Genomic DNA, 144,179 nt, shown 5'->3' with positions numbered 1-144,179 from the left:
ATTTCCTCACCTTATCCTTGTCTAGCCCCATGAATTTGATTTCCAAAACTTTGGTCACTTTTTGAGACAGTTTCATTTACATGAGAGGGATGTGGCACCAAGAACCTGTCAGATGCATCCAGGACAGCTCACTAACAGAAGATGCTGCATGTATGGTACATAACTGCCCTTGAACATCGTGAAGATCCAGATGTCCTAAAGATCTTTTCAAGATGTACCCTGTATTCAGAAGCCACCAGCCTAGCAAAACACGTCAGTTTTAGCTGAAACACAAACACTATACATCAACGTCATGATGTCCATATAGAAGTTAATGATGGTTTATATCTATTTTATATTGCATTGGTCTGCCACTGCTAACACAGCACACACAGGACACTGATAACCTAGAGCAGGACTAGATGGCTAAACATCTCCATTTACTCTTCTGAGTAGCATTACAGAGCACTGAAGGCAACAACCTAATCCTACGTTATCCCTGCTTCCTGCAACACCTGTAGGGATCCACTATGAGCACAATCCTGAGAGCTCTCAGCTATACATCTCAGCTGTCACCATCAGTGAAAGGACAGTGTACATCCAGGAAAGCATCCTTGGGTTAGAGAGCATCCAACTTAGAGTCCAGGCAAGTTCAAAGGGGAAATGCCTCAAAAAAGGAAATGTTCTGAAGACATGTAGAGACTGTTGAGGCAGCAGATAATAACTAGGCCAATGCCTAGGTCATGACCTGAGGTTAAGCTAATTCAACAGCATGTGAAACACTATTGGACATGATGAGAAATTGCCAGATGTGGCAGAAAACCACGTGAGCAGTTGACAAAATCACAGGCAGTTGCATGAGGGATGACAACATTTCACCATGAATTCTCATGTGAGAGACAGCCAAACCCCATCAGCTCTGGAGGGGAGCACTGGGGATGTTCAAGGAGTGGAGCTGTGAAGGCCTGGGGAACCACCTCAGGAACACCTGGCTATGCTGAGATGACCATAATAACGGTGTTAGAAATACTCCTTTAGGGTACAGATGTATCAAAAGGAGGACCAGTGGAGAAAAGTGATTGGGGTTTTGAGCTGCTTATTTGGGAAGAAGCATGGAGGTACAAGGGCAGCAAAAAGGAGGGTCAAGAAACAATAAATAGGATAATAAGACACGCAAATCGTGGAGGTACCTGTCTGGCAGCTCTGCACCCAGTCACCACAGCCTCTATCTGGGCAATAACCCAAAAGCACTGTTCTGACCATACCATGCTTGCCAAACCTACCTCTACCATCAGGAGGACGGATAGGAGCAGGGTATTTCCACTGCTGTGTTGGTACACATTGATTTTTAGCCTTTGTCTTATACTCACAGCGCAGGGTATCACTTTATCCATTCCTCTGCCTCAGCATTCCTAAAACTCAGCCATGCCTTTTGCCATCAAGAGGTGACAAAGAGGAGGGATAATCCTCAGCAGGTGCTAGGAGAAGCTTAATACCACACCATTCCTCATATGTTGCAGAAGGATTGTTAGGGACTGAGTGACATGGGAAGAACATTGTAGAGAGAGTCTCAAACAGCCAGTTCTGGCTAGCAGAGAGGCTGGGAAGAAAGAGACGAGCAGTGGAGCAGGATGACGTTAAGCTGCTCAGGACATCCCTAGTGAGACTTCTTTTCCTGTGGTGTAGGGTATGGATTCACAGTTCAAACCTGGAGGAACATGAGTTCAAAATGTACTATGTGATATTTCAAGAAAAAGACAAGAAGATTCCCCAAATACACACGCACACACACAACACCCTGAGGTGGATTGGTTATTTCAGCAATGCCGATTTAACCAGTTAAAACAAAGTGTCTGGCTTCTTCTGCATATCTTCCAGCCTTTTTTCCAAACAGTGTAAAAGAGCAGCTAATGAAATGACTCTTCTGATTCCTCACTTCCCCCAGCCTCCATATTAGTCACAGCGTCTCTCTTAATAAAGGCAGTGAGAATAATTCAGCTTTCATCCTAAACAAGTACTATCCTAGTCAACACTGAATCCTGCCGTAAAATTGAATCAAATCTACCTTTGTTTTGGCATAATGATCTTATATGTATAAGTTTAGGTCTCCAGCAAAGTTCTCAAACTTCACCTGCAGTGAAGCAGAGGGCTATAAATTAAAACTCATGCTTGGAGTACAGGAAAGATTGATTTAACTCAGGAGAGTTACTTATTTTTTTAAGTGTCTGTAGAGACTGGCAATCATTGCGTTAGAGAATACAAAAAAACCACACCCCCATTCACATCATCGGGATGTCCACTTTCTGCTTACAATATGTTACACTGTACTTTGTTATTTTCGAATTATAGAAGGAAAGCTGCCAGTCCCCTGCTGTGTAGCTAATGAAGTTACTAAAGATCCTTACAGTTCTGATCAGAGAACATAAATAACCTAAATAGCTAACTTGCTAGTGAGTATGATTTGTTTATCTTTTGGGAGCAGTTCATCTGAAGTTGTGTCATATGCTTAAGCCATTAGAAATATTCCAAGATACAGAATTGCTAGTTCTATAAAATTGAGGAGCTGCTTCTCCATTTTTGTAAGTAATTGTAAGTAATTTCCACAGAAATTAAGGGCTATAACTGTAGTACATGTTCTTGGAAACTCTGGACACACAGACATGAATTCCCTGGGTAGGTAAGAAGCACCAGTTGGGTGCTTCTCAAATGCTTAAAAATGTCATTCTGTACTAATTTAATCCATCTTCAAGAAATATCAGTTTCAAAAAAGAGGGAACGATTTGAAAAATAACTAAATAGTAGCTCATACACCCAGGCAAGTTTTCTATTACTTTCACTACATTTGCCCCCAGGACTTTGCTTCTCTAACTTGAAAGGCCAGTAGTCAAAATAAAGTTATTTTTCTGGAAATTGTAAGGGATTTATGTTCTCGTACAACAATACCCTGGGCATGTTCCTTGTATGACACAAAGCAGTGCTGATTTAACTCCTGAGAAATGCTCCTTTTGTGAGTAAATTTTATGAAGAAACTTGCATTCAGCACTTCCCTCAGAAGAGTGAGTTAGATGATAAAAATTTTTTTAAAGAGAAATAACTTATTTCTGACGTAAAAGTGTCCCATAAGGAATTCAAATTTAATTAGAATTATGGTAACTTTGTGTCTGTGGGAATATATTTCAGTGCATATTTTAAGGTGCATAACAGGGCATACCTGAAGGAAAAGCTTTTTTCTATTTAATTAAATTTGGGTGTGCATACCTTTCCCTGCTGGTTTAGAGGAAGGATACAGGGCTCTTTGTATTCTTTTCAAAAGTGATGTTTCTTTCCTTTAGAATTTGAATTTGTGATCCAGACTCCCAATCTCTGAATTGTGTATTTCTCCACATTTAAAGCAGCTCACAACGTTTCTATTAAGAAGGTAAACATAACTGGCAGATGCTATGTCAAGGAACAGCTCTAAGGACTGATATGCAGACTGCTTGCAGGAACTACATCTGCAACAATAAAAGAAACAAGGCCAGGGAAAACCTCGAGCCCTGTCTCATAGCAGTCCATTTTCTCATTATTAGCTTGCTCCTGAAACAATTTTATCCACCATACAGTCCACTAGCCAATGTCCAGGCATGGTTCAGGACATCACCAAGGCAAGAAACTCTTTCCAGTAGGCTCCACAGATGAGGCTATCATCTTACCTTAGGGGAGAGGAGGAAGTTCAGCTGTCTGGGTACAAGCTGTGTCTTGACACTTGCTTTTCATACTAGAGAATGGGACTGATCTGGTTTATCTGACTGGCTTAGACATGTCCAGGTAGGGCCAGTGACACCATAGGCTGTAGCTGAGACAGAGCTTAACCAATTTGAATTTTAAGTCTATTACTGGTAACTCAGTACTCTCATAAAATACTGGAGAGGTTTAGGTGTCTCCAAAGGACAATTCAAAGAACTTACATTAAATGCTTGAGAGTAGACAACATGAGTACGAGTACTGTGTCATCTCATTTATGCAAAGGGATGTGAGCTCTGATTGCATGGGAAATCTTGACAACGCAAGAACTACGGCAACAGCCATTTGTAATGAATTAAGAGGCATTTCTCTATCCATGGTCACAAAGTCACTGACAAGGAGATGGGTTACACTCACTGCCTACACACCCCAGAAGATTTATCAAAGCGTGGATCATATCCCAAAGCACAGCACTAACAGGCTCTAAAACATCTTGATGTCTTATTAATAAGTTAATTGAATTCCACTGTAGCTCTCTCAGTATTAATGCATCTATGCTTGTCATTGACTGATAGACAGAGATGAATATGGAGATATTTTAATAGCTTCTTACATGAACAGTTGAACATCTATATCTACATTATCATAAAAGGAGAAAAATTATTTGGGGAGTGCAACTCAAATTAAGAGGAAGTTGATATGGTAACCATTGCAAAGTTTGTTTTTCTTGACATCAGGGGAAAAATGTGGGTTGACTTCAAGAGGACTGGAATCATAAGCTACAATTTATCACAGCAGTTAGCCTTAAAATAATCTTACTAGAAGACTGTATCACTGTCTCAGGGAGCTGAACATCTCAAAAAAGTAGAAGGAAGACTGACTGGTAAAGAATTTACAACTCCAATGACAGTAGGTTTTCTCCATCCTGCTATTTTTGTGGTGGGTTTGTAGATGCTCACAGTAATTTGAAGCATCTAGTTGGATGTCATCGACTACACAAGTTGTCAGATATCCCTCTGGGATTTCGGCTTTGAGTCCATAAAATTGTGACTGAGCCAAACTCAAGCTTTGATTGCTCCAGGAGTGCAGTGCAAAACACCAGAGCAAAATCAAGATGGCATGACAATCATAGAACTTTTTCTTGTGCTGGTGAGTGATGGGTAAGAGGCTCACAGTGAAGGGCTACAGCCAAAGCAAGGGCACTGACTAGTGCCCCCAGCCAAATAATGACAAATTATAATCCTTTCCCTGCAAGAATCACGCCAAGAGAGCAAAAGAGCTTTCCCCAGGCAATTCCCAGGTAACTGCAGAAAATAAATCAAGTAATCAATAACTTTATTGTCAAAGTAATTAAGGACACTTAAAATATTTACCTGCCCAAAGCATGTCTGCATAGTGTAATGCAGAAGCTAGATCAAGCTCCTGAGCCAGAAGCAATACAGTCATGAGAAAACATTCACTTAGCAGCAAATAATTTCCTACAGATGATTGTTAAAACTGCACATAACCTCAAGATGAGCCCTATCTCCTTCCTGACTTCCTCATGTTATGGATGCAGGAGTATGACATGGGAAATGAAGTCTGACTTTGTAAAACGTTTTCTTAGAGACCTTGGAGTCCATGCCCAGAGGTAACAGCTTCCTGGAACAGAGCACTTCGCTCGCTCCCTCCCCTCCCATTCTCCATGTCTGAGCTGATGAACAAATTGTGAGCCCTCCAGTGGCCAAAATAATGTATTTCCAACTGTGTTTATGGTTCTGGTCCACCCTTCAAATGCTGCAGCTGCTCAGACAGGTTTTCCCCTGTGTACTGTAGCCATGGCTATGATCTGGGATCAAAGCTGGCAGTCTGATATCCAGCAAATGCTGGAGGAGTATTGGAAGGACCTGATTACTCAGAAAGCACATGGAGAGATCAACACTACTGGAGAGTGCAGCAAAAATTTCCATTGTATCTGCAGGGTTTAAAAGGAGCAGCCTCTGGGGCTGTGTTCCAGAATAAGAAAAAGGGACGGACCCTCATTGTAACACCAGAAGGACAACAGAGAAGATCCTGGATGAAAGGTTTTATTTCAGCAAAGTTTTTCCATGTTTTCCCACCAAAGGCATTGATTATCCAGCATCCAAAATGTGCTCAGTAGTTCACAGGATATGGAATAGGCTTTGACTTTGTCCAGAAGTATTACCACTAAAATTGGACATTCACAGAGGAAGACTAGAGGAGGAATTAACAAGCAACCACATGTAGTTACTCTGTGGGCTTTACAAGCCTGTTCCTCTGTGTCTTTCTCGCTTCACAAAACCCCTTCCCCAGACTCACTCCTGATACCCGTTCTTTGAGAGAGAAGGAACATGAGAAAAAGGTTTTCTTGTACCTTTTTTCCTCCTGCCCCTCAAAGCTCTGGCTTTCTGTTCCCTGTGAAAAGGCACCATTATTCCAGTGCCAGGAGATACCAGGAACTGAGTGATAAAGATGAGGTTTCACAAGTTGGAGGTCATACTTCATTGCTGTAGGGGTGGCATTTCGATCAGTATATGGCCATGTAATTTAGAGAGAAGGAACTTTGCAATGAATGCACCTACTAATCACAAAAAGTGCAGGGGGTCATAGCCTCTGGTGAGGAAGCTGCAGGGTTTATTTACAGTTGCACCTCTGCCATGCACTCAAAAGAATTTAGACATAGGTGCATTAGAATCAAAACATAGGCTAACTATTACTAGTAACACTGTTTCTTGGGGTTAATGGCTGTAAGGTAAAGACAAGACTGTGGAGGCTACAGGTTAAAAGACTGTCTTTTGATTCAAGGTATTAACTTCCAGTCCTTTTAAGGTTGCATTTTCATTACAGTTTCCACAGTGTTAACTAGTTGGTTTTTTTTCCATCAGTGCAATTATAGAGTAATTCAGACTACTTTTCTAAAGCAAAAACCAATTACATCTGATTTGAAAATTCCATGTCTTTTTTTTTTTTGTAAGTGAAAACTCAAAAAAGAATCAGTAATATGTCTAAAGTCGTAATATCTATTTTTTTAAGCCTCATTACAAATGGAGCTAGTCATTTAATACGTCACCTTACGCTTAGACATAATTAAAGCTGACAGTATCTGTATCACTACATCAGAGTATCTATGGAGTTACAAACATAACTCTGGGTTACACAGGGTGAGAACAGTGTCCAAGTTATCACTACCTTTTTTTTGTATTAAAGAGCTTGCACGGTAAAATGTTTCTGTGATCAGGGAAATAAACTAGAAGTTAGTGTTTGGGGTTCCCGTGGCTCTGACAATGATTTACCATGCCAAGTAAGACCAGGGACAGACCCTGATCCAGGCACTCTGTTACCCTGCCTCTCCATGCAGCTCCAAGCGTGCTCCAATGAGCCCCAAAGATGCGGTCGAGCAAGCTCAGCAAGGTACTTGCATTCATCTGAACAAGGAAAAGAAAGATGCAGACATTCAGAAAGGCAGCTATTCCATTGGCTCTTCTTTCTATGACCATGCTAGAGACGAGACCATGCATCCTTTGACATATGGTTCCATTTATGTGAGTGTGAACACACCAAGTATGTCTACACTGCAGACTAAGAGCAGGGCTATCAAGCCTCCAAAGCTGAGTGACTAGGTTCAGGAGGCCTATACCACTCCACCAGATTTATCAACCCAAGGTAATGCTAGCTGAGCCTGCGCTGGTGTAGATATGCCCTGAGTCACAAACCAGGACCTGTCATGCCAGACTCATTGTGTAAAACCAGACTGAAGCACAGACTCTGTCTCAGGAATCTTATAGTCAAAATATAACACAGGGGAACAAGTGGACCCAGTTGTCCTCCACTGCTGTGAAGCACGCAAAGAAATGAAACTCAGCAAGAAGTCTAGTAAAAGAGCATCATACAATGTTCCACTGTTAGGATATATCCTTCACTTAAGTATCTTATTGGTCTTTGAGGATTTTCTGACTTATCATGTTACCAGGTATAATAAAGACCTAAAATACCAATATAATACTAAGGGTTTATTAAATGTAACTTATTTCCATTCAACTACTCAAGCTACACTGAACAATTTTGATTGAGCTCTCCAGGTGTGCCTGTAAAAGGAGGAGCACAGAGCATGGAAATTCCAATTTTGTGAAGGAATTCACAAGATCTGCAAGGCAATTCTGATATCTCTGGCATTATGTTTTGCATCACTGGAAATGTTTTGTCCAGATCAAAACATTTCAATTTTTTCACCTTTTTAAACTACACTATAATATATGTAAAATGTGTTTACAAATATACAATATAACGTATTATTAAACTAATAAACTAATATATAAGGAAGTATAGTTAAATACAGAAGTCAAAAATTAAAACTAAAAGTTATTCCCAAACAAAAGGACAGCAGATATTGCTGAAAGAGTGAAAGGGGATATTCTGACACTAGGAATTTTTTAAACTTCTTCCAAAACTGATATTCGTCTGAAATCAACACTATGTTATGAAGCATTTTCACTCTCATGAAACTGAATTCATTGATAGAAAAATGGTTCAATCACTTTCTCTTTCCAATTGGTTCTGCTTTCCAGCCCTGTCCTCAGAGCTGCTCCTCATAAGCTTGAATTTCAAGGGAGGTGATGGTAACAAAACAGTGGGAATTTGTAGTTTCCATGATATCTTAAGACATACACACATCCGTTGCAGTGAGCAGTCACACCACAGACACAAGTGAAGCAATAGATATCTGCCATGACTAGGCAGTTTGCAAGGAAAGACAACGATGAGGCAGATGTACATGAAAGGGAAAAGACTTTGCACCTTTCTCATTTCAGCCTTTGCCATGAAAGGTACTGGCTCACAAGCTTTGAGGTTACATTCACTTGCTCTATTGGGCATTATGGTGGTTTTTTTTTCAATTTTCCCTGTATCCTGGTTTGGCCCAAACCAGGCCAATTAGTCTTAGAGAAACCAAGGTCACTGCTAAATTCCTCACTGCTTACGAGTGAAGAGCCAAAGTGGGTCGCACCTGCAGGGAGGAGCAGATGGGGCAGGTGGCCCAGAATTGACCAACGAGGTATTCCATCCCATACACCTAATTCTCACTTTCCTATTTATCACTAACCCACTGCCTCCTGGAGGTGGGGCCCAGGAGGGAGGGGCCCTCCTGTCTCCCACTGATTGGTACCAACTTTGCCAATTCTCCAGTTAAAAGCCTGCAGGTGTGATGGCAGGGGGAGCTACTGCATTTTCCCCTCTGCCTGTGCTGGGGGAAGCAACTCTGCCTGAGGAGGATTTCCAAGCTCTCAGTCTTGGTTTTGTATATATTTGTATATATTTGATTATTTCTATTATTATTGTTATTATACTCTTTTTCATTATTATAGTTTATTAAAACTGTTTTAACTTTCCAACCCATAAGTCTCTCTCCCTTTTCCCTTTCCCTTAGTGGGGGGAGAGGGTTAACAGAGAGCATCTGCCACCTGGTTAATAGCCAGCCCAGCTTTAAACCGTGACACCCTGATCTGTTCTTACTGTGAATACAGTCTTTTATTTAAATTATACTGTTACAAGACATGGTCCAAATGAGTGGTAATGAACTTTTGGTATCTGAGGACAGACAGAAAGGCAGGGCTGTGTTGTTCTTATTAAAGCACAAAATGTTTGAGACTAAAAACTGCATAATTTTCATTTATAGACTATTTAAATTAAGAAATGAAACATCAGAATGTGGTGTTTCACTGCAACTTACATGTCCTTTAAATCTGGTGATGAGCTATCCGAAATGCAGGCTGCCTGCAGGCTCTGCAACCTTATCCAGGTGCTTACAATAGGCAAACGCTATCATAGCCCACAGAAGAGACTGGGAGATAGCTTCAGCATTTTGTCCAAGGGCCCAGGCTACACTGTCTCATTACAGGTCAAGCTGGTGGTGTTTGGCCTGCAGTGATAAGTCATATCACCAAGAACTGGACAAGTGAGTTTTGAGATGGTGTCCTCTAACAGTGCTAGAGAAAAGAAGGAAAGAAATTACTTAAGTCTTTGAAGTGGAACTTAAAAAACAGACAAACAAACTAACTAACCAACCAAACCCCGCCAACCCCAAATAACTAAAGGAAGTGATTCACAGTTCTAGAGATATTCCTCTTTGCCTTGAGCCAATCTAGGTAATGCTGAGGTATCTCTGCCAGTTCAGTGAATCCTAAAGCAAAATTTCTGAACAGCCTTGATCTTTGCAAACATAGTCATCCTTGCTAAGAAATTATTTAGTCTAGCACTGTGTTCCAACCAAATCCTACCAATTTTATTCGGTTGATCTATATTTTACAAGAATCTACTTTCTGGCTTAGTTTTCTGCCCATTATTACGATCTCATTTCCAAAGCAATAGAATTTCAAACAGTCTCAGGTTTATCCCAGAATTTCTCTACATTGCTGTCAGAGTCTGATACCCTCTAATCAAGTTCTTTTAGATATTCCACATGTGGAGAGGGTAAGGTTTAATATCAACTTATTTAAAGACGAGATTTCAGATTTAACAGTGATAAAAATATATATTGCATAACACAATACAAATGTAAGTTTTGCTTAGCAAAATATATACCAATTGCAATATATAATTCAACCACAATACCAATGTGATTCCCATTATTGGTCTCTGTAATATGCTCACCATCAGGACACAGGGCATCTCCCTGTACATGGCACTGATGAGGCTGCATCTCGAATACTGTGTTCGGTTTTGGGACCTCACTACAAGAAAGGCATTGAGTTGCTGGAGAGAGTCCAAAGAAGGGCAACGAAGCTGGTGAAGGGTCTAGAGCACAAGTCTTCTGAGGAGCGGTTGAGGGAACTGGGGTTGTTTAGTCTGGAGAAAAGAAGGCTCAGGGGAGACCTTATCGCTGTCTACAACTACCTGAAAGGAGGTTGTAGTGACATGGGTGTTAGTTTCTTCTCCCAGGTAACAAGTGATAGGACGAGAGGAAATGGCCTCAAGTTGCACCAGGGGAGATTTAGACTGGATATCAGGAAAAGTTTCTTCACGGAAACGGTTGTCAAGCATTGGAACAGGCTGCCCAGGGAAGTGGTGGAGTCACCATCCCTGGAGGTATTTAAAAGACATGTAGATGTGGTGCTTAGGGACATGGTTTAGTGGTGGACTTGGCAGTGTTAGGTTAATGGCTGGACTCAATGATCTTAGTCCTTTCCAACCAAAACGATTCTACGATTCTATGATCCCCAGTCACTGGGAACGAATACGTGGGTTGAAGCCTGCTCAAGCCCCTTGCTCTCTGAAATTCTTTTGTTAGTTGTTTAGTTTTTATACTCTATGTTGGGCTGAGCCACGTATTCACTCTCCCAGTGCTGGTCTGGCTAGCTCAGGAGACATTCACACTCTTCTAATAAACTCAGGGAGAAATATTTACACCACCAGTTGATCCACTCAGCTATTGATAGCGGTTTGTCTAAAACAAAGACCACCCTCTGGTCTCCTTTGTGTTGAGATAAAGGCTTGTTTGCAACAGCTGTGGTCAGTCACATCCTGCGTTATTTCCTAAGCTTCATGGGCACATGGCCCTTGCGAATCTCCTGTGAGTCTCCTTCCATTTTAGGGGTTTATTAGTCAGTCACAAGTGTCAGTATGGACATGTTAAAAAGTACAACCCATTCTTGGGAAACCAGTATACAACAACATACTTCAGACCTTGAAGACACTGAAAAGATTTCGCCTTCATGAGTTGTGCTGGTGAACAGCACCCAGGAGGAGAAAAAAAATATCAAAGGAAGAAAGAGATTATAGAAGAATCCTTAATGTATTTAATATGGAATTATATTAAATCCAAACAGAATTATTTCATTATTGCCAGCTTTTATTGGAATATTCTCTTGGTAACAGAATAATTTTAATACAATTGCACATTAGATTTCAGGCTAGAAAGAAAATGCAGATTCTCTTGAATATATATATCTGCCAATAATTGCTACCTAGTGAAGAAAAAGAAAAAAGTGGATATAATTAAAATAGAATGTAATGAGTTTTGTAACTTCAGTGACTTTTGAAAGAATATGAAACATTTAATGTGCCTATAGGGACTGAATGAGAAATGACTTTGTGTTACACTATCTCACAGTCCCTGAAGATTTAAGTCAAACAAGAACTGTCAATCTTTTTCCACTGAAAGGTCAGCTGCAAGTACTATGCTTTCCTTCTGACTCATATCTATACTCAAAGTTGGGAGCAGTGCTACGTTTACAAAACCTACAGTTTGCACTGCTACTTAAAGTAGCATTTTGGCTGAAGGAAGAGGGAGGGGATGAAAGAGTGACTGGTACAACTGTCCCAAGTGGTTTAGAAAAAGCACGTGTTCCTCTGTTTTGCATCTGCCCCACTTACTTCTAATTAGGTGATTTCTGTCTTTCCGGATCCTCCTCATAATAACCTTAGAGCACCTCTATACTTTTGTTTTACTCTACTGACTCCAAGCTTTATTTCTTTTGGGTGTTTAAATGATTTTTTTTTTGCTCTTCTGAGATGAAAGGAGCGTAGTGTGATAAAAACTACTGAGAAAGACAACAGAGGATGAATTTTCAACAAGGCTTCTCCTGCCGTTGCTACGTAGTACCCTTTTTCCAGCTATGAGTAAGGGCAAGTAGATGTTGGAGGCTTCAGCTATTCAGCAAGGACACAGGACACTCAGTGTGGCATAAGCCACTGCAGGTATAGTGAGTGTTACCATCCAGAGGTACCTTGTATTTCATAGCAGATTATTACCAATTTAAAGGTGGTTACTGGATTATCTTCCAGAGGATACTATCAGCATCACAGATCCAGAAGACGACACGCACCCATGTGCCATGGCAACTACGCAGAGTGACAGACAGTTCTATGACCTGCAAATGTACAGGGCTTTGATGAATCTGGGAACATTCTTGCTATGTCCCAGCCAGTATATGTAATGCCAGGAGCTGATGCTCTGACTGAATGTTACAGTGGGAAACCACTGGTGTTATTTTATTCTCTGTGACGCCAGTTTGACTGATCCTTGCGATTTTAGATAGAACTGGTTAGATACAAAGGTGACACCAGTTTGACTGATCCTTGTGATTTTAGATAGAACTGGTTAGATACAATGGTGACACCAACCTTTTGAAAAAAGCCCTAAAACAAATAACTTTGAATCAAAAACTTGCCTGAATATGCTGGCATGGTTTTAAATGAAAGAAAACGAATTTCAAATTCCAGTTATCATCCCCTTCCCTGTCCTCCCCTTAAAAAACAAAAGTATAGAAAGAAAAAAAAAACTTCTTAAAGGATATGCTTAGATGCTTAGGCTCAGAACCTTCTCTGTGTTTTACACACAGGAAGCAAAAGAGAGAGATTAAAATTATTAAAAAGAAAAGAAAAAAGAAATACACCCAAGGCTCTTTCCCTCCACCCCATCAAACACAGGGAAAAGGAAGACAGGTGCCTATCTACTCTATTAGTACACATTGCAACATGACTACATACAGGAGTGCTGCTGGCAAGATGGCATCTAGGCAAATTGCCCAACAGATGGTACAACCTATTAGTGAAGAAACTTTCTAAAGGATAACAAACTACAGCAGGAAATGCAGACCTTTTTATATTTCAAGGCAGGCACTCTGCAGGGAGGTGGAACCCTCTGAAATATGTAAGTCCAATTTTACTTCTCAAATGTACCTCAAATTATAAGAAGTGCCAACCTCTGTGCCCCAGAGGTGCAAAGGGCTCTCCAAGTTGTGGTGCTCAGGGTTTAGGCATATTTGAGGTGAAACAGATATAAGACAACACACCTGTGATGTAGATGATTAGGGAAAAGACTGCTGAGGTTTTGGGTTTTTTTGTGTTTTTGCTGTTTTCTTCAGAAGGAACAAATCTGCTTCCCTTTTTCATGGAAAAAAAAAAAAGACAAGAGAAATTTAAATTCTGGATGGGATTCTCAGCTGTAAACCCTGTTAGCCAGTGAAATTACACTAAGATTAATAAAACTGTGTTGATTTCTGCCAGCTGAAATCCCTTTCCACTCAAAACTGAATTAAAGAGAGAAAGAGAGGAAGGAAGGGAGGAAAGGAGGAAGGAAGGAAGGGAGGAAGGGAGGAAGGGAGGAAGGGAGGAAGGAAGGAAGGAAAAAAGAAAGAAAGGAAGGAAGAAAGGAAAGAAAGAAAGAAAGAAAGAAAGAAAGAAAGAAAGAAAGAAAGAAAGAAAGAAAGAAAGAAGAAAGAAAGAGTTTACTTGTTCAGTATTGGTTTTTTCCTCATAAAACTGTCTTCATTATACTTAAAAGAGCCACCAGAATGTTGGCTTCTAATTAGCCACATTCATTTAATACAGTAACTATAGGTACAAAAAGATCTTAGTAGTAGTCTCCTTCCTTTTTTCTCTCCTCTAACCATTGTATGTAAGGCATAGCCGAGAGTTTGAATTCATTTGGCCAAAAAAAGCATTACTTCTTTGTGAAAATGAATATTGACACTGTAAAATGAGTGAAAGAATCTGCCAGCCCTGAGTACACTAGTACCGTAGCCAGCCAAACCTAACAATGCACAAACAAAAAGTATCGAATACAAGAAATACAGCTCAAGTCACAATGTAATATTGTAATATAAGCAATAGAAGTCGGGCACAAAGTGTTTTATTGCTGTTGGCAAAGAGTTCTTTAAGTATGTACGTTTGTTCATCCAAATGAAAACCAAAAATGCAGAAATCATAGTTGCTTCATTTATTCTCTGGTTATATACTCAGAGAGCCAGAGATTGCTCTGTTATTGATTCAAACAGTCTACTCTCAAATCTTTTCCTTAGGAAAGCATTCATTACTCACCTAACTGTTCTCACTGAAGCAAATTCTGTTACTAGCAACATCCAAGTAGAAAGCAGAAGTTTTTAAAGTCTATATATCCCAGTTTTGTTCCACTGACTTCAGTGTTGCCTCTTATGAGCTTGACCTATGATTTGTATGTGTTTAATTTAAAGTGTGATATATATATATAAAATGTGCAAACTCTGATTTTATATGTGTTTATATAATATGTGTGTAATGAATATCTGCCAGCAAACCTGTATTAACCGCCATGAATGGCTCTGTCTCTCCTCTCACTCACTGAAGTTTACAGCAGTTTCTCCACCAGGCTTGATGCTCATCTAAGCACTATTAAAGTATCACCAGATGAAAATCTAGCCCTTTGCTTTCAGTGGGCATGAGCCCAATTTCCATCAGCAGAGGTGAGGACATGAAGGACAAAACCCCCTAAATTGCTACACCTGGACTGAATGAAATGTTTCCCCAGTTCCTTTGCCATCTTAGGCAATAAAGGTATTTAGTTCCTTGTCTGAGGTGCACCTGGATTTCTCTCAGGATCAAGAAGTATTTGGTCCTAAGAGCAAATCCCAGCAGCAGTTTATATACATATATATGTTCTGCTTTAACAGTCAGGGCATCAGAAAGAGGCTGAGAAACGTAACAATATATATTGATCCTTTGCTACCACTTAAATATGAGTATTTCCTTCTAAAATATCAGAACGTTATATTGCACTGCTCAGCAAATATCACATCATAATCCAAAGCCCATAGAAATCTATGATAAAACTTCCACTAAACTCGCAAGTTGTGGATCTGTCATTCTATCCAAGCTAAAAAGAAGCAACTTGGTCATTGTGCTCAGATACAATCTGCTGTAAAAAATTTGAATCTCCAGCCTTGAGTATATGGATTCAAGGATACAGTTATCACCTCATCAGACAGAGGTGATAGCTTCAAATTATCACTAAAACATCTAAGACTTTTCTTAACCCTACCATTACCTTGGTCATTCAGGCAGCATTTAACTTGTGGGAAGGTATGGTCTGCCATCGTGATCCAAGATCTTGATCCCAGGGATTGCACCACCCTTCTTTACCTGCTTCCACATTTAGGTTTCCAGTTTCCAATCCCCAGCTGCAGAGGGAATGGAACAGGGCTGCATACTCAGTCTCATCCCAACAAGAGGTGAAGATTCTAGTGCAAGGTCCTGCAGCTGGGTCAGAGCAATCCCTGGTATCAATACAGGCTGGGGACTGAAGGGATTGAGAGCAGCCCTGCGGAGAAGGACTTGGGGGTACTGGTGGATGAAAAGCTGGACATGAGCCAGCAATGTACACTAGCAGCCCAGAAGACCAACCGTATCCTGGGCTGCACCTAAAGAAGCATGGCCAGCAGGTCGAGGGAGGCTATTCTCTCCCTCTACTCTGCTCTCGTGAGACCCACCTGGAGTATTGCGTCCAGCGCTGGGGTCCTCAGCACAGGAAAAACACGGACCTGTTGGAGCAGGTCCAGAGGAGGGCCACAAAAATGATCAGAGGGATGGAACAGCTCTCCTATGAAGACAGGCTGAGAGAGTTGGTGTTGTTCAGCCTGGAGAAGAGAAGGCTCTGGGGAGACCTCATTGTTGCCTTTCAATACTTAAAGGCCGCCTAAAAGAAAGACAGAGACAAACTTTTTAGCAGGACCTGTTGCAATAGGACAAGAGGTAATGGTTTTAAACTAAAAAAGAGTAGACTGAGACTAGGTATAAGGAAGACATTTTTTTATAATGAGGGTGGTGAAACACTGAAACAAGTTGCCCAAAGAGGTGGTGGATGCCCCATCTCTGGAGATGTTCAAGGTCAGGTTGGACTGGGCTCTGAGCAACCTGATCTAGTTGATGTCCCTGCTCACTGCAGGGGGGTAGGACTAGATTACCTTTAGAGGTCCCTTCCCACCCAAACTATTCTATGATTCTGTGGTTCTATGATTCTATGATTCATTGGCCACATGTTGCTGAACCACATTTAGGCATCACTTATTTTAAGAGCAAGATTAGCAAAGGAAATAAGATTTGCTGTCTCTGATCACATTCAGTGATTCTTTTGGTGTAGTTAAACCCTTCAAGGAACCACATCCCATGCAGGCTGCACCACCTGGCATGGGTTTTCATTACGGCTCATCTGCGGGATGTCAGGGTTCAGAAGCATTACTGCCCTTATCCGAATGCCATAAAAGTAATGTATGAGACCATCAGTGAGGAGTTCACTGTAAATTCAGACAGTAAAGAAGGATGGCATTAGTGCTTGCTTGAGTAAAGCACAGATTCTGCTTCCATTCCTTCCTTCTGCTCGCAGCCTCTCAAAGCAGTCCCTTGGCTATCTGAGATTCACCAGGCAAATGCCGCAGCTCCTCTCCTCCCCATTCTGCAAGGCTCAAAGAGGAATTTATGTATGCCATGCAGCCTAGTCACTCTTTTTGAGAGAAAGGAAAATAACAATACCCATAAATAAAGAAAAAAATCAGTAGCAAAAAAACCAAACAACCCCAAAGCAATAAAAGTAAGAAATAAGCCTGTGGAAATAAGAAAGAGACTGGATCTCTGCTTGTGAAAGCAGTTTGTGAGACATCCAGAGAGAAGTTAATCCAGGATTGTGGTTGATGTTTCATGTCAGTTCTGACAGTAATAACGATTGTTCCTGTACATGTTGACAGCTGAACATAAGTGGCTAAAAAGGAGACATTTTCCAGACTCAGTTCAGAAAGCACCGTTACTTAAGATCATTGAGACAAGTGACTAGGACTTAATTCGGTCATTTTGAACATGAGCTACGTTAAGCATTCAACAACTTGATTCCCATTTTTTTCTTCCTGACACCTAATATTCAGGGATAATCTTTGCAAGCCGTCTGGCCAAATCATGATTCATTTTTGTTTGATTTGACAGATCGATGAGTGAACATTACACAACAAGAGGTATACAAACTAATGAACATGCTCAAAGGCATGTTTTTTAATTTACTTGGAACAAAGCACAAAAATTTATAAGCCAGTCTGAAGCAATTTACTCCCGCGGACCTCTGTATCTGCAAGTTGGTAAACACCTCTATTATTATTGCTGATTTGTTCTACACTAGCCTTCAAACACATGAAAGACAAATCCAGACACTCACAGGAAGATGCAATATCTGCTCCCAAATTTTAGTCAGATTCATTCTTTCATCCATGCTCTTCAGAACTTTTTTTGCCAATTATTCTCCCATTTCTAGATGGCTTCTGTGGCCAAAGCACTATTTGTAAAGCACATTAATCATGTATGGAGAGTGGACGTCAGCCTTGAGACACAAAACCAAGGTTCTGTCATTTATGGTCATTAAAGACACATGGCAGTTTCTTTAAGACATGACATAAACCCAAGGCCTTGCCATTTGCTGTCAGTAAAGAAGCACAGATTGGTGATGAAGGAACGGCTGTGGCTGGCAACTTATTAATTTTGAGATGAATAATTGCATTTTGCTTCCATACAACGTCCTTCTAGATACATTCCCCTTCATACATTCTTCTCTTCTGCGACAATGCTGCCAAATATTATAGGAGCAGGTTGCCTGATTGCACTGTCATTTGCTCTGTTGGACTTTCTGGGCCCAATTTTGAAGAGCTAATTTGGGGTAGAGGTGGGGAAGAAAGATGTTTATCAGCACATAGGATCACATGGATAAGCAAGCAGAGCAAGAAGTTTAAACAGTGCTGACACTACACATAGTCTTCTAAGTTCAGCCCCGAAAACAAATGTCACGCCTCTGAAGACACCACTGTTTAATTATTTTCTCTTATATCAAGTGACTCTGTCAATTAAGTCCATGACCGTGCTTCACTTCATGAATTTTTGGTTCATTGTGTATGACACACCTCAATGTAATGAATAGGATGATTCAAATGACCTGCCTGCCATAACTGTGACTGAACTTACATGTTTGACACAGTGTAGCTTATCTCTGGCCCACAAATCTACACTTTTTCTGCAGAAACATGGGAGTGAGATGATGGTTAAGATAGGTCTGAGTTGCAACATCATACGAAGTCAGAAAGTGGATGGTGCCTGTGCCCTGACCCAGGAAGTGGTAAGCTCTCCATGCTCTGATGACAAAGGTATAGCCCAGGCACTCAAAGGTGGCAATGGTTTCTTTCATCTCTCACTCCCAAGGACCATGGTAGGGGATCTCGAACCACTTAATCACCTGTGTTTGCCAAAAAATCTCTGAGATTTACAGGAGGGGAGCAAAACAGTTTGGGGTGCTGCATCCTCTGTTTGCAGCAGATGACCTGCATCTCATTCTCTACACTGTTTAACAGCCAGGCAATGTGGTGTTTTCTAGGGTTTGAGTGCAATGTGGTTATGGGCAACAAAGAGTCATTGAAAGTTTAATCCAGCTGAAACAATTACAATATTGGTTAAAGGAAGCAACCCAAGAGATAAGTGAGTATAGCATTTTACAACCACTACAGAGGGGAGCTGGACAACCTTTAGGAAAGAGATGTGTGGGTGATCTGCCTCAACTACTCCCAGAGCTCTGAAAATAATTTCTGCTATTGAAGTGAAATAACCCAAATATGGAGCAAAAATAGCTCAGATTTTGCTAGATACGTTTCCAAGAAATTTATTTGTAGTTGAGTTTGTTATGAGAGGTATCTATTTTTCGCTTATACGTAGAGGAAAAAAGAGATGAGTGAATTTTTAGAACTGCAGAAGTGAATAAACATGTCAAATTAAGAAATTATTTCTCACGTTCTGTTAAAAAATAGTTGTTCTCACAACTGCATTGTTAAAGAGCCATTGCCTTACACCCATGAAGTGGCAGAGTTCCAGTGGCTCTGAAGTTTAATAAAATTTGTAATAGACTTATGTTGGGAGGGATATATGCATGTATACACACAAGACTAGTTTTGTATTGAAGGATTGTTGGAACAAAGGTGTCACGATAATAGTATGTCCACACAGACATGTATGTCGGCACAGATATATAAACACGTCTCAGACTGGTTCCACTAAACAAATCCAGCCTTTCCTGTGCAAAATTAGCCCTCTCTATATTGCAGAGAACGTTGAGGTGTTTCAGGCTGGAAGTAGTCCAGAGGAAATGGACAAGTGAAGAAAACTACAGGAAAAATACAAGGATTGTTTAACAATGCAAAGAGTTTGAAATAGCTTCTTAATATTAACTTTGGAACTGCTACCAAGATATGTTTTAATGCAAAGGTGAGACATAAAATATCATCGCTATAAAACATACAAATTTTAAATAGGGTGGAAAATTAACAGCTCACTTAATGTATAATAATACTAAAAGAAATGGTTACTCATCTCCTCCGGGAGTGTATCATTGACCAAAGTTATTGCTTTGTACAGGCAACGCAACCTGGTGTAAAAGATCTGTCCTCTCTGCCTGGTGTTTTATGGTCAGGGAACAGCCACACAGGGAATTCCAACAGAGAATCGCTTGACCTGGACACACAGAAAGATGTTTTCTTAAAAACTGAAAAAGACAGGGCAGATAAACTGCCTCTATTATAACTGTACCCACTATTCAGCGTGAATGACTGACCCCCCTATAACTTGGGTATCTAAAGGTCTACAGGAGAGTTAAGTAATGGCTATAACACAGAGGGTGGGTTGAGCCTTGCAGGAAATAAAAGCAAAGTTATAAAATTACATGTAATCACTATCAGCTATTCTTCAGTGCATGCAAAAATGCTCCTGGGTTACATCTAGTCAGGAAATCACATCATCATGTCATTCACAGGAATCTGAAAACATGAATCAGTGATCCTAATTATTCCTACAGGAACTAAAGGTCAGTTACTAAGTAGAAAGCGTTGATAAAAGAAACATTAGTTTCTGGCAGAACACACTTTACTAGCATTCAGTAGATAATGGACAACTACTTACACTCCACTGTAATACCTTGTTATAAATAAAATCTCATTCATTTCTATGTTGGGTTTAATCCTGAAGCTTCCCAGAGTGTTTTACACATTCTTCTACTGGATTTAGAAATTATAGATCTGGTCCATTGACCTCTGAGGGATTTTTTTGCTGTGGTCACCAAATTAGTCCTTATTGCAGGAGTTAATAAATAAAGCAGTGGCATATCTGTATCTCTGTAGAGGAATGGAGAACTCCTCATAAAGGCTCTTACAACAACATTATTCAGTAGCAGAGGACAAGAAGTTAAAAAAAAATTGTCTTGCATTGAAGTTATCAGTGGTATATATTTAAAGCAGGCAAAATATTACTACAGCAGCTGGAATGTACCCCTGGCAACTGTCTTTGTATGGAATGGACCAAAGGACTTTTCCAATCACAAAGAGATGTTAACCCACTGTTGTCCTCCATGACAAAACACCAGAGCCTTCTTAATACCATGTCAGAGCTCCAGTTTTCTATTAACTTGGGTTCTGGGATCAGTTCTTATCACAGTTAAGTAAGCAAATATCATTTATTCCTTGGCTGTTTCTCATAAGAAGATTTAGTGGTCAAGGCACTGAAATCCATAGCTGTTCTGCAATGCTGGTTTGTGAAATTACGCCTGAGGTAATTTCATTATTGAGGTTTTTGCCCTGTGCAAATAGCTAAGCTGGCTGTTGAACAAAGAAAATAGAAACGATTATTGTAATACATTACATGGACCGTTCTGAATGTTTGGGTTTGTTTGGGTTTTTTTGATTGTTTTTTGGTTTTTTTTTTTTAAATAGGTGATACTTCTAACATCTTCTGCATATCTGAAGCTTATGGAACAGATCCTAAGAAGCATATAGGAGCCTCAGGCAAAATTTAGACACATTCAGGAGAAAATTAATGAAAGCTCCAACTATACTGCTGTGGCACTTCAGAAATGAAAACTTTCTGCAGGGTCATAAAGTTGAATCCTTAGGTACCCCTAAAAGTTTGTTATGTTTCATGAACTGACCACCTAGGCACTTCAGGCCATCTGGAACACAAAAACAAGAAATCTTTAGTTCTAAGTCCCTTTGACAGTTAAATATGCTGGGCATGATCAAAGCATATCCAATCTTTTGTGTCGTTTTCAAGTAATTTTAAAATGGTTGTGAAACCACTGGTCTCAGAAATGAGACAGGTAGATTCTAAGACCTGTCAGTCTGAAAGAGTTTAGAAATACCAACCTCATCATCAAGGAGAAAACCCCATTCACTGTGGTATGGGGTTTCTGAGCAAGTGTCTGTCTTGCTAGAGTTCTTCCTGCAGGCAGCAATGAGAAATTTGGGAATCTATCAAGCTAGACACAACAAGGACCTGATCACCTAATCCAGTCGTTATGTTGCTCAGATGAGAAAGTGATTATCCTGCTCCCTTGCCTACCTTTACTTTACATCAATACTGTAAGCAAAGTGAGTGTGTGACAGCTAGAAACTGGAAATCAGTGTCTCCTAAGGGAAAGCAGCTGGATTATGCAAACTATGAGAAGGGTACACAAGAGCATTACGTTGTTCCCAAATACACATTTCTGCTCTTGTTTTTAAAGAAATTAACATTCCTTTTTTTAATCTGGGATCTCTTCTCAGTCTGCTGGGTGTTCCTCTCACAGGGTCTTCCAGTAAAAACAGTCAGCTGGAGTACTGCTGACTTTAGGTTTTGCCACAGCTGCCAAGACAAGTATTCTGAAGCCGCTAATGCGGTTCAGTTCAGCTCAACACAATAATCACACCATCGCTAGGTACCCATCATATTAAAAGATAATATTTCCATTAAAATTGTAATATAAGTAATTAAAATAATTCTATTTTTAGATCTTTTTCTTCCTTAACTATCAAGACAACAAAGAGTCACCCTGTGCTGCACTTAAATACCACAAAATTCACTTGTATTTCAGAAAACCATGTAATATTCATGGCCACATATACATGCATATGAATCTCATAGAGCATATTACATCTAAAGAGCATAAATGTTGATGATTCTTCCAAGAGCAGAATCTTGCATGACCTGAATCCCTCCAGGCTGACTTTTTATTCCCTTCCTGTGAGAAGAAATAACCTGCAGTTTGAAGAGCTTTTTACATGGATCAAAAAAGAGAGAGGCAGATCCCAGAAGGAATGAGTTGGCTGGGATGATCTAACCCCAGTCCCTGAGTAACCTTACACTCTCACGTAGTTTTAATTTTCATCTCTTTGCTGATAACCTGTAACCACTCTCCATTCCAGATTCTTTCTTCCTTTCCTTCTCACACCCCTTAGTAACATTTCCTTTCACATGTCCAAGCATCATGCCGTTTTTAACAGAGACAAAAAGTTTATAGTCTTCTCCTATCACTCTCTATTCTACCTAATAGCATTTATCTACACTAGTAAAACAGCAAATTCAGCTCTTTTCACAAATCCAAATCATTACCAGATTTCTTACCTTTCTTTAACAGTTTGTACCTTCTTCCTTTCCTGATAATGCAATTGGTTTTCCAAGCTGTGAGCTGTACCATCTCCCTCAACAACCATTACAACCTCTAGTCCTCTAAAGACTGAAACTGATTCTCCATCTCTGCCCACAATTCCTTGCTGTGGACAACTCCCTGGCTGCACATTTTAGTACACAGTCTTTAATGTGGCACAGGCCATAACCCTATATAAATAAAATGAATTAAATCCCTCCTATTAAATATCCAGTCAGGGGAAAATTGTTTGAGAACATTGACCATTAAAATAAGGATAAACTTTAGGATGGTTTAGAGATTTTGTCGTAATGGGTGTGCTGTTATCCCCCATTTCAAAAACTTAAGATGTTATATGGGGATCTATTGTTCATTGTGTTGGAAAGAAGAGGAAGTACATTAGATATTGGAGAAAGTTTAAAATGAAATTAAAACTCTGGTTTCAGAAAGATCTTATAATCCAATTTACTGTAACCTTGTACAGCAACTGCAAAAGAGATATTGACAGACTCAGACAGTTCAGCATTCTGCTCATCCTCCCGACAAGGTTACACGTAAAAGCTAAGGCACTCTGGATGAGAGCGTCAGTGGGTATAAATCAGTGTCATGCCTTAGGCCAATGGCAAACGTAGCCATGTTTCCTCAGTATTACCCCTGTAGATGTGGCCTTTGGGTCTGTGATTGTTCTGAATTGACAGACAAAAGCAGATATTTGGAGAACTGAATTGTGTGATGGATTTAGGTTTCTCTGTAGAGAATGGGAGATTTTTTTGCTTTTTGCAAGCTGAGGAACATTACTGCATATTTTTTCTTTTTTTTTTCCATCTGTCACAGTATTGAAAGCAGTTTGCCAGGGACTGATTCTGATGCTATGCAGCCCTGTGAATTCAAAGACATTTAATAGATATTTGAGCCTGAGGTGGAGTGGCTATGCCAGAGAGTGCCAAACTGCCACTTTCTGTGTTGAACAGCACCACACCATTGCTCCTGCATGAGAATGCCATATTGCCGATGGCTGCGACAGCTCAGATGATTAGCCCCTGATGAGATAGTTTCTACTTGTTGTGGAACGCAGGCTGGCCCGGGAGACCCTATGAGAGCCAAGTTGCAAGCAACTGCTTGAACCACTGCTGGCCTGGACAGTAATAAGTTGCCATGACAGATGACAGTCTGCATCTGCTTCACTGTGAAATAACAGCTCTGATTCAGCTACAAACTCATCAAGAAATAATATTTCCATCCAGAATATGCCTTTTGACATTCCCATGGAGGCATGCAGAAGTTCAGAACTTCTAATGAATCTGAATTCACACAAACTCACTTCTGAGGGGCTGGAGCAGTGAAGGACACCATCTTCCCTGAACATGTTCTATCTCCTGTCACAACTCTTATTTGGAACTGAACATTACATATGATTAGCACACTCAAAGCCATATTTGTAAAAGAAAAGCCAGAATCGTCCTGTAAAGGGCAGTTCCTATGGGTCAGTATGGACCCTTGACCTTCAAGCAGCTGTGTCTGCTGCTTCTCAGTGTCTTTGCTGGAGAATCTGGATGGTAAATCTGTCTAAGATGCAGAAGGATCAAGAGAGGTGGTCCACAGGAAAAGAAATGCGAATAAGGACAATCTGGAAGACTACAACCAGAGGAAAGAAACAAGCTTGCTGGTCATGAGGACTGTAGCTGGTAGCCACAGAGAGAGAACTAGAGGTGAAGTTCTGTACATGTCTCTTTAAAATAACATTTAAAATAATGCTTAACATAATCTGGAACATGATCTCCTTTATTGCTCCTGTAAAAGGTTGGAATTTGTGTATGCATGCTGAACATGCATGGAAAAAGGGAGGAAAAATAAACATAAATTAATAATTACATGCAATATACATGACAAAGTACTCGGAGGCTCATTAATAATGGAACACGTGCAAAAATAAACTATAGCAAAATCCAAATAAAATGAACCTGGAGTGGTCTTGCAACGTAGTATTAACTGATATGATTAAACAAACATGTGATGAAGTAATAGTAAACACATGCATTCAACTACTGTGGAATTCAGGACTGGCCTCTCAGGCCCAGAAATCATAATCTCACTTCATTACCTTTTTAGGAGAAGCTGATGCCAAGTCACTGGTAAAATGTTTTCCTTAGTAAGTATCTAAATATTGCCCTGGAAGAGCTGGTGGTTGCAAATCACGGTTAAAAAAATGTTTCTTTTCCTTTGTCAGTGATGCAAATCAACAATTTTTTCTTATTAACTGTAAAGGCATTTGTCACTGCCAGAAAAATGAGACCAAATGTATCTCTAAAATGTAAGTGGTGCATATGTATTAACTGTAGGATTGAAAAGAACAAGAGAGAACACATAACCCAGGCCTTAAAAGATAAGTTTTACTATTTTTTCCACAAATGAGCAAGCTTATTGGAATCTGACCAAATATACCCTCTTTTGAAAATTCATACAGGCACACACTGGAATACCTCCAGAGTAAATCTATTGCTTAGCCCATGTGTCACACGAGATCCATCCCTAATTGCTGCCAGAAGATGCAGTTTCACACTGGGTAGGTATGCATCTCCTGCAGTTCCCACCTCTCACATCTCCTAACCTTTAAAGACCACAAAGAGAAATATTTAGTTTTTGCAAGCCCTTGTGCACCGAGGATGGTATTTACAGAGTCCTCACAATCCCTAGCTTGCAGGGCTCCTCTCACAAAGTTGCTCTTCTGCTCTGTCAGCCCACGTCTCCTGTTCAGTGTGTGCTAAGGGAGGTAACATACAGGCAAAACCAGCTGTCATCATGCATCCTCCATTGCAACTTACCGCAACAAGACCTATCATGGGATCAAATATGGGGCACGCATTTTTCAATTTGTGATGTGGCTGTCTTTTACTGGAATCTGGAGAAATCCAAATATTCTTCTCAAAAATGTAAAAAAACTATGTATTTCTCCACACTTACTTACAACTCATGCAATTCAGTGTGTCTGTGTGCACCCTGCTGAGCTCCCAGGTAGGGATACACACCTCAGCCACATCTCTTTTCCATATAATGATGAGACCTAGCGCATGCTGTTACCCTCATCCCCTCAACCACATGCCGACTGTTCTGTCAACAAAACCTCCAGTTATTTCGGGAATTTACAGACTGTTAATAAACATTTTAGTGTTAAAAGTTCAAAGACCTGGAATAGAAGATGGCAGGCAAGAGCAGCATTGATTTCTATGCACAAATGTTGATGGAAAAAATTGAATAAAAATATTAGGGCATGATACTGCTTCCACAGAAGTCACTGTAAAACTATCAACCATTTCACTGTGACAAAGTTCAGCTCTAGGTATAAATTTCTACATAAGTGTTTGGAAGTCTCTTTTTTCGTTGCAAATCTCCGCACAGGAAGTACAAGCTGTATTTGGCTTACAATTCAAGGGGCATGTTATTGCTGAACAACATAGTTAAGCTGAATTTAGGCTTATTATGTTTTATTAAATCAAGAACATGTAGGTAAGCTATAAAGTTTACAAATCAGCTTCCAAACCTGACTGCAAGATTTTTTTGCAATTTTTTGCAATTTTTTTTTTTTACTTTTAGCCATATTTTTTAAGTACTATTCTCAGTGTGAACACATCATGTCTCTCATGAACATGAATATTATATACAAGCATGAGGAAAGACTAAATGATGGAGAAAGTTTGCTCTGTAGCTGGATTACTCCATAGGCTGCAGCAGGGCAAAAGAAGCTGGTATGGTTTGTTGGATCCATATTGCATTGTAAACTAAGCACATGCTGGTTACTAGGTAGCATGAGAAATTAGCAATGGCATTGCCCATGGCTTTCAGAATAAAGTAATTAAATGGAATTTAAGGCCAGGGTAGTTTTGACCAAAAATGACCAAATTTCAGCCATCTACTGGCCATTTAATGTGGAAAAAAAGGTGTGCTCAGTTTTATTTTTAGAAACTGTTACCACTGCTTTTAAAAAAAGAAAAATAAAGAAAAATATTGTATTATATGGATTATTTAAATAACTCCTAAGAGCCAACTACTGTAAAAATCCATTATCAAAACAAGCTCACCAAATAGAGATGGAACATTTTAGCAAGAAAGATCTGTAAAGTCATCCATTTTCCTATTCTCTCAAATAAACTAGAATATATCTGTCCTGGTTTGGCCCAAACCAGGCCAATTAGTCTTAGAGAAACCAAGGTCACTGCTAAATTCCTCACTGCTTACGAGTGAAGAGCCGAAGGGGGGTCACACCTGCAGGGAGGAGCAGATGGGGCAGGTGACCCAAGATTGACCAACACGATATTCCATCCCATACACGTCATTCTCACTTTCCTATTTATCACTAACCCACTGCCTCCTGGAGGTGGGGCCCAGGAGGGAGGGGCCCTCCTGTCTCCCACTGATTGGTACCAACTTTGCCAATTCTCCAGTTAAAAGCCTGCAGGTGTGATGGCAGGGGGAGCTACTGCATTTTCCCCTCTGCCTGTTCTGGGGGGAGCAACTCTGCCTGAGGAGGATTTCCAAGCTCTTGATCTTGGTTTTGTATATATTTGATTATTTCTATTATTCTTATTATGCTCTTTTTCATTACTATAGTTTATTAAAACTGTTTTAACTTTCCAACCTGTAAGTCTCTCTCCCTTTTCCCTTTCCCTTAGGGTGGGGAGGTGGAGAGGGTTAACAGAGAGCGTCTGCCACCGGGTTAATAGCCGGCCCAGCTTTAAACCGTGACAATATCTAATAAAACTGCTGGTGTTTTTTCAGTATAAGATTAAACAAAAATTGTACATTTGAATTCTGTGGAAAAGAAACTGGTATAAAATCAAAGGTGTACAGCTAGCAGGGAGGTGTTGAATTTCAGATATACCAATCAGAAAATACAATATACATTACCGAAATGCTTATCATTCACATAAGAAAATAAATAAAATGGGCACTGATTCATGCATGTAAGAAAGAGCTGCACAAGAGCAACTCTGGCTCCTTAGAGTCAAATGTCAGACTAGCACACTCAAGTGAGCACAGTATCTGATGAACAGACACGTGTATGCACAACCACTCTGCCTTGTGGACTAGATAAAACAACGTATTCACCTGTGCATCAGCTCATAGACTAGTCTGATGAACAGGATTACTTGCTAAATGTTCATCATATAAGATGAGTATTGAACACTTCATGATCTGGCCCTGTGTGATTCAGTATGTCTTTAGAGAGACAATATTACCAATGCAGATAAATGCAAACCACTGACGGTCTGATTATAAGAAGTGATAAATACACCCACAATTCCTGCCATGCTTATAAGACTGAACACTGTAGGATTTACTCAGGCAAAGCATGGAATTTAATGAACAGAGCTTATCAGTATGAAAGTCTTACATGTTATAAACATTTACTAGCATCATGCTGCCAGAAGAGCATTTGACATGAATGCTCAGAAACAAAATACTCAAGAAAAAGGTCATTTTTTACTTTTGTTTCTGAATTGCCTGCCTTCCCTCCTTCTGTCATTGTAATAGGTCTTGTGAGATCAGCCCTTCTACAAGTGAATCCACACAAATTCCTGGCAGTTTTTAATACAGGAGAGCTACTGTAATTTCATGCCTCTTCAAACACACAGTGAGAGCAATCAAGGGAAAAAGAAATTAAAAACTAATTCTGCTATTTATTCTCCTGATTTATTTTATCAGTCATCCCACTGTCACACTGAGTGATAATCAACAAGACTTGATACACACACTTAGCACAAGGCAGACATCTTTGTGGGATTCCAGAGAAAACTGCAAACTCAAGGCAAATACTGATACTGACGGAATCACAGAATCACAGAATGGTTGGGGTTGGAAGGGACCTCTGGAGATCATCTAGTCCAACCCCCTGCCAAAGCAGGTTCCCCTCGAGCATGTTGCACAGGGTCATGTCCAGGCAGGTTTTGAACATCTCCAGGGAAGGAGACTCCACAGCCTCCCTGGGCAGCCTCTTCCAGTGCTCTGTCACCCTCAAAGTAAATAAGTTCCTCCTCATATTCAGGTGGAACTTCCCATGTTTCAGTTTGTGCCCATTGCCCCTTGTCCTGTTGCTGGGCACCACTGAGAAGAGTCTGACTCCTTTCTCTTGACACCCACCCCTAAGGTCTTTGTAAGTATTGATAAAATCCCCTCTCGGTCTTCTCTTCTCCAGGCTACACACACCCATCTCCCTCAGCCTTTCCTCATAAGAGAGATGCTCCAGTCCTCTGATCATCTTTGTAGCCCTCCGCTGGAGTCTCTCCAGTAGTTCCTTGTCTTTCTTGAACTGGGGGGCCCAGAACTGGACACAGTACTCCAGGTGTGGCCTCACTAGGGCAGTGCAGAGGGGGAGGATAACTTCCCTTGACCTGTTGGCCACACTCTTCCTAGTGCACCCCAGGATACCATTGGCCTTCTTGGCCACAAGGCACATTGTTGGCTCATGGTGAGCTTGTTGTCCACCAGAACTCCCAGGTCTTTCTCTGCAGAGCTGCTTTGCAGCAGGTCAACCCCCAGTCTGTACTGGTGCAAGGGGTTATTCCTCTCTAGGTGCAGGACCCTACACTTGCTTTTGTTAAACTTCATGAGGTTCCTAATGAAAAGGAATTAATTAGATTAATGACAGCAAACATGATGCCAGCATTAACATTTCTGTTCACTCATCTAACCAGCTAGATTAAGTATGAAGCAAGTTTACCTAACTAATCATGTCAACACAGGGGGAAAAAAAAGGCTTCAGAGCAGTTTACCACCACAGACAGCTGTTGGTATGTGGAAGGTAAAGTAGACAGCGTGTCTACAATGAGGAATAAAATTACAACCAAAGTATTATGACAGACTACAGATAATTATTGCTTATAATGTCTGGCTGCAATTATATGATTCTGTATTATTTCACTTTTGGTAGCTTAGTGCTGGAATTAAGAGGCTGTGATGGCTGTTTAGAGGAATCCCATTTAAGTCTCAGTCATTTTGTGGGGTTGATTCAGAATGCCTCTGACAAAACGCAAGATTGAAGTAAAACCGTCGTTTAGTTTTCATTTGAGATGCATTCTCTCTGGGGAAACCGCCCAAACAATTTTAGCCTTCAAGCATCTTAAAAGCCTGGAAGGTGTATTTTTTTGTTTGCCCTTTTTTTATTAAATCAGTTATGAAAAGGGTGAATTCAGCAGGGTTAGATATGACTGTACAGAAACTTCGGTGTTGACTGGTGCCTGGATACCCATTTAAGCAACAGCTGTAATTTGTGTGAAACATATCTTTAAGAAAGACAATTTCACTCCCGCATCTCCTGATGGAGGAGCACGCATTTGGCTCCAGAAGGAGCATTTAGCTGAGTGTAACAGCAGAAGTACTGCAAGTGGATAAAACAGCATGGAGTGAAATGTCCCTAGCCCTGCAGGGCTTGAATTACAGAGGTCCCTTAGGACACAAAAAGGCATCTGCTGAGACTTTCATAAGTGCCGAGGTTCTCTAACTCTTTTTAAAATTAAAATTACACACTAGAAGCTCTTGAAAACCTCTCTAGATATCTAGCTGCCTTTACCTCACTGTCTAACCCCCTTCACAAACCTGGCCCTTAGAAACTTTGTTCTTCCAAAGGTATATGATTTTCTGTACCCATTTTTAAATCATTTTCTGTACAAAGTTCTGAGACACCATTTAGGAAATTGACTTAGGCCAGAGACTCTCTGAAGCAAATTTGTTTTCCTCTACACTGAAAGGGAGCAGATTATTATTTACTGTGCCTCTGAGTGCAGTATTTCCTTGAACTGTTCTACAAAAGCAAGTCTCTCCACACCATTTAGGAGCTTCTTTTCTTCAGATGACAAGGCTGACTGAGAACGAAACACCAAGATGAAACAGCTTGATCTAGTGAAGCTACAGACATCAGTGAGCTACCTTATTTTCTGACAGTTTGGCCATCAGCTCCTCAGCAGCCCTCTTGGAAAGCTGACAAGAAACAGAGACCACCAAGACCAGTAGCTCTTCACTTGTCAGGATTTCCAAGCATGGAGTTGAGACCAGAGGGTTTCTGTGTCTTAGAGCACATCCCACATACCCCCAGCACCAGCTGGCCCTTCACAGCAATCCCTTTCTCACAGTGAATTTTGGAGTAGTATACAAAATTTCCAATATAGTCAGTTTTTACCTTTACCTCTCCCTGTCCTGCTCCACTTCAGGAGGATACAAGGAGGAGCTGAGATCCTGATTAGACTTACCTACCTCTGCACAAATGCTACAGATTTCAGTGTATCCAAAACACTTATAGGAACTTGCTGGAGCCAGTTCACTCAGATTCAGAGAATTAAAAAAATGCTTAAATTTCATTGCAGTTTGCCCTTCCCCCTTCCTCCTCGGAATCGGCCTCTGTGCTCTCAGGTGTTTTTATCCCTTGCCCTTCATTCCAGAAATCTCTTTCCCTCATCCATCCCCATGCCTCTTCTCCTCCAAAACAGCCCAAACACTGTCTGTCTACTTCCCTCATGAAGTGCAGCTTACAACATCTGACTTTGGAGTACCAGATAAAGGACCACAGGAAGAGCTCTGGAAGACACTTAGCTGCCTAACAACCCAGAGAAGCTGCTAGCAATCATTCAAAAGCACCGAAGCACCATGGTTCTTATCACTATTATTTCCAAAGCATTCGTTGCTTTTGAAAGACACTAGATGCCTGTTTCATGCAAGACACATAAATAATTTTTCCAAATATAGCCCCAAACATCCTTACACAGAACGAAAATGTCCACTGCAGACAAAGTCTCTATGCAGGTTTAGTGACAAATAAATATTCTTAACACAATTAATAAAGTCCCTAAATATACATCAAACATTTCAGAAAACAACTGATTGGTTTTTACAGGAAATTTGCCTTTTCCCCTGGATATAGTTTTCTCCTAGCAGAGGGAAAGAATTATGCTGTCCAAAAGGAGAGTTATAAATTTTACTACTGGGCTAAATACAATGTGTGCATAAATCTGGCAACTCTGAAGTATTGTTAAATAGATAAACGTTCAGTTTTTTAGCCCTGCCATATATTAAAAGGAACTTCCCCTACACTCTTCATCCTGTCAGCTGTGAGCATTTTCAATGGTGGAAGAAAACTCATTTTATTGTTTGAAATATACCTGTAGAAAACTAAAGTCTCTCAGCTAGAAAAATACTGTCCTTCATAGTTTAATGTGAGTAAGCAGCAGCTTTCTAGGTTTCCTAGTCTTAGAGGTTCATGGCCATGCCTGAGTCTCTTCCAAAACACACATTTTGTTCTCCAATACAAAACTGAAGAAAAATGCAAAGCAAAAGGCCTTTGGTTTGCCCTGGACTACTACTAGGGAAATCTCCTTCTCACTCTCGTGCTTCAGTTTCCACACCAATTGTTGCAGATTTTTCCTGCTGATACAGTCTCCCTTGCATCCCTTGCATACAAGGACACATCCTGTTAGCTAATGGTTATTATCTGTGGATTTCCTAGTAGCTGGCACTCCATGACCAGAGGTGAAATGAAGTCCTATCCCATACTCATGGTCTATCTACAAGACATGTTGTAACATGCATTCATGCCAACCACCATGAGTTACATGCTACAGCCCAGCTCGGAGACTTTCTTCTTATCACTTTCTAGTGATGAAGTCTTTCCTGGGCATCAGTCCACACTCATATTTCTCCGTATGTTACTTGATAAATAATATGTAAGAGTGAAGAAGGAGTCAACATGATCCATATGTTAGCAAATATAGAACATTGTCCGTTCACCACTGTAGCCATACAAATTTCTTTAGTTTATAGTCTTTACTAAGTTAAATCAAGTTTAATATCACAGGAACCTGTCATGTCACTTATCCAGAAAGCACCATTCACAATTTAGAGCCCTATAAAAATGATAATAAGAAGAGAAATTATATTTCTCATTGACTGCCACAGTTGAAATGAAGCTTATTTCTTTTTATTAAGTACTTATATGGTCCTCATACCCTCTTATCTATTGCCTGAGGCCCTCATTCTCTCCAAGAAAAATCACTATTAATCCTTGTTTGTGCCAAGTCCTCACAGTACAACAGTGTGTACAGAAAAATGTGCCATTTAATAATAAAGTTTAAGGTTATTACAATCACAATCAGTGTGAGTAAGCATAGATCACTTGTGGTTTTTTCTTTAGAATGCCTGGAAAAATGTTTTATAATAAAAAAATCCCCAAATATTATGATTATTTATTGGGGAGGATATAAAAGCAGAAAAATCTGGCCAAAATTTAATTACACATTTTGGAGATTCTGGTTATTGAGCTGTGAATATTTACAGCTCATAGATTGGTACATATTAAATAGATCTTAAATTTATCTGATGTTTTTGATATTTTGCAAATTCCATCTTGAGGGAAGATAGATCTTTTGCATGGGAGACTTTTCTGTGGTTTATATGATCCGCAACTGTCTTGTGTAGGGAATCACTCTTCTATGTAATGAATTTGCATTGTCCCGAAGCACTGAGCCCCAGAATCCCGCTAAGCAGGGAGAAAGATTGCACACCCTTGTTTAAAATCCCTCTTCTTCTGGATGGGAAGGTTTTGTGTTGAATCGATAGAGACAGAGTGAGAAAATATGGTCACGGTAAAGACCTGTTCCAGATATGTCACTGAGGAAAATTGTGGGAAAAAAAAAATATCACAGTACTAAAGAGACAGGAACATCTCTGCAAGAATTTGATATTAATGGCTCTTTTCCCCCTTCCTTCCTTCTTTTTTTCTCTCTCTTTCTTTTCTCCCCTACTTTTATTTCTTTTTTCTCCCTCCTTTTTTTCTCCTTCCTTTCTTCCTTTTTTCTTTCTTTTTCTTCCTTCCTTTGTCCCTTCCCCCTGTGTGTGTGCATACTTATATTCTTAGTAGAAAAAAAGCCCAGAATAATCTGAGACTCCAGACTGAAATTCCCCAAGCTTCTGGCTTAAAAGTGGGATAAAACGAATTGACTGGTGAGCCTCTTACAGAACATCATACCTGGAGCATTCCTTAACAACATTTCCTCATCCACAGAATGGGAGAAATACTTCAGATTCTTGCTCTTCTCAGGCAATACGTACACACCAACAGCTTGAAAAAATGATCTTATCTACATAAAACAGGAAATTCTGTGTGGGATGTTCTCTTCTTTTGAAGCTGGATTTTGAAGCTATATAAAATATTTAGCTTTTGGGAGGAGACAGACAGAAAGACTGATTGTAGGAAAGCTTGTTACTTAGGGAATGTATGAAGAATATCAAACTTCCAATTCATATCTCACAGAGGAATTAGAGGTTTTTTAAAGGTGAAACAACACATGACATTCCTATGGGCTATCACATCCTCCTCCTATGTAGTGCACAAGAAGCATATAGGACCAGACTTTTCCCACGCTTTTTCTTGTTGGCCTGTATCTGCCCACTACAAGCCATATCCATTGGAACTCATATATTCCAACAGGGCCATGGGGACCGCAGACAGAGTGAGCCACTGTTTAAGACTTCTGTCATCCAACCTGACACAGAGGGTATGTCTCTGAGCTCATGAACCAAAGGGGAGAGAAAAAGTACTCTCTGCATTATCAGGCTGCCAGTCCCAGCCTCAGCTCTTCTAAAGTACATATCTAACACAGTCCAGCAGACTGAGCTGTCAGAAAGCCAGCTATTAGAGAAGTTCAAAAGTCCCTGCTTCTGTTATTTTAGGGCCTCTTCCGCTTTCTTATATAGTAGTTAGAGAGGAGCTTGGAAGGAGGTTGATTCCTGGGACTCCCCTGAAGGACTGACATGTCATTGGAGCAGCTGGGACAGCTGCTGTGATGTAAGGAAGAGGTATGTGAAGGCTCAGACACCGTGGTGAGGATGACTTTCATGATGGACCCCAATATTAACATAGACCAATCCTAAATATAAGACTACATAACTTGTGGTTTTAATAGGGGTTTTAACCTCCTTCATTTTCACTCATTTTGTGTAAACTAGGTAGATGTTCTTGAAATACAGCAAGGCAAGAGTCAATGTTTGGCACTCCCTCACCATAAAGTGGAGCTTAAGCACAAGCTGTTATTTTGTGTTAAAAGCTCTTTACTAATCACCTGGGATATTGTCTGAAGGCTGGACACAAGGGAGCATTTTCCAGTTCACAGCAAGAGACATGGTTGAGACAGGAGAATACATCATGATACTCGGGTCTGCCACAGCTGCACCGTCAAAGGTAAAATCCATGTGCCCTGGGACAGCATGTACAAACCCCAAAGTCAGATTTGGATGGGGAGGTGGGAGGGGTGTTACAATCTTTTTATTTTCTTCTTTTCTAGTCCCTCAGTCTCTTTTTTTGATGGAGGGAAGTTCACAGCTGCATTACCTAAAAAAAGGAATTTTCAGAGCAAAAGAGTGAGGCCAGCTGTGGTAAATTAGTTAATTCCTCTGGCTCATTATATCAGAGACATGCTCTGACAAGTTGAGACTGGCTGCTATTACAAATGTACAGCCTGGGAGGAAAAAAATACCAGTGTGAAAGTTTAGACTTTTTCTTCGTAAAGTTGCTTTAATTAGAAAACCAGACTCTGGGAGGCCTTGTACTGTGAAAGTTCAATTGTTAAAGAGCATTGAGGGCGGGATACTCACGTTTGCCCATCAAGTTACTGAGCTGTCCATCCCATACATCTTGGCTTTTGTCCTTTGTCCAAAAGTGTCTCTTATCACCTGGGCCCACAAAAGAGAGAGAGAAGAGACATTTATTCCACAAGCACAAAGAACCACTTTGAAGACGTAGCCTTTTGTTCACCTTCAAACACTGCTTCTGGTGTCAGTTAAGGAGTATTGAAATTTGTCTGCATTGGTTTAAAAAAAAAATTACACAGGTAATTTTTTACACAGAGAGACAGAACAAGCCGTTGACCCATAATTCTGCAATAATCTGTGCTGCAATAAGTCAACAGCAAGCAGTGGGAACTCACACGAAGAGAGGGAATGGGTGCAAACATAGCTATGGTGCCAGCCCAGGCTGGAGGAGAGCTGTGGCTCCTTGTGTTGCTACTGGTTTATGTGTTGTTGCACAGGCTATGGATGCCTATGGGCCTGTGCTTTACAATTCATGTCCCTCACCTCTTCAGTGGTGAAATGACCTTACTAACATATTTCAGCTTTATTCAGTATAAGTGAGAGACTGTGAGGCATTCAGGGAAGAATCTAAGAAAACATATAGGTGCTTGAAAGAGTACAGTACAGTACAGTACATATTTCACTCCAACACAGAAATGCAAGTGTCTGCAAGTCAACAACTACCTAAATGCCAGAGGTATCTAAACTTGCTCCATGACACATGTGGCAAAGCTGATGCTTCCAGAAAACAGCAAACCTTCTGCGGGTGGTCAGTGCATATGCAATTACTGTTAATGCTTTCAAAACCTCTCAGACTCTGCATGTGCATAGACCAGAGCATGCACAGACAGCTTGATGCTTCCCAGAGGTAGCAAACTCTGATATAATGATCAGAAAATAAATAAGCACAAGTAGCCTGACCAACTCAAGTTATGGGCAGAGTGAGCACAGTTAGGCATTCACTCGTGCCATGAATGATCCGTGTCATGAATCTCCCTATGCATCACTTTTTGGGCTCCACTACCACATGCCATGCATCAAAAAGCTAATAATTGTATTTCCTCGGCTTGTTGTTAATACTGCAGTGACTTATACCCTTGGAAGCACTGATGGGAGATTTGCCTGTATTTCAAAACTCCCAGGATGTTAAAAAATTAATTATTATTTTAAGCAATCTCAGATTAACAACCCACTTTGAAGAGGGCTGGGGAGGGCAAGAGAAGAATCCAACTGAGAGAAAATTAAAATAGTATCAGTCAAGAGAAGAAGGAACACTGTCAATGTAAACACCACATTTCCCTTGAAGTTTCAACAGAAGGTAGAATTCTTAATAGAAAACACAAGTTTTGCTATTAAGTAGGAGAAAATATATATATATTTACGTGGTTTTTGTTTTGTTCAAATCACCAAAGGACTGAGGAGGCAGATGTGAGGGACGAGGAGTGCATGAGGGAGGAGGAAACATCAAACTAGTTTGGCATCCCTCCAAGACTAGTTAGAGATGTTCACAAATCCTCCAGGCACATAAAATTGGCCCAATTTTAATGATAACACAGTCACAGTACCTCATTAGCCTTATTATAGCCAATAATTTCTCTGCCTTGGGATTTTACTCATGAGCCAATGACTTTGACTGTGCTAGGAAACAGAAGTGTTCCCGCAAACTGTTTTTTAAACACTACTGTCACCCAGAGGTGTTGTATCAGCAATCCATATTGCTGTGAGTATTTTTGCAAGGACTGCCCAGGAATAAAACTTCTCTCAGACGCTAGTACAATTCATATAGTGGGTATGACTGAGCTGGAAGGGAAAAAAAGAATGAAGGAATGAGTAAGCTTGACTTTTCCATGGAAGATAAAGCAAGATGAACACAGTAATTAAAAGCAGTAGGCAAACCAAGCTGTGTTCTGATCCTTCAGGAACACATTTAATCTTACTTATTGCTTGAGTGTAGCTCCACTGCTGTTTTTTGGGAGTGTTGCAAAGGCTCTTCTAAAGACCAGAGACAATGGGACCCTTCGTGTCCAGACAAGTTTGGAAGCCTACACCATTAACAAGTGACTTTATATGTGACTACACAAGGGTGCATAGGGTGTCTGTGGGGTGTCTGAGGTAGCAGTGGGTAGGAAGAGAGGGTAGATCAGGGAACATAAGAACAAGCACATGCACAATGTCCATGAACAGATATGGGGGCAATCTGTGAATCAAGGTTTTCCTTACCAGTACCATGAGCAGGTGTTTCAGGACCCTCTTTTAAGCAGTATTTTCATGGAGATCTTTACAGTTTAATCTTATAATATATACTGATTAAAATAACAATTCAACAAGGAGCTAAACTCCTCTTTCACATTACAAGAGGTGGATTTGGAGTAAATTGATGCCCAGGAATATTTCAATATTGGTTTATTTGATGTCATTCTTAAAAGCACTTAAAAATATTTTCAGAAGCTGATATGTGCTTATGCCTAATGCACTGTGTTTGGTAAAAAAGATGTGCAAAGAGAAGCTCTAAAATGTATGTGAAAGTGCTATGACTTTTCCATCCTGACACTCCCGGGTAAAAGATTTCAGGGCAGCCAGATAGTTTGCCACATCAAATTAGTATACCCGGAGCAGGCTGGGCACATTGACTTTTTGTCCTTCTTGGTCCCAGCCCAGAAGGTATCTGGTCACTGTCCTGATTTTAGCATAATGAAGCTAATCCTCAAGTGCATGATGAATCAAACTGTGGCCTAACCTCCTAAGAGACATCCCATACACCTGGGTGGCAAGCCCCAGGTCATAAAGCCCGGGCAGGCTTTGATGGGTTTTGAAGAAGTTTCAGCCTGCGTATTGACTAACTGCCAGTGCACAATGAAGACCAAGGATTTATGGCACCTAGCTTGCAAGGACTTGAGTGGATTGGTAATGCCAAGATAGGTAGCCAGCTGGAGCTGCCCAAACTTCCCTGGGGATCAACTATTTTATATCAGGATAAAAAACTGTTACTTTATCTGAATTTCCAGGTGATGAGATATGGCCATCACATCTGAACAGACTCTACATGGAGGCTGCTTCATTTAAAATGTTCACCTTCATTCAACACTGTTCACACAAATACAGAGAAGACTGAGGCTTCTCCATAGTTTGACAGGTATCTGTCTTTTGTCTCAGCTTATCAATGGGAAAGAAAGTTTGTGCTGCTGCTAGCTTTCAGTAACTACAAAGGATGGCTTTGCAAAAGGGGAAGGTATAATCTTGCTTTCGTTTAGATTCCAGAACATTTACAGCTCAAGCAGAGGGTTATCAGCTCAGTCGCTCGGTTAAGAGTAAGTTTGCAGCAGTGGCATTTGGCGATGACAATTAATAGCTAACCAGCAAAATTTACACAGAAATATCTGACACTGAGTAAACAGGGAGATCCCAATAATTTAGTTTAACATATACAATTTTGCAACTGCAACCATGTTTGGCAGAAAATATTCCCGGTCATTTTCTGCCAATATCTATAATGAGAATCAGAAATGTGATGGTGCAGTTTAAGCAGTTTGAGAACTTATTGATTCCTGAGTGTTCATAACAGCTTCCATTTCATAGCTACAGCAATTGCCTCTAAGATGGACAAATACATGTGTGTGTATATACACATTTAAAAGTTTCAAAGAAAAGTTCTGGGATCAGATTTCTCCATTTTATAGGTTGCTGTGGAAACAGATTAACCCTCTGGAAATAAAACCCCATGTTTGACTATAATGCAAAGAACAATCCATAGCATGAAAGGAAAGAACAGCTGGGAGTTGGAATAGTGTAAGCTGACATGTCAGACAGTAGCCAGACAAAGTGAGCCAGGGACTGTCTGAAAAAAAGCGGGGGGGGGGGAAAGTAAGAACTAAGCACTATCAATAAAGTCTGCAAAATGGTCCAGCTGTTCACTCTCATCATAACTAAGAAAATAAGGAGAGAATTCCAGGGCTGAGGATTAAATTTATGAAGAGAAGAAAAGCTGAATGGAAAGAGTGAACAGGATTTCAGACAAAACAGACCTCGCACAGAGGTCTTTATTCGGAAATAACTTGGAAAGCACAACACTGGGTTCCGGGCAAAACACACATCCTTCTGCAATCTTGCTTATAAAAGGCCAAAAGGAATCTCAATTCAATGCATTAAGCAGGCTTTTACAGAAAACATCGTTTGTATAATTTCATTGTTTCGGGCTGAGCATTAATGTCCTATGCAGTTAAATAGATTTAGAGAATTTGAGAAAAGGCATATCCAGCATCGCAGAAAGGGCTAAAAGGTGAACAAGTTTCACCACAAATCCCTGCTGAAACATGAAATGAAAGCCCAAAGGACTTCTGATATACTGTAAATAGCCAGTCAACTCCCAGAGCCTTAAGTGATGTCTGGTCTTTTGTCCGACAATGGACAATTGAATCCAAGATGAACAGTTCCCAGGATTACGTGCACACTGAGCAGCATAGAGGGAAAGAGAAGTGTTAGAGAGGTTAATTCTCTTACCTCCCAAACAAAGGCATTCAGCAGTACAGAACCTGATTAGGGACTCTTCAAGAAATACAAATAATGTCATTCACGTTGCATAAGCAGCTGGGACTATGCATGGGTGCATAGTTAGAAAATAATAATGAATGCACTTTCTTCTCTCTGTTTTTTTTTTCTTTTTCTTTTTTGAGTAATGGTCTCTCTGTCCAGTGATCTCTTAGGAGCAAAGCCAGCTAAACAGCTAGCAAGATGATTGATTAAGAAGATGCTTTTTTTCCATTGTCTGTGTGATCACCCCAGGCATTCAGCAATCTAATCTGTTAACTCCTGCATTAGTAAGTATGTTATAAATCAAGAACAAAAACCATAAATGCCTAGTGAGGAAACTTCATATTCTTTAGATGAAACTAATTACGAATGTGGATTTCATAGTGATAGGACAGCTCCGAAATATCGCTCATAGTTATTCATCCATGCTCTGGTACCCAAAGATAGCACTTGCAAATGCCATAGCAATAATAGGATAAACAGGTTGAACTAATATCTGAAATAGCATGTCATCTGTGGTTTCAATATTTACAGTTGATGCCACTTAAATGAGCAGGGTGTGATGAAGAAAGGCACAAGATATACGAAGCTTTCATAAATCTCTCACTTTTATCATGGTCATGCTGCATTTGTGAATGTCATCTACTAGCTGTTGCTTTTATTTTTGTTCGGCTGCATCATCACCTTTGCCAAACATGGTCTTAGGTATCTTAATCTGCTTGTTATTTTGCCTTTTTAATTCATTTTGGTAGATAAGGAAGCACCCCATCCGTCCCTCCTGATTTTCACAGTCTTTCTGTATGTCTCCCTTGCCAACTCTCCTAACCTGCAACATTACAGCTCTAATCACAAAAAAGGTCAGGTTTCCAGAGGAAATGTGTGGCCTCTGGTTCAGCAGGCAAGGAGGCACCTCCAAACGCGATCCTGGCCCCTCCACGTGCCAAGAAAAGATCCCTCTGCTAGAACTCCACAGCACTCACAGTTAAAGTCCTACAATTTCAGCTTTGGTCCTGTGAAAAGGTGTCCTGACTTGCCATCAAATCTGCAGTCACTTGGGGATTATTTTTCTTCACATTTACTCAGAGTTGAGGTCGATATGAGCACTAAAGCTAACAGCCTACAGGGACAGGTTGGCAGCTGTTTGTAGTAAAAGCCCATTGATTCAGACTGGCAAGCAAAAGCTGAGACTAAAAAGGGCGCATTGAATTGCTCAGACTTTTGCACGTACGTGTAGGCTGCAGAGAAGAGCAGGAAGCAGGAGGACAGTGGTTTAAATTGTATCGTGTCCTGGAGAATAAAGCTTGAGATTCTGCTGCACTTCTTCATAGGAGCATTTTTCAGCTTCCCTTGCTCGGTGATAGTCACCTTATCAGACGAGCAACTGCACTGGATGGAACATGACGACACTGGCCCACAGAAGGAGTTGTGTAGCTTGGCTGACTCACAGGTGCCCCAAGGGAAGCCGATCTCAGATACTTATACTGACTTCCACTGTAGACTTCTATGCTGTAAATCAGGGCAGAGTTTACTCTTTCCAAAAGCAGTTTGTTGGGAAGTGAGGGGAAACGTGGGACCACCAGCTCCCTTGCCTTCTCTGCAACACTCTGCACACAGTGGGTGACATAGGAGACCCACACATAGGGTCCCTTAATCTCCCTCTTGAGTCCAAGACACCAGAAGAGAAGTGTTGCCCCTGCTGATGCACTGATTTTCCCTGAACCTTGCTCATTATGACCAGTGTAATGTGTCCTCAGCCTGCTCCTGTAACAAGCAGGCAATAACAATTTATTCACAATTATTTATGGATTCAATAAATTGGCCAGGAAATGGCCCTCTTTTTTCCTTCTTGAGCTGCCAGCAAATATATCACTAGCTTCAGTGTCTGAGCATCACCAGCAATATCTTTTTAGACAGTTTTATCTGATGCAGCACCGCAGTAATTCAAAATTATCTGTTGCAGTGATTCAAAATTCAAGAAACATTGCAAATACTAGCATGGTAGTTCTCCTAGTATTTTTTTATTTTCATGTTCCTTGAGCACACCAGTTTTTCTGACTTGGCTACGCACAGCTCCATGCTCACAGAACAAGGGAATAATACATCTGGTAAGCCAGGACAGACCTACATACTGTCACCTCTTTTTCCAGAGGAAGAAGGGAGTCTTCTTGGACACTTGGACAAACTAACCCTACGAAAAGGGCTGAATTCCACTCCAGTCAAGAGACAAGCATGTTAAAAGTGAAAGAGATGTTCTTTTTGGAAGTAATAATTTGCCAAATGCCCACATTGGCATTTGTAAACAGGAGAAAAGAAGCGTCAGTCTTTATCTCACTGTGACTTGGCAGCAACCTGATCGTAAGGCCTATGATCAAGGTTTGTCCTGTCCCTTCTACAAACATGTTTTTGAAGTAAGCTATGTAAAGAAACAATCCCAAAGAAATAATGTCTGTGTAAAGAAAAGCCAGGAGCAGGCCTGGATCGGGCAGCACCTGAATGGTTTAAATTACAGGAGGGATTGTGACAGTGCAAAGTCATCACTTCACAGTGGAAGAGGTGTGAGCCTGTAAGGACACTGAATTTCCCTGGGGGACCATGATTGCAGTAGTAGACATAAGAAATTTCAAGCTGAAAATGCACAGTGGCCTTCAAAGAATCTCAGTGATATTTCAAGCTGCTCATATAATAGATATCATATCCTGGCACTGACATGACTCACTTGAAATGAACCCAAGACTTGATCCAGACTTCAAACAATCTCAGGTTCTGGGGTGTTTCACTTCAGCGTTTTGGTCGAGGATGTTAGAAAAAGAAGTCTTTTGCTAAGCTTGCCTTTGTGACATCCATTCCCAAAACAGTCCCGTTGTTCTTGGAGAGAACAAATCACAACTTCGACTTGCATCTTCTTATGACCAAGGTCACGCATTTTAAAGACCCTTGTTCTGACTGGCTGCTTGAAATTTTGTCATGCTGTCATAGATACCTGTGCTGAAACGCATTTGGTGGTTTTCAAGCCCACTCAGCTGGCCCTAAACAGTGCCCTTGGTACCTTAGGACTTTCAAAGGCAGCAGCTGCTATTATGGCATCACTTGCAGGTTCAGGGTCTTGGGCAAACAACTGTGCTATGGCCCCATGAGAGGCCATAATGACAATTTTATGTGTAGTACTTCTTGTATGTAGAGATATAAAAGTTATACCCATACCCTCTGGAAGATTTTCAATGCTACTACTGCATTGTCCATTTAGGATTCATCTACAACCTCGGTGCCAGAGGGCGTAAGAAATATCTTCACCATGGGTATCCTTCTCCAGCTCCAGGTGGATGAGAGCTGTGGTTCCTCTTTAATACATATGCCAGTGTGGCCATGCCACTGCCTGGGGAACTGTGTGCAACACAGGTATGAATCCCCAGACTGGGTCTGGATGAGCAAGGAGGACCAGGAAAGGACAAGTAGGATGGAGGAGGTGGTTTCGAGGACCCAGCATTCACATTGCACACATCTAAGGGGCTCATTGCAGACTACCTCCAGTCTGGTCTTGTGGAGCCTGGCAGATGGAGTATGCTAGTTGTGCCCATTTTTTGGGTTATCTTCATCTGGGAAGAATCCAGCTTAGGTTCTCCAAGCCTTCTCTGTGATGTGAACCAAAGCATGGACAGGGAGATTCAGTTCAAAAGCAGGCTCCTGATCTATATGGAAATGCTGATGCCAACACAACATTAACTGAATATCAGACTGTTTCTTGGCACAGAGACTGATGGGCAGAGCACTGTACATTTCCACAATATTATACTCTCTTGCCCTTCAGAATATACTGGCTGCATGCACACTGTCTCCTGGGAACAGTGCTTGCTTGTGTTCGCACCTGAATAATAGCTAGGAGATACTTAGGAGAACAGTATCTTGACATGAGCCAAAAGCATGCCAAGATTCATTCTGAAAATGTAACATTTAAACAATGTAGATGACAGAGATCAAGTACCCTGAATATGTTGCTTGGCAGGGTTTAGTGCTGGTACAGATGTACTCCTGGTTTCACAGTGTCCCTGTCAGGGTCCTCCTGAAACCAGGCTGCAGTAGTAATGCTCTAATGCAAGTCTCATAGCAAAGTTATGAACAAACCAAAGCTGTGGAAGGGTGAATGTTGCTTTCCTCATTTTGTTGGGCTATGCAACACCAAGAACACTATTTGGCCTTTAGTAAGAAAGCTGGAACTGAGCTAAAATTTTAACAGCGACCTGCACTGAGCTGCTTTGCAGTAATAATGCCTGAAGTCTGTACTGTCATTTTAGAGGGACTGTCAGAAGCAACAGCCCGATCACCTTTAACCGAGAACAATCAGCTCTTAGAGCGAGTTTACAAAACCTTTAGAAAAGTGGGTGGAGTTGATTAGTTGCTGATGCCTCTTTTTTCCTTTCTTTATTTTCCCAGGCAGCAGCCATTTCACCAGAATAACTGATGCTGAGAAATACTAGGAAGTGCATCTATAGGGGAAATGCCACCTTTTCATAGTGGGAAGGACTCAAACACAACTCTTAACTGCCCTCACAGTAGCAGACATTTGCCCAGTGCATAGCAGGACATCTCATCTCCTCTCAAGTTTCTAGGAGCACAGGACAGCATGAGATTACTTCCTACTGCCCTTCCAGCCTCAGGGCTTGGACCTATAAATGCAGAAACAACAAGACACACAGTCTCAGGCCGCAGTAACAGAAAATGACCTTGGGAACCTGCTCCCAGTAATCTTAAAAGTGGGGTTTTCGAGGGCAAAAGATGAAAAGTCTGGATTCGGGTGAATATGAATGTATTATGATTTCTTTGTAGTGGGGCATGCTGAAACCATGATGGTACCTCCTGATCTGTACCGTTATCTCAGCTGTCCATGTGAAATAAATAAAAGTGATTTCTTTGCAGAGCAGATTGCCTGAATGGCATATTCTTGCTCTAGACACTGCTGTGTTTGAAGGGGAAAATAATAAATAAATAATTCCCAGATAGAAGTCAGGTATCCATAAAATGAGAAATGAAAAAGAGTGTGTCATAAAAGTTGTTTCAAACAGTGTTTTAATTTTCAGGTTCTGTAAATAACACAAGGGAAGAAATTCCACATGCTGCATTGGACTGATAAAGTTGGAGCTGTTTCAGAAGATGATGGATGGACCCCATCGTTAGCTATACTAGGCTAGGACAGAAGAGATATGAGTCCCGCTGACAACGCTGCCAAAGATTTCTGTCACGATGTCAGACGTTCCACTTAATCTCTTGCTACCTCAGCTCCCCATCTCCAAGACGGGCATGGTGATGGATTATTTTCTTTCTTTATCCTGGGAGCAGTCTATTGCATGTTTGTATAGCAGCTGGTGCGATGGACCATGCCTGGACTAGGAGACCTGGGGCTGAGAGTGCACCAGAGGAAATCAACACAGAACCCGGACAAAATACCAGTATTTACCTAAAATGCACATATGCAGCCCAAAGTACTGTAGCAATCTGTTTTAAGTTAGACTGCTTTTCAATTTTTCTCCTTTCAGCCTCCACTCAGAATCCTGAAATATTTAGCAGGCTTAGCTGCCCACCTAACTCTTAACTCGGGGCAGTTAACACATTGCTGGGCAATTATTAAAACTTTGTGGGGGAAAGAGCCTCTTGTGTTTTGTTTGTACTGCCACCGCACTGGAACCTCACCTTCTCCTCCTGCCAGAGGGGATTTCAAAGCAGATGTTACCAGAACACATTGATTTCCTCTAAATATAAGCACTGAGTATCTCTGAGGAGCAAGTGGCTTTTTAAGCCATTAGGGTATGGTGAAATCCTTAGCAGTTCCATGCTCAATGAGTCTCCAGGGATATATTGTCAGAAGGGGCAGATGGAACAGGTGTGTGATGAGACCGTATATTTTGCTGTTTCCTTTGGATTCCTTTATTTTCACAAAAGACTAGGTCATGCCCTGTATTGCTCTTCCCTCTTTGTTATTAATTTCCACAGTTCCTATCACCAGGGAAGCCTGACTTCTCAGTTCCAAAAATTGGAAAAAGCACATAAATTACATGTACCACCCACCCTGATGTTTTCCAGATTAAAATGACTGTTGCTGCAACTGTTGCCTTCAAGCATATCCAGACCAGCTGTTAGAGCCTATAAAATACGGACAGAAAAAGACAAACCAGAACAAACAGATCAGGTCAACTGATGGATAAAGTTCAGCATCCCCCAGCCCACCCCATGCTCTGGCTGAAACTGTGCCCCAACTGAAACAAACATCGTTGGTCCCTGTCCTCAGTGGGGGTTTCTCTCCCTCCAGCAACCACCCCAGACCCTGGATGCCAGGGACTCCCCGCTCTTCCTCTGGCTGATAAAGGTCATATTTACACCCTCCTAGAGGAAAAGCATGAATTTCCAAGGGCTGCAGAAGGTAGTAAGGGATGAAGATTCCTGGTAGCGGTATGCTCCAAAGGCAACAAATACCATCAAGTCTTGCAACACCTATTAAACCTCCTAAAGAAGAGGTCCATAGCCCATGTGCTGATAAACAGTAGCCTGGTCATCACGCTAGGATTGTGGTAGCATCACTGTTGTGTACATTTAGCATTCCAGTAGACGTACTGTATTGATGCATTGCCAATTGCTTGTTTCTTCATCTGCTCTTTCTTTTCCATCCTCAAGAGCTCTAGCATTTCCCCTCCACTCCTCATTTCCTAGCCAGAGTCCAGGGACTCCTGTTACCAATCTATTGCTGAACCTTGTCTTCTGTCTTGTACCTCTTTCTGTCTATTTTTGGTTGAAAAATCTCCAGACCTTCTCTAATCCCTGATCTTACAGAGCAATGAAGACCTTGGTCCTAACTCATTCTTCCAGGTATTGCTGGAGCAGGCACAGTAATAAATGAAATGTTTATAACTGAAAACAAAATAATTTTTTGTTGCTGCTACAAAATAGTCACCCATTTCACCCCATAAAAGGCAGGAGCTGAAAATGCCGGTATATGGGGCCTCTGTTATAGCATTTTTTGTGTATGCATAAGTACTAGCTTGGGCTTTTTCTTATTTTTCTAATCTACATAGCGTGGTCATTTTTATACTGTCTGTGAATTATGGGTTTTCCTTCCAGATATCAGCACATCCTTCCAGGGTCTGAGGCAGTTAGCAATTACAGTAATTAAGCTTCACATTTAGCAAAGCTTTATGGTTTGTGGGAATAAATGAATTTTTGATACAGTAGCCAAACAAAAAAAAATGGTAAAGAAAAAATCAATCAGGTTAATTTAACACATTCACTTCTTTTGCCTCCCTCCTTCCACTCCTCAAAAAATGATATAACGTATTTTGGATCAAACAAATGTCTCAGTCAACTCTAAAGAAAGATTTTGGTTCATTTTCAAGTATTTATTTCTAAAGTTGGGTTAGTTTGGTTTTTTTCGATTTAAACTTATAAAGACATGATTTCAAAACAAGAATTCAGTAAATTTCATTTAGAAAATATTTTTTTAATCCACTTTATTTTCTCCATGTTCAGAAGTCATAGTATTTGCTTAATTTAACCTGAATTAGCACATCTTGGTGCTTAGGGGAACAGATTATTATTGACCACAAAAACATTGTCATACTCTACCCATGCCTGGAAGGAGTGTTGAGAGAGACAGGTCTGGGTTTCAAAACACCTTGGGGTGCATTTACAAGGGAGGCTGCTGACAGTCCCTGCACTGACTCTGCTTGAGCTCTGCTGTGCGGTGAGCCAGATATGGTCCAGCAGCTGAGCAGCGGCATTAACAAAGCCGCACCTCTGAGCACATAGGCTCTTTTATATCCCCAGATATGATCTCTTGTTATATAGCACAAAAGGAAATGGAAGTGAGTAGGGATTTTAAAAGGATTTCGACGTTTCTAATCATGACCCATCTTGTACCTTGCTCCTTTCACTTTCAGCAAGGCATGGAAGCTGTAGCAGGAGGGGAAAACTGAGACTGGCACGCAGGAAGTTTGCCCCAGACAAGGGATAAGGCCAAGCTAATACAGCTGTAAAGCTTCGGAGCTGACTCACCTCAAAGCGAGCTCCTGGCCTTCTCTGTTGGCCTTTTCCATGTAGAAATATTCCCTGCATTACATGCTAGGACCCTTACATCTGTCATAGTCGTCTCAAACCCCTCCTCTTCTGGCATTGCTGTGTGCTAACTCTCCCCCTAAAAATGAGAATAAACAATAGAAACAACAAGAACAACAAGAAGTAATCAAGAAAAAGGCAGAAGAGGGGCACGAACGGCTATTTTCTATCTGTTGAAGGAATATATCCCAGCGGAAAAAAATAATAACTGCTGCACAATTAACAGAGAAGAGATTTCTGGTTTGAAAGCTCACCATGCATATGTCACATAGTCTTAATGATGACATTTATCACACCACAGCCTTTGAAGAAGGAAAGTCCAGAAAATAAAACAATATATTTTGAAGGCAGCTAATCCCATGGTTATATTAAACAATGTTTCTGGACTATCTAAAACCAGCATGGTTTCTGGCAATGTCAGGTTCGTTAGAAAGCTCTTCCCGTTGTTAAACAGCAGGAGCGGTGCATTGTGACATTAGCTAGCAACAGTGGTGAGCAATCACCTCTTTTACACAGCTGTGGGTGTGCATGATTAAAAAATAAATAGGGGATCTATTTTCCAACTGCTTCTAAGACAAAAAGAAGAAGAAGGGAAATATTGCCAAATGTAGGAATATTTCTTCCCTTTTCTTCTAGCCCAGCTAATTTTACTTTTGCTTTTTGTAAACCACAAGCATAGAAAGACATATCCTTTAGATAATGTACCAAGTGGGACGAAAAAAAAAGACTGAAAAAGATATTAAAATGACAAAGAATGTACTGTGCCCTCAATGCAGGTATGAGAGGGCTGTTAGGAGAGGGAAAGTAAGTGTTTACGGGGCCAGACTCTATGTCTTCACTGGGACTGATCAAGTTATTCTAGCAGAACAGATTTTCCATTAGCAAATGTGATTACCTCTATTGATATATTCTGTGGAAACGTACAGAGTTTGATTATGTTTTTGTGGGGAAAAACAAGAAAATGTTTCTAATGTCCTCAAAAATTTGCTTTGTTACAGTGAAAATATTGCAGATCTTGCTTCAACTTTCATACTGTATTGAAGCTAATCTCATTCTTGCGTATATTTATATTATAACTCATATTGTATAGTATGTTTACCTTCTTATGTTAGAATTCTGTAAAAAATTAAACACTCATAAGTAATTGAACTTAAATATGCTGGCAACTTTATTCCATGAGAGTCCATATTTCGTATTTTGATTTTGCTTTAGAGCAAAAAAGCAAGCATGGTCTTAAATGTTAACATCTCGTAGTGCAAAGTTCCCTTTTGCAAGCAGGTCTGTAATTTAGGCACATACAGGTGCAGGGGAACATATATCAGACTAAAACATATTCCTATCAGGGAATTTGCCTAAAGCAATAACGCTTTTGTAAACTCCAGGTCTCCAGATATCCTTAGGCATTAAAATCCCTCTGTAAATCTGGCCAAGGGAGGCTGCTGCCTGAAGCCATTCAGAGCCATCCTTGTTCTCCCAAGGAAAAACCTGTTTCTGCTGGTGGTAGTGGCTGCGTCTGATGGAAAGAGGCTCCACACTGGTTGTCCCCAACACCAGTTATCAGAGACAACCCTGCCTAGCCAGCTCGCGGGTCCCCCAAGCCTGCCTGCCCATGAAGTACGACCGTCCAGGTGTTCCTGGTGCCTATTTGCTCCTGAACATGCAGGGAACATCTATATGCACCACTAGGAGGTAAAACATCTGCTTCACTTTCTGCACTGGTGTCCTTCAGATCTGGATGGTGGGGTTTGGCTCCTGCTCTGCAAGCACATTGGCACAGAATTGAAGACATGAACATGGAAATGGGAACATGCAGCGGCTGTGCTTGAAACCCTGGGACTCGGAGCCACTGAAAACGGTGGGAATTCGGCACACAAACACCTTTAAAAACATCAGCCTTTTTTTAGCAGACATCAAAATACAATGTGTGAGTCTTACAACGTATCCTCAGACTTAAAAAATAACTGGCTTAGTTAAGTATGTTTTCACTGGAATTTTCTCAGACTTCTGAGTGCATTTTTGTATTATATTCACACATATATCTTCTTGTAGATAGCTGAAATGTAAATAACCATCTGGAAATTCATCCAGGGCACTAGCTGCTATTTTTTTTCTTAATGATACAGAATTGTTGACAATCACACACAGCTGTGTGTCTTCAATGGCAGCTTACCCCTTACCAGACTGAAGGTGAACTGACAGGTTTCTTTACTCCCCAATCCAAATGTGTGATGGTAGCATTTACAGGTGTACCAAAACCTGGCAACACAAGGTTCAGTCCAAGCTTCATTGTGGCCTTTTGTGGCTATCTGGGCTGCTGGATGAGACCACAGCATCTAAGATATTATTACACATCCATGTTCAGGCAACAGAATCTCACCTAGACATCTATGTTAACATGAGTATCTATCTTCTTTCCACCTAGCTCATCTGGCTGGATGTTACCATCAAAACAAGTTATCATTTTTCTGGATCAAGCCAGATGAGATTCTTCGTTCTTACTGGATGAGGAAAGTCCTAAAAATAATTGGTGAAGCTGTGACAACCACAAGGTGCAATTTCCACTGCTGGTCAGTGGCAAAATGTATGTGTTCTTGGTCACTTCTGAACTGCTGTCCCAAATATGATTTCTGCTAAGAAAACTTGTTCTGCAGTACAAACAAGAAGATAGTTCTGGCAGCAGGGACAGTAGTTCCAGCTAACCCTGTGAGTACTACTCCTGCTAGTAGTACTCACAGCTACTAGTGTTAGCTACTAGCACACCTGTACACACCTATATGTAGACATCGAAATATAGGTGTGTGAATGTGGAACCGGAACCACTCTTACATTGGTTCCAGTTCTCAAGGAATCTATTTGCCCAAAAGTAGGCGTCTAGCAACATTTGGTATGCGGTAGGTTATCTCACCTGGCCTCCTGCTGCCATTCCAGAAAGATGTGCATCTTGCCTAAGGTACATTGCCATATCTGACAGCCCCATGTGGATGTCTTGGTAATCCTTAGACATTCAAAACAGGACTAGCAACCTGTGTTTAAGCAGCTAAAACCCATCCCAAAGCTACATGAGATGAACCCCAAACTGGCTAACTGTACCAGGACAGAGAATATTGGTTCAGTCCATCTCTTAATTGAGTCAATAGCATAATATGCATTTTTATTGTTTTTTAACATCTTTTTCTTCTTGCATATACCATTTCTTTGACAAAAATAAATGCAGATAAATATAGAATAACACCTTCTATATAAAATATAAGGTAGTCTTCCTCCATCAGGCTTTGCCAGAATAATAATTTTAAAATACTTTCACATACCATACATGCCACTTCTTTTAAGGTCCAGTTTGATTTTAAGTTAAGTGACATTTAATCATTATATCATTGAATTGAATTCATCAGTACTATCTGGAAAGCACTATCTGTCTTTTCCAATATAAAACTACCTCCTTTAATGTTCTCTTATATTATTTAATTTAACCCATTACTGACATCTCTCTGTTATTTCCTCAACAATGTACTGCAGTTTGCTTACACCAAGGAAAGTGAGTAAAAAAATTAAACTCACAATACTGGAGACAGTCAGATGCTTTCTTTTTGGTTTGTATTTTTTTTTTTCTCTCTTAAACAATCATAAAATAATTCCTAGCAAGCCTGCCAAAGAGAAGGATTTAGATAAATGTCCAGAGTTCAGTAAAAACAGCTTTGAAATGTAGTGGGGCTGTGTTATTACACAGTGCTCCTGCTTACAGCCAGCATATTTTCTCTTTATTGTAAGGCAGAGTTCAGGCTGCATATATTTCCTATCGAGCCAGAAGCTGCTCCTCTTCCATTTAACTCTTTTTATATGACAACATTTTACCTGCCAGTAGGTTTATTATTGAGACATCTTCCCCACGACTTGAAGGATTTGTTTATTTGAAGTTTTTAAAGACTGTTCCAATTTTTATCTTCTTTCCTTGCAGTGACAGAGATTAAATCTAGGTGAAATAACCCCTGTTTGTATAGAGTTGCATCACTTCTGTGACCCCATAGATCCAGCTGCATTACCTATGTATCTTAGATGTGCCTGCCATACCCATCAGCGTAGCATCTGCAACATGATGGATTTGCAAGGCAGTCATGTCTCAGAGATCCAGTCCTCATCCACAATGAGGGAATCCTAAGCTAGCAAAGACTAAAAGTACATAAAAAAAAATACCATTTCAGGGTTTTACAATAAGCGGTTGGTGAAGAATGTAAAAGGGGATAATGACAGCATTAAACTAAACAGCACATGGGTGCAGCCTGGAGCCCAAGCTCACAGTAGCCTTCAGCACAGCCCTGGTGCAGCTCTGGCCCACGCCAGCATGCACACTCCCACCCAGCTGGCTGCAAGCCAGAGGAGAGCAGCCCTGGGGCTGCCCCCACTTGGTGGACGGCCACTAGTTTTGGGGGAGAAACAAGCTCAGCCACAAGCATATGAGCTGCAAGCTGTGCCATGACATTCCTCAGTAAGCCAAGAAAATAGTCCCTTGCCCTTTTTATTTACTGGTACGAACATCACCTTAGCAACTAAATCAATTTTCTGCAAAGATCCAGCAAAGCTTCTAAGCAATTGCTTCATCCGGAGGAGTTCCTAGTCACAGCTTCTGGTGGGACTTTTTTCACATGCTTTACTGGCCTAAAGGCTTTGTTAGATTGAGACCTAAACAAATACTGAGACTGGAACTGGGAATAACCTTTCTACATAGAAATAACCACCATGGTTTCTTCAAAAAATCATGTTTTTAGTCTTTAACCCAACATAAAAAGTATTTCTTATATTCCTTCCCTCCATTCCTGATATTTTCTTACACGTTTTACCAAAGCAGGCTTCTCCTCTGCTCAGAGCAGCTTTTCAGAAACTTACATTTTCCATTTTTCCTTTCAGATCAAAGTTGTAGCTTTATCAAAGCTCGAGCTGTCTAGTCAAGACGTACTAACTTCAGGTGTAACCCAGTCTAAATGTACAGTTCCATGTTACAGCTGAAAATGTTCTTTATTGCATGAGATGTAGGAAGTTTAAACCTGATCATTCCCAGTCCAAGCAATTAAAACAGCAAACAGAAGACCATGTTGTGAGAACAACACAACTAAGGCTAAGGAACCACCTCGTTTGTTCATCATAGGTTATCAGTTTGGGATTCCTCCACCTTGAGACTGCCCACGTTTTAGCTCGTCCCTGAGCCTGTCTTCTAAAATGGGGATTCACTTTCTGTTGCTCAAGCTCAACTAAAGAGTCTCAGACAGGACAAGCCAAAATTGCTGTTAGCATTATAGTAAGTCTGGGATAAACGTTAATTTAAATTGCATATGAGTGGCTTTAACAATATACTTTGTTTGCCTAACTTAGCCTTACCCTGACCTGTACGGCTCAATCCAGTGATACTTTACACCATCTGGGAGGCTGCACATGTCAGGGTTTGTTTCCCAGCTATGCTGCTGCACCCTCTGGGAACCTTTTCTTCTCTCTGACCCCCTCCATACCACCGAGTCCTCTTTAAACTGTCACCTTAAAGCTTTCCTGTTCACTTTAGCTTCTGATTAATGTTAAGCACCATTTCTGTTCTCTGTATTTCCCCATCGTCTGCAGCTAGTCTGTGAGAATACTTTTCTGGCACCTTTGCTGCTTTTAAATTCCAACTTTTTCTTCCTTCATCTCTGTCTCTGCCTTTGTACATTATTTTCCTTGTCTAGCAGCACAAGTGCCTTTGTTACCCACTCATTTCTCATATCTATCCTACCAAGTTCTGTAAAGTATTTTCACATATCATGTACCAGGGATCTGAAGTAAAAAGAAATTTTGTTCTACATGGAAGGCATTTCCTAAGTGCTACACTGGTTGCTTCTTGTATTTGATGTTATTTTCTAGCCTTGGGAAGCTCTATATAAACATATTAAGTGGAAGAAAAAAAAAATAGGTTTTTGACCAAAAATGATGGTGCACAATAAAGAGGAAGGCAGAGAAAGTTTAAGTCACCTCAGAAATTGCCATTTCTGGACAGGCTGTGCATGGGGAAAGGAGCTGCTGGGAAGCTGTGACCCAAGTCCTGTTCTTGTTGCTGCAGTTCTTTATAGCAGCGTCAGCCATAATTGGATGTCATTGTGTTAGAGAAGTGGCACAAAGCAAAAGATTCAGGAAGCAGAGAGTTATTCCCTTGTTAATTCTCTGTATTCAAAATTATAATTGTGGTAAAAAATCCAAACAAAAGGTAAACACCTCTAATAAACCTTCCAAGAGCCCCAGGTTGGCTTCCTGAAGATGCAGTGACAAACTGTGCATCCAGTTCACACACCTAGCTCTGCTGATCTGCTGGCAGAAATGACCAAATGCACTGGTAATTACACAGATACATCAGGAGTGTTACCAGCACATGCCTTTCCACATAGCTTTAAACTATCTGCCCTCTGGACCAAAAAGAAAAATCCTCAAATATTGTGATGAGAGCATATCCTTTTAATAGCATATATTTCCCTGAGATCCCACTGACAGTTGACTAAACATTAATTCATTGACATAAATTGACTTCTATCTGCAATGAGTATAGAACTGTATCAGTGAAACTATGACCCATATCTGAGGTATCTGTGAAAAATTAATGAATTTGAGAAGCAGAGAGCTTGACAGCATGAGACCTTCTTTTACACGCATTCTCTGTGGCTTGTACTCTGTGTTAATCCTCAAAAATCACATCTCAGGAGTCTGCAAAGGTGTTTGTATGAATTTAAGTTATTTCCTTGAACCAATGAGCAACTTCAGGAACTCTATAATCATTGCTGGTCCTCGTCATGGTACGAAACAGGAAATCTGAACACCCTATGCCTTCAACAGCTGAAGTGAAGAGTTACACAGGGAACATACATTATTCATAGAACATAAAATACACATTACCAGTACAAGAGAAAGCTATATTCTTTAGCACAGTAAAATAAGACAGCCTGAAAACCATGCAGCAGTATGCTACTTGGGTAGAGCCCCGAGTTAAACATCATTCCCCGCCTGTCAGGACCCACGTTTCACACGCCTGCTGCTGGAATTAGAAATCCGTGTTCGGTCGGGGGGCTATGATTTAGTGGCAATTACAGAGACTTGGTGGGACAACTCGCATGACTGGAATGTGGTCATGAATGGCTATGTCCTGTTCAGGAAAGACAGGCCACTAAGGAGAGGTGGTGGAGTTGCTCTTTATGTGAGTGAGCAGCTAGAATGTATTGAGTTCTGTCCAGGGGCAGATCAGGAGCGAGTTGAGAGTTTGTGGGTGCGAATTAAGGGGCAGGCTGGCAGGGGTGATACTGTTGTGGATGTCTATTACAGGCCACCGGATCAGGATGAGGAGGGTGATGAGGCCTTCTACAGGCAGCTGAGAGCAGTCTCTCAATTACAGGGCCTGGTTGTCGTGGGGGATTTCAACTACCCTGATATTTCCTGGGAGGCCTACTCAGCCAGCCATCCTCAGTCCAGGAGGTTCCTCCAGTGCATTGATGATAACTTTCTGATGCAAATGGTGGATGAGCCAACTAGGAGAGGAGCGCTGCTGGATCTTATCCTCAGTAACAAGGAGGGTCTGGTTGAAGAGGTGAAGGTTGAGGGCAGCCTTGGTTGTAGTGACCATGAGATGGTAGAGTTCAGGATCTCATGTGGCAGGAACAGAATAGCTAACAGAATCACAACCCTGGACTTCAGGAGGGCCAACTTTGGCCTTTTCAAGCAATTGCTAGGGGAAATCCCATGGGACAGGGTACTAGAAAGTAAGGGGGCTCAAGATAGTTGGTTAGCATTCAAGGACTGCTTCTTCCGAGCTCAAGATCAGAGCATCCCAGCAGGTAGGAAGTCAAGGAAGGGTACCAGGAGACCTGCATGGTTAAACAGGGAACTGCTGGGCAAACTCAAGTGGAAGAAGAGGGTGTAGAGATCATGGAAGGAGGGGCTGGCCACTTGGGAGGAATATAAGTCTGTTGTCAGAGGATGCAGGGAGGCAACTAGGAAAGCTAAGGCCTCCTTGGAATTAAACCTTGCAAGAGAGGTCAAGGACAACAGAAAGGGCTTCTTCAAATACATTGCAGGTAAAACCAACACTAGAGGCAATGTAGGCCCACTGATGAATGAGGTGGGGGTCCTGGAGACAGAGGATAAAAAGAAGGCGGAGTTACTGAATGCCTTCTTTGCCTCTGTCTATACTGCTGGAGGCTGTCCTGAGGAGCCCCGGACCCCTGAGGCCCCAGAAGAAGTCAGGATAGAGGAGGAATCTGTCTTGGTAGATGAGGGCTGGGTCAGGGACCAATTAAGCAATCTAGACATCCATAAATCCATGGGCCCTGATGGGATGCACCCGCGGGTGCTGAGGGAGCTGGCGGAAGTCATTGCTAGGCCACTCTCCATCATCTTTGCTAAGTCGTGGGCAACGGGAGAGGTGCCTGAGGACTAGAGGAAAGCGAATGTCACTCCAGTCTTCAAAAAGGGCAAGAAGGAGGACCCGGGTAACTATAGACCGGTCAGCCTCACCTCCATCCCCGGAAAGGTGATGGAACAACTTGTCCTTGGTGCTGTCTCTAGGCACATCAAGGATAGGGGGATCATTAGGGGCACTCAGCATGGCTTCACCAAGGGGCAGTCATGCTTAACCAACTTGATAGCCTTTTATGAGGACGTAACCCGGTGGATAGATGATGGTAAAGCTGTGGATGTGGTCTATCTTGATTTCAGTAAAGCGTTTGACAAGGTCTCCCACAGCATCCTCGCAGCTAAACTGAGGAAGTGTGGTGTGGATGATCGGGTAGTGAGGTGGATTGTGAACTGGCTGAAGGAAAGAAGCCAGAGACTGGTCGTCAATGGGACAGAGTCAGCAAGTTCGCTGATGACACAAAACTGGGAGGAGTGGCTGACACACCGGAAGGCTGCGCAGCCATTCAGAGAGACCTAGACAGGCTGGAGAGTTGGGCAGGGAGAAATTTAATGAAATATAACAAGGGCAAGTGTAGAGTCCTGCATCTGGGCAAGAACAACCCCATGTACCAGTACAAGTTGGGGACAGACCTGTTGGAGAGCAGCGTAGGGGAAAGGGACCTGGGGGTCCTAGTGGACAGCAGGATGACCATGAGCCAGCAGTGTGCCCTTGTGGCCAAGAAGGCCAATGGCATCCTGGGGTAAATTAGAAGGGGTGTGGTCAGCAGGTCAAGAGAGGTTCTCCTCCCCCTCTACTCTGCCCTGGTGAGGCCGCATCTGGAGTATTGTGTCCAGTTCTGGGCCCCTCAGTTCAAGAAGGACAGGGAACTGCTAGAGAGAGTCCAGCGCAGAGCCACGAAGATGATTAAGGGAGCGGAACATCTCCCTTATGAGGAGAGGCTGAGGGAGCTGTGTCTCTTTAGCTTAGAGAAGAGGAGACTGAGGGGTGAGCTCATGAATGTTTATAAATATGGAAAGGGCAAGTGTCATGAGGATGGAGCCAGGCTCTTCTCAGTGACATCCCTTGACAGGACAAGGGGCAATGGGTGCAAGCTGGAACACAGGAGGTTCCACATAAATATGAGGAAAAACTTCTTTACGGTGAGGGTGACCGAACACTGGAACAGGCTGCCCAGAGAGGTTGTGGAGTCTCCTTCTCTGGAGACATTCAAAACTCGCCTGGACGCGTTCCTGTGTGATATGGTCTAGGCAATCCTGCTCCGGCAGGGGGATTGGACTAGATGATCTTTCAAGGTCCCTTCCAAACCCTAATATTCTGTGATTCTGTGTGATTCTGTGGAATGAATGGGGATTTGTTTTCGGTAAAGACTTCAGGTTCATCCACCGTCATACAACCTGCTTAATTTTGTATTAACATCTGTAATTACAGAAGCGAAAGAGATGGCAGCAGTATGCCATAAACCTTTTGTCGGTGTAAATTTGTACTGGAAAACTGTAACGTCACACAGTAAAATGTCCGTTGAAAATAAAACCTGAGAAAAATAAAATATTAGGGGAAGGCAAATATTTCAAACAACAGACTCAAGTTACATTTTAAATTAGATCTATTACTTAGGCATGCACGTGTAGGTAGAAAAGTTTAAATTAAGATTTAAACGTCCTTATGCGCATATGTACTTGAGTGTATCTTGGATTTTTAACTAATATCTATCTGAAGATCCCAATGCTGTACATCTAGGATATTGAAATTTGTACTGTGAGACAATGAAATAAGTTGGGATTCATCTGAACTAACTTCATTAAAAGTTAGGCATCTAGTTGAAATAATCCTTTAGTTTCCTTCTGTAGTCAAGGGTGAAAGAGAAGCATTGCCATAGAACAGCTCATCTCTCCCATGTCATAGAATCATAGAATGGTTTCAGTTGGAAGGGACCTTAAAGATCATCTAGTTCCAACCCCCCTGCCACAGGCAAGGACACCTTCCACTAGACCAGGTTGATCAAAGCCCCATCCAACCTGGCCTTGAACACTGCCAGGGAGGGGGCATCCACAGCTTCTCTGGGCAACCTGGGCCAGAGTCTTACCACCCTCACAGTAAAGAATTACTTCCTAATATCTAATCTAAATCTACCCTCTTTCAGTTTAAAACCGTTCCCCCTCATCTTATCACTCCATGCCCTTGTAAAAAGTCCCTCTCTAGCTTTCCTGTAGTCCCCTTCAGGTACTGGAATGCTGCTAGAAGGTCTCCCCAGAGCTTTCTCTTCTCCAGGATGAACAGCCCCAACTCTCTTAGCCTGTCTTCATAGGAGAGGTGCTCCAGCCCTCTAATCATCTTCGTGGCCCTCCTCTGGACTCGCTCCATGTCCTTCTTATATTTTGGGCCCCAGAGCTGGATGCAGCACTGTAGGTGACATCTCATGAGAGCAGAGTAGGGAGGCAGAATCACCTCCCTTGACCTACTGGCCACGCTGCTGGTGATGCAGCCCAGGATACGGTTGGCCTTCTGGGCCGCAAGTGCACATTGCCGGCTCATGTTGAACTTCTCATCAACCATCGCCCCCAATCCTTCTCCTCAGGGCTGCTCTCAATGCATTCTCTGCCCAGCCTGTATTTGTGCTTGGGATTGCCGCTACCCACATGCAGGACCTTGCACTTGGCCTTGTTGAACTTCATGCAGTTCGCACAGGCCCGGCTCTCAAGCCTGTCAAGGTCTCTCTGGATGGTGTATGTGCTGTCCCAGGAAGCAGCTCTTTGAATACACCTCTGCATAGACTATGGCTGAATTTAGACGTCTAGCTCACATTAAATGCTCTAATTTGTACAAACAAGCCAAATTAGTTGAATCCCTCTCAAAGGCATGAGACTGTGAAATGAAAAGTTAGGTAAGATCCAGTCCAGCTTCTCTGCTGTTTTGCTTGGTGAAGGTAGGCAAGTAATTTCATATATTCAAGCTTCTTTTCCTCCTTCTCTCTTTCATTTATCTAAACTGCAAGCAGCTGATACAACAGGGTCCCTTGCTCCTCTCTGTGTTGTCTGGACATCATTATAATAACAGTAAGTCTGGATAAGGCTGGACAACAAGAACACTGTGCTGCCTCAACCATTTATATAAGCAGAGTTTTGCTTATGGTGGTGATTTGCAACATATGCACTTGCCACACCAGTTTCTGTTTCTTTATTACCGTGCAGCTTTTTATGATCAAATGCAATATCTAAATATGTCTGTACAACTCTTGAGGAAAGTCAGAAGGAGCTGCACACGTCTCAGTCAGACAGAAAATAGATGTTAAAACCTTGATATTTTGTCATAGGTTACAAATATTAAAAAAAAACAACAAAAAAAAAACCAGAAAAATATGGCAATAGGATGGCACAGCCTCATACTAGTATTTTCAGCACTGCTTTTATCCTGAGTCCTGCTCTTGAGCAACACCAGTTAATGGAAGTCTTGTGTCTCTGTTAGTGGAATTATATGAATAATGCAACATGATATTCATTTGCTTTTTTCATCCCACTATTCTTCGACTAAGCCAGCTGCCAGCTTTAACTGTCATTTCCAAGGACCTAAAGATCAGGTGGGATTATATACTCAGGCTTTTCTGATTAATAACTGTGTGAATCAATAAGGGGTAAGCCATTTAGCATAATATACATCTAAAATACTAAGTTCCCAAGTTTGTAACAGCTCAATTTTTAGTTCCTATTTCTTATGCATCTTGATATAGATGTGCCTGTTAAAGTGGAATAAACTGTCATGGCTAGGGAGTAGATAGGTTTCTTGTATTATGCTGAATGCTTTCTTCTTGCTTTGACAAAATACTTATATTCTTCAGGAACTGGAAGCTCTTGGATGTGTTATTTACAAGCTTTTTATTTTGCAAGTATTCCGGCAGATTTTGAATGAGGTTATGAAGAGAGGGATTCATTAAAATTGAATTAAGTGCTACATGGGGTTTTTTTGCAGTCAGTGCAATTTGTTTGGATCCTTTCAACACTGTTTCTTACCTCTTGAGTTTCATAATTTAAGAATTAAAAGAAATCAGAAAGCAGCAACTTTAAAACAGGAAGCACTTCACTGCTCAGCAGGTATTCGGGGAGTGGAAACCTGTCTTGTCTTACTTATCACAGAATCACAGAATCACAGAATGGTTGGGGTTGGAAGGGACCTCTGGAGATCATCTAGTCCAACCCCCTGCCAAAGGAGGTTCACCCAGAGCATGTTGCACAGGGTTGCGTCCAGGCGGGTTTTGAATATCTCCAGAGAAGCAGACTCCACAACCTCCCTTGGCAGCCTGTGCCAGTGCTCTGTTAGCCTCAAAGTAAAGAAGTTTTTCCTCATATTTAGATGGAACTTCCCGTGTTTCAGTTTGTGCCCGTTACCCCTTGTCCTGTCACTGGGTACCACTGAGAAGAGTCTGGCCCCATCCCCATGACACCAGCCCCTAAGGTATTTGTAAGTGTAATAATTTGTAAGCATATTTTCTGACTCCCATCTAAACAGCCATCTTTCTGTTCTCTCATCTAAACAGCTAAGAAGTGGGAAACTAAAGAAGGGTAAAACGGATCCACTGAAAGGACTTGAAGCAGTTATGGGGAGCTAGATATCGTGAATAAATACTTGGATGACTAACATAGTAGTTACCCCTTTCTGCATCCAAGCTGTCTTGTTTGCAGGTGACAGTGTGTCCTGGTTTGGCCTAAACCAGGCCGATTTTCCTTTCAGTGATTTTTACTTTCAGCTAAGTCTCCTCTAAATAACTGCACTTTCTGAAACTAACTGCATGTTTTTGCAGACAGTGTCTGCTTCCAGGACTGATAACGCTCGAAGTTTGTAGTTATCGCTGAGGCACCGGTAGGGATGTTGTGCAGTAAGGCTCTTGCTGTACTTTTTTCTTAGAGAAACCAAGGTCACCGCTGAATTCCTCACTGCTTACAAGTGAAAAGCCGAAGGGGGGTCGCAGCTGCAGCGGGGAGCAGACAGGGCAGGTGACCCAAAATTGACCAACGAGGGTATTCCATCCCATACACGTCATTCTCGGTATAAAGCGGGGGGATCACGAGGGTCTCGCTCCTCTTGCTCGCTCTTGCTCTTTCTGCTATGGCCGGTGTCCAAGGAGGACTCTGTCTGTTTTCCTGCTGCCCCTGATCCTGATCTGTGCATCCCTGAATCCAGCTCTCGACCATCGCTAGGCCCAGCCTGGGCCTTCCCGGAGCCTGCCCTGCAGTGCCGGTGGTGACGTTGCCGACATCGGGGGAGCTCGATCTTGGTTTTGTATATATATTTGTATATATTTGATTATTCCAATATTATTATACTCTTTTTCATTATTATAGGTTTATTAAAACTATTTTAACTTTCCAACCCGTAAGTCTCTCTCCCTTTTCCCTTTCCCTTTCCCTTCGGGTTGGGGGGGGGAGGGTTAACAGAGAGCGTCTGCTGCAGGTTTAATCGCCAGCCCAGCTTTAAACCGTGACAGATTTATTGGCGCCCAACGTGGGGCACGAGAGAAGCTCCAACAGGTTGCTCTGATAAATCGAATCCCGGCTCCGGCGGGAGGAGACCCGGAGAGCTTAGCTGAGAGAGTATCAGATTTCTTCCTTTGAGATTTACGAGGGGTTGGAAATTAAAACAGATAGTGAAGATGCTAATGTCATTTTTGAGTACTGTGTTATCTCGTCTTTTTATAGAGTTTCTTTCACAGTTGAGTATTGCAATGATGCCTTACCTGCTGTGGGCACTGTGTTATTGTTTGCTTCTTATGAATGTTTACATGCAGTTTAGCAGTGGGCGCTGGTCAAAATGTATTGTTTTGGTATGGGGTTTGATACTGATTTATGCTGTGATAAACTGGGCAGTTACTATTCCGATCTCTTATCTCTATAACACAATGATGGGCAGTTTTAATCGCGAATCAGTAGCAGCGACTTCATCTGCACGCTCCAGGCGTCCTTTAGCTGATTCTGTTAATGATTACACTTCCAGTTTTACTGCAGGAAATAGTACCTTCTCCTTTTCTGCCAAGCTGATTCCTCTAGATTTTGTGAAATTAGGATGGTGCTGTCTAGGTGGCATGTTTTTATTTTCGGTTGTCCTGAATGTGTTTCTGATGTGGGATAAGATTAAATATCGGTGCAGGGACAGTTGTAGGTGTTATGCAGCCATCTCAGATCCTACAGCGTGTGCTGCCGCTACAGCCACTAAATCCACTGAAACCTCGGCAGCCTGCACCACAGCTGCTACACCCCCCAAGATGGCCACTGCAGCTACTCAGACTCTAACGAGTCTCAGCACTCCCAAGACAGCCACTGCATCTACTCAGACCCCAGCATCTATCGAATCTGTACCAATTGCTCCTGTAACCAGGAAGAAATACCAAAAGAAATCAGCTCGTGAAGAGAAGGATGATGACTCAGAGCCTTCTAAGGCAGAGCCATCACAAGACCCAGGTGAGGGCCCTTCTCAGGCAGAGTCAGGGCCCGACACAGATGGGGGTTCCCTTGATCGTCATTCTAAAGCAGACCCATCACAGAAGAAAGGTCGTTCTAAAGCAGAACTATCACAGGAGGAGGACTCGGATGTAGAGATAACCTACCACTCCTTATCCCTGAAGGACCTGAGAAATATAAGGAAAGATTTCAGCCGTTATGATGGTGAGCCAATTATTACCTGGCTGCTCCGATGCTGGGATAATGGGGCAGATAGCATGCAATTAGACGGTAGAGAAGCCAGACAGTTGGGATCCCTGTCCAGAGATGGTGGTATTGATAAGGCGCTTGCAAGAAAGTCAAACACTATCAGTCTCTGGAGGCGACTCTTGTCAGCTGTAAAGAGCAGGTATCCCTATAAAGATGATGTTATGAGCCACCTGAGCAAATGGACCACTATAGAAAAAGGTATTAACTACCTTAGACAACTAGCTGTGCAAGAGATCATTTATAGACACCCACGGGAAATTGTAGATCCTGTAGATCCTGATGAAGTGGAATGCAACCGATCCATGTTCCGGAAGGTTGTGAAGAATGCTCCACCGACGTATACCCATACATTGTCAATATTAGTCTGGGGAGAAAATGCTATGGCACGACCTAGTGTGGATGAAATGGCTAACTGTATGCGACAGTATGAAGATAGTATTTCTTCCCCACTGCAGGCCCGTGTCTCGGCTGTGGAAAAACTGACAAAGGAAAACAAGGACTCATTTAAACAACTGTCAGACAAACTGTCCAGGATTGAGAATAAACTTGACTCTCTACCTACACAGGCCCGCGTTGCAGCTGTTAGGAGAAAACGCCCTCCTACAGGACCAGCTCGAAGGAAAAGGAACACATCACGAGGTATCCTGTGGTTTGCCCTGCGTGGTTATGGGGAGGACATGAACAGATGGCATGGACAACCTACCAGTACCCTACAGGCACGAGTACGTGAGTTGCAAGCTAAAAGAAATACCAGAGAGAATTTTTCTAGGAGGATGGCTGCTCCAGTTACCAGTGAGCAGGACCCCAATCAGGGTAGATGGGCCTCAAATTCCTTTTTCCAAAGTGTGAATAGGAGAAATGAAGGTCCAGTCCCTGTGAGCAGCACAAATCCATTTCTTGATTAGGGGGGCCCTGCCTCCAGCCAGGTGGAGGAAAGGGACAACCGAGTTTATTGGACTGTGTGGATTCGATGGCCTGGCACATCAAAACCACAAAGGTATCGAGCCTTGGTAGACACTGGTGCACAGTGCACCCTAATGCCATCGGATCATAAAGGGGCAGAACCTATCAGTATTTCAGGAGTAACAGGAGGATCTCAAGTGTTATCTGTATTGGAAGCCGAAGTGAGCCTAACTAAAAATGAATGGAAAAAGAACCCCATTGTGACTGGCCCAGATGCTCCATGCATCCTTGGCATAGACTACCTCAAGAGAGGGTATTTTAAGGACCCAAAAGGGTATAGGTGGGCCTTTGGTGTAGCAGCTGTAGAGACTGAGGACATTAAACAGCTGTCTACCTTGCCTGGCCTCTCAGAAGATCCTTCTGTTGTGGGGTTGCTGAAGGTTGAAGAACAACAGGTGCCAATTGCTACTGCCACGGTGCACCGACGACAATATCGCACCAATCAAGACTCCCTGATCCCCATTCATAAACTGATTAGACAATTAGAAAATCAAGGAGTGATTAGTAAGACTCGCTCACCCTTTAATAGTCCTATATGGCCAGTGCAAAAGTCTGATGGAGAATGGAGATTAACTGTGGACTATCGTGGCCTAAATGAAGTTACGCCACCGCTGAGTGCTGCTGTGCCAGACATGCTAGAACTTCAATACGAACTGGAGTCAAAGGCAGCCAAGTGGTATGCCACCATAGACATAGCTAATGCATTTTTCTCTATTCCTTTGGCACCAAAGTGCAGGCCACAGTTTGCTTTTACCTGGAGAGGTATCCAGTATACCTGGAATCGACTGCCCCAGGGGTGGAAACACAGTCCTACTATTTGCCACGGACTGATCCAGACTGCACTAGAAAAGGGTGGAGCTCCAGAACATTTGCAATACATTGATGACATCATTGTGTGGGGTGATACAGCAGCAGAAGTTTTTGACAAAGGGGAGAAAATAATCCAAATTCTTCTGAAAGCTGGTTTTGCCATAAAAAGAGGCAAGGTCAAGGGGCCTGCCCGGGAGATCCAGTTTTTAGGGATTAAATGGCAAGATGGGCGTCGCCAGATCCCGATAGAGGTGATCAACAAAATAACAGCTATGTCCCCACCAACTAACAAAAAGGAAACACAAGCCTTCTTAGGTGTTGTGGGTTTCTGGAGAATGCATATTCCAGATTACAGCCAGATTGTACGCCCTCTTTATCAAGTGACCAGAAAGAAGAATGATTTTCAGTGGGGCCCTGAACAACGACAGGCTTTTGAACAGATTAAACAAGAAATTGTGCATGCAGTAGCCCTTGGACCAGTCCGTATGGGACAAGATGTTAAAAATGTGCTCTACACCGCAGCTGGGGACAATGGTCCTACCTGGAGCCTCTGGCAGAAAGTACCAGGGGAGACTCGAGGTAGACCCCTAGGATTTTGGAGTCGAGGATACAAGGGCTCCGAGGCCAATTACACCCCAACTGAAAAAGAGATACTGGCAGCATATGAAGGAGTTAGAGCTGCTTCAGAGGTAATTGGTACTGAAGCACAACTTCTCCTGGCACCTCGATTACCAGTACTAGGCTGGATGTTCAAGGGTAAGGTTCCTACTACTCATCATGCAACTGATGCTACATGGAGTAAATGGATTGCATTAATTACACAGAGGGCTCGAATAGGAAACCCTAATCGCCCAGGAATCTTAGAAGTGATCATGGACTGGCCAGAAGGCAAAGACTTCGGAATGCCACCAGAAAAGGAGGTGACACGTGCTGAAGAAGCCCCACCATATAATGAACTACCAGAGGATGAGAAGCAGTATGCCCTGTTCACCGATGGATCCTGCCGTCTTGTAGGAAAGCATCGGAAGTGGAAAGCTGCTGTATGGAGTCCTATACGACGAGTCACAGAAGCCACAGAAGGACAAGGTGAATCAAGTCAATTTGCAGAGGTAAAAGCCATCCAGCTGGCTTTAGACATTGCTGAACGAGAAAAGTGGCCAAGGCTGTATCTTTATACTGACTCATGGATGGTAGCAAATGCCTTGTGGGGGTGGTTAAAGCAGTGGAAGCGAAGCAACTGGCAGCGTAAAGGTAAACCTATTTGGGCTGCTGAACTGTGGCAAGATATTGCTGCTGGGCTAGAGAAACTAGTCGTGAAGGTACGTCATGTAGATGCTCACGTACCTAAAAGTCGGGCAACTGAGGAACATCGAAACAACCAACAAGCAGATCAGGCTGCTAAAGTGTTCCAAATAGACTTGGACTGGGAACATAAAGGTGAACTATTTTTAGCTCGGTGGGCTCATGACACTTCAGGTCATCAAGGGAGAGATGCAACATACAGATGGGCTCGTGACCGAGGGGTGGATTTAACCATGGACTCTATTGCACAGGTTATCCATGATTGTGAAACATGCACCGCAATTAAGCAAGCCAAACGGTTAAAACCTTTGTGGTATGGGGGGAGGTGGTTGAAATATAAATATGGGGAGGCCTGGCAAATTGACTACATCACACTCCCTCAAACCCGCCAGGGTAAACGCTATGTGCTTACCATGGTGGAGGTGACCACCGGATGACTGGAAACATACTCTGTGCCCCATGCCACTGCCCGGAACACTATTCTGGGCCTTGAAAAGCAAATCTTGTGGCAACATGGCACACCAGAGAGAATTGAGTCGGACAATGGTACTCATTTCAAAAACAGTCTCATAGATAACTGGGCCAAAGAGCATGGCATTGAATGGGTATATCACATCCCCTATCATGCACCAGCCTCTGGGAAAGTTGAACGGTATAATGGGCTGTTAAAAACTACCCTAAAAGCAATGGGGGGTGGAACCTTTAAAAACTGGGATAAGCATTTGGCACAAGCTACCTGGCTAGTTAACACCAGAGGATCTATCAACCGAGCTGGCCCTGCTCAGTCAGATCTTTTACATACAGTAGAAGGGGATAAAGTCCCTGTGGTGCATGAAAGGAATCTGTTGGGAAAAACTGTCTGGGTTCTTCCTGCTACGGGCAAAGGTAAACCCATTCATGGGATTGCTTTTGCTCAAGGACCTGGATGTACTTGGTGGGTGATGCTGCAGGATGGTGGAGTCCGATGTGTCCCTGAAGGTGATCTGATCTTGGGTGAGAATACTTAATTCTGAACTGTATGATGTTAATTGCTGCATAATACTAACAGTGTTCATAAGTGTCTTTCAGTTTGAAGCAGTGATGATGGGAATGGAGCTAGCTGCAAGTGGTGTCCAGTAACCTCCTCGAGACTAACATCTTTAACCTGCAACCCGTGGGCATGAACCGTGACAAAACTCATATCATGTCTCCTGCCCTGAGAGACTCCTAGCCAGATGGAAACCCACAATCCTGAACTAAATGAACTTGATGAACTTTTTTTTCTGTATAGAGATGAATCATAAACTAATGTTATCTGTATATATTTTAAAATGAAAAGTTAGTGCTGATCTGAGTATGACGTGAATGGTATGGAATAAGGGGTGGAATGTCCTGGTTTGGCCTAAACCAGGCCGATTTTCCTTTCAGTGATTTTTACTTTCAGCTAAGTCTCCTCTAAATAACTGCACTTTCTGAAACTAACTGCATGTTTTTGCAGACAGTGTCTGCTTCCAGGACTGATAACGCTCGAAGTTTGTAGTTATCGCTGAGGCACCGGTAGGGATGTTGTGCAGTAAGGCTCTTGCTGTACTTTTTTCTTAGAGAAACCAAGGTCACCGCTGAATTCCTCACTGCTTACAAGTGAAAAGCCGAAGGGGGGTCGCAGCTGCAGCGGGGAGCAGACAGGGCAGGTGACCCAAAATTGACCAACGAGGGTATTCCATCCCATACACGTCATTCTCGGTATAAAGCGGGGGGATCACGAGGGTCTCGCTCCTCTTGCTCGCTCTTGCTCTTTCTGCTATGGCCGGTGTCCAAGGAGGACTCTGTCTGTTTTCCTGCTGCCCCCGATCCTGATCTGTGCATCCCTGAATCCAGCTCTCGACCATCGCTAGGCCCAGCCTGGGCCTTCCCGGAGCCTGCCCTGCAGTGCCGGTGGTGACGTTGCCGACATCGGGGGAGCTCGATCTTGGTTTTGTATATATATTTGTATATATTTGATTATTCCAATATTATTATACTCTTTTTCATTATTATAGGTTTATTAAAACTGTTTTAACTTTCCAACCCGTAAGTCTCTCTCCCTTTTCCCTTTCCCTTTCCCTTCGGGTTGGGGGGGGGAGGGTTAACAGAGAGCGTCTGCTGCAGGTTTAATCGCCAGCCCAGCTTTAAACCGTGACACAGTGACATCTCTCCAGCCTGTGCAGTAAATGCACTTGAAGTTACTGCTGCAGAGGCAGACACAGTAAGCAAAGATCCCTGCTGCCACCATCCTCATCAAAGCTGAGACTGTATCACTTCTTCCCAGAGTTTATGTGACGCTTAAAGGCAAGAGAGCTGCAAGAAAGGCAAGTGCATTTGACAAGACCAAGGACTGGTCAGTTCTGCTGTGATTTTCTCTCTTTCTGTCTCTTTCTTCCTGTCCTTCCTGCTTCACTGCTTAACATCTTTGTTCTCTGTGGCTAAGTGATTTAATGTACCGTCACTAACGGCAATTCAGCCCTCAGATTTCAAAAGTTACGTTACAATTCTACGACTGTACTTATGAAATGGGCAGGAAAAAAAAAAAAAACAAAGGTTACTAACTAGAGATCTTGTTAGAAATATTGTTCCTAATTGGAGACAAGCATTAATGAACTAACTGGGCCAAAAAAAAAAAAAAAAAAGGTAGCATTTGGAAGAGCCAGTTCAGTAATGAACTGTCAGGGTCTACTCTCTTCTCAGCTAATTGAAATGTTGCTGCTTCTGCGGCCTTTTTTATTGAGTTGCCTTTGGCTTTCAAAATACTTCCCACAGACAGATTGACATGTGGATTTTATATTAACTTCTGGATTTGCTGCACTTCACTTTTATAGTGTTGTTTAGGTGTTGAGTGTTTTTTTCTTTTTTTTTCCTAAATAAAAGAAAGAACATTTTGACCTTAACAGTAAAAACTCACCATTTTTCAAGTCACTTTCAGGCCCACGCAGCTTGGCCCACACAAACCTATTCACATACAAGTACAGACTACATATAATAGGGATGTTGTGGTTTTTTCCATCTAGAATGGCGGTGACACTAGCTGATGACGTTAAGAGACGGATTAGCTTGTTTTGCCTCCCATTTTCAAATATTTTTTATGTTTATCTCCTCATATATTTTTAAGTTTCTAAGGAGCCATTTAAGGATTGCTGTTCTGTGTCTATAAAAATAAAGTTTTGATACCAAGAGGAGGAACTGAAAAGACAGACTCACCCAAACTCCTTATGCTAAATGATGCTACTTTTTGTGTTTGTGTATTTTGTGTATTTGTTTTGTGTATTTGTGTTTGTATTTTTGTGTCTGTGTGTTTTATGTTTTGTTTCATCAATAAAAATTATAATCAGTTCTCTCATGAGAAATAGAAAATAAATTTGGTTGCCCTGTCATGACCTTAGGATGGTTCCTGGTGAGATAAAACACTCTTTTTCTAGCTTTTTCAGTCCCCTAGAGTCATTCTGCAAAGCAGAATGTTGGTCTAAACCAACATGAACCATGTTTTCATCTCCTAAGGTAATAAAATTACCTTATCTATACAGGCCAGTTTGCCAGGGAGAAGAATTTGCCTTTGTGTAGGGCTGCAGCCTCTTCTGCAGGTCCCCCCTCCCGCTTTGGTGCAGCTGCCCTATGGGTCCCAGTAAGAAGTCTTCTACAAAGAGGGAATATTTGGAACTTCCTTGGAGTTTGTAACAAATACACTGGAAGTCTGTTAAAGGTATCATTCCTAGCAAAGACAACAGAAGTTTTACTATAGGTTTTAGTAGGACTAAGGTTTCCTTACTGGCTTGCTCCATGGTTGATGTTTCCTATGCATAGGTTGCTGGGTCTTTGCCCCATACGCTGGGATTGAGGTTTCTCCATCATCAGACTAGAAAACTGCTGGTGCGTGCCACCAGGCTGATGTTTTCTTCCTGTGCAGAACCTGGGATAAGGAAAAGGATGAGAAGTGGCACTGGCCTGAGTCTCAGCCCAGGGTGGGATCCAGAGAGATCAAGGGCATGAACTCTTGAATTCTAAGATTAATAGTTCTGAAAATAAAGGGCTTTCTGCAAATATGGATATCACACTTTCACTCGAATGCAACAATTAAATGGGTTCGTTGAGGGGGAAGGGGATAGTTTATCCAAAATAATAAAATAAAATATTATAAAAAAGTCTGCCACATACAGAGTAAATAATATCAGTATAAGCAGCTCAGATTCCTTCCTGGAATTGCCTAAATGAAGCTGGCTGAATTAATCCAAGATAGAATCCGCCCTGCATTAATTACCATTATATTTGATCCTCTTTTTTAAGCCTTGGTGTTCCTGATATTGTACAATAAGATTTTCTGTGTATTGTGTGCTTACTTATCACCACTTAACTACAAGTCTGAGAATTACTAACACCACAGGTTTATCATAGTTTAGTGCCATTTCTGCTTGTATCATAATTATTTTTTATGTTTCATTAAGTTTTTATGTGATTTTAGATATTCTCACAAATCATTTACTTCATATATATTAATTTGTTTTATTTGCATTTCTTTGTGATCCTTTTACAGCTAACTGCCAATTACTATAGAATCAGATATTAATTCCATCATAAAATATGATATTTATTGCATATAGCTTAGAATAAATATTAGATTATGCACATTTAAATGTCTAATTTGTCCTTCTGTAATACCATCCACTGACACACTGCAAACTGCTCTAAACATCCTGATGTAAGTAATTATTAGCTGTCCCTATGTGAACACATAAACAAAGAGGCTCAGAGAGATAAGGTGACTTGCTTATAGATACTAATTTTAACAACCTAATTCAAAGCCCTATTGAGTCTACCCATTGCCTCCAATAGGATTTGAATCAATCCCAAAAGTCAGCAGGAAGCAGAAAGCAGTCTCCTGTACCCTGTATCTCTGTTAGGGCCAGGCCTTCTAATTAACAAGCCTGAAAATGATTCATCAAAATAAGAAGAATTTAATTTTATTTGTTGCAACAAGAAGTAGGCTATTAACTTTCAAGGTCACTTTGGTGTCCCAAAGGATCATTAGCTGCCAAGGCCATGAAAAGAGATCACACTTGTAAATTCTGACTGATCAGTTTTGCTGCTGAGATTTTGTGTCATTTACTGTCTGATAGCTCATAAATTCTTTCTATCACCAGCAACTGTCAATGAGTACTTTCTTCTAGCCAGAAACTGTCTCTTGGAGACTGAAAAAGCATTTAGTGTTCCGTCATCCACTTCAGCTGGGTGGATGATGACTTCCACTTTCATATCTGCAATGGAAGATGTACTACCTGTATATAGCAGATGAAGTGCAGATGTACCATAAAACATCCCTCGTTTATCTTTACTTGCTAATGATCATTATTAGCTGAAAATTGATGTATCTGAAACCAAAGTGCCATCATTCAGGTCATCAGTAATGGTATAACTAATGGTGTTTGGTGACCCTTTAATATTTTTGAATGAACTACATCAGACTGAACCCGTGTAAGAGTGATCATTCAGTAGCAAAAGGGCACCAAGGGGCAATTTTTCCTTGCTGAGGGGAAAAAATGTCTGGGGACTTAACCAATCCCTTAGGATTCCCAAGCAGAAAGGAAGATTCCCCATTTTAAAAACAGTTATCACACAAGGGACAGGAAAGGACACTTTCACGTCTTCATAAAAAAGTACAGGCCAAGCAGCATAGCAGAGCCCGTTACAGACTCAGGAGAGCTCCAGCAGACTTGGGACAGCTGAGCATCTTCCTTCAGGAGCCACAGGAGAGCTTTGGGAACACTGCACCTTTCTGCAAAGCCTGCAGTTCCCTGTGCAGAAAGGCAAGCTTCTTTTGTGAATACTGTCAAGACTTTTGACAATATTAGCATTTACTCTGTTCGGGATGTGCAGATCTTCCTCAGTTCTTTTTTTAGTGCAGAAGCAGTGTCAAAGATAGATATATCTCTCACTAGCATGCCCACCCAAGGATTATGATAGAAAAATTTTTTTAGATATTTAGCTCAAACTGTCATCTCTAGTTTATTTTTTCAGAAACAAGTATGCAGCTACATTTCAATTCAATCACAGTAAACATTATTCCACAAACATCATGATACCTACTCTCTTTACAGTGTCTAACTAGTGAATAGCAATCCTAAATCCATGGGTAATTATGTGTCGCCTTCCCTAAATAGGCTTTCTGCAAAATCCTAGGAATGTAATGAGCCCTCAGCAACTGAGTTACTTTATTGCATACTACTTCACACGCCATTGAAAATTATTTAAGACAGAGGATAACATTGAAAGAGAGCAGAACACAGGAATATAAGAACTTCTAAGGCAACAGAGACTGCTGTAGACCTGCTCCAGATCTGTTGTATCATCATGGAGAAGTTACTTCATTCTTTCTTCTATTTATCACCCATTGCCTGATTTATCTGTCAGCTCTTGTTCATCTTCCAGGCAAAGAATGGCTCCTGCCACATAAATGTGCAGGCAGAGCCCAGCACAAAGGGGCCCTGGCTGACACTAAATAAATACTTTTATAACTGATCCTTTGTCCGATTTTGATATACAGGTTGCAGGTAACTGCACAATGTGTCAAAGTTTTGAGGAGCAAAGTCCAAGGTCATCAACAATGAACTTAATTTGGGCAGTTTATCAAGTTAATAACTGCTTGTTGCCACCCCCCAGACTATCCTTCATAGCAGAGTTACTGAAGCAGAGGCGTACACATGTATTTCAGCACTAAGTGTGCTGAGCCTGAGACTACACTTTCACCTGTAGTTAATTTAAGCTGCTGGAGTTTGCACTGAAGCATCAGAGATTCACACATCCATCCTGTTCTGCTTTGTGTGCCAGAAAGTAGAAAGGAAAAGGGAGAGAACATTTTTGCCTGATGCTCTTGCAACCTGAGTATCTCATCTATGGGGATTTGGGGTATTTTCTTCATCTGCCCAAGATGTGGGGCAAGCCAGGCCAGAATGCCTCGCACAAGCCCAGGAAGGGAAGGAGAGGACAGCGGTGTCCTGAGCCCAGCACCCGCAGAAGGCACTGCACATGCCTGTGGGTACTCAGAGAATCTGTGTTGCCATTGCACACTACGGTCAGCAGTTTCCATCACCATCACACTCATTGTGCATGTGTCACCCCAAAATACGTGTGACAGTACCGGAATTGAAAGAGGAAGAAAAGGCAGTCAATACCTTGCTGGTTGCTCCAAGCTGCCTCAGGGCTCTGTTCAACACGCTCAATTGCACACAGTTCTTCGCACATCTCCAAAACACTTTGCTGCATCTCACGTACATCTCACAAGCAGGGAGTTTTTCCACTTCTCTACCTGTAGCCTGTCTGATTTGCTCAGCATGGTGGTATTGGCATGGTTTGTGCATTTTTCTTATCTAGATGCAGGCTGCACAGCCACACCATGTTTCTGGACATGCACTTCTGTTTGTTCTCACAACAGATTGATTTTTTTTGAGTATGTCATAGACCACGTAGCCATGGCTGAGCTAGTCTCTTCTTCCTCATAGAGTAAGAGCATGCATATGAAAACACTGGTTGTAATTACTGCAGGACACCTACCAAAACATTTTAATGAAATCTTTACCCCTTTTCCACACACCTTTTCTTGTTTGAAATTTTTTCTGTGTGAGTTTCATCCATTTTTGTTAAAACTGTCTGCTTCCAGGAGAAAATAACCCAACTGGATGTCAAAAAAACATTTCTGACAGAAATTTTTTTGTGAATTACAGTAGCTAATTAACATTTAGAAAGTATTTCAAAGATGGAAAGAATTACAGCAATGCTAAGTACTGTAGCAGTTGTCCTCTTCTAGTCAGTAACAATTATTATGTATCAGCACTTTTAAATGACGTATCATCTCCACACTTCTCTCATTGACATATAGAGACATACATATTGACAGTAGCATAAATAATTCATATATTATTCTTCAGTCTTTACATTAGTGGCACATGAAGGAGGAAATATGCAAAAATTGACTTTTACAGAGCTACGGAGAGAAGCCTACATCAAAGCACAGATATAAATAAAGTGATATTTGAAAAGTTTCAGTCATGCACACTCTCTGTGTCTCTCTCTCTCACTGTTGGTTCTCCTTGACACTTATTTATTTTATTGATCGGATGACTCTGTGATATGCAAAATAAGTGGAAATCTACGGTTCAACACATATTTATATAACATGCCCTCTATGTGTTCCTTAGTTCCTTGGTGGGCCTTCAGAGCCTTATTTTCAGCATTTTGATTGAGAATAATGCTAAAGAGTGACCTGTACAGCAATTTCCTTTCTGTCAAACCTCTTTTATCCTTAATTAAATGTTGCACTGCAATGTATTTGGATATATTCACTGACCAGTAGAAAGAAAAAAAAAAGTGCATTCAAAGCATGGTTTGGACAGAATAGATCCTGTCACTGATAAAGTATTCTTATTTCCTGTAATTTATTGCTACACATGACTGTAGCTACAGCATCAATTGGTGAGACCTCATTAGGTCCCTTAAGGTCAGTCTAAGCTTGTACTCAGAGATATCCAATACAGACTGAGATATCCAGGAAAAGATTAAAGCACTTGGTTAATTTTACAAAATCTGAGTCACAGCACGTATCACATGGCCCCCTCTTGACACTGGCACTGGTAAAGGTGCCCAACTTCAGCCTAGATTATGCAACTTTTTTGGTCTTAGACACTTTTGATTGTGGTCCATGGCAGTCAAGATAATTTAATTAACCCCTTCCATGGAAAGGGGAGGGATCTCCCCTCCACAACCACCCTTCACAAGTCCTCCTTCTTCCCTTCCTTTTTTTGCTGCTGCTCTGTCCTCCTCCCTTCCATCTCTTGCACCAGCTTTGGTGCCCAAGAGTCATCATTAACTCAACTCACAAAAGCAATCTAGCTCTTTTGGCTCTATATTGATGAATTAAATCAATACATCTGTTGTGCACCAGAGCTGGCACAATGCAAGTGGTGGAGACACACAGCCAGAAGTAAAGAGGAAAGGTGAAGATAGCAGGATGGAGTAGGAACTCCCTCATTCAGCTGCAGTGACCTTCTATCCAGGCCCATCACATTTCGTACCAATAGGCCAGGATTCATCTCACTTAACTGCAGCCAGATGGAAATGATCAGTTTTAGACTATTTCCTCCCCTCTGTAATCAGAGGAAAAAGAATAGCATCTCTGCAGAATGATTCATCTGATCTCATCCCCCCCACAGAGGGGACCTTGATGGTAGACTTAAATTAGACTTCTAAAGAGTGATTTGAGTGTCTAAACAAGTGTGTCTAAGTGCCAGATGAGATACCCCATGGTGTCATGTCCATCAGCCTCATACAGACATTTTGGGTATCCCAGACCATCCATAATGGTACGGATTTCTAAGTGTAGGCACCTCTCTCAACATCTCACTTTTCTAAGTGCAGTTACTTTAAAAATAAAAGGAATGACTCTTCAATTCCCCCTTCTTTCACCCTAGTGTCACCCTGTGGACCCAAAGAGAATTGAAAATATGAAGATAAATCAATATGAGCGCAGTTTCCAGCTTTGTTCCAAGAGACTAGTCTAGCAGGATTAGTCAAAGTGAATAGCTGATCAGGACACTGCACATTCTTCCTCTCCTGTCTGCAGAAACAAACACTTGGCTTATTTTTGTCACTTTTCTGAATCCCCATTGAAAGCCATCCACCCAGGCTGAATTCTGCCCACTACAGAAAATCTGCCCATGGAAGTTAAGTCATCATCATGTTGCTGACTCTTCTCAGTAATCTAAAGAAGCTATTTTTGTATTTTCCCCAATGGCTCCCGTTGCTACAGTATCTAAGTTTCTCACCATACATTGAGCCTCTTGCATTTCAGTGTTCAAAATGTCTCAGGTTCTATAGTGCTCATGCACTTGCAGTCTAAAATGTGGTGATTTAACTGCATATACTTTAGAGAGTCTCCATGCTCTGCCCAGGCTTTCTGACTAGGATATCCAGCCTTTGAAATTATACTTCCCAGAACCACAGCCTCTCTCTGAAGGCAAAACCTCCAGTACTTTAAACCCACATCAATACAATTCCAAACACAAAAGGACAGGGACATTTTTAGCAAGTATGCTCTTGGCCAAACAGCACAGTCCCTTCATACCACGACCATAGAGAACTCAGGTCAAAACCATAAAATAGATTTGAGTGGGGAAAAACAGATCAACAGCAACAATGAAGGAAAATAATTTGGATAGAGTCACTTTTACCCCGATGCACATGATACTTATTCCAAGCACAGAAGTCCAAGTTCACTTCCGTGGCTAAGGAAGGTTTGAACACTTCTCCCAGGTTACAAAACAGATTCATAAACATTGGGTTCAAGAATACTGTTGACAGAGTACTTTCAGTATCTGCAAATAATACTACCTGACCTTAAACAACGTGCTCAGATATTAATCGAAGTAGGTATCGATTTTCAACACAAAGTGTGTCCCAAAAAACTATAGATCTGTTATTTGTATCATTCAGGCAAGATCTTCAAGCAACTTCCACCACTTATGGTATTGTCTTAACACCCAGGCTAGTGAGTCATTTCCTCTCTGATCCTGTTATTTTATTTTATCACAGTGTGTTACTGTAGCACTCAGAATAACTCTTGCCAAACTGGGCCACTTCTGAATATTTTTATCTTTGCAGTATCTCTTGCCTGTAGACAGAGCCTGTATAAATATTTATTTGTCCTCTGCAGTCTCCCAAGAGATTCAGCTAGATTAAACTGGATAAAAACCAACACAAACCAAGATTACACCTGGCAATTGGGAAATATAGAAGGAATTCCATCACTTTGCAAGTACGTGCAAGTAGGAACTGGCATTCCACTGGCAACTTGCTTTCATATACATATATACACAGTTTCTGAGGCAATGAGATATTGGGTGACCATTCAGTATGAGTATTTGTATAACTTTTCAACTGTCTCTGCAGGAACAGCAAACTGAGCTTTAATTCCCAGGCAGATCTCTGTCAGGAAGCTTAACACTTAAAAAGGCACCCTGCCTATGAGGTCATGGCATGTATAGCAGAATGATCATAGAATCATAGAGTAGTTTAGATTAGAAAAGTTTAGGTTGTGTAGTCCAGCCCTTTGCTTGGAGCTGGATCCAGTTTGATTGGGGTTCTCAGGAAATCATCCAGATGTGCTCTGAGGATCTCCAGGAATGGAGATTTGATAGCCCCTCTGGGCAACCTCTTCCAATGTATTTCTTTACATCTAATCAGAATTTCCCATATTCCAATTTGTGCCTGATGACCCTTGTCCTAAGCACCTCTGTATCTCTGGACCTCTGAGAAGAGTTCAGCTCCATCTTCTAGACAGCCTTCCATTAGGTATCTGCAGACAGCAGCAAGATGTCCCCTTATCTTGTCTTAAGGCTGAAAAAGCTCAATTTTCTCAGCATCTCCTTTTTCATCCCATGTCCCAGCCCCATGACTTTCTTAGTGATCTTCTGTTGGATTTGCTCCAGTATGTCCATGTCTTCCTTGTGCCGAGGAGCCCGAATCTGGACATAGCATTCCAGATGTGGTCCCACCCATACTGAGAGGAATGGAAGGTTCACTGCCTTTAAGCTCCTGCTAATTTCTCTAGGGGGTATAATACAAAGGTACAGCTTTGACTATGTGATCCAGAAAGCATTTGGAGTATTCTTAATGTAACACTAAATGTGAAACCACAGCAAAAATGTTCCAATCTTATCAAGATGGAAGGTTCTTCTCAATCAGAAATAACTTTCCTCATACAGATTCCATTTGGGGAATGAGATTTAGCTGGATGTTTCTTTCTACATGTCTCCTGGTTTCTTAACCAGAAATTATGGAGTTCATGCAGGAACCTGTCAAACAAAAGTTGCAGTCTATTTCATGTAGGAAGTCAGATAATTTTAAGAGCCCCTTTTGACCCTAAATTTACTTTAACTTTCCAGCTTCCAGCTGCTACTGGTTGCTTTGGATATAAACCGCACTTGATTCCTATGCATAACAGGACCCATTAGCAATATTCAGACAAATAACTATAAGAGTAAATATGGCTGGTTTTAGCAATACTGGCAACAGGAGACAACTTGGGTGACATGAAAGTACAGCTTGATATGTCCATGAGCAGGGCACTTCGTAGGATTCTTCAAAGCAGTTCATAAATATGAAGCTGTTCCCAGCACAGGTTCACAAGGATAATCAATTTTGTTCCCGTGGACAAGCTGTTCATTGATCATCGGTGTCACTTCAGACAGCAAAGAAACAGAATCTCTCTCTTTCACCACCAAGACATTAAGGGAGGCAAGGCAGGAAAGGCTCTGCTTCACTAAGAGACCTGCATAATGAAAGCAGCACAGTAAAGAAATCAGGTCACTGCAGATGATTCTGTACCAAGTGGGCTCTTGTACTAAAGCAGGGCTCAATGAGACATATAATCTTACTCCAGGCACATCCTTTTTAGAGTTTTTCTTTATAAAACCATCATGAAGTACCATGCTCACCCACCCGGAACAAACTGGTCACATTCCCATTGGGTTAAGTAGCCTGAGAATACCTATAATTGAACCAAGGATACTTATTCTCCTTCTAAGGATTTACATTCACTGAGAAATGCACAGCTTTGTGTTATTGTTCTTTCTGCTGGCCCCTTCTTCAAATACTTAATTGCTTCCTGGTGGTTTTGTAAGCTTTTGTTTTATCATATTGCTACATTATACATAAAAGACAAAGCAATTCTCTAGACATCTCTAACAGTCATCTAAGCAAATGCTCTCCTCTCTCTTAATGCTGATTTAAGACAGGACTCATCCCAAGACAGGCCAGGGCTGCACAATGTTACACATGAAGCAAAAGTGGTTCAAGCGGAGAGAGTAAGCCAAGGACTAGATTGGAATAGCTTCCAGACTCATCCTTTTTTATTTAAAAAAGGAACTCCAGAAGTCCTCAGTGTCATTTCCAGGTTGTGATTTAATGAATTGAGTGAATGACTTACTGGGGGTAGTATGTTGCAGTTTTACCTTTGCTATCTCTGCTCTATAGGAGTTTGACCTCCATGGCTGTCAGTCAATTATCTTTCCCAGTTCATGTCCTCACTTCTTTAAAGTAATATAAGCACCTTTTTAAGCATGTGCTCACATGGCTGCATTTGTAGGAATTTTCAAAACTAAGCTTATTGTAAAAATGTTCCTCTATCTTCAGTTAAAAATCCGAGAGTTTGTTAATTGGCATTTTTTTTACAGTGTTCTTAATGGTACAAATATGTCTATGGTAAGCAAAAATGGACAGAAGTATAATTCATTAGGCAGCAAAGTACGTTGTGAATGAAAGGTTGCATGCCTTCCCATACTCCCACCAGGACAATAAACATAAATATCCATCAATATACAATCTTAAACACAGTAATACAACTTGGAAATGCAATCTTGTTTTATTAGGCAGAATAGAGGAAGCCTGAATAATGACAGCTACTGGTGGTATCTACCACAGCACAGCAGCAGAGGTCAAAAAGAGCACTGGGCATGTCGTCTACTACAAAGCTCAAGAGGTCTTGCTGTTGTCAGCCCCCTCCCCTTCTCCCACCCCTGGTTCCTGCTCTTGGGCAGAGTGCGGTCAAGAGTTCATCCATGGCCCTTTGCACACCTCTGTGTAGCCCTGGGTATGAACACTCAAAACTATTGCCATGAGGTGAGCTGGCAAAACAACAGACATACTGGGTCACACTGAGGCCCCAACTAGCCCTACACCCTGTCTCCAGCAGTGACAGAGCAGATGCCTGTGAAATAGTTAAAAGTCAGAACAATCATCATCACAGCTTCCTCGAATATTCTTCTACTGCTCCACAATCTGTAACACAGGAAGCCCCTGAGCCAAAGCTAGTGTCTTTATAATAGCTTTGAATATGTTTTTCTTCCATGAATTTATCCACGCAACCCATCAAAACATTTAGCATTTTTGTAAATGTTTAGCATCTGCAACAGCCTTTGGCAATGCATTATATGCCTTAACTTCGTGTTGTGTGACTATAGCCACCTTCTTTTATTTTCAATATGTCAAATGGAAGTATCTTTTGATATCCTCAATTCATATGTTGGAAAAAGGCAGAAGGCCCACCTCTAAGACCACTGCCACTCACTAACCAGGCAGGCAAGGGAGGGGATACTTTCAGCCCCCTCACTGGCTCATTCTTAAAGCAGATGGGCCAGGAAATGTCGACAGTGGAGATCAATAGCTATTCTTGCTTATCCTAGCACTTCAAAGCACAAACGGAGTAAAATGCTGTCATCTAAGGTGTAACTTTATTGTCAACAACTACAAGATATACCAAATCAACTCTATTATTACAAATTATCAGAGCTACTGATAAGCAAGATTTCATCAGATTTTATACTACTTTGTATTAGAGTCCAGGTTCTTGAAGTTTTTTTCAGATCCTGATGGTACTCAGAGAAGAATTTCTTTCTTGTTTGTTTTGTTTTTTTTCCCCTCACTCTTTATAATTTCCTACGTGCTATGCAGAACTAATTTCTATCCAGTCTGAGACTTTAGCGTGTCCATCATGGACAGACCACCTTCACTTAGCCACCTCCTTTTTATGGTCTTCAGAACTGACTCAATCCACTTTATGTTACTTTAGGTCAAGATAAGTAACATGGTCTTTGTTACAAGGTCAACTTTTCATCCATTCCTTGCTTTCCAGCTTATTTGGCAAGTGATTTCTGAGGCCTACAATAATGTCTCCATAACATTACCTCCAAATGATTCTCTAAAGTACTTACGAAGTGCTGAAAAATTTTCTACCTACATTTCTCCATGCTCACTGATGATTGTATGGACCTTCACCATCTCTTTTCTGGGCTGAAGAGTTTTGATCTGTTCAACCACTATTTGTACAAAAACATTCTGCATCTTCGACTGATGTTTTTTCCCTGCCTAGTAAATTTTGCTGGTTTTACTGTATCTTTTAATCAGATTGAGGGGGCTAGATCCCACACCATACTGAAGATGAGGGCAAATCCTGGATTTTTGTAAACACATGACAGCTTTTTCTGTCTTGTTTTGCTTTCCTTTCCTAACATTCTTATTTTCTTTTTCATATTTTCTTATTCTTATTTTCCTTACCTTACTATTTTCTATGTATTTTTTTTGCTACTACTCAACTCTGAGCTGAGGTTTCCATATACTTAACCATGCTAGTCAGAAAAATTTCGTTCTTGAGTGTTGTTAGTCAGTTCAGACTATCATCATATTTGCAAAGCTGGGATCCACCTCTCCCCCACATATGTATCTAAATTGAATTTCATTTGCCTTTTTTTCACCTGGTCATTCAGAAAGGCAAGAACTTTCTTTAATTTTTCAGTCAGCTCTCGACCTTGAATAACTCAGTATTGTCATCAAAGTCTGTCACCTCATTGTTCAAACCTTTTACTAGATCACTTATAAATGTGGGACATCACAGGCCCCAGCATAGGTCCCTGTGGGATTGTTTTGTTAATTTTCCTTCCCTGTGGGAAATGAAACTTTATTCCTACTTTTTTTCCTATCTTTTAGTGAGTTATTTATCCTATTCCTTTACCCTTTCACATCCTAGTGTCCTTATGAGTCTTTAATGAGAAACTTTCTTGAATGCTTTTTGTAAATGCTAGTAGACTATTCCACTTACAGTTGCCCATGGCAAGTTTCTCTTGCCTGTTATCACACACTTACCACAGTAAATAAGTGATCTGTAGCGTGTTTTTCTTGATCAACTACAGAATTTACCAGCAAAATGGTTCACATACACAGTTCAAATACTGTTTACTCAGAAAGAATACTTCCTGCCAAATTCTTGAATAATATCTTATTCTATTAGCCAAACATTAATCTGAGTTGTAGACTAAATGTAGAGCTTGTTTGGTGATATCCAGTCTCACCAGGCAGGAAGTCACATAGGCATTCACGTTAGCCCCTTCTATCGTGATCACAACCATTCTGAAAGCTATTGTCAAAGTCCAGGTGTCATAGGAAATAAAAACAAGAATCACTCTTGAATTAGTCTGTGATGTCAGTGATTGATAAAGAACATAACTACCTTAATGACCCATCTCACTGATATTTTGGTCACCTTTGTGAAGTAACACTCTGAGAGCATTTGAAAGGAGCAGTCCATGCATACAGGGGAGAACAACTAACAAACATCATAAGGAAAGCAGGTGTAGAAGAAGTGCTATGTGCAATGGAGCATAAGTGCTTGTAAGTTCTGAGAAGGAACCTTACCAAACTCTCTGTGTAAAAAAAAGAGGGACAATGGGCAGCTGAACTGACCAGCCATGTGCTGAAAGTTGGATGACAGCTATAATCCCATAGCACTTAGATTTTTGGAGAGCAGACCTAACTCATTCCCTCTTTCTATTCTGTTTATATTCTAACTTTTAAGAAAAATATAAGCCTGTTATCAAAACCTATCTTGCTGCTCCTAGCAGCTATGGGACATGTAAGAACCTTAACTTTCCTGTCTCAATTTGCCACCTAGGATGAAGGGTTTGTGATGGTGGCATCCAAAAGGATATCAAAAGTAGGGTTTGAGAGAAACTATCTTGCAGAGGACACTAAAATGTTTCATTGTGTTTCTTTTTTTCATTGCTGCACAGCCTGATGCCACTGGAAATATCAATCTTCTAACATACCGTAGCTCCTAATTTTGCTCCACAGCTTAATGGAGGAGTCTCTGAAAAATAATGAGCTGAAAACATGAGTCACCACTCTTAAACATTATGCAACTGTTATTATTCTGATGAGAAAACATTGGATCTGAGAATTCATTTCACTGATAAAAAGCAAAATAAATCTTTTTAAAATTACTTCAATGTGATAGCTTCACTAGCTGCTTTAAAATAACTAACCCCCTAAACTTAGATAAATAAACAAAAACATTAAGTGGAAAAGGGTACAAATGTAGTTCTAATTCCATCCATAAGCACGTATATTCCATGGACTTGAAACTGAGCATTATTTTTTACTGTTTAATACCAAAGAATGCAGTGAATGAACACCAGGCATGAGACAAAATTCAGACCTGGAAAATATTGATCCAGAAGGATAGGAAGTAACATGAAAAATATTGCAATGATGTTCTTAAAAGAATCCATAGCAGAAGCACCTCTGGATGACTATGTGTGTTACAGGCCACATAGCTCAGAAGTGACATGGCAGGACTAGAAGAATTTCAGAGCAGAATAATGAGTACAAGTTTAAAGACTGAGTTTAAGAGAGATTTCCCAAAATTTTTTTTTAACCTGTGTGAATGGGAGATAACACAACAAAAATAATGAAAACTCTGAAGAGAACAGAAGGGGAAGAGAAGGCCATGCAAATTAACTGTTGGGAATTTAAAACCCATGCACAGAAATACATGTCTAATACTTGCTTTGTGATTAGCTCATTGCCACAAGAATCTCTTGTGGCTGTATATTAACACAATCTAAAAAGTAGTTGCTATTTTATCCATACCAATATCAAACAACAAAATTACCCAATTATGATTATTAATATGAACTGAAACATTGTATTGCAAAGCAAAGAGAATTTTAACATTTATAAATCAGGAAGGCAGACTGACATGTATCTGTCTGCTGCATGGTTCTTTCTTATAAGTTTCTGGTTGCAGGCATGCTCAGAGACATTGTAAAACTGCAAAATGTCATACGGGAGAGTAGTTGAGCTCTAATTTGCTGCCCTATACTTATCTTTGTTTATCTGTTCTTATGCCAGGAAGCCAGACACATCTATAAAAATTCCAATGCCTGTATATTCTTGTAGGTCAGAATGATGATGTGAAAATGCTTTTATGGTGAATACTTCTGCCCTATATTCCAAAATCTGCTATGCCAAATACGCCTTTTCAACTGACAAAATGAATGGACTAAATCCTCTGTGGATATGAATCAATGTAGCTTCATTGATTTCATTTTACTTGACTGATTCACGCCAGCTGAGAAACTGGTTCAAGACTTTAATTGGCTCTAAACAGCAAGGAAAGATGAAAAAGTAAAATGAATCAACCTAATACAGGTATATTCAGTCCTTATTTAATACACTAAACCCTATAACCTTTCACCGGCAGATCTCTGCACCACCCAGTTCAATGTCTTTTGGATATTGTATTTCAGTCAATTAGCGAATGCAAACATGCAATACAGGCCCTTCCTCTAGACCAGACTTCGAGCAACCTGGTCTGGAGGAAAGGTGTCCCTGCCTGTGGCAAGGGGGGTGGAACTAGATGATCTTTAAGGTCCCTTCCAACCCAAACCATTCTATGATAATACTCAGATAGAGCTGAAGTCCTAGAGAGTGAGGGAAGACAAAGGAAAAGAGGGAATTGTCTGTCCCAAAAATGCTACTTCTGTGAGTAATTTACTTGAATTTCCCAATCCTCTCCTCTTAGACACAGAGAAGTCAGTCAAACACTGCCTCTTAATAAAATTCCTCGTGACGCCAATTCTCATGGCCATGACATATTTAAGTTCAAATGAGCAACCCTTATTTTGTTTGTGCTTGTTATTAAGCACTCCTCAGTGGAGAGTGGGATAGAGTCCCGGTTACACAGGTGTTGTGCTTTGCAGCCCAAGGTAAGATTAGAGTCCAGCTAGGCCAGGCATTGAACTAAACACAAAGAGAAGACTTTAGGGACTGTGGAGTGAAAGAAAGAGCAGTGCCCATCTGTACAAAATCCACGAGCACACAGAGGCTGCAAGCCTGGCTGAAAGCTCTCATTGAAGACTCCCTTGCACTGTGCCTTGGCTGGTGCCACCAGGAAAGGCCCCGGTGGAGCCAAGAGCGTCACTCCAAGTCAAAAGCCTTCTCTCCAGTCAGAGTTTAAAAGAAGTAGTAGTACAAGGGGGTGTAGACATGAAGATAATGGTTAGAGACCCGAGTCTTTCATTTTATGGATGTGCATTAAAGAGGGAGATTGGGGACTGTAATCCCTTACACATACACAGTCCTGCCTCTAGTAAAGAATATGGTTGTGCAAACCCATCACTTGACGCATTGTGGCCATGTGACAGCTCTTGTTCTCCATTTGCACTAGGACCATGTAAGGATTTTTGTATGCTCTTTTCTAAACACTTATTTTGCAATTCTGATCTTTCCAAATGCATCATATGGTGCCTTTCCAGGAGCTCAGATTCCTAACAGTTATTTATTTTAGGGATTTCACTAGAAAAACACAGATGTGAGAGAGATGTCCAGGCAAAACATTTATTTTTGCTGAGAAGATGTTTCCCCTGTAAGCCAATCAAAGTTATTGAAGTTTGAAAACATGGTCTAGTGCCTATAAAGAGGTGTCATCACAGCAGGTTCATCTTTTGGTTAATACAACCTCCAAACCTCTCTGTGTACAAGATGAAGACCCATTTAAGAACAGTCACAAGCCCCAAGAATTAATCATAACATTTATTCAAGAGAATTCAGATGAAGGTTGTTTTATATAGAGCAAAAAGAACAAACTGCTTATCAAATCTGTTAAATTTCTGAAATTTACAGAATCACAGAATCACAGAATCACAGAATCACAGAATGTTAGGGATTGGAAGGGACCTCGAAAGATCATCTAGTCCGATCCCCCTGCCGGGGCAGGATTGCCTAGACCATATCACACAGGAACACGTCCAGGCGGGTTTTGAATGTCTCCAGAGAAGGAGACTCCACAACCTCTCTGGGCAGCCTGTTCCAGTGTTCAGTCACCCTTACAGTAAAGAAGTTTTTCCTCAAATTTAAGTGGAACCTCCTGTGCTCCAGCTTGCACCCATTGCCCCTTGTCCTGTCAAGGGATGTCACTGAGAAGAGCCTGGCTCCATCCTCTTGACACTTGCCCTTTACATATTTATAAACATTAATGAGGTCACCCCTCAGTCTCCTCTTCTCTAAGCTAAAGAGACACAGCTCCCTCAGCCTCTCCTCATAAGGGAGATGTTCCACTCCCTTAATCATCTTCGTGGCTCTGCGCTGGACTCTCTCTAGCAGTTCCCTGTCCTTCTTGAACTGAGGGGCCCAGAACTGGACACAATATTCCAGATGCGGCCTCACCAGGGCAGAGTAGAGGGGGAGGAGAACCTCTCTTGACCTGCTGACCACACCCCTTCTAATCCACCCCACGATGCCATTGGCCTTCTTGGCCACAAGGGCACACTGCTGGCTCATGGTCATCCTGTTGTCCACTAGGACCTCCAGGTCCCTTTCCCCTACGCTGCTCTCCAACAGGTCTGTCCCCAACTTGTACTGGTACATGGGGTTGTTCTTGCCCAGATGCAGGACTCTACACTTGCCCTTGTTATATTTCATTAAATTTCTCCCCGCCCAACTCTCCAGCCTGTCCAGGTCTCTCTGAATGGCTGCGCAGCCTTCCGGCACATCAGCCACTCCTCCCAGTTTTGTGTCATCAGCGAACTTGCTGACAGTGCACTCTAATCCCTCATCCAAGTCATTAATGAATATATTGAATAGTACTGGTCCCAGAACCGACCCTTGCGGAACTCCGCTAGACACAGACCTTCAACTGGACTCTGTCCCGCTGACCACTACTCTCTGGCTTCTTTCCTTCAGCCAGTTCACAATCCACCTCACTACCCGATCATCCAGACCACACTTCCCCAGTTTAGCTGCGAGGATGCTGTGGGAGACCGTGTCAAACGCTTTACTGAAATCGAGATAGACCACATCCACAGCTTTACCATCATCTATCCACCGGGTTACGTCCTCATAAAAGGCTTTTTTTTTTTTTTTTTTTTTAATAAGTAGGCAGATCACTGTTTGCTTCATGACTGTAGACGAATCTCACGTACTAATACTGAGATTTCATAAATTCTATCTTAAAGAACACCAGATGTGCCTGACTGTTTTCAGGCTAAGTTATGAATTTGTTTACCTGATATATTTCAGTGTATTGTCTTTATGTTTTACACCCACTCTCTCGTCTGGAGAGTATCTAGGATCGTTATCCTTTTTTTTAATTTTAAAATAATTTTAATTTTTTACTTTAGCGCATTTTAATAATATGGGGAAAAAGTTTCCGGTCCTCAGTTATTATAAAACTCTGGTGTGTAACAAGAAATAAGTATACGATACATATAAAGGTTTCATCATCTGAAGGAGAATAGCAGAGGTCTTTTAGACAACCGGCAGTCTCTTTGGAAGGGAGCAAAGGTGGCACCTAATCAGATGTCAGAAACTGATGATAGTCCTCTTTTTTAATGGAATGTATTCTGTTTATGTTTAGCCCATCAAAGTTTAGGAGCATAAATTCAGTACTCAGGACTGGAAGGGGACTTCTAAGTTATTATGTCTAGTCCTCTCCAACTGCAGATGCCATGGGTAGCACCTGGACCAGCATCAAAGAGACCTTAAGTTAAATAGCAAATACTCAAATTTGTTAAAATGTCAAAGGTGTCCCTATTCACACCATCCTATACTTCTAATTAAAATTCCACTTCTGAGATTTATAATAGGTTAATAAAAGACAAGCAGAGCTTTGAAGGAATGGGTAAAGAAAGGATGTACATTTTATGCAGTCCAAATGCTTGATTGATTAGGTCTTATAAAACTCAGTATTGTCATCTATTGATGTGCTTATAACTAAGACATGGCCCAAATCTATAAAACATTTACAGTCATTATCAATCATTTATTAACCCCTATATATATGTTTTATTAATAGAATCTTAATATAAAGCCAAGTTAACAACCTATAAAATTCTTTGGGAGAGATTGATATCAATCAAATGTTATGGAGTAAGTCAGAAATAGTCATCTCTTACACTGCACAGGATGACTTCTAAAGGAATATTGAGATTCCTTTATTATGTCTAACTTCTTAAAAAACTGGGGGATTAAGAAAAGTGGAGGCACTGAATTTCTATCACAATATGTAATAAAAATTCATTATGATGCTTTCTGTATTATTTTCAGGAAAGTAAAACTCCTATTTTAGTTTTTTTTATCTTCAGTTTATATCAGTGAAACTCTCAGAGGCAAGCTACATGATTTAAGGTCTTAGATACTGAAATGAAAGGAAAGTGAGGATCTGTAGGCCCTCTCTGGACAGTATCTAAGTCTCTTCATCCTAAACTGATGAGCTCTACAAAGCACTTTTGAGATTCAAGTACTATTGAAAACAGCATTGCACACAGAAGGGCTAGCACTTGAAGCTGGTGAATAAAATCCATATTTCTGTAAGAAATTCCCCTTACTACAGAATTACAGCATCGTGGAAATGGGAGGGGACCTCTGGAGTTCTAGTCCAAGGCCCTGCGCAAAGCAGGGCCAGCAGAAGCAGGTTTCTCAGGGCTGTGTCCAGTCTGGTATTGAGTATCTCCAAGGATGGAGACTACCCAGTCTCTTGGGGCAAAATGTTTCATTGCTCAGTCACCCTCACAGTGAAAAAGCTTTTTTCTTATATTTGAATGGAAGTTCTGTATTTCAGTTTGTGCCCATTGCCTCTTGTCCTCTCACTGGGCACAACTGAACAGAGCCTGGCTCTGTCTTCTTTGCACCCTCTCTTGAGGTATTTATAGACATTAAAAAGACTCCCCTGATTCTTCTCTTCTCCAGGCTAAATAGTTCTTGTATGGCAGAAGCTCCAAGTCTTTAATTACTTTATCCATCCTTTGCTGGACACATATGTCCATGTCTGTCTTGCTGTGGGAAGCTCAGCACTGGACACGGCACTCCAGATGTGTCTCATCAGCACTGAGCAGAGGTGAAGGATCACCTCCCTCATCCTGCTGGCAACGCTTTCCTTTTTCTGCAGGTGACCACAGCTGTTCTCACAGCTTTACCCACTGCCTTTATGCCAAAGACGAGCAGATTTACCTGTCTAGACTCTGTTTATTTACTTCCTTCCCTTCTGCCTTCTCTGCTTTTCACTGCTGCTTCCTTCTATATGTTTATGATCCACCTACGCAAAGAAGGACAAAGCCAAATTCTCCTTCCTAACACCAAATCTCCCTGAGCAGCTTTCTCAGTCAGACCTGCCACATCTCCGACATCACACACAATGGACACATCTCACTCACGTTTCATGCTCTTTCGCTGACCACCCATGGTGCTCACATTTCAGCCCCAACACCACTGTCTCTGGAGCCAGGCCAAACTCTTCCTCCCTTGATACAGCTGAGCAGTTGGATCTGGTACCTTTGCCTCTGGAGCAGGAGAAAAGCTCAGATTCATCGCAGCCCCCAGGCAGAGATATTTCAGTATAATAGATGATATTGGGGCAGTTTCTCTCTCCATGGCATGGCCCTTTCTTTGGCACATGAACTTGTTTCCACAGAAATCAATAACTATAGCACAACTGCCTTCCATAGAGCAAAACTCATTTCAAAGAATTACAGAAGTATGACTATAGACGATCTGCCTAAATGTCTCCTTTTTTTTCCCCCTGAGTTTAGCTATGAAAGGGGAGAGTATTGCAACCAAGAAGTTACTGATTTAACCTTTTTCCAAGCATTTACTAGTCTGAATGCATTTGACAGGAGACTACTAAGAAAGGTTTTCAACAATGTTTTCAAAACACATTTTAAACCCTGCTGGTTCAGTAATTACTAGAGGAGAAGTAAGATAGAAGGACATTTCTTTACCTTAGAACCGATACTGTGGCCATCAGGTATTAACACAATTAATTCTGATTGCCATGGCATTCACAGCTCAAATCGCACACATGCAAATCAGGGCTTCTTGTACTGCACCCTTTGGAAGGCAATCGTGCAAGCGTAGAGGCTGAGTGTGAGAGCCTAAAAGAAGACATGATCTCTTTGGAGATGATATTAGGCATCAGTTAGCACAGCAGCAAAATAGCAGTCACAGGCCAAGCAAGGACAAATATTGACAAATTTATTTGAGACTGTCACATTTTTTCCCCTTATAAATTAATATATAGATGCAGATGAGTAGTAGACTACCAGTAGATACGTTCATTCCCAGCCCCATACACTGCCTCACAGCAACTGGAGATAAGAGGCTCCAGTTCAAGCTCCTGTATGAGGATCCAGGTGAGCTTGAACTGGAGCCTGCAGTCTTCTGAGGGCTGTCTCAATTTTGCAATGATTGCACAATCTGAACTAAACCTTTTGAACTTGACCCACCATTCATCATGCTGGCCTGGCCAGATGCCACATCTTTAAGGGACCCAATCAAGACACATAGCAGTGGGGACAATATTACTGTAAATTTAAGTCATCAAGGGGCAGACAGAATGAAGTGGGCACCGAAAGCCATGTCATCTGCTTCATCTGCCTTGAGTTTTCTGTTGACTAGTTCCCCAAGTTAGGATAGTATTTTAGTCAATGACAAATGAGTTCTGAAAATCTTAAGTGGGTTTGCAGTTTCCTTTTTTATCCAGAATTACTTTCCGCTCTCTACTTTCCCGAAGTCTATTTTTAATTCCTCACCAATACATGCCACCATCTTACTAGTTCCAATGCAAAGCATGCAAAACCGAATTGCAAGGGTGAGAGGCAGTAACATACAGAATAATCTAGACAATAAACTCTGCACAGATCCAAACACAGCCTCTCTCTTTTTTTCACACAAACACACTCACACGCATGTGAGAAAATAATGAGTCAAACAGCCATGTGAGTCTTAAAGCTTCTGGTTGTCCAGCCTGCCAAGTTGATGCTATAAGAATGGGAACTGTTAATTTAGCATGTCTTTCTGAATACATCCAAAATTAGTTGACTGGGTAGCATGGCATTTGCCAAAAAAATTTTTTTTAGAAGACCCAGAGATTATGAAAACAACTTTTCTGGACAACATCCAATTTGCCCAATGATTGATCCTCACTAATTTTTCATGCAGCATGCAGTAGAAAACCCTGAGCTGAGCTTTGAAAACACCCAGGATTACTTGTGTTAATGTACTAACCACAGAGCAAAAATAAGCACTAAATGCTGCCTGTGTCTAGCCTACATTATGTGGTGAGATAGCCTGATCACTCTTTCTCTGTGTCCAGTAGACTTCCTACTGGACTGCTATTGAGAATGCAGGGTAAAGTTGTTTTCTTTTTTCATGCATATTGAATTAAAATTGGCTTAAAAACAGCAGTCCTAAGCCAGTATGCAAGTTTCTCTTCTTTTCCCTGATGTGCCTGTGCTGACAGTAATGCCAAGTGAGAACAATCATAACCCTGGTAAAACATCAGTGAGCTGTCTGCATCATGCTGACAACTTTAATTAGCCAAACAGTCCATAGATTGTCACAGTAAGAAAAGGGCAGACAGTTTTCAGATTTTTCTTTTTTCCAGTGCTGCTGGCTAGATGCAACATGACAGAAGTTCAGATACATACACGCAGGACTAAGTAGCTGCAGGTAGATATAAAGCAGATAGCCTTGCAGAAGACAGAGTATGTAAATGTGTGTTGGGAGTAAAAAGGATTCAGCTGTAACAAAACCAAAACCGTATATGCCTCTGTCAGTAAATGGGTTTCCTCTTGGAGTTCCTTCTCCCTCTCTTTTCTGCTGGGTTTTCTGTTTGTTAATCAAACAAATAATTAGAAACAAATGAACTGTCAGGAAACTAAATACCAGGACAACACCCTACGCCCAAGTCACATTTTATAATCTGCCGTGTCTTCCCATGCAAACAGCCCCCTCCCCACCCTCCCCCTGCTGTCACCACTGCTACCAGCTCCGTCCTCTGATGAGACTGTCTGATGGGAAGCATTGTCCATTCAGCATGGGATTTATTACCTGCAGAAAGGCTACTGTTAGAGTCAGCCGTGCCAGATTATCATTTTAATAATCAGAATCAAAGTGATTTGTCAGGCCAGCACTGCCCCTTTCACTGTGGAAGGCTTCACCTTACTGCTGATTCCCACTCAACCCCCACCCAAGCAGTGGCAATAAACATCTGAGAAAGGGAACTGTTTGTGTCCAATTCTGTTGTCATCAGCCACATAAATTAAAGCAATATCCCCAAGCTACTGCATGGTATTTATTCAAGGGCCAGAGAGGAATTCTATTTTGAGAGAACATTAGAATATAAATGGAGGTGAAAGTCTCTCTTTCTCCCTTTCTCTTTTGCAGAACAAGTCGCCGACATTGTTCAGTGCTTCAAAGCTAACAATAAAAGACCGTCTTCTTATTCAAGTTGCGATGTTCAGTGCTTTTGTTCTCCAAATCTATTTTACCACGTGGAAAAGCTTTCTAAGGAGTTAATACACACTGTACAAGAATTTTCTCCTTATAAAAGAATTACTGCAATCTAAAAATAGTGGCAGCTTTGTGATGTGCATTTGAGATTTCATCTGAGGTTGGGATCAAAGTTTGCTACTACTGAACTAAAAATCATTTACCATTATGAACCACATTAACCTACAAGCAAGACCATTATATACTAGAGGAATGTGGGCATGGGCCATAGCAGGTAAATAGGTCATATCTGTCTCTTTCTTAAATATAATATAACATGGAGCTGTTGGAGTGAGTCCAGAGGAGGGCCACGAAGATGAACTCTGCAAGCCTTTCATGGACAGAAAAATCATGTGGGATCTTGTAAGTCCGGAAGTTCCAATCAGTACAGCATGCTGCCAGGTACAGCCAGACAAAGCATCCTCAGGCAGTCAGCAAAATAGCCCTAGGGATGGGATGGGATTGGTCAGCAAGCACAGACATACCATTGACTTGAACTGATATAACCAGATTTGCAAATAAAACTTTGCCTCTCCAGTCAGTGTGGGCTTTCAAAAATGTTACTCTGACCAGGCATGCTTTAAGAAAAAATCGTATAACACAATTGTGTCACCTGGTGTTAGACTAAAGGCCTAACTGACTCGGTCTCTTGTCACTGTCTGAGACATTAGTCAGTATTTACAGGGAGAGACAGGAAAAGGAAAGACTGATCCTTCCTTGTGTATGTTCTGCCTCCATCAGGATCATGGGCTGCTCAGAGTATCACGGGAATACAGGGTTAATACAGAGACACTTTCCCCAGCTGAAACTACTTCTTAATAGATATATATAGTGGGTTCAGTGTGTGCCACAACTGCCCTTATCTCCATCATGGATTACAAAAGAAACAGCAATTTATTCAAAATTGATTTCAAATAGTGCACTAGATGAGCCACAAATGGCAGCATGGACTTGATTCTGATCCTTCTTGCCTCCACACTTATTCATCATTCACCCGTTAGCTCTTAGACACATGGACTTATCCACAAGCTACGCCAGATACTCTACATGCCCCTATTTTGGCAGTATGGTAGGTAGGAAGTGTATTGCAGTGACAATCACACAGCATAAAACAGTCAAACCGTTTAGCAGCCCAAGTGTAAGGGCTGCGGGCTATGGCTCAACACTTTCCTCTCGGTTATGATCTCTCATGCAATTCTGAATGAGTTCAATACTTTGTCCCCACACACTTAACTCCAACCACTCTTAACATCAGTTGTTCACTCTCTCATTCATTTGCAAGCTGCCAATCACATCCGCAGCTGAGCTGGTCTCCAGAGCATGTGCTCTTCACGCTAGTGATCTCTTGTGTCACAGCTCAGTTAGTTCAGCTTTCTGCTTCCAAAGCCCTACAACTGACTTGCATCTTGATCTGAAGCCTGGGATTTCCCAGTGCTGCTTAGCCTTGCCCTGCGTAGCACCACAGAGATAGAAGGGTTTTGTTTATTTCCTGCAGGCTGATTAAGCTCTGTGTTGATTTAATGTCAAACAGCTTATTCTTCTCAGCAAAATGCAATGTATAACCCAACTCTCCTGGACATAAAACCCCCCATCAGTGCTGGTAGGATTTCACACAGGCACAGCAGTTTTATCTACATGCTTTTTTACACTTAGATCTGATCCTTAGTTTAAGCAATAAGTTTTGAACCATATTCTTGACAGTAATAGGAGTTTTTGTTATGCCTTTAGTGGACATATGCTTAGGCTGACAGATTGTTCTAATCAGGATCAGATGATGGTTCTTTATGTATTTGGAAATCTTACAGAACTCCTTCCTTGCCAAGTAGTTTTCAATAGACCTTTCATTATAAAGGAGCACGTTATAAAAATTTTTCTATGATGCTCCCAATTCTGGACATGCTCAAAAGCTGGCATAAGAGCGGTGGTGGCTCAGTACCTGGATGACTCAGTGACTTATATGGAGAACAAGATCAATTATTTAAATCTTTTCAGCAATACATGAAAACAGTTACCATGAAAGCAGGGATGATCGTTTAGACAGCTTTCCTACAAAAAAAGGGAAAAGCAATCATAATTGAAGCAGTAAAGCGATATGAAACATTATTTTTAGTGAAATTATATTCTATGTAATAAAGGCAAGAAGTTTTTAAAGAAGGACCTGTATATAAACTGATGAAAATTACAATGAAGAGAGTAAATAGGTGACCAATGAGATTCCCATGCAAACAAATCACTGTGTACAAACAAGCCAGAAAACAAAACACCAAAAATAAAATAAAGATGTGGTAGCCTCTATGACCTAAAGCAGAAGTGTTAGAGACATATGGTATCTCTTACTAAACCAAACAATATAAATGAAAAAAAAAATAGTCAGACTTCACATTCAGAGTCCTGGTCAGAGACCCAAAGAAGAATTTTTGAGCATAAAATAACATCCATTTTTCCCCAGCTCTGTCATCTGGCCTGGTAAAAAAATATCCCTTCTCCCTTAAATGCTTGCATTTAAAAATAAAGACAGATGAGACTCTCAAACAAATTACACTTCTTTTGCGTCCATCCACGATGCAGGTATCAGGAATGTCTGAAACAGCAAATCACCTAAAAAACACCTTCCTGCAACTATAGAAAAAGATCTCGAACAGATCTCTGCTAACCCACCCATCCTGGTGCTGCAGAGTAGGGTTATTATGCATAAATCTATTCATGCAAAAGACTACCCCTTCTCCTATTACTCAGTAGAAACAGTTTAACATGGGATACAAGATAGAAAATATGTTAAAAGGTAGCACTCCTGACTTATTCAAACCACCTGTCTAAGCATTTAAATGGATAAAAGGGAGAAAAGAACCAGAAAGAACATAAAAGGAAGAACATCCCATTACATCACCACATGACATTGGACTCTCAAGGCGAGAGGATATTACAATTCCCTTAATGAAACATCTGTAGTGTCACACTGAAGTAGCAAAAGGCAGTCAGCTATTGCAAGTGTGTATGCTCTTCTGCAATTATAGAAAGAACAATCTGGTTTTGGCTCCTTTAGCTTCCAGCTAAATATAAGAAAACAAACACCCACTTCCTTATGTATATTTCTGCCTTGAGAAAGACAAACACTGCAATCTCTTGTCCTTTTTTTTTTCTGAAAGAAAGGAGGGGGGTCTTACTGCTAATTTGCTGTCTTTTTTCTAGTTTCTTTTTGTCACTCAACTCACATAGATGTTATCATCTATGTTCTTCCAAGTTACTGTTTACCACTTACCATACCAGGGACCCAAGCTAGCAGGACAGACAAGTTTAATGTCTTTTCATGTTTTTCCTCCTCTTGACTCTTTCCACCAGGAATGGACACTTCCTAAGGTTCATTCTTAGTGTGCATGTGCTCTTGGGTGTTTCCATGCTTTCTATTTAGTTCCCAGGATAATCAGAAGGAACGACATATTGTCATAATATGCTGAGTGTTGGGTTTCAGATAAAACCCTCTCCCTAAGACTGATGAGCTAAGAATTAAACCGATAGAAATCTCCATTTGTAACTTCGTTGGCATCCTGTTCTCATGTCAACTATAGACCTTCTTAGCAATTCCTTGGGAAAACCTTGTCAATCTATCTCTTACATTTTTATCCAGCGTGGAACGTGTGCTTTTCAAGTATCATTTTATATTTTCTTTAATAAATCATAAAGTGTCAAGTAAATTGTAACAGTCTTCAAAATGTAGTAGGACCACCCAGATAATAATGAAGATCTGAAAACTATCAGGGTCACTACCCTATTTTCTATTGACTTGTCTCAGCAATCTTGACTGATTTCAAGTCTTATATAGTTTGCTGATGAAAAAATACAAGGCAGGCGTGTACACGTATATATTCGTGTGTCTGTGTATGTTTGTCTATGTATGTATTTTTATTTACCAACTCAGATCAAAGAACAACTGTGCCACAGCATCCCAAACAATCTCTGAAACTGAGGAGCCCTGCAAAGAGGTTACCAGAGTAATGAAGCTGTATGTTTGCAAGAGCATGTACTGCAGTTGCAAGTTTGTCAAAGGCTGTGCAAAAGCACAGGCCTTGCAAGCTGCAGAATAAAACAAACTACTACTTCCCTTGCATGAGTACGTTGATGATTGATAGAGATTATAGGAAGAGCTTAAAGGATAAAGAGATATAACAGCAAATTAGGACTTGCTTTCATATCTCCAATCGATGGTACAGCCATTTCATTGGTCTCTGTTCTGTTTGCTAATTACATGCTGTGGTTTGTTCTGAATAGAGGAGAAATAGCATCCTTCTGGAGAGTAACGGAATAATCACAGCTGAGTGAAGCTTCTGGAATGCAATAGGACAGAAAGGGATTTAGAAACATACAGTGAGTCCAAATACAGAACAGGAAACTCCTGAATATAGCTGGAGGGTCGCTGGCAGCAGAGAAAATATATGAAGTCAAATTAGAAAAGTGATGGAAAGGAGGCTTTCCTAGGGATCCTGAGAGTACTGTGGAGTTTGCTTACATACACAAAGGACTGTGAGAAAGAAAAAGACCTACACTGCAAGGACAAAATGGGTTGGGGAAGGGAAGAGATTTATTTTAAGCATTTAATTTCGTCTGCCTCACTTCAAGTATCCTTTATGTAAAGAGTTATGTCATGGTAGCTTGTTATTTTGTGTTCTAATAGCATAAAAGCTTTAGAGATTAGAAATATTTGGTGCTTCTTGGCCTGCATGTCTTAAAAGTTAGAAGTTGTTCCATCTCAAAGGCTTTAGCCAGCCCACGATTCATCCCAACATCAAACACACCGCGTCCCCTCCTTTCCATGAGCCATTTAGAGAAGAAATTGGCTGGAAGGGGCATTCAAAGAAATGCTTCATTCTAAATGGATATTAAAAGAATCACAGAGCATGAGATTAAGGCACTTGCAAATGAGAACATTTATTCTGGGAAAAAGACTCTTAAGAGCTTATCCACTAATGCAAAAGATGTATAAATGACCATTTCATATAACACTAGCAAGTTTGGGTCCAAGATACTGCCATGCCACCTACAGTCTACCTATACTAGACATCTACCTTAAGATAAGACAAGTAATGTCCTTTACAAGGCATGTCAGTTGACTAACTCAGGTTTAGACAGCCCCTTTTTGCCAGATGAATCCCATCTCACCTACCTTACTCATGGGTACAAAAATTGTTGCTATAGACAAACAGGAAGATGTTTACCGAGGAAGTTTTTTTTTTCTCCAGTGCCAAATAGGCTGGTTTAGTCTCTGGAGGCTGAACTGAAGAAATAACAGATGATGGTGTTTTTTCCCCCGATTATGAGAAGTTCATACTATTTTTATTTTAAAATGTGTGTTATAGTTAGAGCTAGTAGAGAGTTTTTCATCAAAAACACTTTCCTTTGGAAATACTGTTTGCTTAAATCAAAACATTTTTTGTTTATGTTTCCTAGTGACAAAAAAGTGTTCAAGAAAGATTTCTTAGGTCCAAGATTCTAGGTCAAAATACAAGACAGAGAAACCCCAAAGAAGCAATATCCCAAGTGATTGTCTATAATTCAAAATATAAAGAGCAAAGATTTGTTCCACATAAGAACTGTGCACTCCATACAGATATCATTTGGGTACCATAACAGCCTAGTTATTCTTATGTGAGAAATTTCCAAATGTCTATTTTCACCAGGATGTAGGATTTTTTTATATCTTAAGAAAAAAAAAAAAGATGGAAGAAACATGTATTGCCTAGCTCTAAGTATAACACACAGAACATTGTCTCTGATGTAATTGGCTGTGATATAATTTAATGACCATCAATGAAATTTTGATCGAGGAGTACTTGCAATTAATGTTTATAAACAATCCAGAAAAAGAAAAGTGTTTATCAAAAATATTGACAAAATGAATTTAATTAATTCAGAAGTTCAAATAAAATCACGGGCTGCTCTTTAACAATTCATGAACATCAAAAAAGACTGAATTAATTCTAAGGACTTGATATTAGTTGTTATTATCTCCTTATTTCCACTAGAATGCATTTGTTCTAGAACAATCATGGTCAAGTAGTTCATTTTAACACCCTCAGCTGCAAACAATCAAAAACCAATTTTGGCCCCAACCCAAAATCCCAACCCAATGTCATAACAAACGCTAGCAATTCCTCTGACTTTACCCAGATTCTCAACAGTTCACAGAATTCAGACGATCTGTGAAAGGTTTATTACAAAACAAAATAAAATGGAAAAATATGTTTCCTAGACACATTCATTTACATTCCAGGAAAATGATTAGTTATTTCTAATTCTTAAAGATTCATTCAACCCAGGTTATTCTCTCTAAACTAGTAGTCAATGGGAGTTTATCATGGATTATAACAAGAATTGTGTCTCATATGTCCTATTGCTTTTTGGTTTTTTTTATGAAATCCACTTGACATTGTGGGAGGAACAGTACGATATGAAGTGCTTTCAACAGTGAGTCCAAATAAGTTTGAGTCCAGCCTCATGTTTAAATACATACTAACATTCTTAAGCATACACTTTGATTTAGGCTTATGAAGGTACATTCTTCCAGCATACTCTCTCAGGACCTTTTATAGGGGCCCTTTAAAGCTAACTAGAACTAGATATTGATTCACTGGGGAGGTCTAAGGGGACCTTATTACCTCCATTAGCCACATTCTCAAACTCTCCTAACATGGTACCAGGTAGCCCTGGATCTCCAGGTCAGCAAAAACACCCCTTAAAAACCTCCCTCCAAAATTGCAGATGGCCCAAAATACAGTGCTGTGCAGACTTGTGTGTCATGTTCTTCATCCTGCCCACATTTCCACTGACTGGTCTCCTGGAAATCAGTGCTTGGGAGAAGGATCTCAGCTCCCTCATTCGTACTCCGTCTGTGTCTCCTCTTGAGCTAAAGCCCAATGTTTCACTTTTATTCCAAACTGAGCAACAATTAATTATTAAATCTTTACTTCGAGCCCAGTCTTTGTTTCAACATCTATGATTTCCCCAATCTATGATTTATGTTGAATGGCAGCTGTTCAGTCTGTTCTAATTTGGACTTATGAATATAGGACCCATTATTACAAATAATAATAATTTTCAACCAAAAACCTGTCCCTGCAAGATTTACATTCAGCTTCAGCATGTTTCTAATTTGATCATTCTCTCTTCTTCCCTTCTTTTCTCTCTTTTCTTTCCTCTAAACAATCCAGGTGTTTACGTTGATTATAATGAAAGCATATTCTTACAGTGACATTGCAGTGCCTATACAGAGTGGAGCTGTTGACAGCTACTACTTCTCTGGGGTTAGAAAGAAGTGAAGAAGCTGCTTCTAATCCACTAAGACTGCATCATCACTGCTCAGCAGATCTGTGGAGGTACAATACATTCTGGCTTCTATTCCCAGGAGATCACATATATCATCCAAACTTGCTGCCTCTGATCTATAGCAAGAATTATGACTAATCAATCAGCTGCATTAGAGTGACAGAGAGGCTGTGTATCTTTATCTCATTGTAGTAAAATTTCCTATTTACATGCACTGATAGCCATTCCTAGTTTTCCCACTTTTACTTAGGAAAAACAAAAAACCAAAACACCAAAGGCCTCCAAGTTTTTTGCACAACTTAGTTTCACAGAAGTATTGTCCCCAAAAAGTCTGCAAGTAAGCATAAAAGATCATTTGAATGGCTAGGAAAAGTAATCAAACCTGTCAAGCTGAAAAAAAAAAAGTAGAGCAATTGGATCCAACCACATAAAATTCTCTTTTAAGAGGTAATACATGTACTGAATTAAAAAAATCATTGAGGAAGTTTGCTGAATACAGTCACTTAGACCTTACTCTGGACAAGAGGCAGTTTGAGGACTAATAGAAACAGAATCACAGAATCACAGAATCACAGAATCACAGAATGGTTTGAGTGGGAAGGGACGTTTAAAGATCATCTAGGTCAAACCCCCCTGCCATGGGCAGGGACACCTTCCACTAAACCAGGTTGCTCAAAGCCCCATCCAGCCTGGCCTTGAACATTGCCAAGGAGGGAGCAGCCACAGCTTCTCTGGGCAACCTGTGCCAGTGTCTCACCACCCTCATCGTAAACAGATGTATCAGAAGTGTTCTTCGTGGCTGACTCTTGCCTGTTACATGGCATAACAAGATGATCCTGCCAATAGCTTCCCTCCTATGTCACTTGAAAAGGAGCTTATTCATTCAGGGTATGCGAGCAGAGGTCACACAATAAGATCTGACAATTCCTACATGGGTTCTGCCTCTACTGAAGGTCAAGGATGACTTGCTACAATCTACATGCAGTAAATCCAGGTATCAGAGCAAAAGATAACATATTTTCACATGTGCCATACACGCATAACATTCCTTGATTTTTTTGAATTGGCAAGTGCCAGTGAAAATCAGTTCATTTATTACAGGTGTTAAATATTAGCATGGGGCATGCACCCTTAGCAGTCGTTATTAAAAGAAGGAACCTGAATGTCTCTCAGACCTTCTGGCTAAAGAATGTCTAAAGTACCTACCAAAGTCACAGAAAGTTACCAGTCTTTCAGCAGGCATTTATAATTTTTATTAGATGATCCTCTCTGAAGCCAGATGGTCCTTTCCAAAATGCAAAACACTAAAGGAACAACCAAAGAAATTGGTTGTACCCAGAAAACAAGTAAGCTACATTTCATCGCTCATGTGGGTGCAAATTTCTCCTGTCAGCAAGAAAGATGCCTTTCTTTGACCACACCAGTTTTAAACTAAATAGAGCATCATAGACAGTATTTCTCAGTAGTGAGTGTGGTGCATTACAGTTGTTCACGTCTTCTGCAGAGACACACACACACACACACACAGAGAAGAATCCAGAACTGAGACTAGTACTGAACTAGTTAGCTGAACTAGAACTGAACTAGTTATCTGCTTCTAAAACAAAAAACCTCCAGCAAAGACCTACTATCCCCTATTAACTTTTCAAGAGAATCAGTTTCTCATAAGTAAAACACAAAAGAAAAGAGACTACAGAATAAATGAGGCAATTGATCCAGAAAAGCAAATAAAAATGCAAACTAAAAGGAGTAGTCCAAAACCAAGAAGTCTATAAGCATCCTGAAGGCTTTTGAAAAATATTGTATTAGGAGCACGGATAAAATACATGCCATAATTCAAAAAGAAAACAAAGCAGTTTAATAATCCCCCTGCATGGCTCAATGGGGAAGTTAAGGAGGCTGTCACAGGGAAAAGGTCAGCAGTTGAAAAATTGAAAGCTTGCTCAAATAAGGAGAACAGGTCAAAAGTCAAAGGGGTCATTAAAAGGGTTAGAAGGACTGTGAAGCATGACTTGCATGGGGTGTTTTTTTTAGTGATTATCACAAGTCCATTAAATACTTTAAAAGCAGTAAGCAGGTGACATAATCAATTGGACTGCCTGATGATAAAAGTATGAAAAAGAGACTCAGGGATGGGTAGGCCACACTGGAAGATCTCAATGAACTCTTTGCATCAGTCTTTATCATGCAGGGAAAATGTCCACATCCAGCTTTTTCTGTAGTATATAGGTCAGAGAGGCTTGACAGGATACAGGTAAATACACAGGGTGTTTTAAACCCTAGAGACAATTATGTTAATTAACATGTCACCAGGACTGGATGGCATTTACCTGGAAGAACTGAAGAAACTGTGAAATTGCAGAGCCACAGCTGGTACATGTCAAATATGCCACAGCTAGGTTCCCCTGTGCTACTGTAGTGGTGGCATGTCAGGGTGACTTGTCTACTTTCTGGGAAGACAGCGTGACTTTCTGTGAAGAACAGACTGCCAAGTCCAACTTCCAGCCTCAGTGTGACAGGAGAGTCTGTAATACAGGGAAAGGTCACAGAGCAAGTGAATCAAGACAGCCTGTTGTCAAAGGATTGGCATGGCACCTGTAGAGAGAATTCCTGGCTTGGTTCAGTTACAGTGTCTGTAGGCTGATACAGGGGATCCAATGGACATCATAGATTTGGTTGCCCAGGAAAACTTTTGGAAAGCTCCTCACCAAAGACCACCAAAGAAGCATACCATTTATGGATGGGAAGCTGTTTAAAAGATGGGAAACAGAAGGTAGGACTCAATGGTCATTTCACAAAGGGGAGAAAAATCAGGAAATAGGTCCTCCAGGGATTAGCTCTGGGACCAAAAAGCAATAGGCATCATCAGAAAGTGCTCTGAGAACAAAACACAAAGCTTTATGTTGCCATTGTATAAAACCTTGACACACTCACATCTTGACTACTGTACATGGTTCTTATCTCCCCACCTCCAAAAGGACATTGCAGAGATAAAGAAGATACAGAGAAGAAAATTATGATAAGGACGGAGATGTCTTATGTAGAAAGGTTAAAAATATCTCTGCTCTTCAGTTTGGAGAGAAGACTCAGCAAAGATATGACTGAAATTTGAAAAACCATGAAGTCAGTAGATTATTGGGATGCAGAGCTATGTTTCAGCAAATCCCACAATTTTAGAACTAGGAACACTCACTGAAGCTGGTAGGAGGTTGGTCTAAAACAGTTGAAAGGATGTAGTTCTTCATGTAGCCAGTAGCAAAGTTGTCTCCAAGGGAAGTTTTGGAAGCAGAGAAAACCAACAGGTTCAAAAACAGATTAGACATAGGTAACAAATCCACAAACAGATATTAGCATGCTGCTGACTGCAGCAATGCACACTAGGGGCGTACAGGGGAAGGGTGACAGCTGGGCTCACGTTTTCTCCTCGCACAGTCTCACTTTCTGCCACCGTCAGAGTCAGAAGCCTGCGCTACATGGGCCACTGGTCTAACCCAGGAAAGCATTTTATTTTTTCTTAAGAGATGAAATAATGTGACATAAACCCTGCCTTGAGGACATCTCTATGGCAATGCTTTATTTATTCTTTTCTTCTTCTCTCCTGATATCATCCATCAGTCTGGTCTACAGCATCAGTATCACCAAGACATGAAAACAGCAGCCTAGACCTAGATAGATGTTTTATTAGGGTGGAAGATTCCTTGTCATTTTCCGACTCTCCCAGTTTTCTTCCCCCATCTATTATCCTGAACAGACACGATGTTCCCTGGAGAAATGAAAGTATACAGAAGATACAAGAATGAAGAGACCTTTCATTCCTGTTTCATTCCTGTGTTTCATTCCTGTCTTTTCCATAGGCTGTCCATGGGGCTGGTACAAAAAGACTGAAACTGGGAAGGAAATTTTCCAGGGTTTGTTTGTTTGGGGTTTTTTTCCAGTTTACCTTGATTCCTTGCACAGCTGTAACATAGATGAAAATATAAGGGTAGCTTCAGGGTAATGCAGAATTCTTGCCGCTCAAATTTCCTTCCAGACTCTCCAATGCCTACCAATGTTACGTTCAATTTTCACAGGATCCAGGGTCCCCTACCACTTTGGCTTTGTTCAATGTGTAAGCAACTCAGGACAGAAAATATCTGATTTTCTGTGTGAAAGGCATACTGATATTTATGACATTCTTGGTCTCAGCTAGGGAGGAGGAAAAAATTGCAGACAGTAGGGACTTAGACATGCACTTAGACACAAGCACAGACTGATCAAAATGGAAATTAAAAAGTTCTGGTTTGGAAAAAAAATGAGAAATATGGGTAGAAACATTTATTCATCTTGCAATCTATGTTTGAAAAGTGCTTGCGTGAATGTATGAAATGTTGGCACGGCACACTGTCACGTGTTAGCCTATTTCTATGGCAGTATCAATTTGAACTAGCTATTACACAAAGTGGCCTTATTTCTGTTGGTCTGCAGTAGAAGATTGGCTTTACCGTACAATTTGCTTAATTCTCAATTACTCTGATTTCCCTCCTGCTTTACATACCTAGCCAGTAGAAGCAAGATGCAACGTGACAACTCAGTCCAATTTTGCAATATTCATTTTGCTAAATCATCCCTATGCATCTGAACCAGTGTCTGTTTGTGTCTAGCAACATCTGGCAAACAAGCATTGATATATTATAATGTTTATCATGCCAGATGGCAATATGTCTTCAGTGTCACCTGCAGGATGAAATAAACCTTTGTTATCACTATTTCTTACCCACCCACCCACTTCCCCCTTCCCTCCCTTTCCAATAATCACAGGAGAGCTCAATTCTGTGCCTGCAGAGCATGTAAGGTTAAATATTAAAATACATGTAGGAAAAGGCAACAGGTTGCTACAAAATGCTAATTGCTAAAAGGTATAAAGCATTTAATTACTATGAATTTTATGGTAATTCAACGAGATACCATGTTCACTATAAACACCACAACTTCTGCACAATTAAAAATTGCTAGTAAACTACCATTCTGGACAGTTTTAATTACGTACTGCGAGGGACAAAAATATCCAAGGTCATGCCTATTTGAATGCATGCACATGAAGTTAAAAGGAAGCATTTCCAGCTGCCATCCATAGAATATCAAGTGCTTTCTTCTTCCACTTGGGATTCCCCATATGTTTCCTCCTTGAACAAGGGCAGTTCGAAGTCATTTTAATTTTCTATTAATGGGGTTTACCTATCAGTCTGTTTTCTGGGAGCATGCCTTGTGATGGATTTAACCTGGGGCTGCAGAAAGAGCAGGGTGGAAAAAAAATTGAGCTTGTTCATCAGAGAGGTTTTTCTGCTCATTTCCTTTTGTTGCCAAGAGAATATTCTATTATACTTTATCAACAAAATCTTGGTTATCTTCAAGCACAGTGTGATTTATTGGGTACATTTGAGATCAGTTGGGATGAAAGCTTTTATGGAACAAACATATGTTTGAGCCTAAACGATATTTATTTTCAAAACCCAGTATCAGAAAACATCACACATTGTAAGTCTCACAGCTTTTCATATTTTAGGTGATCATTGTCCAGAAAAATTAATACACATGTTACACAAGAAGTTCCCTATCTGCTAGCAAGCAAATTAAGATATCTGCCATTTATCAAAGGACTTGGCTTCCACACAAAAAATGCAAAACTGACAACCACCACCCTTTTAAGGTGGATTGTTGCTAGCATTTGTAGATGAAGAGGAAGATTAACGACACAGTTATCTTTGAATACTTTTACCAAGGCTTGAAATGGTAGCACAAAAATGGTGAAGCATTTATGTTTCCTTTGGCATTTTTATTCAAGATCTGTAGTCATTGGCCTACAAGACATAGGACCAAAGAATTGCTCAGTTGTGTATTTGGTCCCCTAATTACTCTTTAATTTCATTTACATTCTCACAAAATGAGTGTTAAAAATGAAAATGAAGTAGCGATTAGGGGACCAAATGCACAATTGTGCAATTCTTGGTAGCTAGTTCAGCTACTTAATAGTTGTGGCAAATTAAGCATGACATCCAAGCAACTGAATCCTACTTTTGATCATCTGGAGGAGGCCTTATGGCTGTCAACCTGTGCATTTGGAAATCAATGCAAGTCCTGCCTTTGACTATAGAGGTATGGGGATTGGACCCTGCTTCGCAAAAGGAAAGCTGAAGCGGTTGTGAAGAGATGTACTTAGTTCAGTGCCTGAACTGAAATATCTGAGTCCAAAGCTAAGGATTTAAACAAAGTCAGGCCAGATTTCAGAGGGCCTTGGTACCTACCTCTAAAAATTGAAGCAGGGCTCAGGAAACCTGAAAATTAATTCCTATGTATAAAGGTGTGTACCTTCACTTGTAGATTGCTCAGTTTTGAACATCTAAGCTTGACAGTCTGGCTTCCTTTCTCAAGTTCAGAGTTGCATCCAATTTAGCTCCAAATGATGGAAGAAGCCAGTTACTTCTGGTAATCCTAAGAGTATGTAGGTGAGAAATAGGATCAGTTTATCTTTTTAAGAATCTATTTATTATAAGTACATATTGTTTTCTTATAACATGACGTACATGCTTAAGTTGCATATATTAAACTGAAAACAGCAAAAGTTATAATGAAAGACCTATTCTGTTTCTACAATATGGTTTTTCTGAGCCTGTCTGATTGCAACAGTGTGCAGAAGACAGACTAAAGGACTGTGACCTTCTCGTACAAATAGAGAAAATAGATTTGGTCCCCACTGGAAAGTCTTGAAAGACTGTTAAGATTAGATTTACAGAGCACAAAAAAAAAGGAGTTATTTTGGCCCAAATATTTCTGACTAGAAACAGATAAAACAGAGGAAGGAAGGCAGCAAGTGCAGTTTCCCCTGCTCTACAGAGACGCAGAGGATAAGATTCATTTCAGATTCATATTCGCTCACCTTAGCCCATCACAAACTGGGCATCTCAATCTAATGATTTTATATGCTTAGATGGGATGGGATTAGTTGCTGGTAGAGGCATTCATCTCTTAGCACTGCATAGATCCCATGGGGTCAGGTTAGATGCCTCACTTTCCATCAGTGATTTTCTTGGGAGAGGTATTCCACCCACCGCGACAGTCCCAACATCACAAACTCTGCTTTAAAGCTATGGGAAGCTGAACTTGCCTCCCGTGAGCAAAGGGGAGATGTATGCAGAGAATGTATGTAGAGAAACTCACTTTAAACCACCCAGACAGTGACTGCTAGGCTGCAGGCAATGCTGAGCTCTCTGCAGTGGGGGTTAAGCTGTGGGTTGCACCCAAGATACTTAGCTGAAAGCTTCCAGGATATAGTGTTGTGAGCTGCTCTGAGGGCAGTGCAGATATACCCTGAGTCCAGTAAGTCTCTGCGGGATCATTCTTTGCCTTACACAGCATGTCAAAGCTCACGGAAAGCAATTTTTCTTTCAGTGCCTCTTTTTCAACTGGAAAGCATTTGAAGGGAAGCACTTGCCCCTTGAGTGCTCAAGTGTGTACTTTGTATTGCCAAAGAAAGGGCACTCCAACTGCTCTTCTGGGAAAGCACACCATATTTCACATCACCCCATGCACTTTCAAGGGGCTTTGCAGAAATTACTTGTTCTGGGACATCTATGAAATATAATTAGGAAGAAAAATAAAGAAGCTTTCTTCTCTTTCAGGTTGAGATAATCCACAGTCAGAAAAATAAGACTGTTTTTCTTTTCCTTGTTCAAAGTGCTCTCTCTGCTGAGAGGTCATCTTTGAGACAGAAGTGTTTTAATTTCCTAACTTATAAAGCAAGAGATTATGATATTCAGGGAGCCAGTGTGGGTTTTGTGCTGTTACTTTCTGAGCAAGCAATGTGTCAGTGGTCTGTATCCACATACCAGCAGACATATTCCTCTAAGGCACAATTGGGCATGGGCTGGTATCTGCAGGAAGAGCAGTGGCTGCAGCTGGTACCAAGGTGGATATGATACTGTTCGGTGCTACGAGCTGGGTGGAAGTACTAAGGCCAGAAATGAATGTTGTCTCCTTGATCACCTCTTGGGTAAAACGCACGTAGAGCAAAATGACAGTGGGTGAGGCAATGTGAAACTTCGGCTTTTTAGGCAGGAAGGCAGGATGGCAAGGGGAGGGAGGGTAAGACTCCATCAGTCGTTTGAATGTCCCAGTCTCTGAAATGAGTAACCTGGGTGTTCTCCTGGCACAGCTTGAAGGAAAGAAAATAAAGCAAAATGGGGATACATGTGGCTATAATGGGAATGGGAATGGCCCCAGTCACTGGCAGAAGCAGCTCAGGAAGGCAGTAAGAGGTACCCTATGTGCTCCTGTGGCTCATGAATCCGTGCCTGCATGGGAATGGCTGCTCCATGCACCCAGACATGAGCAATGAGAAGGGCATGGACTGGCAAATATTAACCAAAATCTCTCCTCTCAGCCTGGAGCATAACTCAGAAGCATCAGACAGCATTTGCCGATTAGAATAAAGCAGCATATGCTGGTTCAACCTCTACTTATCAAGCTAGCAAAGCACTAAACGTGGTGTGTGTTTGAACTGCCAGATCTGCTGGTTGGATGATGGGGCCAAGGATGATCTCCCCTTGCTGGGTATCTTCACAGCTCTGCGAGGGTTGGGATGTTTGTACAGGGAGCTCCCACCCACCAGATCAAGCCTGCCACTTGCATGATTTCTGACCACTGATCAGGTGCCTTTTGCAACATAAACTCAGTTAAAATTGTTTTTAAGAGTTTCAACAGGGAAAGATTGGATATTGTGCAGAAAAATTAAGGTGAGTCAAAATATTAATAGAAGAGGTTTCATTGCAGCCTTGTTTTCATCTCTAATTAATAATATCTACAGCAGCTCAAGATATTCAGCTGTTTACTCAAGAATATTTCTGCAGTGCTTGATACAGCTGTGTTATATGACGATTCACTTAACATAGCTTAACGTCAACCCTATAAAATATAAGATGGAATTATTTTCTTTTTTTTTTTTCAGCTGGTAATAACAGGGCTCAAAAAGGCTTTAGGAAAAAGGTTGATTGAGAAGTGCAAAGAAAGATGAGTAGTTATACAGATAAAACCAGCTTTTTTAAATTGTAGCATAGTTCATTTGAGCAGTGTTGGAAGAAATTAGGTCTTTCCATGGTGCTTTGCTTTGTTTTTTTCCATCACTGTGAGCAATAAAGTGAAAAGCATGTATGTTTTGAACCACCATAAACAAAATGAATTGCAAGTAATGACATTTAATACTCTCTATTACTTTTTCTCTGGTTATGTGTCTGTAAACACATAGAGATCCTTGGGAGGAAAATTGTGAGCACTTTGGCTGCTGCCAGGCTTTCTTCTGTATTTGTGGAGATTACAGCATTGTACACAGCTTGCAGAGGCTGAAGGGCTCGTTAGGACCGTTCTGGCTGACCTCCTGTGCAAGGTTGGCCCCAGCAGAGCAACTGTAATGAGAAAAAGTAATACCAAGGTGCTACGCGAGGGCAAAGTACTACAGCTTGTATTATCATTTTTTGTGTTTATATCTAGTCAATCTCCCTCCCTCCAGGCTTCTTTGCTCGTATGCAAAGAGGCCTCTTTCTCTTGAACTTCTCTGGAACACCTAGAGAAGTTTTCTTCCACAAAACTTAGTCTCTATTTGTTACTTTTCCTCTAAATTCTCCCTAATTTTTCTGTGTTGTCTTTGAAACATGGTGCTTCAAAGTCTATTACACCAGTAATAGATTGGTGTGTTCCAATTATAATCCCAGCAGTGCTAGATAGAGTAAAATAATTATTTTGCTTCTCTTATATGCACATAAGCATCTTCCTCATCCCTCTTGTCACTGGCCTGAAATGTAGAATCTTATATCTATTATAACATTTCTTCCAGTTCAAATCAAAATGTAATTACTTTTCATAAGCAGTTTTAACCCTGTAATATTGAAACCTCTGAAATTACTTAAATTGAGAAGTTGTAACCCAACGTGTTATAGCATGCCTCAGACTGACAGCTACTGCCTGTCTAAATAACATGGTTATCTCTCCCCTCTGCACATGCAACTCAGCATGGCTCTAGCGGAATCCTGACAAGAAGAGCAAAAGGCAGCAGAGGGAAATGTTCCTCTGATGGTCTGGATGGTGGAATGGACAGGAGAGCACTTGTAAGAAGTTCATTACAGATATGGAGAGTAGAAATAATCTTTTCCAACATGTAGTATGCTACATATACCCTGAAATGAAGAAGACTATGTCTAAGAAGGAAGAGGAGGAAGGACTGTGCCCATGACTTTTGAGCTGATCTCAAAGAGGCTGGATTGCTCTGTTAAAGGAAGAGAAATAGATGATGTAAGAGGAACTGAGGCGTCACTTCTGCAAATGCCTGATCTTGGCATTTGCCAAAAAAGTGATCTTGGCCTGGATCACTTCCTGGCAGTGCCTTTTTTTCTCTCATCTGCAGTGGATATGTAGGCAACTAGTCTAACTTTACACAGCTAAACATAGGTGACAAGGACTTAATCCTACCAGTCTAAAGCATCTACTTTCAGGAATACCTATGCTCTAATCAACTGAAGATCATGGAGTCACAGGACTTCCATTAGAGTCCAGTATAAAGAAAATGTTTCTCACTAAAGCTAGGAATGATACTTCAAAAAACCTGTCCAGACCATCACGTATTGGTATTACCGGGGGCTTTGCTATGGACATCAGCAAGAATAGGCCCTGGACCTTGAAGTCAGGCTAGTCAAATGCAATGTTTATGCTCTGCTTTTACAGGGCTTGGTCCTAATCACATTAGTATAAATCAGTAGCAAGTCTACTTGTGTCATTATAGTTATATCAAGCAAATCAAGGTGCTTGGGCCTGGTTTCACCTCCTCTTACTAATGTTCTGCCAGGATTATTGATAACACTGGTGCACAAGCAAGGAAACTATCAAAAATATTCATTTCAAGCTCCACTGAAAGCAGAGTAAAATAATCAATATTCACTTACCAAAAAAAAAAAAAAAAAAAAAAAAAGAAAACTTGCTTTGGAACTGATCTTCTAAAGACTTAGAAGTAAAATGTAGTGTGAATAATTGGAAGAAAATAGTAAGTATACAATTAAAATAACCTGTATAAAGGAACACTCTCCAGATAAACAAAATTCACAACTAGTTTGCTTCCACTTTTTTTTTGCTTGCCTGTTTGCTTTTTCTTTTAGCCTTCCTTTTTTTTTTCCCTCCATTAAATGCAATTTTTTTGTCAATTTGGTTCTGTCTGAAGTCATTTTCATTTCCCTGTTCTTTGCTATTGGAACATAGTTCCCTGGCTTTGTCACAGATATCTTTTTAGATGAACAGGTACCTGAACTGAATGATTGAGCATTTTGTGCCTTCTTGCCCTTTCAGTTTGCACAAAGATTTATTTTACTTTTTATTTCTTTTTCTGAGTATCACCAAAATTAATTCTCATTTCAATTTAAAGTGAAAGTTCTACCAGCAAAACAACAACAAAACTAGAATTTTGAAAAAATCAGGCAGATTACTTAGTCCCAGGTGTTCTAATGTTTTAGTTGAACATTGGTTTTATATAATTGCTTAATACCGTTTTGTAAAATTTCTTTAAAACACAGCCTAATATCATCTAAAATAGTGTTAAGTTGTTGGTGTCTGTTATATAGATCATAAAATGCAGATTAATTTTGTGATTGGATGCTCAGCTGGAGTTATACATTACTTACCACAGAAAAGCAGATGTTTCATACCCTCTGGGTAACTGTACACCATACAAAGGCATTGAAAACATTTTCCTTTGAAAAAAAAAAAACAACTATCGATATTGCTGGTTCCATGGTGTTTCCCATTCTAATTACAGGGACTCATTCATGGGGAATACCAAAATGTGGGAACCCTATATGAATTTGGAGCACATAATTATAGCAAGTCTCAACGGCTGAATCTTATTCCTTAACGCTTTTTCTTATCTACCCCATGAGCTGTAAATATTTGTTTCTTTACAATTCAAACATATTATTCAGTCACTAATGGGAATGAAATACTGACTCTCAGCAGGAGAAATGTACTTTACTGGGAATGCCCGAAAGACAGACTGGAAATCAAGACAGCTGCAAAGCAATATTTTTTTAGAGCAGGGACATAGGGACAGATTCCTTTGGATAATCTTGGCTGTGAACTCATAAGGTAGTGTATAAGTTAGTCTGTGATGTGCTTATGGACATGCTTTTATCTGGCAATATATACCAGCTACTCAAACCACCAATGTAAGAGGAGAAAGGTGCCTCTGATTTCTTATTTCAGAAACATTTGTCTTGGAGAAAGAACAAATCATTGTGGACAATTATTGCAGACTATTCAATATGCAGCAAGTTTACACCCCACAGCCCAGGCTTTTCTCTCGATCTCTCTCCTGACTTACCACTCCTCGTTCCTACTGCAGGAGAAATTAACAGCCTAGAGGCAAAAAAAGCAGTCCCGTCAGGCTGTGCACCAGACAGGCAGTAGTGACGGGAAGCCCCTTCCCATACAGAAACTGTACTGAACAGGGGGGTGGCCAGACTCAGCAGGGAAATGAGACAACATGTGGGAAGATGAGATAGGAAAGGAAATTAATGGGAAGAACAATCTTGTTTCATGAGTCGGACCGTAGCCTCTGTGCGTCGTCTGGCGCTATCCCATTCAGCCTCCAGGCATTCGTTGCGCTATCTGGTACCTGATAGAGTCTCTCAACGCTGTGAGCTCTTGGATAGCCCTGAATAAATTCATAGGGTTGTACCCTGCCTCTTCCAGTAACTCTATGTGTGCAGGGCTGGGAGTTTTCCCAGCAAACCCACCAATCGTTTCATAATCATGTATCCTCTACAGGAGGAGGGATGACCAGAGACAGTGAGCTTGGGCAAAATCCTCTGTTACAAATGAATGAAAGGGAAGCTTTTGCTCATCAGTGGGAAGCAGTTACCTGAAACACTAGAATGAAGATAGGTTTGAATTTTATTAGTCAAGGAGACCTTAAACTACCCCTCCGAGGAAAAGTCCACTCAAACTTACTTTACGTCAATTCAATATTGATACAAGTATTGTTTTCTTTTTACCTGAGCCAGAGATCTTAAAGCACTCACTGAAGCTGGTTCTGCGTTACTTCCCTCGAGTTGAAGGTTGCTTCTCATCGATTCCTAGGGTTCTCCTTAGTGTCTGCAAGGTCACAAAGCCCAAAGACCTGTCCAGGATCAGAGCTCCATTTGTTTTACAACTTTCTGGAACAAATAAACAGCAGGATGACAGCCCTGACTCCAAAAGCTTTTAAGTTCAAACTAAATCCTGGTGACTGGCAATGTGCCACTCCTTGTGCAGGCTCTCTATCGATTACAAGAGGGGCTCTGTGCAGAGACAGCAGTTTTCTCCTCCACGATTGCAAAAATCAGAGCCAACTTGAGCAGAGGTTGATAGCAAAACAGAAATCAGAGTGGAAGGGAAAGAAAACTAAAGTCACAGCAATAAGAATAAGAGGTTGTGTAGATGAGATGTGCACAGATACTAAGTCCTTGGAAGACATTTTATGCCAGTGGAGTGGTTAAGTGATATGCCTTACCCCACACAGTGAGTCAGTAGCAAGGTCAAAAACAGACACCAGATCTTTTATTCTTTTCCACTAATACCCTCAACACTGAGTATCACTGAATACCTCCTAGAGCATTAGCAGCGTGGTGAAGCAACTGTGACCGAAGCAGTATTTTTTGGTCATTTGCGCTCTCATATTTATTCTCTTACAACCCACCAGAGTTTGTGACTGTTGACAGAATTTGGCCCATTGAATACAAATCAACAAGTATCTGTATTTCAGAATTTGTTTTGCCAGAACCTTGCGACAAAGCTAAACATATCCTTCAGCCACAGCACCTCTCTCTTTTCTTCTTTCATTTCTCTTATTTCCTTCAGTGAAGCCCTTGTTGAAACAGTGAAGAATTCCACACAAGGCAATGAAGATTCAATATACATTGCTTAGAGAGAATTATTTCCCTATAAATTGATTTCAAAAAAAGATCTTGGCATTTTGACCAAAACCACATCTCTTAAATTATCTCATATCCCTCCAAACACACACTCCTAAGCCCTTTTTTGTCCATACTAGAAAGACAGTCGTACTTTGGCACAATTTAAAAGGTTTTGAGAATGATGATGATTTAAAACAAAGTATTTCCCAAGCAGACTGTGGACTTGAGCAGAAACAGCCGCAGAGTCGTGCGGGGACTTCATGAGGTAGAATTGATTTAGCAGAGAAGTGTGTAGATTGAACAGTGATGGATGCTATAGAGAACTCTGTGATATAGAAGATAGAAGGTCATTTGAAAAAGATCAAGGAAAAACACACCGAAAACCAAAAGAGCCTCCAGCTTTTTGCAAATTATGATCAGTATCAGGCACAGTAAGGGTGTAGGCAAAAAGTGCATGGATAAAGCCATGATCTGCAGTTTTGTCTCTCTTTGGAAGGGCTGCCCCAGTGTGAAAAAGCTGTTACAGTAATAGATTTTGTTAGACATTAACACAGCTATATGAAAACTCCTCTTACACAACATAGGGACATGCACATGGTGTGTTCACACAATGAAATATTGATATTTCTAGTGCCAGCTAGAGGGAAAATAAGCAGTAAACCCCCACCAGCTTCTTCTGGACAGGGTCTGAGGTCCCGGCCATGCTCCCAGCTCCCTTTCCTGCCTGCACTAGGGCAGGTGCTGCATGCAAGGTGCTGCACGGATGGCCACCATGGGACCAGGGGTCTTCCCTGGCTGATGATGGCCAGTATGGGAGAGGAGGGAGTGGAGGGATCCCTGCCCCAGTTGGTGCCAAGCGCTTATTAAATACATTTCTTGTTGTTTTCTTCTTTGTGGGGAAATTTTTCGTTTGGTTGTGAAGACTAAACACGAAGGTTGACCACCAGTCTTACTCTTAGCAAGCACTTTGGGCCCTTTTATGTTCTGTAAGCAGAAGGTGGGGTGATGGGAATGTGTCTTAAAACATTCCCTGTCTTCTCATGAAAACACATCCCAAGACAAAATGTTGTAAAAAAACAACCGCATGTTTTTGATATATTCCTATCAGCTAAATAAAATCTCATCACATTGTAAACACCACAGAATGTACTCTTGGTAAAGACACTAACAGAAAGTATGTGCATTTGTGGTTGCAAATTTGAGTTAAATTCAAAGGGCTCATTTTGAGACTCACTTCCAATTCTTAATTTCATAAATGCTGTTAATATTTTCAACGCCTCGTTAGCATATCCTATATGCTTTTCAAATTATACAGGCACTGCTATCAAAAAATTGCTAAAGGAGATTCCAGAGAACCCTGACACACAAAAAAAGATGCTTAATATCTACCATTTTAGCATTAAGGCAGAGCCTACATAGATCAAAGATATATTCTGGGACAGCATGATTATAAGCCTGCACAAGTGAAGAATAAGAACCAAATGAAAGGGCAAGACTCTGAGCATCTGCATTTCTGTAGACTAAATACTCTTATAAAGGAAAATGCATTGGGAGACACTAATGAGCTGTACACTACAGCAGTGCCAGAAGAGCTGGGACAGAAGACTGGCACCGGAATCCTAAAATTATCGCAATAAAAATTAACAGTTTTCTTCCTCAAAGTTTGTACTGCTTCCCATCTGGTTCTTCATAATAGCAAATCTCTCCATTTATTATAATATTTAAATGAAGAAGCCTGAAACATAGACAAGCAAAAAACTTTGTCCATGAAAATTCCTACAAGTGTGAAATTTGCAAAGCTTTGAAATATGAAATATTTCTGTAAAGACTTTAGAGACATTGTGTGTGCAAACGCAGGCTTCTCTCAGAAGATGTGAGTAAAAATAGAGCTAATTTTGAAAGGGTTGCGAATGTTTTCATGCAGGTTTTCTTTGCATTTTTAAACTGCAGGAGTGGTTGAAAATAATGGTAACTTAAAAGAGCTCATGAAATAAGATGGAATACTTTTTTAAAAAGGATCTATAAAATAACCTTTCATCCTTGGAGCAATGTATCTTTAGGAGTTGAACTCAATGACCATGCTACTAGACTCATTTGCTGATGACCAGTTTTGCTGATTATTTCTTGATCTGAATACCTCCATTTAGGGAAAAAAACCCACAGGTAACAGACTCATTTATCTGCCCCGTAACTACTAAACAACTGGCTGATTTCAATCCCCTCATATGAATTTGCAAATACAGAAAGGCCTGTAAATGCCAATATATTCCTTTCTACACTCATATTCCAGAAAAGTTCGCTAACATTTTTCATTCCCAAGAAGCGTAAAGAGTTTTACAGGTTGTGAACAAAGATCGCTTTGCCAGCTCATAAAATAGTTTTATGTGAGGAAATACAGCAGCAATTCTCTTCTATTTCAGAATTAAGGAATGAGAATCTTAATTAGACATAGGAATAAGAACAGCTAGTTACATAAAACAGAATAAAAGTGTGTAAAGGGTATAAAATCTCATGCTTCAAGACATTAGTCGAGCAGTAATGAATGGGTTAGTACAAAAATACCCCTGGGGACTAGGTAATTTTTTCATTTCCCCCTTCATTTATCGCCTTGGAAAGTTAACTCATCTGAACAGGTGTAAATGAGTCCAGTGGGTCTAATGAGACAAATGAAAAAGAGAATGGGAGTTACAGTGAGGATCACTAGTTTGGAAACGAAGCTTTGTGAGAAGAAATAGCTGAATAATACATTAGTTTGCCTGATAGCCACCTCTGCTACTTTCCCTCTTGCTCCTCGCCCCACATTTTGTCACCAATTACCAAGGTGAAGCAATTAGGCATGTCGATTCTCAACTACCCATAACCTATTGCTAGATCCCCAGCAGGGATGAGCCTATTATGTACATACGAATACAGCAGCTTTCCCATTTGTACGGACCAGTACATTTTTAGGATCAATTTAGCTCACCTTTATAATGTGCAAAAGAGATGTAATGTGTCTTCTTACTAAACCAAATAGTACGTATCAGTGAATCTTTTGTCTTCATCCCAGTGTGTGCTCTTTCCATGAGGGAAATATGATGTGTTATAAGAATTTTGATGTCAGATATGGCTTGTCTTCACTGCAGTGATGGTTGTTTCTATGCAGAGATCACTCTTGCTGCAAAATCCAAATGACAAGGCACAGATTGTAACCTCAGTAAAACTAAATGAACTCAGCCCTACAATCCTCACCTGCAATCGATTTTGACTACTTATTTGCAGCAAAAACTACCAGCATTCAGTCTCTTCTAGTATTTTACAACAAGATAGCTGGAAATCCTGTAGAAACACCCTGTCTGCACTGAAGACAGAGCCTATGTGTGCAAACTGAGATGCCAATAAATTCAATGCAAGTTGTACATAAGCCAGATTCTCAGCTGGTGTCGATTGGCACCGCTCCACGCATGTCGATTACAAGCAATATGATGTCTGTCTCTGCTGGTGATGGGCCATGTGCTAATTTGCAATGCGAGAGGACACATCACACTGGACGGCTCTTGCCGGGCTGCAGCAGAGCACGGTGAATTAACATTTTGCAAGGTTTGGTGGTCATCCTGTTTTACCCAGGATCACAGTGGCTGGGGCTTTGACTCAGGCTTGGTTCCCAGCACTGCTGGAGAGGATCAAAACATCTCCCTGATTGCATTGGTTGTCCCATTACACAGGACAATACAGTGAGTAGCTGTCAGCTTCTCTTGTGGACATTGCTCCAGCATGTACACTGCAGTGTTATATTTATGAAGCCAGAAGAAGCTGGGGTGTGGATAGCCCTGTAGCCTGCCTGGTGCAGAGACATTGCAAGCAGGACTATAAACATTTTATGAGCTCACAACAATTATTTATCTGTTAATACAGACTGCAGGCAGCCAGGACTAACAGGTTACTAAGCTTAGCACGAGCACACTCGCTGCCCAAGGTAGAGGCACCCCGTGAGTATCTGCTGTCTGGGAAGCCGTCAGTCAGATGGGGAAGCGTCAACCTCCTTGTTGGAAATGACTGAACCTTGACTTTGCTTAGTTCCTCTCATTTTACTTCTTGGAATTTTATACCGTCACATGTCAGTAGTTTTCTCCTGAGTACTTAATTTATGGCTCAACAATTTTGCTTCTGTCTGTGTTTTTACTTTTCTTACTTTGCATGGCTTTGGCTTACATACACCAGTTTTTTTTCACTAAAGCTGAGCAGAAACCAGAGAGTTCAGCTTCACAAATCTTGGGCCTTGGGTCACAGACAGCTAAAACACTGGCCTGCATGCTCCATTGACATCTCCATCAGTGCAGTTACACTCTTTCCTTCACACCAGCACTAGCCCTTGGGCAGCTGAGCAGCAAGCCTGGAGACAGCATTGGATCCTGTTAGATGCAGTTATTTTTTAATTCTACATGGATTTAGTTTGCAGCTAGGCCATATTCGTGGCCACCCAAGTGTTAGAAGAAGCACTAAGGAGGGAAAGGGAAGAGCCATGCAAGGACAAGGTGGAGGGAGAGCATTCCTGTAGCTTTCAGCAACAAGGTGATCTTCCACCTGACTCTACCACTTATGAAATTACAGTTTGAGAACAACACACCCAAAAAGCCCAGTAGCAGGTTAACTAGGGAAACATCCATGGAAGATGTGAGTCCTCCTTCCGCTAGACAAAGTAGGGAACTGGATCAAGTCTCTCAGTCCTGAAAAAGCCCCTTTGACATTGAGCTACTGATTAGAAGGGACATATTTCCCTTTCTTCCTTTATTTTGGGGAAGAGCTTTGTACAAAGTCCTCCAGAGCCATTGGTATAATTTTTGCTAAAGATGTCCAAAATTAGAATAAGGCTCCTCATTTCAGGTCAAATAAAATGTTTCAAATCTTTCATTGAATTATTTTTTTTTTTTAATTTAGACGAGTTAAAAAAAAAAAAAGTTGCAGGTTGAAAAAAAACTTCCTCTTCCATTTAGCAGCCAAACCAAGAAATCAATTATTCATGGAGTCCTATCCTGAAGTGCTACTCTACTATGTATTTTATAGAAAGCATTTACTACAGTTTGTACTGTTCACTGTTTTCTCGAAGGACAGTCTTAAGGAATTACTTGACCTCTAGTGTCCCTGAGACTTTCAGAAAGAACTTCCTGATGATGCTTATTGAAACAGAAAATGCAAAAGAAAACAGATTGAAGACAACTCCTACGGTTTAAGGTTATATCAGAGCATAAGTTTAAGACCACATTTTCATAAAAATACAGGGACAGCCTGATTTTCCGTATCAATATCTTCTCCTGGGAGTACTAGTAGGAAAAAAAGAGCTTTCTGATACTTCTTTCGTCTGTGCTGATGCTTCTGAAGAAAGATTACATATGGACTTCATCACTGTTCAACATAACTAGTTTTAAAACTTTTGCTCCGAGTTAATTCTCATGAAACTTTTCACCAGGAGAAAAGATTATGATTTCCAAACAAATCCTGAGAAGAACTGGCCAGAAGATTGAACTGATGGAACAATTTATTTATTTGTGTCTGTTGTCATTGAAATGTCCGTGTTGATTAGACTGTAATTAAAAATTCAGTTCGACTGATGCACAAGGGAAACTTTCCAAAATTTTTCTACATTTTAGAATCCAGAGACGCACTTTAGAAGAACCTTGTCTAGGGCCTATAGCACAGCAGGTGCGGACACATGATCTAACAAGGCTGAATTATGACAGGTAAACAAATTGCCATTATGCAGCTGAGCTCTCACAGCTGGCCAGATGTGCCTCCTGGCTTATTCTAATAATGAAGTAGAATATATTAGATGAAGCAAAATGTGTTTCCCCAATCGTGGGGAAAAGCATGAAGAGTCAGTTATTACCACCCAGATGCTGGGCAATGATTTCTTACACCACAGTGATTCAATCATTCTTGATTGTATGCCAAAAAGGTACATATAATCAGTGCTAGGAGCCCAGATGATGAGTGGTAGCTTTCCGAGTTTCCATGGCTTGATTGCACTTCATCATGTGTAACTTTAGATTCATTCTCAGGAATAACACAGTCATTTGTGCCCACAGTGCCTGAAGAGGCTCATGTGGGCTTTTCAAAAGTGTTTTGGAATATTAGAAACTTAAATTCTATTTAAAACAGTGAAGTATTTACTTATGATATAATACTTGTCCTAATGTATACCTGCCAAATTACTTCACCTTGTACCTTGTCACATCAACATGTTTCAAGATGCATGACAAGATGTTTTACTACCTTAAGGTGTTTCTGTTTGTGGATTATTTTACACTGAAATATTTTCGATAGGTGTTTGCTCAAACTGATTATTTTTTTGCACAGCAACTTGCAAAGTTTTCTATTTCTGCACTCTTTGGGGGGAAAAGACTTTCAGTCTAAAATTGCATTTAATATAACATTATAGAAATTGTTTCCACCATATACTTCTCATTTCTTTCTTTTCCTCCTACTATTTTTGTGATAAAATTTCTCAGTCAAGCAGGAAGCCCAAACAGAAGTGTGCTGTAGCCATCTCCCTTGGAAAGCCAGTGTTTTACATCTTGTTTTTTGTTGTAAGACGATTTGTTGACTTCTTGCCAATATTCTATACAGCTATAAAGAGCTTTTTGGTATTCGTTTTGGCATTTTCATTAAGCGGGATTTCATGTGAGTAAATGTCTTTAGTGTAGACTTCAAGATACAAGGTAGATTCCTAGCTTCCCCTTATATTTTTTTTGAGGAAAAAAAAGCATTGATATAGAATGGGTTATTTTACTCTAAACTACACATCTAAAATGGGACACCTAAAATGAGACATCTAATTCATGCCCTTAAATATCTAATTCTTTCCACTGACTAAAGGAAGCTGATGGTCACAAGCTCAGACACAGATTTATTCAGAGGAGGCATCCAAAACTTATATGAAGTGATCTAATGCTTTTGCAGGTTTTTCCCAGGATCTTGTTGATGAAAGGAAGTGGAAACTGTACATGGTTTGTCACTGCTGCCATATCTCTGCCATTCCAAGCTTTACCCCACCTGCTTTTAGCAAACTAACATTGCTGATCAGCATGATGATAAGGAATTAAACATACGTGCAATGCCACCGTCCCAACCTCCACAGCTATAAAAATATCCTGTCTGTGAGTATCAGTTATAAGTATCCATTTGAAATTAATTACCACTAGAATGCTAAATAAAGGTTATCTACTACTTTATTTTGGGGGTGGGGGAGGGATATCTAACCTCAATCACATAATATTGAATGAGCTGTGTTTCAATCTTGTAGGCCAATAAAACATTGATTACACAGCTGATGCCACAGTACAAAAATTATATCTCTCTGAAAAAGCTTGTGAATATTTCACACAACAAAGAAAAGTGTACTATGCATAGAAATATTATGCAATGTGTTCCACAAAGCCAAAATAGCATGGAGTATATTATTTCCTAATATTCATTTTTATGGTACTTATAAGAGGTCTGTAAGTCATCTGTTTAGCCTGAAGAAATACCTCCTGTGTGTTACAAAGCCAGGAAAATTCTGCAGCTCAGAATTCATAGGCTTTTCACTAACACCCCTGAACATTTTAGAGGCCAGCTGAATTTCAGGCCTGATGGAGCTTGTGGCAAGCTTCACAGATCCAAATTCTGGCTTCTTCTGCACATTGTGTTCTTGTGAGCCTGGTCTGTTAACCCTTGGTGAGGAAGATTTTTAGAAAACTGAACAGACATATTGGAGTCCATGGAAACTGTGCTCCTAAGTGGTCCTCTGATAATCATCTCTCTATTCCTTAGTTAGTCATGCCCAAGGAAATATAGAGCTTTTTTTTTTTTCCAAGGAGCTGCATTTTAAAAAACATACAAAAATATTTCTCCCTGAGGTCTCTAGCTGTTTTTGCAAAGAAACTTAATGGACTTTCTTTTTGGCCAAGGCCGTCAAAACACATCCCACCTTCCTTCTCTTTGTTGACATTTGAATGTTCTTTAATCAGTCACAAGAAAAAGGGAGTGGAGCTAACTGAATGAAAGGACCAGAAAAGGAAATGTGGCATCAAATTCTCTAGGTCTTTTCATGCTTTGCTCCAGAAATCATCAGCAAGAGATTGTCTGATTGGTTCCAATCTCATTTAATAGCCAGCTAAAGACGTTCCTTAAAGAAGCCAGTAATGTTCAGTGACTCTGAGCACAAAAGGGCATTCAGGGATTTTGTTTCTCAGTCCAAGGAAAGTGTTCAGAATCTTTTCCGATAAGATCATTCTGTAGCTTTAATTTCTCATTAGAGGGGTTTTCAATAAGTCTAAAGTCAGGTTTTCATTCAGTTGCATCTTGTGAATACAAGTTATTGTGCTGTTAAAGTGTTTGTTAATTTAAGAGAACATGTGGTATAGATGCGTGTGTTCTCTTGATCCACTTTAGATAAGTGTACATGCCCTCTTTGGAGCATTGTGGGATATGTTTTACTATGCTCTTTCTCAGATGGGGCAACTAATGACTTGTCTGGCCATTGGATGAACAGGTGCCAAACAGCTCTCCAGCATTACGGGCATGTTTCTGACTTGATAATAAACTGTGGAAAATTCATATATCATTAAAGAAAGGGGCAAAGGAAGGGAGAAATTCAATGTTTGAGGAATTCAAACCTGACATAGCAGTGGTTCTCAACTCACTTGTACAACGATAGCATTAAGCGCTACCTCCTGCTCTTACGCAAACTTTGTTGTTTGCATCACGTTCTTGCTCTGTGGACTGAGAAGAAACAACCTACAGAGGGGATGGTTTTCCCACTCTGATGCTTTGCTGCAGGAGAGAAGGAGTGGGGAAGGAATGGGATCTTGACTTGCATCTCCTTCACCTTGTGCAAGATGAGTAGATGCGTGTCATGAGGTTTGACTTCAACCTTAAGTGAGAGAATAGAAAAGATGGGCTTTCCAAATATATGCTCCTGCACCACTCATGCCCTTTGCTGAAGATTTGCAATGATTCCTCAATTTGACCCTTGAGGGGGGAAAAAAAAAAAAAGGGAACTGTTTTTTAAAGTCACTCCCTTGCAGTTCCATTGCACCCCTGTTCAGCCATACTTGAGGTGAGAAACTGCCCTTGCAACACCTCCTTGGGAGCTCAGCTGAGCTGGAGCTGACAGCTCTCCCTGCAAAGGCTCTGCTTTTTCTGCCAACCAGCAAGTGGCCATGAGGCACTCAGTAAAGTGCAAAGCTACAAAACAGCAGGGCCCCCCAGCACACACGAGGAACTCATATTTGTGTTTGAAAAGAAGAAGGAGACAAGGGAGTAAGATGCCTGACACTTGCTCGGATAAGATGGGAATCACGTGCTATCACTGATAGCACATTCAACATAAAACCTTATGCTTTTTGCTATGTACAGCTTCTGTACTCAACTGCAGCCTGCTCACTGTTTTTATCATTTATTCCTGACCAAGTGCTTCCTATTGTATGTCACATGTAATGAAGCAAGGTCCTTCACAGAGGTGGTAGAGGTTTAGGCCAACAAGTAGCTGAGCACCCGAAAGTACCCAGGTGGACTTAAGTTTCTAAAAATTATCTTCCTGGTAATCTAAGGCTCTCAACACAGTAAAAACCACAGGATTATCCCCATGCATTAGCTTAAACTTGACTCTCCTAAAATCACCAAGCAAAATTTTGAAACCAAACACTGCACCTATGGTAATAAATCCAAGTGTGCCCAGGAGCATTCCTGCGCCCTGGACAAGGTCATCTTTGCTAATAAACCATTAGACTCTTCCCCAGTATGTGTATGGGTTTTTCATACCATCTCTTTTACTGAAATCCCAGGTATGTCCTGGATATTAAACTGCCCAGGGATAATTCCCAATAGATAGTTGGCATTTAGTCACCCTCTCTTGGTGGCTAGAGCAGCTAAATTGTGTAGATGTGAGCTCCTACAGAGCAATTGGCCTCCACACCCAGCAGCTTTCCCTAGCACGTTTAAATTGGTGGGATAGACATAGACCGAGCATCTAAATTAAGGTCCTGAAGTCATATCTAGGCAGCTAAATAAAAGTGGCTTCATTCTCCAAGTTGTGGAGTACCCCACAAGGTAGTGGGGTCAACAACAGTGACAGGTTTCTAGTGTTCCTGAAAATTAATCTCGTTTTATTTGTGTAGAGTTTTAGAAGTCTGATGTTAGATTTGGAAATTTTGACCAAGCTCTGTGTGACAGTCTTTAATATTGGATGGATTATTCCCATAATCCCTATGGAAAATGCAAACATCCATTTGCAAATAAAACATCAGGCTGACGTGTTTGCACTAGCAGAAGTTGAACGTGGCTGAATATTTGGCCTTGTGTGACATAAGAAGTATATTATTGGAATCTTAGTTGCAAAAGGTAGTACCTATAAAGTCTCAGACAGTGAGAGAGTAAATTCTGAAAAAAAATAGAGAAAGCCTTTGCAATTCATGGTTTGCTTCTGTTTCTTGAAATAAGAAGCAGGTTGTGGGTACTCTTTGTCACATCAGGTGGTATCTAAAACATGAAAAGGATTTTTGGATTCAAGTCCATGGCTGTTATTAATTCCTTTGAAAATCCTCTGTTTATGCCTCATTTCAAGTTGAATGTGGTTTCTACAGGGACTGCACGTGGAATTGCAGAACGGCCATTTGCTACTGATATTCTTTAGTCTTGAAAATGGCTTGTAATTAACCAAAATGAAAGTCATGCACATTTTTAATATGGTATCCCATTTCTCTCTGCTTATTTAGTGTAAAATATATAGTGATTTGTTAGCATGATTGGGTTACAGTGTGCTTGTTACGTAAAAGCACAGCATGGGTTACAGAATTGAAAATATTTTCTAAATTTTTGTTTAATTTTAGACCTCTCACTTTAAAAAATAAGATATATGTTTGTCATCCAGATATTAAATCCTACTTTCTCCGTAAAAATATCTTTCTGAATTATCCTTATTAATCATTGCTGTCACAGCAAAGTTACTGGAAGCAAAACAATGAGTCAGCAGCAATTAAAACAAATGATGAGAGAAATGGAGCCATTGCATGGACATACTGCTTTTAATCTATAATGAGGACTGATGCTTATACCAGAAAAAAAACTGTCCTGGTGGTCTTCATCTCTTCTTCAATCGATAACCCATCTGCATCTTAAAAAGCAAGCTTGACTCTGTCTCTCTCTTCACAGGAGGGATGTTTATGACTGAGGCTGTCAGCCGGCTCTAAGTAGTGCCATTCTATTGTCCTTCAGAGAGCTACGCTGCTTTAGGCCGGCTTAAGATCTCAATATACATACCAGGGGTGTCAAAGAGCAGGGTAAAGGTGTGTGAAACACCTGTCAGCAGCAGTCCTGGTGAGAGCCCGCTTCACTTCCCGGCATGCCTTGGTGCAAAGTGACTGGACTGCAAGAAATTAAATATTATGATACAATTACTCAATAAAAAAAAGAGAGATAGAAAGAAAAAAATAGGCTTTTACCTTTCAGTGCTTGTGAAACACGCTGGGCTGACATCAGTGCAGGCTCTTTCCAGGACCACAACAGTGTAGGTGCTTGTTTTGGCACTTCTTCTCCCTCCGTCTCAATACTGCTGTTCTTCAGCCCTGTGTCAGTGAAAGAAGATATCACAGGGCTGGTGGTTTATAAATCCTTGATTCAACACTGCTTAGCTCAGGTCTAATACTTGTATAACTCCATTGAATTTCCCCCCTAATTTTAGGACTGCCTGAAATGGCCTAAACCACCGTTATGTCATGTTTTACCACTTGTAAAACAGGGATAGTGTTACCTGCCGCCTTTGTTCCGTACCGCAGAGCCTCCACAGGCAAAGCGTTACATAAATGCTCCACATTTATTATTTCAAATAGTAAATCAAGGCAAGACCAGTACAGCAAGCTGGAACAGGTCTTAAATCTGCAGACATAAGCAGAGTTGTGTGAGTGAAATGTTTCAAAAATAATATAAAAAACGTGAGACTAATTCTCTGTAGTGAAGGAACAAGAGTAATTGCAGAAGTGTAGGGTGAGATGGGAATCATGGGAATTATCACTGCACAAAATTAACTGCAACAGTGTTTTCCAAGCACACAGGACACGAATATGAAAGATCAGTCAAAAGGACTGAAAAAGTGATCCAGCAGAGCTATAGCAAAAGCAAGAGTCTTGGTAGCTACTGTTAGCAGTTGAGGCCTTTATGGTTTTGCTTCATATGGACTAAATGAACATTACTGACAGGACTCTGCTTATATTGGCATAATTAATTTCCCCGCAAAAAATTCCTGCACCAGCTAAATTCATAGGAAAATTTCTATTAAGTAAAGAATTAGGTCATTGCGTATGGCTTCAGACAGCCATCACATCAGTGATATATGGGAATATAGTGGTGTAGGACTTCCTGGAAGTTAGGCATTTTGATACCCTTAACTTGTCTGAAGAGCTAATACTCCATTTCCAGATGCAGGTCAGGTAAATGTGCATTACCTCAGAAGATGCAGAGGAAGGTCACTTTATGTTAAGTAGGATAGAGTCTATTTCTGTAGAAAATACAGAAGTACCTGTAGAAAAAATGAGGTGGTCCATCTTCCTGGCTTTAAAAATCACCATGTGCTTCATCCTAGCACTGAGGTCACCTATTTTATTATGGAGAAAAATGTATGCCTTGAGTGAAAGACAAGATCAGTCTTGGACACAGCAGAACCAGTACAGATACAACCTGGATTTGAAGAGCGTACACAAAAGATACTCTGCTACTGAAGGCTGTGAGGCCATTCAGCATGATTTGGACAGACTGGAGAGCTGGGCAAAGAGGAACCTAATGAGGTTCAACAAGAATAAGTGCAGAGTCCTGCACCTGGGAAGGAGTAATAAAATGCACCAATATAGGTTAGGAGGCAATCTGCTGGAGAGCAGCTCCGTGGAGAAGGACCTTGGAATCCTGGTGGACAAGTTATCCATGGGACAGCAATGTGCCCTTGTGGCCAAGAAAGCCAATGGTATCCTGGGGTGCGTTAAGAAGAGTATGTCCAGCAGATCAAGGGAGGTCCTCCTCCCCCTCTACTCTACCCTGGTGAGACCTCACCTGGAGTATTGCGTTCTGTTCTGGGCTCCCCAGTTCAAGAGGGACAGAGATCTACTGGAGAGAGTCCAACGGAAGGCTATGAGGATGATTAAGGGACTGGAACACCTGCTTTATGAGGAAAGGTTGAGAGACCTGAGGCTTTTTAGTCTGGAGAAGAGAAGACTGAGAGGGGATCTGATTAATGTGTATAAATATATGAGGGCTGGGTGTCAAGAGGAAAGGTGCAACCTCTTTTCACTTGTGCCGTGCGATAGGACAAGGGGCAATGGATGCAAGCTAGAGCACAGGAAGTTCAACCTCAACATAAGGAAGAACTTCTTTACCGTAAGGGTTACAGAACACTGGAACAAGCTCCCCAGAGAGGTTGTGGAGTCTCCTTCTCTGGAGACTTTCAAGACCCGTCTGAATGCGTTCCTGAGTAACCTGCCCTAGATTGGTCCTGCTCTGGCAGGGGGGTTGGACTTGATGATCTTCAGAGGTCCCTTCCAACCCCTAACATTCTATGATTCTATGATACTGGATGCTGTTCGGTACAGCTCTATTAAGGACCTTCTGATTACAGGTTAAAAACATCTCTTAATCAAAAACATCTCTTCACCAGAAGAGAAGATTTACAGGAATCATTGCTTTACTTTATCCAAGTTTTACAGGATTTCCACGTGGTTTAAATACAGAAGTCTGAAATACTTAGCTAACTCATGTGAAAATAAGGTAAAATAAGTTACCTGTTAATGCTAATTAAGGGCAGATTACATCCCACTTCCTTAAAGGGATAGCTGTGATTGTAACCCTTCTAACAAAACAACTTCTGTGCTTTCCTAACGACAAAGGAGAAGGCTGCATGCTGCGGCCATGGGCATTGACATGGGGCAACTTTGTGCAGGAGCGGCATGTAGCCCACGAAAAGCAATGTTCCTCCTGGGCTGCTCCCTGATGCAGAAATCCCACCAGCGGTCAGCGCTGCTGCAGGTGCTTCTGGAAGTCGCTGAGGCTCCTTAATGCCCACTCAAGTAAAAGGGAACCCAGAGTGTGCTCACTTGTTGAAAGAAACGTTCAGCATTTTGTAGAAGTGACTGTGAGTCTGTAACACGAGAACATGATGCCTGGGACTGGTGTTTGAAGGGTAAGAGCTTGAACATAATTTCCCTCTTTCCATACAATATCTGCAAGACAAAAACCTTACACAAGAATCATGTTGTTCTTCATGCAGACTTCAGCTGTAACTCAGACAGGGAAGGAAAATACCTTCACTTCTTGCTGTTGGAGTCCAAAATATGCCCAGCATATTAATACAGGCTGTATACTTGGGGAGGAGTTTCTTTTTCTTGTGAAAAAACTTCAGTCATCACAACGTATAATACTTCCCAAAAGCCCAGAGCTATTTGCAGTTACCAACAGTATTTTCTGCAACTGAGCTTCTAAATCTCTGAACTCTGAAAACAAGAAAATAGCAGAGAGAAGCCATACACTTACACTATTTACCCAAACATCTTTAATTCTGCTGACCCTGAATGAAGTGATAGAAAGGAGGAAGCACCTGCCAGTAGTTTAGCTGTACCCAGTTTCTTAGCTGTAAGTGTCCTGAAGGTAATACGGAGAAATCAGGAGAACTGTGATTGTGATGTGAGGTTCTTCAGGCATTCTCTGCATATGTGGAGAAAGGAAGAGCCACAAATGCACCTCAGCAGAGGCTGCAGTGCCTCATTTCAGCGGTGTGCTGAATAGATTGTGCCAGAAGCTTAGCATAATTTCTCTTTTTGTCTTGGGGATTATCATCTGTTAAATGTGAGATGAGTGAAATCTATGGGTTTTATACTGGAAAAAAGAAAGAGGGGCATTAGATGGCATTGTGTATGAAGGGTGAGGGGATTACAAAAAGAAATTGAAGAACCATAAATATTAGCAGATGTGTTGTTTTTTCAGGGAAGCCTGGAGAGAATTTTGCAGCAGACATTTCCCGCTCTATTCATTTCAAAGACAGGGAGCACACGTGTGTGGTAAAGACACAGTATATCACTTAGAGATGGCAGAATTATGGATGTGCTCCTCACTTGCATTTGCTTTTAGAGATTCGAGATGAGTGAACTCATCTCTGCAGAAGGGCATGGAGTATTGTGGGCAGCCTCATGTCTAATTGACAAGTTCTGCCACTCCATTTCCAAGGGGCTGGTTTGCTTCCTTTGGTAGTTTAGTTTTGCCCTTGTCTGTATGCTTTTGATAGAGGAAGGCTGGAAGGGTAGAAGGGTATTGGGGTCTGTTTCAGGAAAAAAACCTGTTTCTCAGACAACAGTCATAGAATCACAAAATCGTAGAATACCAGGTTGGAAGGGACCTCAAGAATCATCTGGTCCAACCTTCCTTGGCAAAACATGGTCTAGACAAGGTGGCCCAGCACCCTGTCTAGCCAAATCTTAAAAGTGTCCGATGGTGGGGAATCCACCACTTCCCCAGGGAGATTATTCCAATGGCTGATTGTTCTCATTGTGAAAAATTTTCCTCTTGTGACCAATGGAATCTCCCCAGGAGTAACTTGTACCCATGATGAACTTGTAACCATGAGACAAGACAGCAATCAAGCACAAAGTAGTTTTTTAAAGTGTTTTGCATGGAGCTACAACCATGTCTGGATAAAAATAAATGTTACAACTTCACTCTGAATGTTCCTTTGTCTGTTGTATGCATTCTAAGCATGGTATGGAGGGTATGAATACGCTTGGAAGTGTTTTCAAGAGGTTCATTAAACTCCTGAAAAAAATCACGAATGTAATCTCTGTCCTCACATGTTAACACTTCTATTCCAAAGTGGGAAAAATGAGTGGTAATTATAGGTGTGAAAATCATCTCTCTAAATATGGCGCTCTCAGCAGAATGAGAATATCCACGGGAAAAATATAGATGGGGGGAGGGAAGCCCAAAAAGCTGTGAGTCGCTTTCTTGCTATCACTGCTACACAGCAGCGCTAGCACATGAGAGTCTGTGATGTGCATCAGGGGTGCCTGTTCTCAGCTCCTCTACCCAAGCACTGTCTTTAAAGTGTATTTCAAGCACTTTTTTCCCCCTCTATTCCCTTTGCAGAGAGACAAGACAAAACCTACAAAAGAACAAAAGTCCTCAGATTCATAGACATTCGCAAAAGACAGAAAAGGGGAATGTAAAAACCACTGTTAGACTGACAGTTGCTGGCAATTCACACACTTCCAAGACCAGAGCACACTAGAGCATGCAGGAAGCCAATCTCATGCATCCCTCACATCAGTAATTGTTAGATCCCATGAGAAATCAAAGAATAAATTCCTCACATCCCACCTACCCTCTCTCATCCTTACTTTGGGCATGGCCCCGTAGATTAGGACCAACAAACTCTTTCTTCTGTACTTCCAGATATTCCTCCATTAATTCTTTCTTCCCTCTTTGCAAACATTTCTATCTGTAGCTTATTTATTTCGCAAGTACCTCCTTAATTTCCTGTTGATTTCAGATGGGTTCATTCCCCACTCTCACTATCCACTTCAAGAATACCAAAGGTTGACAGATACACAGCTTATAACAATATGAATAGCTTATAGAAATAGAATGATTTATTTTTCCTTTTGGTTTAACTACATTAAGAAAAGAGAAAAAAAAGTCTCCTGTGTTTTCAGAGAAGAGTATGCTCATTTTCAGACATTTCACATAGAAGAGCAATTAGCTGATTCACATGGTAAAGTGAAACTTCAGTTCCCCAGGGGTCATTACTGGGTCCAGTCTTGTTCAACTTATTCGTCAATGACCTGGATGAAGGGAAAGAGTGTACACTCAGCAAGTTTGCTGATGACACAAAACTGAGAGGAGAGACCAATACACCAGAAGGCTGTGCTGCCATTCAGCGAGACCTGGACAGGCCAGAGAGCTGGGTGGAGAGGAACCTCATGAAGTTCAACAAAGGCAAGTGTAGCATCCTGCACCTAGAGAGGAATAACCCCATGCACTAGTACAGGTTGGGGGGGTTGACCTACTGGAAAGCAGCTCTGTGGAGAAAGACCTCGGAGTTCTGGTGGACAACAAGTTCACCATGAGCCAACAATGTGCCCTTGTGGCCAAGAAGGCCAATGATATCCTGGGGTGCATTAGGAAGAGTGTGGACAGCAGGTCGAGGGAAGTTATCCTCTCCCTCTACACTGCCCTAGTGAGGCCACACCTGGAGTACTGTGTCCAGTTCTGGGCCCCCCAGTTCAAGAAAGACAAGGAACTACTGGAGAGAGTCCAGCGGAGGGCTACAAAGATGATCAGATGACTGAGCATCTCTCTTACGAGGAGAGGCTGAGGGAGGTGGGTCTGTTTAGCCTGGAGAAGAGAAGACTGAGGGGATTTTATCAATACTTACAAATACCTTAGGGGCAGGTGTCAAGAGGATGGGGCCAGACTCTTCTCAGTGGTGCCCAGTGACAGGGCAAGGGGCAATGGGCACAAACTGAAACATGAGAAGTTCCATCTGAATATGAAGAAAAACTTCTTTACTTTGAGGGTGACAGAGTACCAGAACAGGCTGCCCAGGGAGGTTATGGAGTCTCCTTCTCTGGAGATATTCAAAACCCACCTGGACACGACCCTGTGCACTGTGCTCTAGGTGAACGTGCTTTGGCAAGGGGTTGGACTAGATGATCTCCAGAGGTCCCTTCCAACACTAACCATTCTGTGATTCTGTGATTCTTAAAAAAACAGCCCAATGTTATCAATAAGCTAATCTGTCCAACACTAACCATTCTGTGATTCTGTGATTCTTAAAAAAACAGCCCAATGTTATCAATAAGCTAATCTGTAGAAACACAGAGGCGACCAACTCAGTTCTTCACTTAAAACTTTGATTTAAAGTGTGGTTTAAAGCCCATTAATATCAGCAGAAGACTTTCCACTGACTTCTAAAGGAGTTTGCATCAGATTATTACAGATGTAACATTTCTGGCTCTGTGGAAGAAATAGAAGCCAGACATGAAAATTAAATCACTTAACTGTGGATTGTAGACAGAAGAAAAACACATTCAGCATATTAAGATGAAACATGCCTTTTCCTCTAATGTGCAGAGGAACACAAACAAGAAGAGCAATACTCTAACTTTCTAATAAATTACCTATTCAAGCACTGGTGTATGCTTAAGTGGCAGGCATTAAGATATTTTCAGGCAGACGACTCCATGCTGTCATTTGACACCCCTTTGCCACAGCTGTCTTCTGCTTAATTCTAGTCACACCTCTCCTTCTTTGATAGTGCTCTTGCTGCAAAGTCACCTTGTGGGTCTCACACAACCTGATCCTGTTTTTACTTTACAGCTCGTCTGATCTGCTTCCCATGTGATTACAGAAGAACTCCACCAGAAATATGTGCTCAGTGGCAGTGGATTAACGGTGGGGTATTTGCAAGGCAGTCTTCGTAAGGGTGAGAAACGACAGGGCAAAAATAACTGCTAGAGGATTAAATGAAATGGCCACCCAGCTACAGTTTTTCAACATATTATCAGTTCAGCTTGCTGATAAGAGTGACAATATTACAAGGAATGAAAGCTAGTACCTCTGCATCTGTTTTTTATTCAAATTGAAAGCATGCAGATGAAAAATACCGTACTCTAGCCATCAGATTTTCCTCCATTCTGAGAATGATACCATACTTCTCCTGGAGGTAATGAGTTTCTCAAAAACACTGCAGTTTGTCAGCTAGTACAGTAGCCATTTCCTTATTGACCGTAGGCGCTGGGAAGCTTTCACAGCTGTTGTGTGGTCTGCTAGCCAACACAATGTTAGCAAATCTTCTTTCATCTGAATTGCTAAAATAAGCAAAATAAGAGATTTGGCTGATCTATTCTTTTAAAGAGAAAAAAAAAATCTTTTATATGGTTGAGGAGGGAGAAGAAGAATGTCCATACTGGCCCAGAAAAAACTTGGTTTTTTTTCCCCCATCTGCACTATACCTCTTTCTGAATATTTCTTCTAAGGAAAGTTGAAAGGTTCAAATAATCCCATGACTTCTGGAGCTGTGACTTTAATGAAAACAAACAAACAAACAAAAATAACAAGATTTTGATGAAAAGATCAGAATGGAAATAAATACTGTTCATTACAATTATGCTGAAAAGTTGAGGGAAACAGATGACAGCTACATAATTAAAAATACTGCACATAGGTATTCAATTAATGGGTATTGAACACTTTTCTCCATTCCTTACTAGAAAAAAATGAATCCTCTTCAATTTACAGAAGATTGAAAGGAGACATAAGAACCTTCAAATATGTAAAATAAAGCAATAACTTGTTTTTCATGTTTTCTAGGATGGACAGAAAAATTATAGGATCAAATCAATACAAGAGAATCATTTTAAACTCACAGAATTTCCCAACTATTACTTGTGCAAACAGATTGCCTAGAGAGACTGCTGAATTTCCTGACTGAGAGGGTGTAGAGGAAGGTTAGTATAGGTAAAGAGGGATAACAGCTGGGGCAGAGGGATGGGCTGATGTCCATTGAATTCTGCTTTTTCATGATTCACCAAGAATCATTTTTCATCAGCTATGAGTTACTCAGGGTTCAAATCTTTTTGAATGTCTACTACCTCCTGAAGACTTATTAAGATATGAGGTATTACCATGAGATAGGAAATACTTATCACACATAAGTTGCTCTGAACATCTTCACCTCCACCAGTGGCACCCCAATTACCCCACTGTCATCTTTAATGAGAAAGGGTTCATGGTGATGAGCCTGGTACTGAAAAAATGACCAGTCAGAACATAGTAGTCTTTCCCTTCACCTGAAGGCTTTAAAACAGGAAGGACCACCAAGCTTAAACAGATTTATGGAAATGAACAGGGTTTTTGTCCTGTCTATGATGAAGGTCAGACTATATTAATATTACTTGTGTTTTTCAGTGGATTGTGACCTCACCAACACTTGATGGCTGGGGGATGAGCAGAAATGGAAACTGCTGAAGGGCAAGAAGTTACAGAGCTGGACTGTAACTCTAGCTGGCCTTTTTCCTGTTCATCTCCTTTGTCTTGACCAATAAATAAGCAAGCTTGAGCCATAAAACCATGAGAAGGAAAACTTACTGACTAATGAACTGGATTTTTTTCTCATTCCTGACCTTGCTGGGCCATTCCACCAGTTTAGAGGATCATTAATCAACAAATCTCTTCCATTTTATCTTTGCCTGGAAAATGAAAAGGTTCACACTTTGTAATAATGTCACACACATATAGTTTATAAAAGCTTATTCAATGAATAAATATACACTTTAATAAATGGTTTACCAGTTATCACAAAATTGGTCAACAGACTGCCTATAACTATGGCTTCTCAGCTCCCAGTGCCACTTCTGCTTTTTGTATTCTGCTCTGTTACTTTTACACAGCGTTTACTATTAACAATCAACTCAACATTTTAAAATATTCCTTCATATATAATGTGACTGAGAAGGCAGAAAATATTTTAAGACTCCTTGTGATAGCAGGAAACAAAGATCTTATTATTTTTTTCTCACTCCTCTTGCTTAAGAGAAACAATAGAAACCAATGTAACCACTAGCAAACATATATTAGTCTCTTGGATTTATTTCTGAAACTTCTCTATTAGAGCCCACTTAATTAGATGCATAAATCCTGTAAATGATGTCAATGTTCATAATTAAATGAGACAATTGCAAAATCAGCTGCAGCACAAAATGTAGATAAATGTGGGAATGAACAATAAGGGATTGCTTTATTATAAATCTGCATGACTAACACTACCATAGCGATATAGCGGAGAACCTATAACATCTGCTTCATACATATGAAAATTCAATTAAATTATCAGCCGTGAATTACTGTAGCACAAATATTAACATCGAAAACTTTGACCTAATTATTTTAAGATTTTTTAAGCAGGAAAAGGTCATATTTCAGTATGATGAAGTTAGATTCATTTCATGATGCTTAAACAGCTTTATCCTGTAACGCCTTTTAAAAATATATCTTTCACCAAAGGCAGGAATACAAAAAGGGTGGGGGGAGACTGATTTAAAATTTATTATTGCTCAAAATAAAATCAAATAAAAATAGAAGGCAATAGCTCAACCATAAATTGTCACAGCAATCGAAGCTCTATTAATTAGGATATTTTATACCAACTAGGGGTCCATATCCGAGCCCAAGGTGCAAAGAAATATCTATTTTCATGAAACAAGATGGATGGTTCTGTCACTGCAGTAGTTTGGTGGGAGGAAGAGGAGTTTAGAAAAAAAAATGGCCAGGGAAGAAGGATTTAAAATGTTTTCACCCTCCATGCATTCAAAGCACACAGGATTAAGAGTAATGTTGATTTGCTTGCAGTATGTAAAAATACACATTTATTTGTATATTTACACACACATGAATACACATGGATATATGTGTGTCTATATATATATATGCATATATATATAAAAAACAATATATCCCTTTCCTCTTTCTCCCTCTCTGAAATAGGCCAACTTTTGACCACAGTGACATCTAGCCAGACTGTCATCCTTAGGGAATATACACCAGACAGATACTATCCTTTCAGATCAGAAGTGAATTTTAATATTTATCCCCGAATAAATCTTGACGACAGATGGACTATTCTTTCCATGAATGATAATTAGGAGTTAGGTTGTCCAACTGGGTCTGGCAGCATTCTTGCAAAAGCAAACCTCAAAGTCTTTGGACAAATGCTCAAGTCTGGCACCATAAAGTCTCAGCTGAAGGACTGACTCCTTCATGGGTAACATCTTACAGTGCTCAGTGATTCAGTCCTTCAAAAATATACTGCTCCTTATGTCACATTTACTATTGGGAGAAACATGTAGAACTGAGCCCAAGGACACAACTAGCTAATTGCCCCATGTCCACATTCTCCACCTTGGCAGTACCACATAACAGCATCTTCTGCTGTTCCTTGTAAGATGCCAAATCCATTGTCAGTGCTTAACATGGAATCATAACAGGGCATATTTAAAGCATTGACTTGGTGTTATCAAAGGGCAAACAACTAGATGGGAGGGTCACTTCAAGGATTTATCCTTGAAGGCCCTCAAGTAAGGTGTATAAGCAGAGATCTTCCTTTTGTTCTCAGCATGTCCTTGGCCCTTGCATGGGCATGCAGAAGAGTATAAAAAGTGCTTTTTTCCTCCTCTCCCATATTAAAGGCTTAGAGGGGTAATCCATAGGCCTAATGAGAGGCAGGCAATATACATCCTTGGACTTGGAAATAGTTGCAGAGCTTAAAGAAGGTATGACTATAACATAGCTACTGAACCAGGCTGCTGTTGGGGTTTGGAGAAGGCAGCTCACTTCCCTGGTCTTTCCCCAGGTTTTACTGGAAGAAGGTCAGCTCACCCAAACTCACAAATGCCACAGAGTTTCTATTCACCAAGACTTGTACATCCAGACCTCTAAGGAGAAAGCCTTTTAGACACAGAGGGTTCAACTTTGAGGTAACCCTTAGCTCTGAAGGTGATGAAGCTTTAAGAAAGGTGATCTGAATTTCTGGAACAAATTTGCCAAAAGAAACCCACAGGCCACTCCAAAGCTTGCATTCCACAAGGAGAGTCAAGGAGAAGATCACTCTCTGTGCATGGGAACATGCCGGCAGTCATTCATGGCTCAAAGCTAGCTGGACAGAAGCCAGTTCTGGTTCACGCACTGTCTTATTGACTGTGATTGCATGACTTCCATATCAGAACTGGGTGAAGTCCAGATGGCTCAAAGCACAGGTGGGGAAGATGCAGACACAACTGTCTGCACCCCTCCAGACAGATGTACCCTCAGGCCTGTTCAATCTTGTATCAAGCTAGAATCCAATATTTGCTCCTACCCATGCTTCCCCTATTGCACCCTGCAGCAAGGCTGGTAGCTCACAGGTTTCACAGCCTTTTTAGAGATTGTTGTATTGGATGCATAAAGTACCAGAGCAGGAGAGAAGCCATGGTGCTGCAGAGCAGCAGGGGCCATATTCCCCTTACCAGAAAAAAGCACATTTTCCTTCTGAAACTTCGTTCTGGGACACTTAATTGCCTTGTGGTCCACTGCAGCCCTTTTGTCTCTCATGATCTAGAGCACCAGGTATTGGTGTTGTGATGCTCAGTCACTGAGAATACACCTGTGCTGCCTGGGCATTCCTTTACCATACAAAATCATATCATTTAACAAAAAAAAAAAATAAATAAAAAGCAAAATACAAGCAGCCAGTCATCATGCAATTCTGCCCTGAGGCTGAGACAGGAGAGAATGAGCTGCTTCTGACAGATGTCACATAAAGCACCACCTGCAGATGGTGATGCTCTGTAGTGTTCAGGACACCTGCATAACGCACCTGCATAAATTAAACTGAGTTTTGCTTTACACACATGCACACACAAACTCACCAGCTTATGTAAAAGCAAGCATATGTCCCAATGGACAGCTCTTCCATGGCACAGCATCAACATATCAGCAGTGTTTGGTTTAAATATCTAACTTGCAGAGGAAATAAGACCAAACCTGTATCATAGATTTGCTTCCAATCAGCAAGCAGATGGAGTGTCAATAGCTACAGAAAGCCTATATTATTAACTGAGATATAGGTCCTGTCCTTGTAGATGGCTAATATGGTGGTTTTGCTTCCATTATTAACTGAGATCTATACGGAGTAAATGAAGACAATATGGTGAGTAGAGTTTACTGATACTCTGGATCAAAAATAGGCATCTCCTGTGTGATGAGTTGCTGATGAGAATTGCTCCCTAGGCTCCACTCTGATGCCATCTAAGCTGTACTGAGGGCACTAAAAGTTAGGTGTGACAAACCCACACCTCCTGCATTTCACAACAGCTTGCTATGGCCTGTACACATTCCTTTCTTTAGCTGCACTGATAATTTATCCATGTATATCGGCAGCTGAATTCAGTTATAATAGCAGATTTAATATGTCAGGTTTTAGAAAAATTCCCCTTTGTCATATAACTGAACCTGGAATCACTATTGATTTTTAACAGCCCTTGCTTGTTCACCTTTTCTTGTACCTGAAATTACGACTGATGCTAATTGTTAACAGGTGTAGCAATATGCTCCTGTCACTCTCCCATCACTACATCTCACAGCCCTGCTGAGTCCAGAAACCACTTTTTTCATTTTTAATTCACTGACACCTGGAAATCCCTAAAGCTTTTACCATGCCCAGAAGCAACTGCCCTCAGATTTCAATGACACTTCGGTGAGATTCCTCTGAGAGCAGACCTCTACTTGTAGCATCTACAGCTGAACCAGTCACTCTCCCCTTGGTAGGGGATAAAAGGAATGCAATTCATTGCATCCTCATCATGTTGTTCTTGCCTGCAGTCATGAGCATTTCAGCGTCGCATATACTTAAACAGGCCTTAGCTAAAGATATCTTCAATGAAATTAGAAAAAAGACAAAACAAAAAACACTTGCATTCAAGGCTCTTTACTTCATTAGTAGGTTTACAAGACCAGACAGGAGAACTGTGATATTTCTGTTCCAGGCAGACTTCAAATTCACACCTATTATGATCCAAAATTATGTTTTTAATTAATGTGTCCTCTTTCCCAGTAAATGTTCAAAAAAACCTAAAAGTAAAGCACTATATGTGACGAGATTCAGAGCTAGTCAGAGCCCTTTGTGTTTAGAGCTTGCTGGGGTTTGTCTTCTCAATTTAATTACACTGCTGTAAATCACAACATGGTCAATAATGTCACAGAGAAGCAGTGCAGTCAAGAAAAATACGGGAACCAATATAGGATCTGTATGAGCATCACATCCCAAAACTTCAAGGTCCCACGTGCCCTAAACATCCTGAATCTCACTATTTTTTGCAAGAATTTTTGTGATCTCAGTGAGTTTGAGTCATATGTGTATACTTTTGGACTACTGAATAATCCCAGATTTTTACAGAAGAGCGTAAGGCAGCCTTGGTACAGCAGATTAAGAATCAGCCTCCAGTCAGGATAACAGAAAAGGTAAAATACATAGATGCCAAGACACTGTGTTGTTACTTTATTGTAGGGATATATCTCAGGATGAATTTGACACTTTTCAACCTTTTTTTTTTTATTCATTCTTTGGCAATTTTGAGTTGATTTAGGAAAGAGTCATTTAGGTAACTAGAAGTCCGAAGCTATCTCTCCCTGTCTCAATAATATCTTCTGCAGTCAGGACCTACCTGTCTCTGTTGATCACCTGTCTGGCAGATGTCTGCGAGGGAAGCACCCCACTCCTCGGATGGTCTTTGAACAGCAACCAGCATGGTGGCAGCACAGCTGAACAATTTCCATAATTCACACCCTATGAATATCCAGAAAAAAGCATCATTTTCACACTGTAGCTCCAGCTTTTCAGTCTCCCTGAAACTTCAGGAGCACCTTTCTTCCAAAAGATAAAAAATATCTGCAGGGTCAAGAGCAGATATTGAGTTCAGTAGCAAAGGAGTAGAAAGACATGCTGGGCGTGGGGGCCACTAGAACCATCAATGTCTCCAAAGGCACTTGATATTGAACCCTCCAGGACTCTTCTCTGGCTGGTTTTCCACTTCAGGATCTGACTCTCCTGGAAAAAATGACTTGCTGCCCAGTGTACTGATAATGTGTTGAACTATCACAAAGGGTAGCTACTCTGCAACTTTATAAATATTCATATGCTTTTATATATTGACATTAAAGAGACCTTGGCTGATGTAGGTATTAAAAAAAAAAAAGAGGGAAAAATGAGCCTTACCTTTCAGAGTTTGTCATCGCGAAATAAACCAAGAGACAAGAAGTGGATCCAGTTGAGAAAGCACAAAGAGACCATGAGCTTCTGTTTCTTTTAATTCAGTTTCATTTCAACTGGCAGACTGAGGCTGAACAATTAAATAGTTAAATATTCTGGATTAAACATTTATCTTAGAGCATTTACCTTTTCACACATAAATTAAATTTTCTTGTTTAATCTCTGCTTTTCTTCTAATTATCTCTCTCCACACACACTAATGGCTCACAGCTAGCATCTCTCTTCAAGAAAGATGATTAGGAAGTGTCTGTTGTTGTCGGGATTTCTTTTTTTCTTTCATTTTTTCCTCCTGGAGATGATAATACTATTCACTTGCTATGGAGAAGCAGTTATAACAATATATATAAAAGGCAAGAATAGACCAACAATTTAGGCACCTTCTCCTAGAGCAGGAGACAATTTACATTTTTTATACCATATTTTTACAGATTCTTTAAAATCAAAATTCCTGTAGCTCTTCTTCCACCTCGACACATATGATTGCTCTTTCGGCTTAAATATTTCTCTTTTGTGTGTATGTGTGGGTAATGTTTTAGAACTAAATATCTGGTAAGACTTTAGTACAAAGAAACACAACTTCATTTCCTGTGCATTTTAAAGGTGTGGCTATGAAAATAGGTAAGAAATAAGAAAATTCAAGCCAAAGGATGTAAATAGCATCTTTCTAGAAGCTACATGGCTAAGAGAAATGAACCACAGGGCTGGATCCTAGAACTTCGTTTCAGTTGCATCAAAGGTAAGCACAAGTCTCTGCTCCCCTAGTGAAAGACAGCCTCCAGCCCCAGATGGGACTTTGAAAAACCTTCCTGGATCACTTCCTTTTGTATGTAGAAACACATGTAAAGGTGTAAATATGTACATATATTATAGCAATATATAAAAATAGTAATATGAAGCATTTGTATCACTGCCTTTTACTAGGAAGAATTAGATCTACTGACATGCATACTGTTGCATATGGACTAAGCTCTCCCTTTACTGTTGGTGTGAAATTTTAAGTGTTCATGTCCTTTAGGAAAGCAACAGCCTTAAAATCTTCACGTGGACAGAGGTATAGACTGATAGACAGACAGCTACATCCATATATGCACACTCACAAAAACATACACACTTTTCTGCAAGGATGTGTACCTCTAAAGCACGTTATTAAGGGCATTGCCCAAATGCCACTTAAACACCAACAGGCTTGGGGCATCAACCACCTTTCTAGGAAGCCTGTTGCATAGTATAATAATAAAATTGTTTTAAATCATAATAATATGCTTTAACATTTGGTCAGCCCTGAACTGGTCAGGCGGTTGGACTAGATGATCACTTTATGTCCCTTCCAACTGAACTATTCTATTCTATTCTATTCTATTCTATTCTATTCTATTCTATTCTATTCTATTCTATTCTGTTCTGTTCTGTTCTGTTCTGTTCTGTTCTAGATAGCCAGTGAAGATCATGAGTTTGACCTCAGTCTGAATACACAGTATAAACACTAGGATGCACTGAAAAAAATTAAATAGTATATAGGCTACCGTGTCTACATCACTGTGAAGTTTAATCCTCATGTGTTTTTTCATTATTTCAAAAATATGGCTTTCAATTGACTTTCCTTCATATATATCACATCACAAACGAGTACTTCTCACTTATATTTGTGTTCCGCTATCACAGCTCATCAGAGCATTTGGCCATCATTTGGCTTGAAGAATCTCCAGCCTTGCCAATTAATTGGTGAAGAACCATTATGAGACAAATATATCATTTGCATTTTAACTGCTTGAATGGAAGGTTATTGAAGTAATAACTGGCAACATCAAAACCATTAATAAAATATGGGCTGGGAATAGCAAATTACGAATTTCGGTACCTAGTTCCCAAAATAAATTTGCTCTTGAAAGTAGTTTTAGAACTCACAATGACATAGATGAATGATGCTGATTAAAAAGGGGTGAAGAAAAGAGTATCACTTTAGCATAGAAACCACTGGCATCATTATCGGTCTCATCTAAATAAAAAGTGTTAAATTTTTCAGTGGCTTCATAGCCTTGCTGTGAAATTGCAGTTGTCACTGTGTACTGTTAGTTGAGTACAAGATAAGGCAAAAAGGGAGATAAAGTAGGTTAGACCAAGAACAAAAGCCCACAAAGCATGAGAAGAGATGATAGTTTTGTGGCTTTAAAACAGACTCTTCGTGGGCTTCCTTTTGTGAATGAAACACTTGCTTCTGCCAGTGATGAGATGTCCCTTACAACACAAACAGACAAAGTCACTTTAAAGGAGCCAATATCTAGTTAAAGAGTAAAAATGTAAATTATCAAGAGTGCTTAACGTTTTTATCACAACCCAGAGACATAAATAAGCTTCCTAGAGGGGGAATGAATAAGACACAGGGCTCAGAAGCACTCTCTCTCTGCCATATATTTGCAGGGAGACTGTAGGTGTGTCTCTCTCCTTCTCTATACTTTTCTTTCCTCTCCCATTCTCTCTGTCTTCTTGTCAATTTAAAATTTAAACTCTTTGCAGCAAGACTGCCTCTCACTATGTGGTTTGTACAGTCCCTCACACAATGAGGCACCAATGTAATGCAAATCGCAGTATTAAATATTCATACAAAAGCTTCATAGTGTGACTGCATGAAATCAGAACAATCAGGGAACAGGCATAAGCTGAGCGCCTAGGTAAGATGAAGCACAGAGATTTCTGTTACAGTTGCAGCCTCATTAGAGGAAGTGTGCTGACATAAGCTGTGTTTTCATCATCGTAAGCCCAATTTCATAAGCATGTATTAGAGTTATGAGTTCTAGCAAGCCATAATGTTTTCACTTTCGGCTGTGCAATCACATATTGTTATCTTAAGACATTTAAACTTTATAAATGGCTCTGTAATATGTGGTCTTCTCAGCTATAAAATTGTTCCTTAAAAAATAATCTGAGGCATTGGTCACTGGAGACAACGTCACCGAACAACAAATAAATTTTGGCAATAAACTAGAAGTTAACTACATAACTGCAAGAAATTCCTTCAACTAAGAATTAGTCATATATTTCCTTTCTGTTTAATAAAAAACATCACTAAAATGCTATGCAGTGTTCCTATTCCTATCTGGTAGTTTGCTTCAGAAATGGTAAAGGATGTGTCCAATAATTAATTATTTGCAGCAGTTTGCAGGACTTTGCACTGAGAATTAAGCTGGAAAGCCTGGATTGATGCAGCCTGTTTAGGAAAACTTGTCTTTCTCTATAATCCAATAAGGGGACAAAAAAACACATGAGAATGGCATAGTAACATGAAAATACACTGAGTAAAATCAAATCCATGCTCAAAAAAATGGGTTTTTTTGGCCCTTTATTGAATGATTGAGCCTGTCTCTGAGTATATTATCTGTCTATTTAGTCTGTAAGCTGTCCAAGGCAGCTTTTATCTCCTGTTCATCATGAAGCATGTTTTTCTTGTAAAATATATCTGTGGAAGCTCATTCTTATTCGATACTTCCTTACTGAAACTGTTTCTTTTTAGAGGAAGAACACAAGGCTGGTGTCCATCATAATGAATTTATATGCAGTAGAGTTTATATAAATATATTTTTATCACAGTGGGCATGACTTGAAACCTCAGGGATTTGACAGGGTTAATATTTTGTACTTTGAAGCTTTAGACTACAAGACTTCAGCGTGTTCTCTAAAGGCAGACTTTGGATGACATTTTCAGAAATGACCAATAACACTTACACCTGAAAGACAAGGGGGCAACAGACTTAACCCAAAATCCAGCATTTACAGATGACCATCATTTTAAGAGATCACAGCAAGCTGTTATGTCTTTACCATTCTTACCTTCTTCTGGTGTTTGATAGGAAAACAAATCCACGTGTGGCCCGCTGCCTGCAGAGCCTCATGGGTGCAGCTGCGAGACTGAATCCAAAGCATAGCAGGGCCAGTGGGGTTGTGTTGCCACCAGCATGACCAGGTGGGCATAAAAAACACCCAAACCCTCTCATTCCTGTCAGAATTCTAGAGCGTTCAGAAACCTTGTCCACGTAGGCATAAAAATGAAGCAGCACTCAGAAGTATTCTCAAAGCTCATCTTCCTGAGAGTTCATGAGGTCTTCATCTCTCTCATCCCAGTCCAGAACAGTTGAAAAGGGTACTGGTGTGGACTTGCACTCTTGTGGCTTCCCCAGGGCTGCACTTGCACCTGGCTGTTCACAATGAAGGCAGTGATCGCTGTTTTGGTGGCACTTACAACAATATCAAAATGTATGGAAAGACTTTCCTTATTTTGTTTCTTTAAAGGACTTATATTTATTTATTTGATGAAGATACTTCTTACTGGTAGCAGGATATAATAATAATAATAATCATCATCATTGTTACAACCATGACTGTAGTGTCTAGGTATCTGTTTGTGTTACAATAATATCTGACCATTCCAACATTTGACCAAAGCTCCATGATAACAAAAGCTTCATCAGCTCCAGATTGCAGCTATTTCACACCAAAATCCAAATTCCATACTCAATCTATTTTTTTCCAAGCTATAAATGCACAGATACATCTTTGTGAGAGAGCCCTTTGCTGA

The sequence above is a fragment of the Nyctibius grandis genome, chromosome 2, assembly GCF_013368605.1.
Source record: "Nyctibius grandis isolate bNycGra1 chromosome 2, bNycGra1.pri, whole genome shotgun sequence".
NCBI lineage: Eukaryota > Metazoa > Chordata > Aves > Nyctibiiformes > Nyctibiidae > Nyctibius > Nyctibius grandis.
This window is presented reverse-complemented; position numbering follows the sequence as displayed.